Source organism: Nipponia nippon, unplaced genomic scaffold (genome assembly GCF_047370975.1).
Source record: "Nipponia nippon isolate SJK-2023a ecotype South Korea unplaced genomic scaffold, ASM4737097v1 scaffold_33, whole genome shotgun sequence".
Taxonomy (NCBI): Eukaryota; Metazoa; Chordata; class Aves; order Pelecaniformes; family Threskiornithidae; genus Nipponia; species Nipponia nippon.
In genome coordinates this window covers 697,419-841,597 of record NW_028262351.1, presented here as the reverse complement: position 1 = coordinate 841,597, position 144,179 = coordinate 697,419, and the positions used below count along the sequence as shown (strand labels likewise).

At 42.7% G+C, this 144,179-nt stretch overlaps 2 long non-coding RNA genes and 2 pseudogenes across 2 annotated transcripts; 1 reads left to right on the top strand and 3 right to left on the bottom strand.

The window, feature by feature from the left end:
* The first annotated feature begins 60,513 nt into the window (after positions 1–60,513).
* Positions 60,514–66,033, top strand: LOC148054143 (uncharacterized). Its single transcript, XR_015707617.1, has 4 exons — positions 60,514–60,636; positions 61,523–61,655; positions 63,148–63,340; positions 63,447–66,033. It is a non-coding gene; the product is annotated as an uncharacterized LOC148054143 (long non-coding RNA).
* Positions 66,034–79,229: 13,196 nt separating this feature from the next.
* On the bottom strand, positions 79,230–79,892 carry LOC148054142 (tyrosine-protein kinase transmembrane receptor ROR2 pseudogene; annotated as a pseudogene).
* A 1-nt stretch (position 79,893) lies between these two features.
* LOC104014600 (tyrosine-protein kinase transmembrane receptor ROR2-like) lies at positions 79,894–100,874 on the bottom strand (annotated as a pseudogene).
* Positions 100,875–101,490: 616 nt separating this feature from the next.
* On the bottom strand, positions 101,491–102,582 carry LOC148054141 (uncharacterized). The gene is made up of 2 exons (XR_015707628.1): positions 102,536–102,582; positions 101,491–102,303 (listed from the first exon to the last, which is right to left on the bottom strand). It is a non-coding gene; the product is annotated as an uncharacterized LOC148054141 (long non-coding RNA).
* Positions 102,583–144,179: the final 41,597 nt, after the last annotated feature.

Genomic DNA, 144,179 nt, shown 5'->3' with positions numbered 1-144,179 from the left:
ACCCAGACTGGCCAAAGGCCTATTCCATACCATATGACATCATGCTCAGTATATAAGCTGGGGGAAGAAGAAGGAAGGGGGGGACGTTCGGTGTGATGGCGTTTGTCTTCCCAAGTAACCGTTACGCGTGATGGAGCCCTGCTTTCCTGAGGATGGCTGAACACCTGCCTGCCCATGGGAAGTAGTGAATGAATTCCTTGCTTTGCTTTGCTTGTGCGCGCGGCTTTTGCTTTACCCATTAAACTGTCTTTATCTCAACCGATGAGTTTTCTCACTTTTACTCATCTGATTCTCTCCCCCATTCCACCGGGGCGGAGTGAGCGAGCGGCTGTGTGGTGCTTAGTTGCTGGCTGGGGTTAAACCATGACACAATAAGAAACTTTATATTAGCTGAACAGCTTACTAACGTAATCTGTAATTTGTAGCATCTTTAAGAAAGATAAACTGTATGTGGATCAAGGGGTGGAATGTAGTGATCCTGACTGGAAGACCATTGTACATCAGGGAGTTAGTGATCCACATAACAGTAGGCCCAGGCCTGTGCTGTGCTTCGCTGTGCTGCATGTACAGCTTAGTCTTCGGGCCGGTGTTGTGTTGCACAAATGCCTTGGCCACAGGATAAACTCAGCCAGCTCATTGTAACAGAGGAGCCTGCAGGCAGCTCCCACTTGGTACCGCGATTACGCCACCTGCATGCCCTTGCCTTTATCCAAAAATGCAGCAAGAAGTTCTGGTGTGAACATCCTTTATGAACAGAGGGTTTTTTCTTGTAAGAAAAATTATATAATAGCTCAAATGACTGAAATGGGAGAACCTCTTCTATGGACAGGGTCTGCCCAGCGTGCTGCACGTGGATTGGAGGCCCATTCGATGCTACACCATTCGGGGATCCTAGCAACTAAAGGGACATAAGATTATGTATACTATTCTCTCCTTATAGTATTAGCTCTAATAAACAGCATTTTAAATGATACCTTACAGAGTCTGAATGCCTTTCTTACTGGGATCATAACAGACCAGCACCTCCTGGTGAAAAACAGTAGGGAAGCAGAAAAGCATGCTTCTGGTTGTTCAACAGCAATTTTCACATGGACTTCATAATTTAAAGTCATGTAGATGGCGTAATTCAAACTTGTGCTCCTGAAATTCTCTGCTCAGCTACTTGGCAACCTCAGAGGTTCAGAAACAGTATTGCTACCGTTCTTTTTTTCCCATAACATGCTCAGACAATCAAAGTTTTTCTGCTGTACATGCAGCAGGGATGTGCCCTTCTTGCAGATAAGTCCAAGCAGGCCCTAGAAATGCAACATTCCTCTACCTGAGTCCTAAGCTGGACTTATCTGATAGACATTTTGAAATATTTCTACCAACTACCTATTAGTACAAACTCTCATTGCACTGGAGGCTTCCTAACTCTTGGGCTACAAAGTTCTAAAACTGACATGCGTCAAGAGGATGCGTAGAAAGTAACTTAATATGCAGAAAAAGCATTAAAAAGTCACCAGATCAGAAACAAAGAGCAAAAGTGAGCCTGCCTTATATATCTAAGCGATCAGGACATCTGTGTTTCACTACTTCAAAGACAGTTTATGCATTGAGAAGACTGGACCCAACCCTAAAGAACATTCTGTCTTATCTGAGTTGAATAGATGATAGCTGTTATGAATTTGTGCAAACACATTGTATTCATTCTGTCCTGATCAACCCTGATTCCCTCATACAGCATCACATGTAAAAAGGTGCTTATTAGCTAGCTCAAAAATAGTTCCTTAAAAATAAGTATTATGGAGACTTACACAGTAACTGTTTTCTTCATTGCCTTTCATGTCAGAAACATATCAAATGCAAAAAAGATCCGAATGTAGTAAGAGAGTGGAATTGGAGAATATGTAGTCCAATGAAGCCAGTCAGTATCAGTAGTCTGCAAACAAAGCTATTTTAGAGGTATCCTAATTGTTAATGCCTATGCCTTTCTTTCAGATGTAAGATGGAAGTCTAGTAAGTTAATCTATTTTGACTACCAGACTCATATTCTTCATGCATAAACACCAGTTCCTAAACAATATTCAGTACAAATCTCTTACGTTAAAACAGGTAAGCATGGATAAAATCTATTAGGAAATTCAAGTGGAACTAGAGAAAAGGAAATCCTGATTGTTCCATATATCTATGTGTTTGTAACACTTAAAGAGTTACAAGTATTTTCTCTCCAGAGCTGCTGCTAACACAAGTCATAGCAACACAGAAAAACATTGTTTGACTTGTAATCTCATTCTTAAATTGAGCTGGCCAAAACACAGAACAAAAGTTTGAAATAGTACATTATGTCAAATGATGGTTTAAAAAGCCTGTAGCATTAGTGGCAAGCTAGCTTTACCTAGTGTTGCTAGTCATCCAATATTCCAGTGAAATAATTTTATGTTAAAAAAACTTGAGAGATTATTTGGATTAACTCTGAAAGCTGACAAGGAGGAATGGGGTAACAAACTAAAGGGACTGAGGCTTTTTCCCTGTTACCCCATTATTACTGCCCACACATGGCACATACCCTTGCAAGCCACCCAGCCTCCCTTCAGAGCATGACTGAATCTGTCCCTTATCTCTACTAGTGATGACACATCCTATATATTCTTGAGATTTGTTAAATTAACTTCTGAGGTGCCTCTCCTCATGTTCAAACAGAGAAGGAGAAATCAGATGAGGACAGAGTTGAGGGGAGTTGGCTGCATGGGATTGTGTCTGAGGTATGAAACTCTGACTGCAAACTTCTTAGAGCAACGAGAGAACTGTGGTCCAGAATCAGGTCAAGGGGACCAGGTTTTCACTGCTGGTGATCAGTAGTACAAAAGAGATCCAGAAATTGAATATTCTATCAAATACCCATAGGAAAAATCTGAGGAAAATAAGGGATGGGTGAAGATTCCCTGAGAACATTTAACAGTGAATAAACATGGAAAGAATAAGAGATTGTTTCTCTTTACTAGGCCAAATCTCAAATGCTCTCCTTGCAATTAGTATAAACAAGTCTAGAATTTGGTTCCATAGTCCCTGTGAGTTCTAAGGGCAAGGCCCCATGTTTTTACTTGTGTTTGGCTCAAAGCATGTGTGAGAAGAAAAATGTTATTTCATTGGTACAGATAATCTTCTCAAGCATGAACCTTTTCCCATTAAAACTGAGGATATGTCTAGAAATCACAACACACACCATCTTGAGCTATATGAGCTATCTTATGAAGACAGTTTTGATACTAAGTAGTAGTGGGTGCAGCTGTAGTCCTACTAGCGTACTTGAGCTAAACTCTGCTTGGGCTAATTAGCTGTATGAGAAAGTTATCGAGTGTTAGGAGAATTGGCATAGATAATTCCTTCCAGAGTTAGATATTATTCCCTACTAAAAAACATTTTGGATTTCTGTCAACCATTCTCATGGAGGTGAACTGGTGTTAGTTAGTGGCCAATAGCAGGAATACAATAAAATAATTAAGAGCACTTTTCATCCAAATCCCCAAATTATAATTTTTGTGTACTTGTTCCTCAGATATTATTGTTAGAATAAAATCTGTTCCCTTACAGAATAGAAAAAAAACCAACAAAACCTGCTAAAAAGAAAGGTCAGAAAGTGTTTAGCAGGACTATTTTCGAAGTCTCAGGTATTCAGCCTTCATTCCTTCCCCAGGCCACACACGACCTGCTAGCACAATTTGTGGTGGTGTATTCCCAGAGAGTCTCTTTCCTGGGGACAACTTGGGAACAAGCTGGCAGCAGGTGATGGGGAGGTGAATAGTTAAAGCACTGACAGAAGCCCACTTCTACCCACCAGCTTTTGTGGAGTTTCTTCAGATTCTCTTCTGTTACATGACAAAAACACATCCATTACACAATGAAGGAGGCCCCAAAGTTGCAAATAAGGTTAGACTACCACTTCCAGAATGTCTCACCCAATATACATCCTATTCCCTTGTATATTCTTGAGTTATCCTTTGGAGAAAAAAGACTGCTAGGAACAGGTTGTTTGAATTGTCACCAACACTCATGCTGTTTCCTGGGGCAATCGCAGACCTTTGTAGTGTAGCAGGTGCTCAGTGAGCCCACTGCTTCTAGGAAGAACTTGGTCTACTATTCACATGCAATACAGCCACTCTCCAATACACACAGAGTAAACTGGGCATGGTACAAGTCCACCATGTGACAGAAAAGGGGCTCCCCAGCACAGAAAGAAGTTAAACTGAGTCTAGAAAAAAAAGTTGAAACACTTCTATGCATACTCAGACATTTTGATGGATAGGAGTCTTCAGATAATTGAGCCAATTTAGTGTTCCCCTCCCCACTACATATTAGATCCAGAACTGAAACTCCCCTAAAATAGGGTTAATACTAGGACTAACCAGGGCAAAAGGAAATGGACATTATTCTGTCCTTCTTAAAGTCTTCTCCTCACCCCCTATTTAATGCTTCCCTTACAGAGGTCCCAGGCAACCATCTTTCTTACCCTTCCTTTGTAGCAACTCTGGTCTTGCCTGCCCTTGAGGCTGATAACAAGTTCAGTTTTGTGATGAAGTGCCTGGAAGTCCAGGGTCCCCCAGTGCTGAAGCAGTAGACTGCCCCAGCAATGGAAAGTCTGAAGGCCTGGCATTTTGCCTCCCCAGCAGACTGCTAAAGAGCTAGGTTGTCAAGCTGGCATGAAACCAGGCAGGCTTTTGACTGAAACCTTCCTGGCAGGCAAGTTTGGAAACATGCCTATGTTTTGTCAGAAGATTTGTTAAAACAGACACATTCCCACAGAATGTTCTGATTTTGATTAATCAGCATTTCAGCCTGGAGATAATGTTCCACTAGAAAATTTCTGACCAGCTCCACTGACAATAAGCTGCACATTTACAGCACACCCCGTTGCAATACCGTCAATGATCGTTTAGTACTTCCCACTCAGAATGCTTGCATTGACGAGAGACTGACTCTTTCCCTGCAGGAATGCTAAGCTCCATTGTGCTCGTCATGAATAAGGACAGTGTATAATATGGGCAAAGACTTCAGGCCTGGGCCATTTGACATTAGAGGAATACTTTGCAGGCAGAGAGAATAGGGCCTTCCCATGCATTAAAGTACCTCATAAACATTCATAATTATGAGTTATGTTGCTCAAGTTAGTTCATCTCACACAAACCTGCCCTCAGTTTGTTATTTAATGTTATGAATTATGGGCACCATAACTCTTGAATTAGGAAAATAAGGTCATGGAAAACATTATGCAGGTTAAAGAAATGAAACTCTCAGCATTCTGTGCTTTGCTTTCTTTGCTCTTGTTTCTTATTGAAAAATAACCCACTCCCCCAAAAGGTATTTGCTATACATTTTTTAAAAGTGTTATGTGTTTGCATCCTTGTCTTTTTGAGAATAACAACAAGGTTCTGCTTGCTCTGACAAACTGAACTTATTCTCATGCCCTTTATTTCAAAGCAAGATTTGACACAGAGGAAACCTAGAAGAGAATAAGTCTGTCACACCTGTTTTTCTTTTTAGTTTAACTGATTAATTTATTTTCTTTTAAGATATTGTAGGCAATGTTATGATTCTACTTTCTTGCATCTGTGACTCATGAGGTAGGCTGAGTGTTAGAGAAGGGCTAAGCCACAAAGTTCACATACAGATTCTTATTTTTCCAAGGTCTGAGGGAGTTCAGATTTGAGGTTTTGGATTTGGACCATCTCAGGAATGTAAAAGGATTCAGTTTCTAGCTAAGTAATTTGACACATTTCTCTCTCCCTTTCCTTCCACTCTTACCACTTTCGATTTTATCTTACTGATTGTTTTAGCTGTGATTGGAAAAATGAATGAAAAAGTGATAATTGTTACGTTGTCTCTCTTCTGGGGCATGGGGGGGGGGGAACAGAAATCTTCCACTTGACGGTAATAAAATCTCCCACACTTGCAGTCATCCATGGCTAACTAGTTATTTGTATTGCTGCTTATCACTAGTATCTGAGTACCTCCCAAGTAACATCAGTGGCAATAACAAAATCCCTAATAGAGTGCAGGACTCAGGATTTTCAGGCTCTTCTTTTTTCAGGTCAGAAATCTTTTGTTGGGGAGAGAAGAAGTTTTTAGAGTTTGTCAATGAAAAGATGTATTTGAAATGAAACATTTATGACAAAAATGGCTGTCTCAATGAAGAGAGTTGTTTGTGTTTCTGAAGACTGTCAGAATTGAGGCTTTCCTCATCTTTTCCTCATCAAGCAAGATAACAGAGGACATTTTGTTCCTAATTCTCAAATTAATCTTGGTCTTTTAGTTCAGTATTGTCCAGATGTGCACAGCTGTATCATTGCATGGGCTGAATTTGATACAGCTGCAAGATGCAGTGGAAGTAGATACCCCTACACCAGGGTCACTCTGATGTTTTCTCTCCAGCAATACTGGGAGAGCAGCAAGGGTAACTTTCTCTCTTGAAAAGTCCTTCCTTTTGAAGTTCTACCTCTGTATACCATCTCGCAATATTCATATGAGTGGCATGGATTTAGTGCCCACCTATATATTTTTCTACTAATTTAACCATGACCACATCTAAAACATTATTCTGCCTACAGCAAATCAGGTCTTGGCTGAAGAACAACTGATGTGAGCTGAATCAGACAGGAAAAATACTTTGAAGGAGGTTGAGCTGAAAGGCATGCAGCCCTCTTAATCAAAATAGTGGGAGACCCTGGCATTCTGCATACCACACAAGGACCCCAAAAATGCCTTCTTCCAAATTCAGTGTGCTAAAAAAAGTCATCCCTTTCTGTTTGCGAGGAACCTGTCCATCAGGAGATTCTTACTGTAGTAATTTCTATGCTGGATCACTGTAATATGAAGATAGTGTTTGGGCTCTAACACCTATCATGGCTGCCCACCCTCTCTCTGACTCAGGCCAAGATAATCAAATTAAGCTATCATTCAAGTTCCTTCTATGGCTTCCACTCAGCTTTTAATGCCAATTTCAGCATTTGGTTAATTTGTGAATCAGGCTCCAACTTCATCAAAGGCTGATTTTCCTCTGTTTTCCTCTAGTTTTGTTGTTTTGTGCAGCAAGAGGGTAGAATCCTAAGTAATCATATAATGTGCAAGTTCTGCTAGCTCTTCACCCTTTTTATTTCATATCTGGGTATTGCTCTGTAATATCTTCTCCAATCATTACTCTCAAAAAACACACATCTGCGAGTCCATTTTTGAAAGATGTTATGTTTGTCATTTAGTATTAATAGAGAAGTACCAACTAGTTAATTTCACGATTTTTATTAGCGAGAGGTGACATTATTAATGTCACTAAGACGATGGGGAACTATGAAGGATCTAAAGACAGGTGTCTCTAGTAAATGCATTATGTAGATCCGCAAATAGTGATGCAAATAGAAACATAGCCTCTTTGATCTAAAAGATCACACTGTAGGCTATTATAGTCGGTATACTGACAGCCCACAACAGAAGAATCTAATGGGAAAAGGAGGGCAGGAACTCCTGCATGAAGAGGACATGGCTAAGAGGTAATTAAAAAAAAAAGTAGAGGAAGTAGCAAATTGATGGTAGTAAAACAAGGAAACAGGCATAGGAGAAGCATGAGTAAACAGACATTATGAAGGTCAGCAAAGGTGCCAGAAGGAAACTGGACACACAGATTAACGGGGCTGGACTAAATGAGACTGAATAATGCCACTACTTTGGGCAAGTTATGGAAGACAGAGAAGTTAACTGTGAGAACCATTTTAGTCTTTGGAATGCAGGAAGAGCCTGGACTGTTCATATGGAGTCTTTTTTATGTGCCTTATGCTGTACAGGGTGCAGCAGAAAGAAACAAGGGCTTATGTTTCTCTTTTCAGAATTCAGTAACTCTGAAATACGTATTACAGGTAACTTCATTATTACAACAGGTAAAATCTTTTGATGAGGGGTATCCACGGGTTCCCCTACGACTGACTCATCACCTGTTAGCCGGGAATGCGCTTTGCTACTGTTCAGCACACATACTTGTGAATAACTTTTACTTCATTCCTGGACTCTAAAGAGCAAAGGCCACACTTTCTCAGTGGAAGAACTGAAATCAGGCTCCTCTGTATCATAGCATATATCAGGGTTTAACTTCAAGGACACTTGATGGTTGATAAGCAAAGAATAATTTTTTCAAGATTGTATACATCTCTTTAGATCTCAGTCTAATAAACCCTGTGAAAACTAATTTCATGTTGATGAGATGTGGTTTTAATTGCACTCCGTACATATCCCTGTGGTGATCATGTCTGTAGAATATTGCTAGTTTTCATACTTTAACTGTTCATAGGGATTTACATAGTGAATACTGTGTCAGAACAAACTGTTTTCTACTCATCTGGACTATATTAGATGCAAGTATAAACTGTTGCAACAGAGGTGCTCTATATTAGTATTTGAAATGGTCATGATCTATGCAGAGGACCAGGCCTCATCCACTTGAAAATCATGCGTGTTTAATACTTGCTGTGGGCTGAACCAGTGAGTGTTTCACATTTGAACAGAATGAGTTCCAATTTTCTATTGTGAAGCCCAGCACCAAGGCTTTTATTATGGGCTGATTAGAGCAGACACTCCATGGGTTGGGCAGCCATGAACTAGTTCTTGATTACTCTTACCTCACTGCTGGTGAAGTTGTTGGTATTCTTATTTATTGTAGACTGAACTTTGGAGCCAAGCCAATTTGGTGTTTGTACTTTCTTCTTAAGAAGTACATTTCTGTATTTCTGTTCCTGATATCCCTCACTGCAGATTCAACACATACTCGTCTTTTAGGCATGTCTGAAGGTGATCTATATGTAGTTATTGTCATGGCCCACTAGCAGGGCTTTCAGGGAAAGGGACTGTCAGAGACATGAAACTTAGCCAGTTATCATGTAAATATCTATATGTTGCTCCAGATCTGAGGCAGTCACTTGTATACAGCTTCCTAGCAGATTCACAGCAAACCTCACAAAGGCTGCAATCTGCAAGTCACCCCTTGACTTCAAGAGCCAGCAGATTAGCCTCCAATACACAGCTAGAAAAACCTCCATAGCACTTGAGGCCAGCAGCACAAGTTCCCTGGGAGCTTGTTTGCCTGACATATTTCTACATCCTGTCCCTTTGTACAATACATGAATAGCTCTGAATAACATAGTTTTAAACTTTTGAATTAAAAAATTTTATACACTCTTTAGGGTAATATCAGGTGGGTGTTTACATTCAGGTGGGTGGTTCTATTTAAATATCTGATTATCACCTATGCACAGATGCCAGAGGTTTCTATTTCCTTTTGTAAAATGCTCAGACCAATGTACTGGGCATTACTATCCATCTGTGTTTGCTGTTGAAGCTGCAGTAACTTGTGCTATACACAATTGCACATTGCTGGGCAAAAAAAAAGTCTCCAAGAAACACGCTCCTCTTGTCAAGGACTGTGTCATGGTTTAACCCCAGCTAGCAACTAAGCACCACGCAGCCGCTTGCTCACTCCCCCCTTGGTGGGATGGGGGAGAGAATCGGAAGGGTAAAAGGGAGAAAACTCATGGGTTGAGATAAGAACAGTTTAATAACTGAAGTAAAATAAATTAGAACAGTTTAATAGGCAAAGCAAAAACCGTGCACGCAAACAAAGCAAAGCAAGGCAAGGCATTCATTCACTACTTCCCACTGGCAGGCAGGTGTTCAGCCATCCCCAGGAAAGCAGGGGTCCATCATGCATAACGGTTACTTGGGAAGACAAGCGACATCACGCCCAATGTCCCCCCCTTCCTTCTTCTCCCCCCAGCTTATATACTGAGCATGACGTCATATGGTATGGAATAACCCTTTGGCCAGTCTGGGTCAGCCCCCCTGGCTGTGCTCCCTCCCAGCTTCTTGTGCACCGGGCAGAGCAGGGGAAGCTGAAAAGTCCTTGACCAGTGTGAGCGCCACTTAGCAACTACTTAGCAACAGCTTAGCACTACTTAGCAAGAACCAAAGCATCAGTGTGTTATTGACATTGTTCTCATCCTAAACCCAAAACACAGCCCCATACCGGCTACCAAGAAGAGAATTAACTCTATCCCAGCTGAAACCAGGACAGACTGACATATGTTTCCTAAAATCATAATCACTTTCAGAGCAACATGCTGCTGTTATGGAGCAGAGAGCTGCTACTGTGCAGACAAAACTGAACATTTTCCTGGACACAGTTTTATGAGGAGGCCTAAGCTGTTTGGCATGTGCAAGGAGCACTAGCCAGAAGATTTTTATTTTTTAAAGCCTGAACAATTACAGATTTTGAATGGTGTGCAGTACTGCGGGTCATGGGACTTCCTGCTGAGTGCCACACTGTGGCTTGGAAGTGGCACATCAGACATGCAAGTGAGATGTGATGCTGCCAAGCAGCATCCTCAACACGGCTTTATTTTTTAATAAGGCACAGCCAACTAGGAATGAAGCACTGCAAGGAAATGCTTAGCTGGAAAAAGCCAGCATGTAGTCCATACCAGAGGGAAGAAGTTGGAGAAAAGAAACAGCTGCGATGGTAGAAAGATTTCTACATCTGGCTGCACAGCCAACACACCCTGTCCAAACCAAGCCTTGCTTGACCATATATATGTATATTACATATATACAAACTCCACTGGTTCTGTTCACAGTTTGGCCTATAGCAAACTTGTGAAGTAGTTCATATCAATACAAAGGAGCTTTGAACATGCACAAGCCACAGCCTGTTTAAGTTGATTTTATTTTCTGCAAATCTAACCACCATGCTAATAACCAATATTTTAGAGACAGTTTCAGTGGGCGGCTACTGGTATAATAGCACGAGTGATTTAGGAACTCCCTGCAATGTTAAAGTGCCATTTTTATACACCTCTTTAATAACTGCAGTGAGGGAAAGCACCATAAGGTGACAGAGATGAGGCCTGAAATTTAGGATTGTAGAAAGTATCTTTTCATGATAGCACAATATTACAGTGTACTAGACACAGTGTGTTCTCCCATCTTCACAACAAGGAACATAGCAATTTTGACCTTCAGCACCACAAGCTGCTTAATATTTCTAGGTATCTGTGTTTCTTAAACAGTGCTCTACTTTCTCCATTTAAAAAAAAATACAGTCAAGGAGAGATGATGATTCAGTGCTGGAGAAAAAAAAGCAATGTGTGTGATTGATGGGAACACTTGCCCCATCTATGAAATCATCTACATGTGTGGCTAGATGAACATCTACTGCATAGTCAGCTCTATCCAGGTAGCTAATAATGTAGCATTTAATAATGACACCACTGAGCAAGTAATGCTAATAAAATTCAGTATCTGTCTCAAATGTATTGTTAATCCAACATGATTCAGAAATGGATGGACAGGGGTGGGGAAGTAATCAAGCATACTTGATTACATTATTTCCTCTGTTCTTTATCAAGAAAACCAAATGCCAGCATGTGATCAGCTCTGACTCCAGCACACAGTACATTTGCAACAACTGTTTTAATGGACTGCTTGAACTGATGGCAGAATGATAAAGATCATCCAATAAATTCAGCATATACATACAATATAAATCTGGCCTATATTTATCAGTGATTAACTATGACAGAGAGTAGTAGCTTATCTAGGAAAATCCATATGCTACATAGGTCAGATCCACAGCTGGTATAAACCAGTTTAGCACCAGTGAAGCACTATCAGTACAGCAGGGATGATCATAGCTGCCAAGTTTGATGCTGCAGCATGTGTGATATTCTATGTCAATTATTTAATGAGTTTATTAGGTATTTGCATCTAATTTGCATATAACCAACTTCCTTTTTGAATGTCTGCACTACTGTTATAGGGGTGGAAAGCAGCCCTCCTGAACAAAACTCTCAGATTAACTAATAAGTAGTAGCCAGTGGAGGTTTTAATAGCCGTTCATGTTTCTGTAGTCCTGTCCCTGTGAACTATACTGCACCTTCTAGTTGCTAAATATGATGGCAGTAAATTTGTGACTTAGGGGCTGTAACTGAGAGTCCTTGCCAGTGCCATCCTGCTTCTTACCCCCAGCGACAAAGTCTTGTCCCCTATAGCAGCCACAAAACATCTATTATACGTGAACAGCTTTTAACTCTACAGATCCAGGTGGGATTTACATTGGTAACCTACAGCCAAAAGATTATTATCAACAATGTTCTTGGGAATTTAGCACCCTAATAGAACACTAGTAGCATATCTTCAAGATATGCTGATCTCCTCTCTCTGGTGACCAGTGATAGGACACGAGGAAATGGAATGAAGCTGCGTCAGGGGAAGTTCAGATTGAACCTTAGGAAAAGGTTCTTTACTGAGAGGGTGGTCGGCCACTGGAACAGGCTTCCCAGGGAAATGGTCACGGCACCAAGCCTGTCAGAGTTCAAGGAGCATCTGGACGATGCTCTTAGTCATATGGTTTAGGTTTAGGTAGTCCTGCGAGGAGCAGGGAGTTGGACTCGATGATCCTTATGGGTCCCTTCCAACTTGAGATATTCCATGATGCTACGATTCTGTGATTTGGTGGGATATTTTTAGGACTTTTTTTTCTGTGGAAGTGATGGCTGAGCCACCCCTTTGCAGGCACACCTTATTTCAGTCACTCTACCCCACTCAGTTCCTAAAAAGGCAGCTCTCATCAACCAAATACCAACAGCAACAAATTATATTTGCAAATTCACCTCTCTAATGCAATATTTATATCACAGCATTATTTCAAGGAGTCTTTTAGGATCCTGACTTTTACACAGTTTTTTCTTCAACATGGCTTTGGATTGACAGCCTAGAAATGTATTGCATAGGCCTCCTGTATTCTGCCAGCAAAGGAAGTGGTGAAGAAAGTAATTCTGTTATCTGCTGGAGAGCAGCCCTCCAAGTGCAATGCCCTTTGTGAGTTTGAATGTCAGGTTTCAGGATTTCCTGGGTTCTTTCCCTGGCTCCAAGAGTAAATTATAATTTAGGGGCTAGAGAAATTATTTTTCAGTTTGACTGTAAGAAGTTAAATTCAGAAGAACTCTTTTCGATCTATAGATCCTATCATTTGAGATAAAAGATTGTACACATTAAAATGGAGATTTATAAACCACTATGAATCATCTAAACAATGCAGGGATAAAGACCCATCCTGCATCATGTGCTTGGCTCCTTACTCTGAGATGCAGCATGGCAAAGTGGGGGAGAATGAAGCCTACAGTACTTAAGAAATAACATTCCAACTCCCCCCATCTTTGCCTGTAAAATAGATGAACAGTTGCTGGTTCCCTGGATTTGGAGTTGGGTTCGTTGTGCACAAGAACACAAGAGGTTGTCTTTAAAAGCTATAGTTTCTTAGCTTGTATCTCATTAACCTTTCCTGTAGGTTACAGAAAGAGTGTGCGAAGAGCCCTCTCTCAGCAAAAAGTGAGTGACTGATTACCACTTGCAGAAGAATTAAAACTCACTAATAAAATGTGGGTGTCATATGAGGCTCACAACAACTAGCAGGTTTGATGAGGGACCAGGCTGTGATATACTCCTCGGTGAGAAAGGGCATCACAATCCAACCTAGATGGAAAGCTTGCCTGGGAGGATACCGGAGTGGTGATAACATCCCAGTACAAATGGTTACAGCCAATGTGAACTGAATGTCCTACAGCATATTCTATGTAATAAAAAATAAACCAAGATGAATGTAGCAGAGATTTTCTTCAGCTGGCGCTGAGACTATCTGCTGCCTCAGCTTCTCCCTTTGGAGCTCTCTAAAAATATCCCACAAACCCTAGGTCTCAGATAGTGTTCCTTCTTGTCATCCTGTTTAATCCTTCTTCCTTTCCTATGTTAATTTTCATTGTGTCCCTTATTCTGGCTCTTCATTCATTCTGAAGGCCAATATCAACACATTTTGGCACTTGCTGTGCAAATACATACCCAAGGTGTGCTCAGCATGATATTAGCAATTCCAGCTCCAGAGCTGCCATTAGCTCTCACAATGAAGACATCAAATTGCAATACATAATCTTAATGCAAAGCTATCAACTGGTTACTTCATTATACCTACTGTATAGTATTCTCAGGCCAAAACTATATTAACAATTAAGATAGACTAAAAACATAGACAAAATAAGCATTACAAGAATATTACAAGAATATTGCAATTATCCCTCAAATATTAGAAATCCTTAAGATTTAAAGTTCAATCTACACTAATAGAAATTCACAGTAAGGTCATCCAAATGATCTCTAATGCAACAAGTAGTGACAGCTTGCAATAAACAAGTTAGCCTTAAAATACCAACAGCTGTAGTAGCATGAATATTTCTACAGGTTTAAAGGAATTCTTTTTCATATGCTTTCTTTATAGTGAACTTACATGTGAACTGTAAATACATATAGTATTGTTAAGCAGTACAATGTTGTATAGCTTAACTCAAAAATATTGCGGGAAATACATAGAAAAGGTTTGTTGTGTTGGACATACAAGAAACTTCGAACAAAAACCATGCATCTTAATGCTAAGAGATTCTGAAAAACTTGAGTCGTAGCTGTAAAATAATCAGATCACCTGCTTTTACAATGCATATTTTGTCCTGCATTCACAGAGTTCACGACTACAAAATAGCACACATCTTTAGCATGTAATCACATGTTAAGCTGCCTACAGTATAAATAATGTACCCTTTAAAAACAGTTACTGGCATATAACTAATGAATGCAATTGTTCAGGGCTATTGCCCACATACCAGCAATATTCATTACAGAACACCTTACATTCAGGTTTAACCAGTTTGCAGCCCTCCTGACTTGCCACATTATTTTCCATTATAATGTTTTTATCTGGTCTAAGAAAACCACATTTTAAGGAAAAACCTGCTATAGTACAAAACAAGGCTGGAAATAAACAACAAGAAGGGTGAAATCCAGTCTTGGCTTCATTAAGCCAGATACAGCTACAAGGAAAGAGTCTATAGCCCATCAGGCTGCAGGGAGGATGGGTGAGAGCAGCTGCTAGGGGGGAGGAGGGTGAGAGGGCGTGTATGTTTGGTAACATACTTTGAACTCCTTTAAAAAGAAGTTACATATGCTCTCCCTTCTGGGTGCTGTTGGGAAAGGTAACATCAGCTGAAGGGGAACTGGGATTTTCTCCCATAGTCTGGCAACTCAGGGGAGTCTTCGGCTGGAAAAGGGTCCAGTTCCTGTGCATGTTGCTCTGCCCTTTATCTTGCTGAGTTCAGACCGGCACTTTTTTCCTCTATTAACACCCAAGCCTCAGCAATGCAAGCTAAGATTATGCTGTTGGCCCTAATACTAAATTTCCTTTGTTTAGATCAGTTTAAATAATCCCTTCTTAATCACTTAATGTAATTTAAACATATTTTTGTGGGCTAAATGGGTGTAAGCTTACAGCAAAGACTGAATTTGTCCCAGTATTTTTGCACAGAAAGGCAATGTGTAATGTTAATGCAACACATTACGGAGCGCTTTGAAGATACGTGGAGCAATAGAAAATACTAAGTGTTGTTATTAACTGTAACTTGCACTGTCTCAGAAGTAACACAAAGAGATTAAGGGTTGTCCTCCAATTAGATCCTGAAGGAGGTCAGTGCAGATCCAGGGCTGAAAGACAGTGGCAGAGCATGTTGAGGAGCCATGGGCTAGCTGCAGTTCACCCTGAACCTCATCTAAAGCCAAAGAGCTGGCTTGCATCTGTGGGGCTGACTTCCAACCCTGATAAGTTAAGTTAAAAAAAGACAGCTAAATTTGTATTTTAAAAGTGATGGTGTTGATGTTACAACCAGCAAGGCTTTTCTTTGAATGTTTCCTATCAGCCTGCCATACTTTCTAAAGCTTGTGGGGATGCTATAATGAAAGGGATGCAAATATTTCATAATACTAAAATGTCTTCATAAAGGCATTATTTTTAAAAATTGCCAATAGTCACTCAAGGTCTGTTATTGTGAGCAGAACTCAGGGCTTGTGAGGTGCAGGCCTCTGAGGAATGCTTCTGCTTTTGTTCCTTCACACTACTTGTTTGTCCTGTATTCTCCAAGTTCATAATGTTCTTTGCAGGTCAGACTGTAATCTTGGGTGAATTACAAGCAATACCATGTACCTGGAAATATCTGTGGAGATGCATGATTGTGCATGCTGTGTGGCTGAGATTAGAACTTGCCCCAATACCAGGAGTTAAGAAACCAGACCCTACCCATGAGTTAAGAAACTTGCTTACATTTGTTGTGTACTATTTTAAACATAAGAATTAAGAGGAAAACACTCTGCACTGATCTTTACTGATGTGGAAAATCAGACATGTTTAACAACATTTAAGAATATCTATTACTTTAGGATGAGAGTCACACTGAGCCTGCTGTGCAATAAGGATTTAGAAGACCACCTGCAAACATATACTCTTAGGCACTAAATTAACTTAAGCCTTTCCTTGTTTACTACATGGGGGGTAGGGTTCACAGCTGTGACACCTTGTCCTGGTTTCATCTGGGATAGAGTTATTTTTCTTCCTAGTAGCTGGTATAGTGCTGTGTTTGGGATTTAGGATGAGAATAATGTTGATAACACACTGATGTTTTAGTTGTTGCTAAGTAGTGCTTACACTAAGTCAAGGACTTTTCAGCTTCCCATGCTGTGCCAGGTGCACAAGAAGCTGAGAGGGAGCATAGCCAAGACAGGTGATCCAAACTGGCCAAAGGGCTATTCCATACTGTATGACATCATGCTCAGTATATAAACTGAGGGAAGTTGGCTGGGGGGCAGTGATTGTTGCTTGGGGACTGGCTGGGCATTGGTCAGCAGGTGGTGAGTGATTGCATCACTTGTTTTTCCTGGGTTTTGTTTCTCTCTCCTTGTTTTCCTTTTCATTACATTATTATTATTATTAATAATAATAATATTTCAATTATTAAACTGTTCTTATCTCAACCCATGAGTTTTCTTACTTTTGCTCTTCTGATTCTCTCCCCCATCCCACTGGGGGGGAGGGTGATTGAGCGGCTGTGTGGTGCTTGGTTGCTGACTGGGTTTTAACCACGACACATCATGATGCACCTATATATTCATAAGCAACAGAGTGGATGAGCACACCTACAAGAGTAGTGAGGAATGCTCCCCATCCCTTTCCAAAGGCAAGAACCCTAAGTCCAGCCACCGCAAGTGCATGTATACCAATGCACGTAGTCTGGGCAGCAAACAGGAGGAACTGGAGCTCTGTCCCCAGTCTGAGAGTTATGATGTCATAGGAATCACAGAAACTTGGTGGGAAAACTCACATGACTGGAAGACCACAATGGATGGCTACAAACTCTTTCAGAAAGATAGAAAGGGAAGAAGAGGAGGTGGAGTTGCACTTTATGTAAAAGAGAAATTTGAGTGTAGCTCAGTGGTAGCCTTGGATACAGCTATCACATTGTGGAGTTTAAGATCCTGCTCAGCACACTGAAGGACCAGTAGTAGGACAAAGACCCTGGATTTTAGAAGAGCCAACTTCAATATGCTCTGAGCCCAGCTGCAAGGGATTCCATGGGAAGCATCCATGGAGGGCAAAGGCGATCGCAAGTGCTGGGAGTTATTCAAGAAGAGCTTCCTGGAAGCACAAGAACAGTCCATCTCCTACAAAGGGGAAGGAAGAAGATGGAACAAGAGACCACCCTGGCTTAACGATGAGCTTTTGGGTGTGCTTAAAAGCAAAAAAATAAGCATACCAGCTATGGAAAGGCAGCCAAATAGCCATCAAGGACTACAAGAACCTCGCTAGGGCATGCAGAGATGCAGTCAGGAAGGCTAAGGCTCAGCTAGAACTGAAGTTGGCCAAAGGTGTAAAGAACAACAAGAAAGGGTTCATCAGGTACATGAGCAGTAAGCAGAAGCAGAGGGAAGACATAGGCCCATCAATATAACAGGCTCATCAATATAACAATATTAATATATTGATATATCCATATAATTATCAATATAAACAGAGCAGGGAAACTAGTTGCTAATAATGCTGATGAGGCAGAGGTTCTCAATACCTTCTTTGCCTCTGACTTTACCAGCATAGCTGGACTCCAGATCACAGGATCAAGTAGCTATGACAATGCATGTGTCAACCCACCAGTAGTGGAGGAAGGGCTGGTCTGCAGCTTCTTGCAAGGGCTCAATCCACATAAATCCACCCCAGGGTGTTAAGAGAAGTGGCTGACATTGTTGCAAGGCCACTGTCTATAATCTTTGGAAAGTCGTGGAGATCAGGAGATATCCCTGATGACTGGAAGAGGGCAAATGTCATACCCATCTACAAGAAGGGCCCAAAAGAGGACCCAGGAAACTACAGGCCCATTAATCTTACTTCAGTCCCTGGGAAAGTAATGGAATGAGTCCTCCTAGAAACTATTACAAACCAAATGAAGTAGGTAATTGGGAAAAGCCAGAACAGATTTACCAAGGGCAAATCATGCCAGACTAACCTGATCACCTTCTACAACAAAATAACTTCTTCTGTTGACATGGGGAGAGCAGTGGATATTGTTTACCTGGACTTCAGAAAAGTGTTTGACACTGTTTTCCCACTGCCTTCTCCTAGACAAACTGGCAAGATACAGATTGTATAGGTGGTCTGTGAGATGGATAGGAAATTGGCTAACAGGCTGCACTCAGAGGGTGGTGATCAATGGGTTTTACTCAGGCTGGCAGCCTGTCACAAGTGGGGTCTTCCGGGGATCGATACTGGGCCCCACGCTGTTCAACATCTGGATGATGGAATTGAAAGCACCCTCACCAAACTGGGTGGTGAGGTGGACATGTCAGAAGGGAGAGCCATCTTACAGAGAGACCTGGGCAGGCTGGAAGAGTGGGCTAGCAAGAACAGTGTGAAGTTTAACAAAGACAAATGCAAAGTCCTGCATCTGTGTACTGGTTTTGGCTGGGATAGAGTTAATTTTCTTCATAGTAGCTTGTATGGGGCTATGTTTTGGATTTGTGCTGAAAACAGTGTTGATAACACACAGATGTTTTAGTTATCGCTGAGCAGTGCTTACACAGTGTCAAGGCCTTTTCTGCTCTGCACACCACCCCACCAGCGAGTAGGCTGGGGGTGCACAAGAAGTTGGGAGGGGACACAGCTGGGACAGCTGACCCCAACTGACCAAAGGCATATTCCATACTATATGACGTCATGCTCAGTATATAAGCTGGGGGAAGAAGAAGGAAGGGAGAGACATTCCGCGAGTAACCGTTACGTGTGATGAGCCCTGCTTTCCTGGGGATGGCTGAACACCTGCCTGCCGATGGGAAGTAGTGAATGAATTCCTTGTTTTGCTTTGTTTGCGTGCATGGTTTTTTTGCTTTGCCTATTTAACTGTTCTAATTTATTTTATTTCAATTATTAAACTGTTCTTATCTCAACCCATGAGCTTTCTCCTTTTCACCCTTCTGATTTTCTCCACCATCCCACCAAGGGGGAGTGAGCAAGCGGCTGTGTGGTGCTTAGTTGCTGGCTGGGGTTAAACCACGACACAGGGAGATCTCGATAGATTAGAGCGCTGGGAAATCACCAACAGTATGAAGTTCAACAAGTACAAATGCCAGATTCTGCACCTGGGACAGTGTAATCCTGGATGTACGTATAGACTGGGGGGACAAGAGGCTGGAGTGCAGCCCTGCAGAAAGGGATCTGGGGTTTTGGTTGATGGTAAGCTCAGTATAAGTCAGCAGTGTGCCCTGGCAGCCAAAAGGGCCGACTGTGCCCCGGGGTGCATTAGGCACAGTATAGCTAATCGACTGAAAGAAGTGATTGTCCCACTATACTTAGCATTGATGTGGACTCACCTCGAGTGCTGTGTGCAGTTTGGGGATCCACAATATAAGAAGGATATAAAAATATTAGAATATGGCCAAAGGAGGGCAACAAAGATGGTGAAAGGCCTTGAGGGCATGACTTATGAGGAGTGGCTGAGGATACTAAGTTTGTTCAGCTTAGAGGAGACATTGCTGTCAACAACTTCCTCATGAGGGGGAGAGGAGAGGTGCTGATCTCTTCTCTCTGTTGTCCAGTGATAGGACATGAGGGAATGCTTAAAGCTGCATCCGGGGAAGTTCAGACTGGATATTAGGAAAAAGTTCTCCACTGAGGATGGTCAAGCACTGGAACAAGCTCCCCAAGGAAGTGGTCATGGCCCCAAGCCTGTCGGTGTTCAGGAAGTGTTTGGACAATGCTCTTAGACATATGGTTTAACTTTTAGGTCACCCTGTGTGGAGTCAGGAGTTGGACTGCTCATGGGTCCCTTCCAACTCAAGATATTCTGATTCTAAGATAAAAAACGAGTGCACATGTACTTCATCCTTTGTATTTGCATTTTTGCTTGCATTTGGAGAGAAGGGGCAGAACACCAGAAACTGATTTTAAAAACCTGTCCATTTATAGAATCATAGAATTGTTTAGGTTGGAAAAGACATCCAAGATCATCAAGTCCAACCGCTAACCCAGCACTGCCAAGTCCACTACTAAACCATGCCCTAAGCATTACATCTACCCTCCTTTTAAATACCTCTAGGGATGGGGGCTCAACCAGGCCAACCTGTTCCAGTGCCTGACTACCCTTTCAGTGGAGAAGTTTTTCCTAATATCCAACCTAAACCTCCCCTGGCACAACTTGAGGCCATTTCCTCTAGTCCTATCACTTGTTACTTGGGAGAAGAGACCAACCCCCACCTGGGTACAACCTCCTTTCAGGTAGTTGTAGAGAGCGATAAGGTCTCCCCTCAGCCTCCTCTTCTCCAGGCTAAACAACCCCAGTTCCCTCAGCCACTCCTCATAAGACTTGTTCTCTAGACTCTTCACCAGCTTCATTGTCCTTCTTTGGACACGCTCCAGCACCTCAATGACATTCTTGTAGTGAGGGGCCCAAAACTGAACACAGTATTCGAGGTGCGGCCTCACCAGGGCCGAGTACAAGGGGACAATCACTTCCCTAGTCCTGCTGGCCGCACTATTTCTGATGGAAGCCAGGCTGCCATTGGCCCTCTTGGCCACCTGAGCACACTGCTGGCTCATGTTCAGGCGGCTGTCAACCAACACCCCCAGGTCCTTTTCTACCAGGCAGCTCTCCAGCCACTCTTCCCCAAGCCTGTAGCATTGCATGGGGTTGTTGTGACCCAAGTGCAGGACCCGGCACTTAGCCTTGTTGAACCTCATACAGTTGGCCTCGGCCCATTGATCCAGCCTGTCCAGATCCCTCTGTAGGGCCTTCCTACCCTCCAGGAGATCAACACTCCCAGCCAACTTGGTGTCATCTGCAAACTTACTGAGGGTGCACTCGATCCCTTTGTCTGGATCATTGATAAAGATATGAAACAGAACTGGCCCCAATACTGAGCCCTGTGGAACACCACTTGTGACTGGCTGCCAACTGGATTTAACTCCATTCACCACCACTCTCTGGGCCCTGCCATCCAGCCAGTTTTTTACCCAGCGAAGAGTACACTCGTCCAAGCCATGAGCAGCCAGTTTCTTCAGGAGAAACCATGTCAAAGGCCTTACTAAAGTCAGGTAGACAACATCCACAGCCTTTCCCTCATCCACTAGGCGGGTCATTTATATATATACCTGAGGATAACTAGTCTGACTATTAAAGACTGAGGCAAAGAAGGCATTAAGTACCTCAGCCTTTTCCTCATCCTTTGTGGCGATGTTTCCCTCCGCATCCAATAAAGAATGGAGATTCTCCCTGGCCCTCCTTTTGTTGCTGATATATTTGTAAAAACATTTTTTATCCTTAACCGCAGTGGCCAGTTTAAGTTCTAGCTGGGTTTTGGCCCTTCTAATTTTCTCCCTGCATAACCTAACAATAGCCTTGTAGTCCTCCTGAGTTGCCTGCCCCTTCTTCCAAAGATGGTAAACTCTTATTTTTCCTGAGTTCCAGCCAAAGCTCTCTGTTCAGCCAGGCCAGTCTTCTTCCCCGCCTGCTCGTCTTTCGGCACATGGGGACAGCCTGCTCCTGTGCCTTTAAGATTTCCTCCTTGAAGAATGTCCATCCTTCCTGGACTCCTTTGCCCTTCAGGACTGCCTCCCAAGGGACTCTCTCAACCAGGCTCCTGAACAGGCCAAAGTCTGCCCTCCAGAAGTCCAAGGCAGCAGTTCTGCTGACCCCCCTCCTTACTTCTCCAAGAATTGAAAACTCTATCATTTCATGATCACTATGCCCAAGACAGCCTCCGACCACCACATCACCCACCAGTCCCTCTCTGTTTGTAAACAGCAGGTCCAGCGGGGCACCTCCCCTGGTTGGCTCGCTTACCAGCTGTGTCAGGAAGTTATCTATCTTCCACACACTCCAGGAACCTCCTAGACTGCTTCCTCTCTGCTGTGTTGTATTTCCAGCAGAGATCTGGTAAGTTGAAGTCTCCCACGAGAACAAGGGCTAGGGATTGTGAGATTTCCCCCAGCTGCTTACAGAATACTTCGTCCGCCTCTTCATCCTGGTTGGGTGGTCTGTAACAGACTCCCACCATGATATCTGCCTTGTTGGCCTTCCCCTGATCTTTACCCATAAGCACTCAACCTTATCATTACCATCATTGAGCTCTAAACAATCAAAATACTCTCTAACATATAGAGCTACCCCACCACCTCTCCTTCCTTGCCTATCCATTCTGAAGAGCTTATAGCCATCCATTGTGGCACTCCAGTCATGGGAGTTTTGATCCTCCAGATGGAGGCGCCTGGGCATACTGGAGAAGAATTAGGCATATGGGCTGCTCAGAAGCTCTGGCTGTATACTTTGGAAAGTGGAAAGATTTTTGTTCCAGTGCAGAGTGGATCTTATTTTTCAGAACAGGAGAAATTCTATTTATTTCTTTTGGCCCCTGTCCCATCAATACACTGAAGAGATAAATTTAGAATTTGATTTATTGTTCCTCATCAGTGACAGGAAGGGGATTTTTTTTTAATCAGAAAAAAGAAGAGTCACTGCTTTCATGTGATACCTAGAAATTGTATTGCAAATCTAGAAGATCCAGAGATGCCACATGTATGCCTAAAACTCGTGGGTAGTGTGATGTTCCCAGTTAGGTGGTAATCTTTAGAGACTGAATCAATGACATCTGAATTTAAAAGGTGCCTCCACTCCCTGAACTTTCCTCACCTCTTGCTTGTCCACCCCTACCTCCACCCTGAATCCCATTGCATTACTGTTGGTTCAAAGAAGGCCACAGCTGATTAAAATTTCCACAATCCAGAAACTGGATAATAGAGAGGCAGTAGATGTAACTAGGGCCTTTTTCTGTGTGCAAGAAAGATTTTATCTGAACTTTTATTGGAGGCATTCAAAAACCTGTTAATTACAAAATTATTGCCTCTCCAACTCCTTGTGGTGGCTTGACCTTGGCTGGCTGCCAGGTGCCCACCAACCCACTCTATCACTCCCCCTTCTCAACTGGACAGGGGGAGAAAATATGATGAAAAGCTCATGGATTGAGATAGGGACAGGGACGTTGCTTGCCAAATACTGTCACAGGCAAAACAGACTTGACTTGGGGAAATTAATTTAATTTAGTACCAATTAATTGTAATAGAGTAGTATAGTGAGAAAAAAACCAAAACTGAAAACACCTCCCCCCACCCCTCCCTTCTTCCCAGACTTAACTTCACTCCTGACTCTCCTACCTCCTTCCCCCAAGCGGCACAGAGAAGATGGGGAATGGGGGTTGCAGTCAGTTCATAACGCTTTGTCTCTGATGCGCCTTCCTCCTCATGCTCTTCTCCTGCTCCAGTGTGGGGTCCCTTCCAGAGGAGACAGTCCTTCATGAAGTTCTCCAACATGGGTCTTTCCCATGGGCTGCAGTTCTTCATGAACTGCTCCAGCATGGGTCCTTTCATAGAATCATAGAATATCCTGAGTTGGAAGGGACCCACAAGGATCATTGAGTCCAACTCCTGTCCCTGCATAGGACAACCCCAAAATTCCCACCATATGTCTGAGGGCGTTGTCCAAATGCTTCTTAAATATTGTCAAGCTTGGTGCCATGACTACCTCCTGGGGGAGCTTGTTCCAGTGCTCCATCACCCTCTGGGTGAAGAACCTTTTCCTAATGTCCAACCTAAACCTCCCCTGGCATATCTTCCTGCTGTTCCCTCGGGTCCTATCATTGGTCGTCAGGGAGAAGAGATCAGCACCTGCCCCTCCTCCTTCCCTTGCGAGGAAGCTGTAGACCGCGATGAGGTCTCCCCTCAGTCTCCTCTTCTCCAGGCTGAACAGACCAAGTGACTTCAGCCGCTCCTCGTACGGCTTACCCTCTAAACCCTTCACCATCTTCATGGCTCTCCTCTGGACACTCTCTAGTAGCTTTGTATCCTTTTTGTGCTGTGGCACTCAAAACTGCACACAGTACTCAAGATGAGGCGGCACCAGTGCAGAGTAGAGCGGGACAATCACCTCCCTCGACCGGCTAGCAATACAGTGCTTGATGCACCCCAGGACATGGTTGGCCCCCTTGGCTGCCAGGTGTCAAGTCCCACCTGGGGAGGAGGGGGGAGGAGTGACTAAGATTCGCAAATCCTCTCAGTGTGGATTAAGGTGGACCAACACTCAAGGTCTGTACACAAACACCAGCTTTAATAGAAAGCTTCTATAGAGACAAATATTGAGTACAAATATTCGATACCCGCCAACCCTCTCACGGTTATATCTACCCCAGCTATGCGGCTTTATGGAAAGTCAAGGTAAGCCGTGCAGTACTTGACTACAATTTAACAATTTAATCACCTTAGGAAAAGTGAAAGAGAGAGAGAGAGAAGGAAAAGAGAATCACCAGTCCTGGATCCAGCGTTGGTCCTGCCAACAGGGGTATTTGGTGAGGAAAAAAGGAGAAGAGTGAGGAGGAGAAGTGAAGGTTCTTATAGAGATGTTGATTCTGCGCAGGGTGCTCGGTGATGATAATTCCACAAATCAAGCATGCACCGTTACACAAGCTACAGCACATTTATCAGGCTATATGATTAGTATAAACCTGCCTGAATTTACACTTATTGGTCAGTGATTAACATTTCATACACTATTGATTTACTGTATTTAAATTAGCCTCGCTTGCTATGTAAATTAGCACGCATGCTCCTTTCAGGTGGGGGGGCAAGTCTTTTTGGTCCTGAATTGAGTCGGTGGTTGCGATCTCCCCTCGCCGCATTTACCTTTCACCCAGTTTCTGCAGTTTTATCAAACTTCATGCTTCTCTGGCTACCGTCCAGTGCTTGGTGTTCACTTTTATCGGCTTGTTAGCTCTTTTTCAAGGTTAGAGCCGTTAGTTTTCCACAGTTTGTTATCTTTTAGCTCCCTCACGAATTCCTTTCCCAAGGCACAAGTGGTTAGTAGTTTTGCTAATTGGAAAATTACATCAGAGGTACCAGTCGAATTAAGAGGAGCGACCAGTCAAACCAAGAGAAATAATACCAGGACTGTCCCCCAGGCAGTAGGTGTGGGGAGGGGGGAATAAGATGCTTCACAGACCACGGGGAGAGGCAAGGCTGCCCTGTCTCCACAGGGCTCCCTCCCTCACCCTCACTCCAGGGTACTGTCCGGTCCTGGGTCCTAGCGACCGTCGCTCTGCATTGTGGTTTTAGCACCCAGGCTGTTTGAGACATCTTGTTGTTTTGAACTAGCAGTTCTCTACACCAGGGCACACTGTTGACTCATGTTCAACTTGCCATCGACCAGAACCCCCAGATCCCTCTCCGCGGGGCTGCTCTCCAGCCTCTCGTTCCCCAGTCTGTATGTACATCCAGGGTTGCCATGTCCCAGGTGCAAAACCCACCACTTGCCCTTGATAAAATTCATACGGAAGTGGGCTTCTGTCAGTGCTTTAACTATTCACCTCCCCATCACCTGCTGCCAGCTTGTTCCCAAGTTGTCCCCAGGAAAGAGACTCTCTGGGAATACACCACCACAAATTGTGCTAGCAGGTCGTGTGTGGCCTGGGGAAGGAATGAAGGCTGAATACCTGAGACTTCGAAAATAGTCCTGCTAAACACTTTCTGACCTTTCTTTTTAGCAGGTTTTGTTGGTTTTTTTTCTATTCTGTAAGGGAACAGATTTTATTCTAACAATAATATCTGAGGAACAAGTACACAAAAATTATAATTTGGGGATTTGGATGAAAAGTGCTCTTAATTATTTTATTGTATTCCTGCTATTGGCCACTAACTAACACCAGTTCACCTCCATGAGAATGGTTGACAGAAATCCAAAATGTTTTTTAGTAGGGAATAATATCTAACTCTGGAAGGAATTATCTATGCCAATTCTCCTAACACTCGATAACTTTCTCATACAGCTAATTAGCCCAAGCAGAGTTTAGCTCAAGTACGCTAGTAGGACTACAGCTGCACCCACTACTACTTAGTATCAAAACTGTCTTCATAAGATAGCTCATATAGCTCAAGATGGTGTGTGTTGTGATTTCTAGACATATCCTCAGTTTTAATGGGAAAAGGTTCATGCTTGAGAAGATTATCTGTACCAATGAAATAACATTTTTCTTCTCACACATGCTTTGAGCCAAACACAAGTAAAAACATGGGGCCTTGCCCTTAGAACTCACAGGGACTATGGAACCAAATTCTAGACTTGTTTATACTAATTGCAAGGAGAGCATTTGAGATTTGGCCTAGTAAAGAGAAACAATCTCTTATTCTTTCCATGTTTATTCACTGTTAAATGTTCTCAGGGAATCTTCACCCATCCCTTATTTTCCTCAGATTTTTCCTATGGGTATTTGATAGAATATTCAATTTCTGGATCTCTTTTGTACTACTGATCACCAGCAGTGAAAACCTGGTCCCCTTGACCTGATTCTGGACCACAGTTCTCTCGTTGCTCTAAGAAGTTTGCAGTCAGAGTTTCATACCTCAGACACAATCCCATGCAGCCAACTCCCCTCAACTCTGTCCTCATCTGATTTCTCCTTCTCTGTTTGAACATGAGGAGAGGCACCTCAGAAGTTAATTTAACAAATCTCAAGAATATATAGGATGTGTCATCACTAGTAGAGATAAGGGACAGATTCAGTCATGCTCTGAAGGGAGGCTGGGTGGCTTGCAAGGGTATGTGCCATGTGTGGGCAGTAATAATGGGGTAACAGGGAAAAAGCCTCAGTCCCTTTAGTTTGTTACCCCATTCCTCCTTGTCAGCTTTCAGAGTTAATCCAAATAATCTCTCAAGTTTTTTTAACATAAAATTATTTCACTGGAATATTGGATGACTAGCAACACTAGGTAAAGCTAGCTTGCCACTAATGCTACAGGCTTTTTAAACCATCATTTGACATAATGTACTATTTCAAACTTTTGTTCTGTGTTTTGGCCAGCTCAATTTAAGAATGAGATTACAAGTCAAACAATGTTTTTCTGTGTTGCTATGACTTGTGTTAGCAGCAGCTCTGGAGAGAAAATACTTGTAACTCTTTAAGTGTTACAAACACATAGATATATGGAACAATCAGGATTTCCTTTTCTCTAGTTCCACTTGAATTTCCTAATAGATTTTATCCATGCTTACCTGTTTTAACGTAAGAGATTTGTACTGAATATTGTTTAGGAACTGGTGTTTATGCATGAAGAATATGAGTCTGGTAGTCAAAATAGATTAACTTACTAGACTTCCATCTTACATCTGAAAGAAAGGCATAGGCATTAACAATTAGGATACCTCTAAAATAGCTTTGTTTGCAGACTACTGATACTGACTGGCTTCATTGGACTACATATTCTCCAATTCCACTCTCTTACTACATTCGGATCTTTTTTGCATTTGATATGTTTCTGACATGAAAGGCAATGAAGAAAACAGTTACTGTGTAAGTCTCCATAATACTTATTTTTAAGGAACTATTTTTGAGCTAGCTAATAAGCACCTTTTTACATGTGATGCTGTATGAGGGAATCAGGGTTGATCAGGACAGAATGAATACAATGTGTTTGCACAAATTCATAACAGCTATCATCTATTCAACTCAGATAAGACAGAATGTTCTTTAGGGTTGGGTCCAGTCTTCTCAATGCATAAACTGTCTTTGAAGTAGTGAAACACAGATGTCCTGATCGCTTAGATATATAAGGCAGGCTCACTTTTGCTCTTTGTTTCTGATCTGGTGACTTTTTAATGCTTTTTCTGCATATTAAGTTACTTTCTACGCATCCTCTTGACGCATGTCAGTTTTAGAACTTTGTAGCCCAAGAGTTAGGAAGCCTCCAGTGCAATGAGAGTTTGTACTAATAGGTAGTTGGTAGAAATATTTCAAAATGTCTATCAGATAAGTCCAGCTTAGGACTCAGGTAGAGGAATGTTGCATTTCTAGGGCCTGCTTGGACTTATCTGCAAGAAGGGCACATCCCTGCTGCATGTACAGCAGAAAAACTTTGATTGTCTGAGCATGTTATGGGAAAAAAAGAACGGTAGCAATACTGTTTCTGAACCTCTGAGGTTGCCAAGTAGCTGAGCAGAGAATTTCAGGAGCACAAGTTTGAATTACGCCATCTACATGACTTTAAATTATGAAGTCCATGTGAAAATTGCTGTTGAACAACCAGAAGCATGCTTTTCTGCTTCCCTACTGTTTTTCACCAGGAGGTGCTGGTCTGTTATGATCCCAGTAAGAAAGGCATTCAGACTCTGTAAGGTATCATTTAAAATGCTGTTTATTAGAGCTAATACTATAAGGAGAGAATAGTATACATAATCTTATGTCCCTTTAGTTGCTAGGATCCCCGAATGGTGTAGCATCGAATGGGCCTCCAATCCACGTGCAGCACGCTGGGCAGACCCTGTCCATAGAAGAGGTTCTCCCATTTCAGTCATTTGAGCTATTATATAATTTTTCTTACAAGAAAAAACCCTCTGTTCATAAAGGATGTTCACACCAGAACTTCTTGCTGCATTTTTGGATAAAGGCAAGGGCATGCAGGTGGCGTAATCGCGGTACCAAGTGGGAGCTGCCTGCAGGCTCCTCTGTTACAATGAGCTGGCTGAGTTTATCCTGTGGCCAAGGCATTTGTGCAACACAACACCGGCCCGAAGACTAAGCTGTACATGCAGCACAGCGAAGCACAGCACAGGCCTGGGCCTACTGTTATGTGGATCACTAACTCCCTGATGTACAATGGTCTTCCAGTCAGGATCACTACATTCCACCCCTTGATCCACATACAGTTTATCTTTCTTAAAGATGCTACAAATTACAGATTACGTTAGTAAGCTGTTCAGCTAATATAAAGTTTCTTATTGTGTCATGGTTTAACCCCAGCCAGCAACTAAGCACCACACAGCCGCTCGCTCACTCCGCCCCGGTGGAATGGGGGAGAGAATCAGATGAGTAAAAGTGAGAAAACTCATCGGTTGAGATAAAGACAGTTTAATGGGTAAAGCAAAAGCCGCGCGCACAAGCAAAGCAAAGCAAGGAATTCATTCACTACTTCCCATGGGCAGGCAGGTGTTCAGCCATCCTCAGGAAAGCAGGGCTCCATCACGCGTAACGGTTACTTGGGAAGACAAACGCCATCACACCGAACGTCCCCCCCTTCCTTCTTCTTCCCCCAGCTTATATACTGAGCATGATGTCATATGGTATGGAATAGGCCTTTGGCCAGTCTGGGTCAGCTGTCCTGGCTATGCTCCCTCCCAGCTTCTTATGCACCTGGCAGAGCACGAGAAGCTGAAAAGTCCTTGACTGGTGTAAGCACTACTTAGCAACAACTAAAACATCAGTGTGTTATCAACATTATTCTCATACTAAATCCAAAACACAGCACTATACCAGCTACTAAGAAGAAAATTAACTCTAGCCCAGCTGAAACCAGGACACATATACAAAGTGGTCACTGTGAAGAATAGTAGTACAAGAATAATGACAAGTAAAACAAATATTGGTTGTGAAAATAAATGTAGAACAGTAATGATATTAGGGCTAAGACCACTGAAGATGTCCTGCCATTGGACTCCACACCTCATCCCATGTCCCGTAAGACAATGGTGGTGCAAATTTCATCAAACGGTCCAGTTGCTTGTGTGATGTAGTAGATAGGAAGGAACTTCAGTTCAGCCAGCAAGCAGGGGTATCTGACACTTGGGAAAACACAGCTTTGTGACTGTTATGGATTTACGCTCGCCAGCCACCATAACAGGGTCCGACCGTAGGATCCTGCTGAAAAATTTAAAGTCCGAGTGAAGGTTTCCAATCCCTCTTTTATTAGTTCTCAGGTTACAGCTTGAGCTGGGTGCCTCCTGAGAGGGACCCCTACCCCAGATCATGCCCCTCAATTATACCCATACCACCCAACACCCAATCCCCAAGTCCAATCACTTAATTCTGGTCAGTGGTCTCTTGATTTCTTATTGGTTTTCTTTGTCGCTTGGCTGGCCTTCTTCTGAAGTTACCTCATTCTCTTGGAATTGTTTCCTTGGTGCTTATCTTCTTCATTCCACTCACATCTGCCGGATTCAGCTAGTTCTGTGTTAGCAGCATTAGTTTTATCAAAAAGTTTACTCTCGGTCAGCTCTTGCGGCCTAAGGCTTCAACTACTTTAGGTACTAGTGCTAAGCTACTAATGCTAAATGAGACTATTCAGAGAGAAGAATACAGTTAATATCAAACTTATTCTATAAAAGTGACTGAGAACTAGAACAAATTTGGCTACCAGGTAAGATAAGCAAGTATAAACATTCCTATTTGACAAACTGTCTGGAAGCCCATTTACTAAAAACTGTCACCATCTTTATGTTGACTTCCCAAACACGAGGTTACAAAAAGTCTGTTGGGTAGGTTTGAGTTCATGCATCAAATCTAGACAGCATACAGAGTGCAAACACAAAGTGCTCATCATGTACATATGTTTGCTAGGCATTATAAAAAAGCAAGCCACCATTAAATCTATTGGGGAATTCACACCATAAAGGGACTACTTCAAGCCTTGTTATAATAAGTAAGACCCAAAAAGATAGTAACTTAGTTTCTTAATAATAAATCTAAATTTTTCCATTTATATTCTGCATTTTCTGGGTGGCAGTACACAACCCAATTTCAATAAACATCAACAATATGATTTTTAATTGCTACGCTTAGAGGTTTACTTCTTCGGCTTGTTACCTTCTTGGATTTCATAGAAGGGAGGATGCTCAGGAAACACTTGACTTATGTAAAAAAAACCACCATGGAGGTCCTGGACAGACATCAGAGGTCAGACCAGAAACAGTGTAAAGGTAGGATCTAGGCTTGTGTTTTTGGAATTATGCTGCTGAAACTAAATGTAAACATATATAATTACATTTTAATCATAAAAATTATCTTAATCAAAATTGCGACCATCTCAGGAAACCAGCTGATCTTACAATTTCTGCCATCTTTTATAAAAAATCAAACTGTCTTAAAGATATTCCACTGCTGTGAATATTGTTATACGTGTATACAGTATGCACAATCATAGAATCATGGAATATCTCAAGTTGGAAGGGACGATAAGGATCATCAAGTCCAACTCCCTGCTCCTCACAGGAGTACCTAAAACTAAACCATATGACTAAGAGCATCGTGCAGATGCTCCTTGAACTCTGACAGGTTTGGTGCTGCGACCACTTCCCTGGGGAGCCCGTTCCAGTGACCGACCACCCTCTCAGTAAAGAACCTTTTCCTAAGGTCCAATCTGAACTTCCCCTGATGCAGCTTCATTCCATTTCCTCGTGTCCTATCACTGGTCACCAGAGAGAGATCAGCACCTCCCCTCCGCTGCCCTCTTTGAGGAAGTTGTAGACTACAATGAGATCACCCCTCAGCCTTCTCTAAGCTGAACAAACCAAGTGACCTCAGCCACTCCTCTTAAGTCTTGCCCTCAAGACCTTTGACCATCCTGGTTGCCCTCCTCTGGACACACTCTGATAGTTTGATGTCCTTATATTGAGGCGCCCAGAACTGCACACAGTACTCGAGGTGAGGCCGCACCAGTGCAGTGTGGAGTGGGACAATTACCTCCCTCGAGCTGGCTAGCTATGCTGTGCTCGATGCACCCCAGGACACGGTTGGCCCTTTTGGCTGCCAGGGCACACTGTTGACATATTCAACTTGCCATCAACCCAAACTCCCAGATCTCTTTCCGCGGGGCTGCTCTCCAGCCTCTCATCCCCCAGTTTGTATGCATAACCAGGACTACCCCGTCCCAGGTGCAGAATTCGGCACTTGCTCTTGTTAAATTTCATACGGTTGGTGATTGCCCAGATCTCTAGCCTATCCAGATCTCTCTCTAAGGCCTCTCTACCCTCGAGGGAGTCCACAGCTCCTTGTAGTTTAGTATCATCGGCAAACTTAATGTACATTTGACTCCTGCGTCCAGATCATTTATAAAAACATTAAAGAGCACTGGCCCTAAAATTGAGCCCTGGGGAATCCCACTGGTGACTGGCCACCAGCCCGATGTAACCCCATTTACTATAACCCTTTGAGCCCGACTCAGTCAATTGCTCACCCAATGTATTATGGACTTGTCTAGCTGTGTGCTGGACATTTTGTCCAGAATGATAGTGTGAGAGACAGTATCAAAAGCTTTGCTAAAATCCCCAAAACAACACATCTACTGGCTTCCCTTGGTCAACATGTTGGCTCATGTTCAACTTGCCGTCGACCAGAACCCCCAGATCCCTCTCCGCGGGGCTGCTCTCCAGCCTCTCGTTCCCCAGTCTGTATGTACATCCAGGGTTGCCATGTCCCAGGTGCAAAACCCACCACTTGCCCTTGATAAACTTCATACGATTGGTGATTGCCCAGCTCTCTGATTTCTCCAGATCTCTCTGCAGGGCCTCTCTGCCCTCGAGAGTGTCAACAGCTCCTCCCAATTTTGTGTCATCGGCAAACTTAGATAGTAATCCTTTGAGTCCTTCATCTAAGTAATTTATGAAGATATGGAAGAGCACTGGCCCCAAGATGGATCCCTGCGGAACCCCGCTAGTGACTGGTCGCCAGCCTGATGTAACCCCATTTACTATAACCCTTTGAGCCCGACCCATCAGCCAATTGCACACCCATTGCATTCTGTGTTTATCCAGCTGTATGCTGGACATTTTGTGCAGGAGGATACTGTGAGAGACAGTATCGAAGGCTTTACTGAAGTCCAAAAAGATTACATCGACTGGCTTCCCTTGGTCAACTAGGTGGGTAATCTTGCCATAGAAGGAAATCAAGTTTGTCAAGCAGGACTTTCCCCTCGTGAATCCGTGCTGGCTGGGGCCAACGACTGCGTTGTCTTTCAGGTGTTTTTCAATAACTCCCAGAATAATCTTCTCCATGATTTTGCCAGGCACAGAGGTGTGACTGACAGGCCTGTAGTTACCAGGGTCATCCCTGTTGCCCTTCTTGAAAATCGGAACAACATTTGCCAGCTTCTAGGCAACTGGGACCTCCCCAGACTCCCAAGACCATTGAAAAATAATGGAGAGAGCTCCTGCGATAACATCATCCAGCTCTTTCAGTACCCTCGGATGAATCCCATCGGGCCCCATTGATTTATAGGGATCCAGCTGGAGCAGCATCTCAAACAACTTCAGAGTCAGATAGGAGTTTATCGTCCCCCCCAGTCACGGTCTTCCAGCCCAGGGCTCCAGTGGTCCCAGGGCCCATCATCAGTGTTGAAGACAGAGGCGAAGAAGGCATTAAATGTCTCCGCTTTGTCTACATCTACTATTTGTGAGGTGACTGACCCCGTCAAGCTATGGACCAATGCTATCTCTGAGTCTCCTTTTGCTGTTAACATATTTTAAAAAGCCCTTTTAGTTGTCCTTCACAGTACTGGACAGCTTGAACTCTAATTGAGCTTTAGCCGCATGAATTTTCTCTCTACAGTGGCAAACAGTATCTCTGTAGTCCTCCCGCGTCGCCTGTCCTTGCTTCCAATGTCCATACACTTTCCTTTTCCGCCTAAGTTCTAGAAGAAGATCCCTGCTCAGCCAAGCCGGCCTTCTGCCCTGCTTGCTTGACTTCCGACACTTTGGAATTGCCTGCTCCTGCGCTCTTAAGCGATGGCTCTTAAAAAGTGACCAGCATTCATGGACCCCAATACCTTCAAAAGCAGATTCCCAGGGGACCTTACTAACTAACTCCGTCAGCAGCCTAAAGCCTGCTCTCCCCATCTCCAGGGTTGAAGTTTTGCTGGCAGTTTTTCTCCTATTACCAACAATTTGAAACTCAACTACTTTGTGGTCACTGTGACCAAGATAGCCACCAATCACCACTTTGCCCATGAGTCCCTCTCTGTTTACAAACAACAAATCTAGGAGGGCACCTTTCCTAGTCAGCTCCCTTAGTACCTGCACGAAGAAATTATCTTCAATGTGCTTCAGGCATTTCCTGGACCTGTTTGTGTCTGCTGTATGATATTCCCAGTTGACGTCTGGGAAGTTGAAATCTCCCATAAGGACAAGGGCGGTTGATCCAGCGATATCCCTTAATTCTTTGTAGAATAATTCATCGGTGTTGTCATCCTGGCTGGGTGGTCGATAGTAGACTCCCACAACAACATCCACTTAATTTGCTTTCCCCTTCATCCTTACCCAGAGGCTCTCAACCGTGTCATTGCCAACTGCAAGCGCCATACAGTCCAACCCCTCCCTGCTGGGAGGGAGCACAGCCATGGGGGCTGACCCAGACTGCCCAAAGGGTTATTCCATACCATATGACGTCACGCTCAGTATATAAGCTGGGAGAAAAAGAAGGAAGGGAGGGACATTCGGCATGATGGCGTTTGTCTTCCCAAGTAACCATTACACATGATGCAGCACTGCTTTCCTGGAGATAGCCGAATATCTGCCTGCCAATGAGAAGTAGTGAATGAATTCCTTGGTTTGCTTGCTTTGTGTGCGCAGCTTTTGCTTTACCTATTAAACTGTTCTATTTTATTTTACTTCAATTATTAAACTGTTCTTATTTCAACCCACGAGTTTTCTCCCTTTTACCCTTCTGATTCTCTCCCCCATCCCACTAGGGGGGAGTGAGCGAGCGGCTGTGTAGTGCTTAGTTGCTAGCTGGGGTTAAACCGCGACAGTCCTTTTCGGCGCACAACGTGGGGCTCGAAGAGTTCGAGATAATGACAGATTTAATTGGAATGTGCTAGATCGAATTTATAGCTGTTATTGCTCGAGCTTGCCAAGCCACTCTCCATCATTTATCAGCAGTCCTGGTCAACCGGGGAGGTCCCAGATGACTGGAAGTTAGCTAATGTGACACCCATCTACAAGAAGGGTCGGAAGGAGGATCCCGGGAACTACAGGCCTGTCAGCCTGATCCTCGGTGCCAGGGAAGGTCATGGAACAAATAATCTTGAGTGCATTACGTGGCAAGTGCGGGACAACTGGGGGATCAGGCTCAGCCAGCATGGGTTTATGAAAGGGAGGTCCTGCTTCACTAACCTGGTCTCCTTCTATGACAAGGTGACCCGCTTGGTGGATGAGGGAAAGGCTGTGGATGTTGTCTACTTGGACTTTAGTAAGGCCTTTGACACTGTCTCCCACAGCATTCCCCTGGAGAAGCTGGCTGCTTGTGGCTTGGATGGGCGTAATCTTTGCTGGGTTTAAAAACTGTCTGGATGGCCGAGCCCAGAGAGTGGTGGTGAATGGAGTCAAATCCAGTTGGCGGCCGGTCACGAGTGGTGTTCCCCAGGGCTCAGTACTGGGGCCGGTCCTGTTCAATATCTTCATTGATGATCTGGATGAGGGGACTGAGTGCACCCTCAGTAAGTTTGCAGATGACACCAAGCTGGGTGGAAGTGTTGATCTGCTGGAGGGTAGGAAGGCCCTGCAGAGGGACCTGGACATGCTGGATCGATGGGCCGAGGCCAACTGTATGAGATTCAACAAGGCTAAGTGCCGAATCCTGCACTTGGGTCACAACAACCCCATGCAACGCTACAGGCTGGGGGAGGAGTGGCTGGAGAGCTGCCTGATGGAAAAGGACCTGGGGGTGCTGGTTGACAGCCGCCTGAACATGAGCCAGCAGTGTGCTCAGGTGGCCAAGAGGGCCAATGGCATCCTGGCTTGTATCAGGAATAGTGTGGCCAGCAGGACCAGGGAGGTGATAGTGCCCCTGTACTCGGCACTGGTGAGGCTGCACCTCGAGTACTGTGTTCAGTTTTGGGCCCCTCACTACAAGAAGGACATTGAGGTGCTGGAGAGTGTCCAAAGAAGGGCAACAAAGTTGGTGAAGGGTCTAGAGCACAAGTCTTATGAGGAGTGGCTGAGGGAACTGGGGTTGTTTAGCCTGGAGAAGAGGAGGCTGAGGGGAGACCTTATTGCTCTCTACAACTACCTGAAAGGAGGTTGTAGCGAGGTGGGGGTCGGTCTCTTCTCCCTAGTAACAAGCGATAGGACGAGAGGAAACGGCCTCAAGCTGCGCCAGGGGAAGTTTAGGATGGATATTAGGAAAAACTTCTTCACCGAAAGGGTAGTCAGGCATTGGAACAGGCTGCCCAGGGAAGTGGTTGAGTCTCCATCCCTGAAGGTATTTAAAAGAAGGGTAGACATGGTGCTCAAGGACATGGTTAAGTGGTGGACTTGGCAGCGCTAGGTTACGGTGGGACTCGATGATCTTAAGGGTCTTTTCCAACCTTAATGATTCTATGATTCTATGATTCTATGATTTAGCTGTTAATCAGCAGGCTTCTGTGCTTGCCACGGGGCTTGCTTGCCTTACTGTATATTAGAGTCTAGTGCTCGTTAGTGGCTGTTTTTGCTTTTGCTGCTTGCTGCTTGCTGTTTGCTGTACTGCTTATCGTCTTACTCTGCTGTGCCTGGGAACATTTTGATAACAGCAATGGCAATGCACCTGGGCTGGCAGATGGCCAGGGCATTGCTGCTGTTTTTCTGTGCTGCTGTACTGGACAGGCTGGAACTCCAGTGTTAACTTGAGTCGAAGGGACTGTGACCTGTGGATGAGTCCATGTGGGAGCAGGACACCCCAAAGCGTCTGTGGACGTGGATAATCCCATGCCAGCGCAGCCCATGGAAGTTAAGGGTGGAGCAGAGATCCACCTGCAGCCCGTGGAGGACCCCATGCTGGAGCAGGGGGATGCCCGAAGGAGGCTGTGACCCCGTGGGAAGCCCGCGCTGGAGCAGGCTCCTGGCAGGACCTGTGGACCCATGGAGAGAGGAGCCCATGCTGGAGCAGGTTTGCTGGCAGGACTTGTGACCCCGTGGAAGGGACTCATGATGGAGCAGTTTATGAAGAACTGCAGCCCGTGAGAAGGACTCACGTTAGATAAGTTCATGGAGGACTGTCTGCCGTGGGAGGGACCACATGCTGGAGCAGGGACAAGGGGAGGAGTCCATTGCAGTGTTAAACCCAATGGTCTGGTCCAAAGGGACCAGGGGTGGAGATTGTAATGGAAATACCTTTAAATTGTTGTGACCCGGGATTTGAGTTGCATGTTATGGGAATTACTATAGCAGGAACCCCTTGTTGTGGTTTAACCCCAACTAGCAACTAAGCACCACACAGCCCCTCTGGCTCTTCTCCTTCCCACCAGGTGTCCAACAAGCCGCTCTATCACTCCCCCTCCTCAACAGCACATGCTCTTGAGCTTGGAGGAGGTGATCCTCAAATATTAACCAGCTTTCTTGGGCCACTTCCTTCCAGGGCCTTATCCCACAGGATGCTTCAAGCAGATCCCTGAAGAGGTCAGAGTCAACTCTCCTCAAGTCCAGGGTTCTGAGCTTACTTTTTGCCCTTCTCTCTCCTCTTGGAATCCTGAACTCCACCATCTCATGGTCACTGCAGCCAAGGCTGCCTTTGACCTTCACATCCCCAATGAGCCCCTCCTTGTTGGTCAGTAGGAAGTCCAGCAGAGCACCTCTCCTCATTGGCTCCTCTATCACTTGGGTGAGGAAGTTGTTGTCGATGCATTCCAGGAACCTCTTGGATTGTTTATGCCCTGCTGTGTTGTCCCTCTAGCAGATATTGGGGTAGTTGAAGTCCCCCATGAGGACCAGGGCCTGCATACATGAGGCTGCTCCTATGTGTCTTTAGAGGTCCTGATCCACTTGTTCTTCCTGGTCGGGTGGCCTATAACAGACATCCACTATAAGGTCAGTTACTAATGTTTTATATAGTGTATTTGCAATGCTAACTTTGCATAATGGAGCCTGATCCTGCAATTTTTTTAATGAAGAGTATATCTTTCTTACAGACATTTAGACACATTCCTAAATAAACATGCTAGCCAGTTGATTTTTGTCTGCTTAAGTTTAAGTGCTTTCTGTATTGAAGCCTTGGAATGACCCACTGCTCAGCTACTGGTGTGGCCATCAGTTAATATGAGTAAATACTTTTATTTCTGAGATTACACTTGTCAAAATTTTGCAATTTTCATTTTTGACTAAAGCACGTGGATTTTATTTTTCTAATTGAAATCAAGCATGAATTTGGAGAATTATCATTATTTTGGTGCATATTTGGCAGAATGACAAATATAAACAATGCAGTGCCCAAATATACTTCACAACTTGGACTTCAGCCTTGGTAATGAGCTGAGTTGTGAAGGGAATGAGACACGGACTCCGCATATGAGTTCAGGTGAAGACAAGCGAAGACACTTTATTTTTACAATCTATCCCTTTTATAATATGATTTAGTGTTCACGAGCAAGCAAAACCCATTTCATTGGCTACTGTCTTTCGTCCACGCGTCCCTTCAGCGTTACTTATTGGTTCTTCAAGCTGGTGCACGCGAATTCCTCTTTCAGGGATGTATCCAATCTCATCCTTATTTTTCTGCCTCTAAGTTTCACAAACTTGTTTGTAACAAGCCTCAAGGCCACAGCTGCATTCCTGCGAACCTGTAACAAGCCTCAAGGGCACAGCTGCATCTCGTCAAAGTAAAACACAATCGCACTTATTCCTACAAATCCCCCTTTTTGTTTTTCTATCACAAAAGCTGGTTTAATCATATTCTATAGCATTTTCTATACCCAAGACACTAGACAAGAAACTATCATTATTATAGTGCAAAATATTAGTAACAAGAAAAGACCCATTTTGATTAGAGACATTATCCACCTGCCAATTCCACAACTTGTTACTAAGTGATTCAGCCAACCAAATCCATCACTGACTTGTAATTTGCTAACCGCCTCCTTCAAATCTTTGATTGCTTTATGGATTGATTTGGAGTTATCTGATAAGTCATTCCCCATCAGTCTTCTCAGAGTTCAGTGTCTTCTGCTGTTCATTCTTGTTATCCGATGCAAGAGCCGGTCTTATGCACCTTGCAGGTACCCACTTAGGTCCTACATCTGTTGAGACACAAGCATACCCTCGACCCCAAGTTAGTAGCCGATATGGCCCTTAACCGGTTGCCACTGGTATAGTGGCGCCTCTTCAATTTTTACATTATTGTAGAAGGTGAACATTTTATGGTGGGGGGTGATGAGTATCAATTTTTCCACTAAACCCTGCTAAGGCCATTTGAAGTTCTAGACTATTTTGTAAGCACCAATCTAAGTAGTCCTTTACGACAGGAAGGACAATGAGATGAGGCTCTTCTCCAGCCATTTCTACAATTCGTTCTCTGCCCTTTTTTATCAAGGCGGCGAACATTTCGATACGAGTAGCCAGGGTTTTCGCAGGTTGATGTGGCAAAAACACCCATTCCAACATTATGAGAGGGTCTATTCCTTTGTTCTCCCATTGTCCGATGATTGCTAGAGGCTGTTGTTTTTGGTTGCAGATATATAATTGTATGGGTAAATTTTCAAGTCGTCGGTGACATTGTTGCAGTGAGAGTTTTTCATTTATGATTCTCAGTGCGTTTTTTGCTTCGGTCGTCCATTGGCGTGGTGCGTTAATATCGGTATCTCCTTTAAGTAGCTCAAATAAGGGTGTTAATGTGTAGTTATCGATACCACATTGCACTCTAATCCAATTTATGTTTCCCAGTAGTTTTTGTACATCATTCAAGGTTTTTACGTCTGCTGAAATGATCACATTCTGAGGTTGGATACTTTGTTGTAAGATTTTCCACCCAAGATATTTCCATGGTGCTTCCATTTGAATTTTTTCTGGTGCAATTTGCAGTCCTTTGCTTTGCAATGCATATTTTAAAACAGGTAGTGCTTCACGCACCATGGTGTTCGTGGGGCCTGCTAGTAAAATGTCGTCCATATAGTGATAGATATACATTTCCGGGAATTTTAGTCGTACAGGACGCATGGCTTTAGCCACATATGTTTGACAGATCGCTGGAGAATTCTTCATTCCTTGAGGCAGGACAGTCCAGTGGTATCTATCCATTGGCTCGCCTCGGTTAATTTTTGGTACCGAAAACGCAAAACGCAGTGCATCCGTAGGATGTAGTGGGATAGTAAAGAAGCAGTCTTTTAAGTCTACTATGATTATGTCCCAATTTCGGGGTATCATTGTTGGCGAGGGAAAGCCGGGTTGGAGCGCTCCCATTTCTTCCATAGCTTCGTTTATTTGTCTCAAGTCATGTAGCAGTCGCCATTTTCCACTCTTCTTTTTTATAACAAATACAGGAGAATTCCAGGGGCTGGTTGTAGGAGTGATATGTCCTTGTTGAAGTTGTTCTTTGACCAGTTCTTGAAGGGCAGCGACCTTTTCTTTGGGGAGCGGCCACTGATCTATCCAAATGGGTGTTTCTTTTTTCCAAATAAGTTTCATTGTCGGTCGCTCATCAACGGCCGCTACTGAAAATTTTCAGGGCAATTTAAGGTGAATCCGCATTGGGACATTACGTCTCGCCCCAACAGGCTCATGGGCAAATTTGTCACATATGGCTGTACAGTAAATCTAGACCTTTCTTGGGTATTGATATTGAGCAGGTGGGTACTTTGAAAGGTTTGAGAAAGGCCACCGACTCCAATCAAGCCCTCTGTGGGGGTGGCTGTTAAATCTTTTGATTGAAGAGACAGAAAATGAGAGATAATAACTGGAATATTATTTTCAGACATATTCAGGTAGTTTAACACATACACAGCTTTACTTAGTCTGTCTGCTGGAGTGGCTCCTGGCGTTCCCCCTTTTTGTTTTTGCAGGTTCAGTTGTTTGTTGCAAGATTTTCCAGCCCAGATATTTCCAAGGCTCAGTTTTTTGCACTTTTTCAGGGGCTATTTCAAGTCCATATCTGTTTAGAGCTCGTCGTATCTCTTTTTCTTAGTTGTGGGCAATCTCTTTTAAAATGTCCAGTTTTTCCACAGAAGAAACATGATTTCTGTACTTTCATTGCGGCGGCAAAAGCTGTAGCTAATGTTTCCATATTATGGGACATTGACCCCACCTTCTGGGTAGCTTCTATCATATCCATTAAGGAGGGATTTTTTAGAGGCAGAAGCACTTTTTTACAGTCCGTATTCGCATTTTCAGAGGCTAATTTTAAGAGTAGGACCTCTCTTGCTTCTGCATTTTCGATTTGTTTTTGGACTCAATAGCAGAGACAAGAAATTATCTCCCTCCTTCCCCCACTACCCCCAAACATTTTCATGACATGAGAGAATGTTCATGCAATCAGTAGTGGCAGAATACAATAGAGACCCAGGTATACATATGCTACCCGAGAAAATCAGACTGCTGCTGCTTGTCAGCATAGATTTGCATTTAATGCCAATGTGAAGGTTTTTTTCATACTGAAAAAATGCAATTAAACACTGATACGGTCCTGATTTGAGATACCATTAGCTAGTTTGTGTCACAGAACTTAATGAAAATCATTTTCTTTCATAGTGAGCCCTAAATGTTATTAATCAAAACCCAGTTGACTATGGATGTGGGCACCCTTTGAAATAATATGCTATCAGCATAAATAAGGACACTTCCATTTCTCAGTGTCAATGGAAAAGTGCTCAAAGCTTTTGGCTGTCTGTTTATGTATTTTAATGAGACCTAGATTTGTCTCAGAAGGAGGCAGCCTTAATTTTCAAAGTGATTCAGTCAAGTCAGTACAATATTAGAAAGCAGTACAAAAGCATGAGCTATACAGCACTATACCAGGTACTAGGAAGAAAATTAACTGTATCGCAGCTGAAACCCAGACAGTATCCACCCCTTATTCTGTACCATATACGTCATGCCCAGGTGTTACACATTCCAATACATTCCAATTAATCGCCACTTTTCCAGTCTTTTGATATATATATAGATATACACACACATACGTATCATTTCCTTAGTCTATGGGCTATCCCTCTGTTTGTTGAGTTCATTTAGTTCATGACTTTGGGCTTCATCTGTCATAATAGTCTTTCAGGGCAGGAGAGATGGTGTGTGGTGTTGGATTGTTGCATGCTGAAGCCAGTTCTGGTTCTATCACCTCTGCACTTTGCTCGGTTTCCTCAGAGTTCATTCTTCATTAATTTGGGTGATTCTTACTGTATACTGCTGATATAGAATCATAGAATCAGAGAAGCGTTAAGGTTGGAAAGGACCTCTGAGATCATTGACTCCAACCTGTGATCATTGAGTCCAACCTGTAGATCATCGAGTCCAACCTGTATATGGCATATATGGCATATAGTAATCATAGAAGTGATGACATAGAGTGTTATATAGCAACTAACATCATATAATTCAGTTCATTGGCTATTTTCACCCAAAATCAAATCCCCTTGAGGTACACATCAGACTTCCCCATCCTCCTGCATCACCCACCAAGTGCACGCAGGTCCTTGAGCAAAAGCAATCCCACGAATGGGTTTACCTCTGCCTGAAGCAGGAGTAACCCAGACTGTCTTCCCCAGCATATTTTCTGTGTGCACTACAGGGACTTTATCCCCCTCTACAGTACATAAAAGTTTTGATTGGGCAGGGCCAGCTCGATTGGCAGATCCCCTAGTGTTGACTAACCAGGTGGCCTTTGCTAAATGTGTATCCCAATGTTTGAATGTCCCACCACCCATTGCTCTCAGTGTAGTCTTTAACAGTCCATTGTATCGTTCGATTTTCCCAGAGGCTGGTGCATGATAGGGGATGTGATATACCCACTCAATGCCATGCTCTTTGGCCCAGGTGTCTATGAGGCTGTTTCAGAAATGAGTCCCGTTGTCTGACTCAATTCTTTCTGGGGTGCCATGTCGCCATAGGACTTGCTTTTCAAGGCCCAGGATAGCGTTCCGGGCCGTGGCATGGGGCATGGGATAAGTTTCCAGCCATCCGGTGGTTGCTTCCACCATTGTAAGCACATGGCGCTTGCCTTGGTGGGTTTGTGGGAGTGTGATATAATCAATCTGCCAGGCCTCCCCATATTGATATTTCAGCCATCGTCCTCCATACCAGAGAGGCTTTAACTGCTTGTCTTGCTTGATTGCAGCACATGTTTCGCATTCATGGATAACCTGTGCAATAGTGTCCATGGTCAGGTCCACCCCTCGCTCACGAGCCCATCTATATGTTGCATCTCTTCCTCGATGGCCTGAGGTGTCATGGGCCCACTGAGCTAGAAATAATTCATCCTTATGTTGCCAGTCCAGATCCACCTGAGCCACTTCAATCTTAGCAGCCTGATCCACCTGCTGATTGTTTTGATGTTCTTCAGTGTCCTGAGCATCTACATGAACATACTTTTACAACCGGGTTCTCTATCCAGGCAGCAATATCTTGCCATAATGCAGCAGCCCAGATGGGTTTGCCTCTACGCTGACAGTTATTCTGCTTCCATTGCTGCAACTACCCCCACAGGGCATTGCCATCATCCATGAATCAGTACAGAGATAGAGCATTGGCCACTTTTCTCATTCAGCAATATCTAAAGCCAGCTGGATGGCTTTCACTTCTGCAAACTGACTTGAATCACCTTCTCCTTCAGCAGTTTCTGCAACTTGTTGTACAGGAGTCGACACAGCAGCCTTCTACCTCTGATGCTTTCAAACAAGACGACAGGACCCATCAGTGAACAGGGCATATTGCTTCTCATTTTCTGGCAGTTTATTATACAGTGGGGCGTCCTCAGCATGTGACACCTCCTCCTCTGGCGATATTCCAAAATCTTTGCCTTCTGGCCAGTCCATGATCACTTCCAAGATTCCTGGGCGACTGGGGTTTCCTATTCAAGCCCGTAGTGTGATCAGTGCGACCCGCTTACTCCACGTAGCATCAGTTGCATGATGTGTAGAGGGGACCCTCCCTTTGAACATCCAGCCCAGCACCGGCAGTCGGGGTGCCAGGAAGAGCTGTGCTTCAGTACCAACCACTTCTGAAGCAGCTTGAACCCCTTCATATGCTGCCAATATCTCTTTTTCAGTTGGAGTATAGCCAGCCTCGGATCCTCTGTATCCCCGACTCCAAAACCCTAAGGGTCAACTTGGAGTCTCCCCTGGTGCTTTCTGCCAGAGCCTCCAGGTAGGGCCGTTCTCCCCGGCTGCAGTGTAGAGCTCATTTTTGACATCTTGCCCTGCCCGGACTGGAACAAGGGCTACTGCATGAACTGTCTCCCGTTTATTTTGTTCAAAGGCTTGTCGTAGCTCAGGGCCCCATTTGAAATCGTTCTTCTTCCGGGTCACTTGACTGATAGAGAGGGCTTACGATGAGACTGTAATTTGGAATATGCCTTCTCCAAAAACCCACAACGCCCAAGAAAGCTTCTGTTTCCTTTTTGCTGGTTGGTGGAGACATGGCTGTTATTTTGTTGATCACATCCATTGGGATCTGACGACGTCCATCTTGCCATTTCATTCCTAAAAACTGGATCTCCTGTGCAGGTCCCTTGACCTTCTTTGTTTTATGGCAAAACCGGCCTCCAGAAGGAGTTGGACTATTTTCTTCCCTTTCTCAAAAACTTCTTCTGCTGTGTTGCCCCACACGATGATGTCATCAATGTATTGCAGGTGTTCGGGAGCCCCACCCTGTTCCAGTGCAGTCTGGATCAGTCCATGGCAAACGGTGGGGCTGTGTTTCCACCCCTGGGGCAGTCGATTCCAGGTGTACTGGACCCCCCTCCAAGTGAAAGCAAACTGTGGCCTGCACTCTGCCGCCAAAGGGAGAGAGAAAAACGCATTAGCAATACCAATTGTGGCATACCACTTGGCTGCCTTTGACTCCAATTCATATTGAAGTTCTAACATGTCTGGCACAGTAGCTCTCTGCAGCAGTGTGACTTCATTCAGGCCCCGATAGTCTACTGTTAGTCTCCACTCTCCATTAGTTTTTTGCACTGGCCATATGGGACTGTTAAAGGGTGAGCGAGTCTTGCTGATCACTCCTTGGCTCTCCAGTTGACAAGTCAGCTTATGGATGGGAATCAGGGAGTCTCTGTTGGTGCGATATTGCCGCCGGTGCACCGTTGTGGTAGCGATTGGCACCTGTTGTTCTTTGGCCCTTAGCAACCCCACAACAGAAGGGTCCTTCGAGAGACCAGGCAGGGTAGACAGCTGTTTAATTTCCTCCGTCTCCAAGGCAGCTATACCAAAAGCCCACCAGTACCCTTTTCCGTCCTTGAAATACCCTCTCCTGAGGTAGTCTATGCCAAGGATGCATGGAGCCTCTGGGCCAGTCACAATGGGGTGCTTCTGCCACTCCTTCCCGGTTAAGCTCACTTCAACCTCCAATACAGTCAGCTGTTGGGATCCCCCTGTCACTCCAGAAATACTGATGGGTTCTGCCCCTGTATAGCTTGATGGCATGAGGGTACACTGTGCACCGGTGTCCACTAGAGCCTTATACTCCTGTGGGGTTGATGTGCCAGGCCATCGAATCCACACAGTCCAGTACACCCGGTTGTCCCTTTCCTCCACCTGGCTGGAGGCAGGGCCCCTCTAGTCCTGGTCATAGCATTCGTTACTCACTTATAAATGCAAGTCAGGAGTTCATTAAGATCAGGAGTAAGATCAGCCCTTCTAGTCTGTCTGGGGAACTTCTCACTGGAAACTGGAGCAGCAGTCTTCCTGGGAGAACCCCCTTGTGTGATTGTTTTTCCTTGCACCTCACGTACCCATGCTTCTAGGGTTGAGGTAGATTTTTCATCCCACTTCCTCATGTCCTCTCTGTGGTCACGCAGATAAAACCACAGGTTGGCCCAGGTCATTATTTCCAATGAATTTGCATGCAATGATGGCGCGCTCCGTACCAACTTCCGCCACATGGGTTGTGTGCATTGGACGTCATCTGGATCTTTGGATAACTGCTCGTTGTTCAAGTCATCATAAATCACCTCCAGCACAGCTAATTCCCTCAGGTACTGGATACCTCTCTCCATGGTGGTCCACTTGCCTGGGTGACATATAACATCTTCCTTGAAGGGATACCTTTCCTTCACGCCTTCACTCCTTCACAGGAGTCTCCTCCAGAGGCTGAGGGCTTGTGTCCCTTTTTCAATCGCCTTGTCAATGCCCCCCTCTCTAGAAAGGGATCCCAGCTGCCTGGCTTTCCTACCCTCTAATTCCAGGCTACTGGCCCCATTATCCCAGCATCGGAGCAGCCAGGTGACGATGTGCTTGCCTAGACGACGACTGAAATCTATTCACATATCTCGCAGCTCACTCAGGGACAGGGATCGGGTGGTTACCATCTCATTTGCGGGTTCTGCCTCTTCCTCCTCCTGTTGTCATGATGACCCTGGCTCATCATCAGCCCTTACTAAATGAGTTGATTTTCTTGTGTATTTTTTCTTCTGTATAGGGGCAACTGATACTGGCACAGATTGGTTCTCTGGTTCAGCCGCAGCGCCTATCACGGGGGCTGGCGCAGCCGCAGCACCTGTCACCGGGGCTGGTGTAGCTGCAGTGCCTGTCATTTTGTCATCAGATCCAGAGACCTTCTCTTCCTCTTGAGGGTTCTGAATAGTGTTGAACAGGGCTCGGTAGGCATGGGCCAGGCCCCAGCACATTGCAGTGATTTGTGTCTCCCTAGAATTGTCAGGATGACAACATACTTTTTCCAAATACTTTACTAGTTTTTCAGGATTCTGCACTTGTTCAGGGGTGAAGTTCCATAGCAGTGGAGGTTCCCACTGTCCTAGGTACTTGCCTGTACTATCCCACACACCCTGCCGCTCATAACTATCCAGCCTTGGGGCAGATCTCTGGATGATATTCTGAAACTGCTTATTTACCTTAGACAAAACCCAAAAAAATATTCCCCAGAAATACCAGTAGAAGTATCTTAACTACCCAAGGATGTTCAAGATACAAAAAAGTTGTTGTAGTGAAGGAGGAAACATCATAGAAGAAGGCAGTGAAGGTGCCATTCTGTATTTCCTCCATAAAAAGCCTCTCAGAGGAAGAGGTATAATTGCTAATTGTCTCCATGAGGTGGTACCCGAAGTACAGTAATGGCTTCAGTACAGAACCCAAATACCAGATAGCGCTCAAGGTCAGTGTTTTAATAACAAATCTCCCAGGGAAAACGTCACTAATCACGGCAGAGCACAGCAAACTGCAACACCCAACACCAATCTTTAACATGTACTGCAAAAACAAGAGCATGGTGCAGATCAGGTAGACTAATACTGAGAACACATGAATCAATATTATGACCAGCAACTGTTAACAGATACAAATTCCTTAATACACTCTGGTTAATCTGTTATTATCTCAAAGCCTTCGTGCCCCATGTTGGGCGCCAGAAAGGACTGTCGTGGATTAACCCCAGCCAGCAACTAAGTACCACACAGCCGCTCACTCACTCCCCCACCCAGTGGGATGAGGGAGAGAATTGGAAAAGTAAAAGTGAGAAAACTTGTGATGTCTAAACGTGATGTCATATGGTATGGAATATCCCTTTGGTCAGTTGGGGTCAGCTGTCCTAGCTGCGTCCCCTCCTAACTTCTTGTGCACCCCCAGCCTACTTGCTGGCAGGGCAGTGTGAGAAGTAGAAAAGGCCTTGATGCTGTGTAAGCATTGGTCTGTTATCAACACTATTTTAGTCACAAATCTGAAACACAGCACCATACAGGATCCGATGAAGAAAAGTGACTCTATCCGAGCCAAAACCAGTACACAGTGTAAACTTATCACCTGGTCATCTTTATGTCCAAAGAATCACCGTCAAGTGAGTAAACTATTGTGGTGAGTTATGTCCATACTTTGGTTTATAGGCTGCCCATCTTTCATGTAGCATCAGTCCACTGTCCAAGGAAATGAGTTCTTGGTGCTTGTGCTCATGCTCTGGATGGTTTATCTACATTAAAACAGTTTTTTTGCTGGTCTTAGTTTATTCTCTGTTCAGAGTTCACTTTGAGAGATCAGGTTAAGCTACACCATGTAACTTTTTTCCATAATGCAAATACTATTAAATATCCAGGATTTGAAAACATGCTACATTTTCAAAAGTTTTTTTTCCAGTCACTTCATGAGTGGGATCCCATGGCTAAGGCAACAAGGTAAAAGGGAATGGCAGCTAGAAGATGATAATTCCTTGCAAAAGACATCAACAGAGCAGGCTTAGAGCAGAGCAAGCCACACGCAAGGAAGCTCACCATACAGTTCTGCCTCCAAAATTAGCAGCATATCTACCTTTCTGTTTAAGAGGGCATGAGTGAAGAAGCCAAGCTCTACTGGCTCAAAAGAAATATGTAGGAAAGCCCGTAGGAGAGTTCTCATGGAGTATCTCAACAGAAACATTCGTTTTAGGGAAAATAACTAAAATGATGAGGTTATTTTGGGTTCCACTTGTTCTTATGTGTCCATGCTACAGGCTTTGTAAGTATTTTTACAAAACCAAAGATGTGAGTTTTGCAAATGTCAAATCAAAGCAAACAAACGTCAACTGCTCATCAAGGAAATTTTATAAAACTTATCTGCAACAATATGCTGAATGTATTTGAAATCTCTAATATGTACTTCACAGAGTAATAGCTCAAGCTATAAGACAGGCTGGTCTTATAAATTGAGCTTCCAGTTCCTCTTCAGATAGACTGATAGATACGGAAAAAAGCTCCAAAACCTTAAAAATATGTATATGAAGTAGAAAGTACCTGTTCCAAACCATTCTATAAATAGAAAGAGGCCCATTTAGAAAGGAGATGTCTTCTCATCCATGCAGAAATTAATTCACTGTGACTATCCTTGGATTAAAAGGATGACATGTTCATCATTTTAGGAGAACATCATGTCCCCAGTCTTACTTCTTAGTAGACTCAGGCTATTTTTTGTGTTGTTTTTTTAACACTTTTCCTCATTTCTCCTTCTTTCCAGATCCTCACCATAATCTTTAGACTTTCAAGCAAGGTCATTAGAATTTAAAGAATTTGCTCTTTAAGCAGCAGAAATAATAAAGCTCAGTTTGCCATGACCAGCTGAACTTTGTACACATTACAGTCTCTTTTTCCATACTTCTGTCCTGAGGCTCTTGCAACAGGCCAGGGACAGGACATATCATAACTGCTAATCTGGAGCTAAGGATACTCTTATGGTACTAGCCAGTCTACATATGCCCATTGATTGACTGGATGACTTCTGCCAAACACACTGTAGCTTTACAGAGGAAACTCAGCCATTATAGTAATTTTTCTCTCTCCTGTTTAGACACTGATTTCACAGACATTATAAGTAAATATCTTTGAGACATAGTCCTCCAAACTTGGTTAAAATTGGCCAACAGATTCAAAGTTCTTAAGTAAAAAGGAAGAGGGACTGGCAAATAGCGATTGCATAATCATAATTTCCTCAGGAAACCATGTTAAAAACAGATTCCTTAATCCTTAGATGTAATAATTACAGTCATTACCACATAATATACATTTCCATTAGCACTAATTCATTGAATACAGATAACCTTTGGCACTTAAAGTGTATAACACCCTTTTTTGGTCATTTAAAAAAATAATTAAATCTGAGGCAATTAAGAGTCATTAAAGTAAATGATTCATGGAAACCCAATTTTCAAATATGAATGCCTAAACTAGCAAGATAGTTTCTACATTTAGGTGCTTAACCAATATATTTGATGATATTTGTCACATATCCAAGTGTTCTACTGGAAATTTCAAAAGCCAGATGTGGTCCAGGGCTCCTTATTTTACACATACACATTTGAATAGCAGGCTTGTAATTCATCTTTATTATTGGGTTATTCTTACTACACAGATTCTCAACGTGAGGATCCTATATTCATCCAAGTAGGAATAACTATGCTGCCTGTTTATGACAAAGCATATAAAAGGACAGAGACAGGGCATATCATAATTTTTATACCACTGCAAGCAATGGAGATGTACTGAACAATCATTCCCTTTTCAAGAACTGGTGAGCATCATGTGAAGCTAGTAGATGGCAATTTCAAAGCAAACAGGAGACGATACTTCTTTCTGCAACACATATAGTTCAGCAGTTGAATTTCTTGCCCCAGGAGGTTGAGGATACTAACATTTTTCATGGATTAAAAAGCTGCCAGTCAAACTGACATGGGGACACAAAAACACCAGTGGTCTGCAAAACACAGATCACTGGAAGCCAAAGGATTATTCTGGGAAGATATCACTTTATGTCTTAGGCATCTGCTATTGGCAACCATTTCTTTTGGGTTTTTTGTTTGTTTTGCAGAGAAACAGGATTTTATTCATAGAGGTATTTGTACAATAGTGTATATTTGTCAAGCATCCTGCACCCCTACACACAGCAGCAAATCTCCTCTCTACCCTTATACTCTACAGTCTAGGTCTGTGAGATTGCATTCAAGTAGTTATGTTCTATAATGGCACTGAAAACATCCAGGCCACCACTGTCATCCAAAATGTCAATTTTAGCAAGCAAGCAAGTAGAGTTGGGGGAAAAGGGACTCAAAACAATTTTTACGTTCTTTCGAGTTGAGTTCTCCAGTTATGAGAGAGCGGACGCTATCATCTTCCTATCATATTGGGGACAGGTACATAAAAGGCTGAGAATGAATTACAGTATGTTTCAAAATTACTTTTAATTATCTGGTTTACTAGATAGAAATCTTTTATCTTTGTTATTTATTTTCATACACATTTTCTTTTTATAATATCTGTTGGTTTTTAGTAGTCTTGCCTCATACTGTGTTATGTATGTTTCCTTTTAAAAATTAACACTTCTATAATTGCCAAACACATAGTGGTCAGAAGGCACCAAAAGTATTTTTTCATCAGAACATATTTCATTCAAATACAGCTTCACACAGCCCTTTCATACTAATGTTTTACAAATTAATCATCGGGAAGGGATGCCAAGTAGGTTATACATTTTCTTGATCAAGGGGAAATGTAAAAGGCTAACCTCCTATTTGCTCTAAAACAGAGGCCTCCTGTTTAGATCTAGTTGACTATTTAATAGAATATGTTTATATATATTTTAAAGAAAGTTCTCATGCTGTTTCTATGTTCCTAAAATGAGACACTTGCCCAAATTGAATACACTTATGTTGTCCTTGTTTTGAAACATTTTAATTAAGGGTACATTTATAAATACGAAGAACTTTCTCTAAATATAGTTTGTTTGCACAAAGTAAATTATGTTCAGACAAATCAAGGTACTATAATACAATACACTTCACAGAAAGAACCAAGGAACATTTTTCAGATGAACTGCACTAAAAAATGCCATTTCAGATTAATAATGAATGTGCAAATGATCTCAAGCATAAGAAATACTAAATACCAATGATTTTGAAAATTTTAAAATTAATGCTACATTTCAGTGTTTTATCGTGAAACAAAGCTTTTAAAATTGCAATTTATTTATTTTTAAATGGCATCCTTCCTCATCCCCAAAACGAAACAAAACTTTCACTTCAGGTCAAAGAAAAGATTTCACTTGACTCAAAATTATTTTTTTAAATTTTGTTTTATTGTCCAGACTCAAAATCGACATATTCATTATTTGCAGAGCTCTGCTTGTAGGTAAACTCAAAAGGCCACACTTGCATAAAATTACACAGAATTTACTTACTTAAAAGCTAAATCTTACCAAGGTAAACTCCTAAGGCCACACTTATATAAAATTACTTAGAATTTACTTGCTTACAAAGCCTAAATCTTACCAAAGGTTTGCTGATTTACTTAAAAGCTGGCCTACATTATAAATCGGCCAGGAGGGGGGATTTATACTTGTCAAAAAATGCATGCAACTTTATTAATTTTTCAAGTCTTTCTAATGTTGGTGCTTTATACATATGTGAAATTCAGGACATGCAAAATAATTTTAAACTTCATCTAATATAAATTACTCTTAATTCCACATCAGACCAAACACAATTACTTTCTTACATCTCGACATTCCAAAAGATAGCTTTGACACACTGTAATCAAAACAATATCAAGAGAATATCAGAGTTGTGAGGATACCACACAGACAATTGCAAATTAAAAAACAGAGTATTTAAAGCTTCTAAATTTCTTTTCTTCAGGAAAGAAGCAGTACATGTTTGCTGCCAGAGTTTTAAAGATCAAGCTATGGAACTAGAAAGTCTTCCCTAATCACATTTGGATGGTAAGAGACTCTTCTACGAATACAGAGAAAATACTTTTTTTCAGTTTATTCAACTAATTCAGTTCAATGCATGAACTTACTGATAACCTGAATGATATATATATATTTTAAAAAAACCCTTTTGACATAAGACCTGAGATCTACTTTTCCTAGAAAGACTTGGTGAACAGAAACAATCCACTAATTTCCATTTCTGTAGATAATAATTTCTTCCTTGACTAGATACATATATTTAAAATCTAAAACATATTTTGACTTTTAAAAATGCATTAAATATCCAGTACATTTATTGCTATTGTACTGGTTAATAGAAATGCTTTCAAAATGCTATTTGTGTTCATTTTAATTGAATTCCAAGTCCATTCAAAAGCAATTTGACATCAACCGTAAATAAAAGAATAGTCACTGAGTACATCAGAATTGTGTTATTGACAATTTTAATGTAATAAGCCACAAACTTGCTTAAATAAACATACATAGATATATTATAGGCTTTTCATTAGCCTTATATATAAATCATAACACTAAGTTCATTAATTTGCAAATCAAAATGTTTTGGTTCTTAACAAACAATGAAAATGAAATCTTTAAGAAACTAAAATTACTAATTAAAAATAATAAAATCATTTATATCAAGTTTTCTGGCCTGTTGATATAAATCAATCTATCTGGAAAAAAAATTATTTGGACTTGTGAGATTATCCTTTCCTTTCTGCAAAGGAAGATACTAATTTTCAGAGAACCCAGGACCACTCATATTTCTTGTTCTGTACATGTAACAAAATGATGTTGAATGTCCCATGTCTTGGACTGGTCTAAAACAGGGCTGTAATTTGCTAGGTTTTCCAATAATTAACTATAGACGAAACATAACATGATGCTGTAAACTTGGCAATTACATCAATAACTGCATACTAAGGGAGAAGAGCACAAGTAGGAAGAAATGCTTTTTTCAGTCACTGAAACACATCTCATCTCATTATATCTATTGTGTGCACAGTCTGACTTGCTTAGAAGACAGCTGTAAAACCAGTGGCGGCCTACAATCCATGTATTACTTGCTGTTATTGCTTGAGTTCCCATGGAGTGCTAAACTAGTGGCTAAATATTCTGACATTTGCAGTTGAAAGAAGTCTAGAAAAAATACTGAGACAGATTCAGATTTGTAGCATCCTCACAAGAGATTTAAAAGATTCAAGTCAAATTTTCAATTGTGTGAGAACCTGCAAGCAAAATCTCATAAAAGAGACTTGGCAGATAAATGTGAGTAGCACAAAAGACATTGTCTTTCTTTCCTGGAAGTGAGTGCCATAAGCTCAACAGATTTTCAAAACACACTGTTATAAGCACTTTGTTCTAAGAGGATAAAACTATCTACAACCTTTTTAATGTTTGGGGTTTTTTTCCTTAAAAGTGTATTTCTATTTGGTGGTTTTCATCCAAGTTGTCCCAAATTGACTTATGAAGAAACAAAGGATACCTGATGGAAATGGGAATAGCGAATACTACAGAGAAAAGACAAAAATGTCTGGGAAGAGAAAAAAGGAGTCTAAGCCATTCCAAAGTGGAATTTTGTTTTCTTTCTAGCTGTAGAAAGAAATATGTTTTGTCTAAAAAGGAGACAATATTTCTAGGTGTGTGATTTACTGCCTGAAACACACACAATATAGAAGTACATATACATATACACATGCACACACACTCTATATATATACTGTATATTAATACAGATATCCCTTTTCCACTGAATTTGATTTATGGTTTATTGCTTTGAAAAATATTATTTTCACTCTTACTTACACATTGTCTTTTTAGAAATAGAAGTTACAGTCCCTGCAGTGCAGAGTCCATGGCATACCTTCCAAAAACTCAAGAGATTGTTTCCTCTTGCCATCATTAAAAGACCTGTCATTAATTAAAGAGCTTAACAGATCCTAGGTCTAGTGGCTTCACAAATCCTAGATACAAGTGAACTCCCCCACCTTCAAATTCTCTCTGCTTGGACCTTTTCCTGTAAAGGGGAACTGCAAGTTGGAAATGGAAGTGTGTAATGTCTTGCAAAGGGAAGACCATGGACCTGGGAAGGAGAGCCATTACTTTTTTGTCCCCTCCCTCTCCTGGCATTGCATTCCTGTGCAGTGACACTAACTCCGCAGGGCTCAGGGAGTAGCAGAGGAGCTATGACATGGCTCAGAGAGTGCTCATGGTGCCAACACTGTGGCATGAGTGCCAGAGATTATGGGCTAATGTGGCTGTAAAATCTCTTCCCACATGCCTTGGGCTACAGGTTTACCTTTGTATTGTGATGTGACATGGAGATTAAAGTCAGAGGGTGTTAGAGAGTCATCTGGGTAGAAATCAGGTCAGCCCACAACTTGCTTCCACCTTTCTTATAGGATGGACCAACACTCAAACCAGAGCTGTTCCCAAAGATCTCATCTTCATTTTACCAGCTGATAAAACTAGAAGAAAAATGGTGACTTGCCTAATAGATCTTATATATGCTTTAACACAAAGAGTCAATGAATATTTAACTATTGATTGGTACCTTTCCTACAGCAGATGGAGAAAACCACAGTTCAGAATAGACTTGAAGGTTAGAGGCCTCCACTGGGCTGCAGGAGATGGATGTCAAGCTCTGGATCTCAACAGGCAGAGGAAGAACTTGATCCCCAGTGGAACAGGTCTCACTGTTGCTCTCCTTTTTAGTGGAAAGTAAAAGAGAACAAGGAAATTCAGCTTTGTCATGACACAGAGAGGGAAAGGCCTATGGAATGCAAAAACCCTGCTTCCCACCTACCTATCAAAGAAATTCTCATCAATGCAAGCATTGCAACCCAATGCTTCCTCTCTGCCAGTTCAGAGCTTGGAATATAGTATATGTAACCGATTTTATATTAATCCATATTGGAACACAGTAGAATGTTATATTCTTATTTACTTTTTATAAACCCTTAATAAGGGCAGATAGAAAGACTGGATGACAGGTTAATGCTTAGAACCATCTTGAGCTCAGGAGATACCATACTTGCCAAAACAGCACTCAGCTTGCATGATCTACAGCTGTGAAATACAGATGGAATTAATACAGCTAACATGTACTTATTCATATAGCCACTTCAGAAGAAAATATTTCTAATGCAATGAATCCTGAGTATTATATAAGAAAAATAAGATTTCCCCAATCACCGCTTTCAATTTTGTTTACATAAAAAAAAATCTGAGATTAAATTATTTATCCATCCATTCATTCACCTACTAGTATCTCAGTAAAATAGTATGTGGTTTGGCTTCTCAATTTCCTCTAAGCATTCTGGCCAAACACTCCTGCACAAAGAAAAGTCAAGGAGTATTTTCATTTGAAAACAGAAATGAAAATCCATATCTTTTCAAATCTTTTTCATTACAGCTCTAACTGGTGATAGACATATTCCATATCTGTGGTAGATGATCGAGAGGGGTCCTGCTGTAACATCTGCTAGCTTCTTCAGTACTCTGGGATGAATCCCATCAGGCCCCATGGACTTATGAACATTCAGCTGATACAGCTGGTCCCTTACAATTTCAGTGTCCACAAATGGAAAGTCACTGCTCCCGCAGTCATGGTCCTCTGACTCAGAGGACCAGGCAGCCCAAGGTCTATCAATATTATTAAAGACTGAGGCAAAAAAAAAGCATTGAATGCCTTTGCTTTTTCTTCATCCCTATTTGTCAGATGACCATCTTCAACAAGTATTGGTCCAATATTTTCCTGTACTTCTAAAAGGTGGTTCTTAAAAACTGACCAGCTCTTATGGACCCCTAAGCCCTCAAAAGCAGATTCCCAGGGGACGCTGCTAAGTAGCTCCCTGAGTAGCTTAAAGTTTTCTCTCTTGAAATCCAGGGTAGCAATTCTGCTGACCTTTTTTCTCATTGAACCAAAAATTTTAACCTCAACCGTTTTGTGATCACTGTGGCCAAGACAGCCACCTACCATACAGTCTGGTTCAAGCTTGATTAAAGTCTTCAAATGTTTGGAGACTTCTTAAGTACCCTCACGCTTTATAGTGTCCCTGAAAGCAGCTCCCAGAAAACCTCCTTATCTCTGAAATACACTGAGAAAGTGCATTTGATTACACATTAGAGAAAAGAAGAAATAAATATGGGTTCACACAAAAAAACTACCACTATAAACTGAACTAGTTTATTTAAGGATATTGTTATTCTCAGAAAGTATAACTTGCAACTCCAGCAGACTTATTCTTGCTCTGAATTCCCCTTTCTCGGTTTTTGCCTGAGAATCACAACTCCTATGCAAAACTTGCTGCTTTCAGTTCACATATTTTCCCCTAAATTCATTCTTCTGTATCATTTATTTCCCTCTTTAATGAGCAAAACTCAGTCATAACAAGCAAACAAACAAAGTGTTTTGGATCTCAACATTGCCGAAAAAAGGCAAAATCCATAGGGGAAGGATTTGGACAAAATTTGGCCAAGTTCATGTAAAATTTTCATAATGTGGTAAAATCCATCCATAAACCTGTGGCAGTGTTCACCATTGGCAGGATCTTATATCCCCAGTCTTTACCACACCATTTTGTAAACCATTTATTGCTAGAGTTCATCATGAATACACTGAAACTCAGCCACCACAGTGGTGACCTATTAAAACAAACAGGAAAAAAGCAAACAATACCCAAGTCTTTAAACAAAGAGATCCTGGAGCTGGTGGGTGGAGAAAACCAGCTCTTGGTAGGATAAATGTAGTAGGGAAGGGCTGAAGGGTAGAGATGTATCTTCCTTAGTAAGAATAGAGAGGCTAAGGGGCAGGAAAATCTAACTGAGGTAGCATAATGAAAAATAATATGAAGAAAGACTGAGATTTGGGGTGGAACTGAGTTGTACTAAACCATTCACTTAGGTAATCCCTGTTTTAACCACACTCAATATATTCTGAGGAGAACTATCGTTCACTAAGACTATTTTATCTGGATATCTAGAAGGTCTGAAGTGCTAGAAAATTGCAGCAGTTACTATAGTCTCTTCTAATTTTTATTTGCTAAATGGGATAAAAAAAATCCTTATTAAAAAAGATACAAAATTGATTTAGAAATGGAAGCCTTATTCATACTCAAATATACAGCAAGACACCATACTGTAAGTGGTTTTACAGTGACTTTGTGTTAAAGACTGCTCCTCTGTAGAGTAAGGCTATTCAGACTAAAAATAAAAAATATTTTTCAAGTCACCACCTTCATAAGAGGAGATAATTAATATTATGGAAAGGCACATGGAGGCGCACTCACTTCACTTTTTGATCACTTTTGTTTATTTGTAAAGCTCTTTGGGATTCCAGGAGGTAGGAATAAGATGCCCATGTCCAAAGTACTGCATTATTGTAATGCTATATCCAGAATGAAGTCCTCACTCCCATCCCCAAATCTATCATTTAAATAAAAATGAAACACTAAGTGAGATTCTTGTGTTAAGAAAATTTTGTCCTGACATTCTGTTCAGGGATGAAATGCACTTTATTGAATACTGATCATAAAAAAAGGACTATGCTTAAAGAGTTCAAAGAACTGAGGTTTTGTAATAAAGCAAAACCTCTCTAATGACTCTGTAATTAATATACTACAATTCAGGCATCCAAAAGATCTACAGATTACAAGAATCTGAAACACTTCATTGCATTTACTTTGTAAAACCTTTTACAATTTGGAAAATGCAGAGGTTAACACCAATATGCCAGATACTGATGGCTGCAAATAACCCAGTGATGATACATCTCCAAAAACAAGCCTCAGACTAGCTACTTCACTTTAGAAAGATTAGAGAAAAAACACTGTTCCTTCTTATGGGTGCCCTTTAGACCATCCCTACATGTTTACTTGTTGCAAACTGCTACCTTAGGCTTCACTGCAATCTACCCCTCTTATCATATCTCTATTACTTCTTCAAAAATTTCCCAATTGACAAGACAGACTATTACATTTCATGGTATTCAGTTATGAAGATATCTTTCAATGGAACTTGCAAAAAATTTAGATTAAAACTGCCACTACCTATCAATTTTTTTTCCATAAGATCATTATGCTTAATATTTCACTGAACTCCAGAAGAGATTTATTATAAATTTTAGTATCTCAGCCATATGAAGAGGTATTGGGTTGAGAGAAGTTTTTTTAGATATTGTTTTCCAATTGAGCATTAAGTGCCCATTGTAGCACTAAGTCCCTCATGGCATAACAGATGCCTTTGTAATTTAATTCATGTGTGTCCATGAATGTTCATGTATATCAGTTAAAAATAATTTAGCTATGGTAATACTGTTTTGTGTCCCCTAGTCAACAAGTAGGAAGAAGTTCTCCTCTTGCCACGTGCTTATCTCTCAATACAATAACAAATGCTTAAACGCTCATCTGGGAACAAACATTATATTGTAATTGCTTAGTAGGCTATTAGGGCATACCTGTCTGTCAGAATCGAAGTACAGAAAATAACCCTGTTGGTATAGGAAGAGAATGATTGATTTCTTGTGCCCTCTCGTGGAAAAATTATTAATTACAAGACAATCTCAAACTATTTTACACAGTTCTGTGTAAACAGAAATGCAGGAACCTGGTTCATGTCAGCCTTGCTTCCTACATGGAGAAATTTGTTGCCTATTAAATAGTAACCTGGTTTGTTAGCATCTTATAGTCAAATATTTTTGATCCTTTCACCTAAGCTTGGTGAGTCATCTTTCTGTATGCTTTGTGAATGGTGCCGTTTCCATCACCAAGCTTTAACTGTTTTATTGTCCTTGCTACAAACTATTTTTAGATCTTCCTCCATGTTCAGATTTATTCAGAAAGATAATATGCTTCTTTTAAAATTAACTGTACAACAGAAATATTTATTTGCACCTGGCCTGCTGGTTAGAATAAATTTTTACTTTTCTGAAAATCATAAATTAATTGTTCTAACAATAAATATTCACTGATTGATTAATTGAATTTATTAAAATGCAAATTAAACCCCCAAACCAATGGCAACAATTAAAAAATAACACCTTAGCAAAATGAGGAAAGATCAAATTTAACTTTTTCCATTATCCATTATAATATCAATTAACTATAATTGGGAAATGAACAAGCACAAAAAGTTTGAAAGCAGTTTTTGCCACAGCAATTTAAATAGGATTGCATTACCTCACACAGAGCTCAGAAGAAGATTATAGAGTACTATTTTGCAAGTCTTTTAGTTCATCTTTGTACTGTAAGCCAATTTGCAGTCCATCAGAATTTGAAACAAAAGCTAAAACTTCTTTCTGTCCTCTCCCCTTCAGCCATATAATATTCCATCTGTAAGAAAGCTAAACACTTATCTAAATCCTATATCTTTAATCTATGGACACTTGCTAAACTACATTCACAGAAAAACATAGATGACAAACTCTAGGAAACCCCAGAGACAGTGTGGTACAATAATAGTAATGCTTGAGGATTTAACCATGCAGCTCTTTTTAGCATTAATGTAAGTTAATAAAGTTAATCTCTATCCTCCACTTTGAAAATACATATGTGAGGGTTTGATTTATTTCCTTTTATTTACTGTTGTCCTTCAGTGATGCTTCAGTATATGAATACTATCAAACAAGGTGATAGTGGCTCTCACCACCATTTACTCATCATAAAATGAATTAGAGTTGCCTGGGTGCAGTCTAAACCAGCAAAGATTTCATGGATTGCTCCATCCTGCTCTCTCCTCCCCATCACTTACTTCAGGAGTAACACATCCTTTTGTCCTATTTCTGCCTCTCTCTATGTTGTAGAAGTCACTTTTTAGCTCAAATAAGGATCCAAAGACCTGTTGAAGCCTTAGACGGCAAGCTGCGAACTTTCACCTAGATACGCTGACCGTATGCTGAACTCTTACTTAGCTACATGAGGGAAGGCCCTGAAACCGGTGCAAACCAGGAAGATAAGGTAGCCGAAACCATCAGCAGAAGCTGCAACTATTCAAGACAAGAAAAGAAATGTCCTGCCTGGAGACAGGGAAAGGATCCAATAAGGAACAAGAAGACGCCAGACCCAAATATTACTATTGGACCAAACCGTCGCATGAGGGGAGGGGAACATAGACTGTAAGGGTATAATTGCCCAGGGTTTTCTTTGGAGTCCCTCCTCGGAGGCACCCAGCTCTTCACCGCTATACCTCTCAATAAATTCGCCTGGCGTGCATCATGTTAGAGACTCTGCTTGGGGGAAACCTAGGGTCGAGCCTGAGGGGAGAGAAAGTGCCCGAAGGTGAGTGTGTGTGTGAGTGAGGAGTCGAAAAGGGGCACCCGTCAGCTCAGTGGAGCTGCCCGCTGCGAAGGGCCTCCAGTTCTAGCAGTTAAAGTCTCGTGTGGTGTGTGTGCAACTCCCTGAATGGTGCGTGAATGCTTGGGGGCTGCTGTGCCCTTAACATCTAGAGTAGATGTTGCTCTCTTATGATGCTTGCATTACATATTTCAGTTGGTCAAGAATTCTCCAAGGACAAGGTCAAGACCAAAAAACTGAGAGATTATTTAAATAAAAGTCGCTTGACATGGAAAGCTACTGTGTTAACATATTGCAGCACCAATCTCTTCCAAACTGCAATATTTAAATTCCTCTGATCTGTTAAATGCCTTCCTGCTTCTCTATTGCTGCAATAGCTTTGTTCTATTACGCCTGCTGAACCTGTCAGAGGGATGTCAATGCTTGTTGAGAAGAAAGGTTATTCTTTTGACTGACACAATAGGTAAAAAACCATAGGTAAAAAACCAGAAGCATCTATTGTTTGTGGTAAAACTATAGCTCCATATCAGTCTTTGTTACAACTCTGATACCTGAATCAGCGATATACAGTCTTTGCCTTTCCTTTTTCTTGGCCACTGTCACGTCCCACCTGGGGAGGAGAGGGGAGGAGTGACTAAGATTCGCAAATCCTCTCGGTGTGGATTAAGGTGGGCCAACACTCAAGGTCCGTACACAAACACCAGCTTTAATAGAAAGCTTCTATAGAGACAAATATTGAGTACAAATATTCGATACCCGCCAACCCTCTCACGGTTATATTCACCCCAGCTATGCGGTTTTACAGAAAATCAAGGTAGGCTATGCAGTACTTGACTTCAATTTAATAACTTTAACAACTTAATCACCTTAGGAAAAGTGAAACAAAAAGAGAGAGAGAGAGAGAATCACCAGTCCTGGATCCAGCGTTGGTCCTGCCAACAAGGGTATTCGGTGAGGGAAGAAGAAGATTCTTATAGAGATGTTAATTCTGCGCAGAGTGCTCGGTGAGAATAATTCCACAAATCACGCATGCACGAGCATGAGCACGAACGTAAACGCGAGTACCGGTACACACACGAGCACACCCAACACACACAAACTACAGCACATTTATCAGGCTACATGATTAGTATAAACCCGCCTAAATTTACACTTATTGGTTAGTGATTAACATTTCGTACACTATTGGTTTACTGTATTTAAATTAGCCTCGCTTGCTATGTAAATTAGCACGCATGCTCCTTTCGGGGGGGGGGGGGGGGGCAAGTCTTTTCGGTCCTGAATTGAGTCGGTGGTCATGATCTCCCCTTGCCACATTTACCTTTCACCTAGATTCTGCAGTTTTATCTTCTCTGGCCACTGTCCAGTCTTTGGTGCCAAGATGTTCACTTTCCTTGGCTTGTTAGCTCTTCTTCAAGGTTAGAGCCGTTAGTTTTCCACAGTTTGCTATCTTTTAGCTCCCTCCCAAATCCCTTTCCACAAGTGGTTAGTAGTTTTGCTAATTGGAAAATTACATCAGCGACCAGTCAAAACCAAGAGGAGTGATACCAGGACTGTCCCCCAGGTAGTAGGTGTGTGGGGGGGAATAAGATGCTTCACAGACCACGGGGAATGGGGCCGAGGCAAGGCCGTCCTGTCTCCACAGGGCTCCCTCCCTCACCCTCACTCCAGGGTACTGTCCGGTCCTGGGTCCTAGCGACCGTCGCTCTGCATTGTGGTTTTAGCACCAGGCTGTTTGAGACATCTTGTTGTTTTACATTAGCAGTTCTCTACAGCCACTTTTCATTACTTAATCCACTGCTGTGAGATAAATCAGACAAGAAATGAGAGCTGCAGCCCCAGCCCCTTTATTACCCTGGTCTCAAGCATGCAGTACAGTAGGACATTATACATGCACTTATGTTCTTGGCTGGCTGTTCTCACCACCTTTGTTATGTGCCCTTATTTCCAGCTGCTTTGCATTCTCAGCACTAGACTTACCCTGCAATAGCAAGGTGTTGAACTAAGATTTATGTGTACAGGCCTAGTCCATGTCATGCTGATGTGAGAAATGCCATGATCCAGTTTTACTCTGCCACAAATACTTTGCTTCTTAATGCTGGGATACAGTTTATATATTGTGCTTCATAATGTATGCCTATGAAAAGATTTACTCCATCTTTACCATCTTTCACATTACCAAAACCAGACCTACTGTAGGTGGCTATTGTTGATGGTTTTTGAATAGGAACAGAACTGAAGTCACATTTCAATCACGTACAAATTAAAAAGACTGTAAAATTAGAGTGCTGACAAAGTTCAAACAATTATATCATCTTCCTTTCAGAATATGTTTTGTAACAAGAATTCAAGTAAATGCACCTCCCCATTGATTTTTTGCTGCCACTGTATATCTGCTGCAAATAACATCAACCCCAGACAAAACCTTCCACTCAGTTCTGAATGACAGCAATGTAAAGTTATGGCAAAATGTTATCATCTCTGATATCTCCTTAGGTATCTTTCCAGCCTTGCCTCAGACCCAGTCCCCAGATCTGGGGGATGCTGAGATCCCTATGATACCTCTTCTGCTTCAGCATCACTTCCAGACGCAAGATCCATTCTCTAGGCTGTGTGGACTCTGACAGCTCATAGACTGGATAAGAACAACTGAATACCTAGAATTCCTTGTGTTGCCAGCTGTAAGCATGTAAGAAACATTAACCACTAAAAATTACAAGATTTAAACAAAATTGAATCAAAGGAAATTTTATTGGTTTTGAGACCTTAAAGTTCACTTGAATCTTATTTTCCAGGTTCTCTTTGAAGGCTAAAGTCCTGATACAGTTTCATAACTACAGGTACGGGGTTTTTGAATTGTGCCAGATATTATGGCATTTATGATCATTGTGAGACCTGGCAATGGTATAGCTCCTTCAACCCATTAAAAATTAAAGTCTAAGTAGCCTTGACACAGAGAAGTCAATGAAGATTTCTGAGGTCAGCCACAGTACTAGGGCAATTTGGTAACTATGTTAATGGAGCCATATCCAAGGAGCCGAAGTACATCATCACCAGTAATAAAGGTTCTGCAAGACAAATTAGATGGTTGATAATACCTATACAAACTTACAGTCTTAAGATTGTCATCAGTAATAGCAATGCAACTCCAATGCCATCAGCAGGGATGCACTGGAACTGCCAAACCATCCTGTTGATAGGACAGAAAGGGAGGAGAACTGGTTCTCTCCCTCCCAGCTGTTCTGGCTCTGCAGGATTAACAGGAGTGGAAGGTAGTGCAAACTTAATTTTGTCATTACAGTAACCAAACAGCTAGACCTGCTGGTTTTCCATATTCATATTTCACAGTATAACTGTAATGTTTAAACTTTTTTTTCTTCTGTCCTTTTACTTGCTGTCAGATGTTTTCTGTTCAACACATTCCTGCACTGCTTCTTGACATGATTTCCTTTCCTTATTTAATCTCCTTGTGCAGTGTCATCCCTCTCCTCAGAGAGGAGATGGGGGGTAACTAGTTTCTCTAGTCCTACAGGGAACTGCAACCCACTTTGGTCCTCTGCATCTAAGTTGTCTGTATAAAGTGGATGGTGTGAGTATTTGCCCCCCTGCCCCAGATATGACTTTGGCCTTGATGCCATTATCTATTGCAGAAGAAAATGTGCTAAATTCAATGTTAAAGATGCTTGTTAATATAAGTCTATATGCACTGACAGGACAGTAAAGCATATTTACATAGTGTTTTGGTGATTCCTTCTCAGACAGTTATAAATAGTTTCTGATATGAGAGCTTTTTACACTTGATGAATAGCAAATGACTGTCACTACTGTTTAATTTTCAAATTTATTTGAAGTATAATTCTCCAACTATGAAGTGCTCTGAGACTATTAAGAAATGAATTGCATCAAATGAACTTCATTATAAATCAGCATCTTTACATAGCACTCAAAAGTATGCACTGGAAGAAATTAATGCATCAAAGTAAGATTCTCAATGTTTCATTTAAACAGAACATGCATTTCAGAATTAATTAAAATGAAAAACACTAGGTGAGTATTGAAATTGTATGAAACTGCTATACCAGAGTTGAAAATTTAAGTTTATACTTAGTAAGAGCAGACAAATTTTTAAGCCTTGAGAAATTTTACGCTTGTACATTAGTTTCAGCTTCATCCTATTAAAAAAAATTAGAAGAGGGTTACAAATCTGAACAAACAGTGACCCACAGTCTTATACTACCTATGTGGTGGGTTAACCCCAGCTGGCAACTAAGCTGCCACCCAGTTGCTCGCTCGCTCCTGCCCAGCAGGATGGGGAGAGAATTGGAAGTGCAAAAGTGAGAAAAAAACCCTCAGGCATTGAGATAAACACAGTTTAATAAGTGAAGGGGGAAAAAAAAGTGCTGCAAAAGTAATGACTCACCACCAAAAGACCAATGCCCAGACAGTCACCAAGCAATGGCTATTTTAGAACTCTCCCCCACACAGTTTTATTGCTGAACATGAAATTATATGGCATGTGTATTGGGTTTATGTGACTAGGTTTTAGAAGCGGGAGGGCTGTAGGGGTGTCTTCAGTGAGAAGAGATCAGCAGCCGCCCCCATGTCAGACAGAGCCACTTCCAGCCAGCTCAAAGACAGACCTGCCGCCAATCAGCAAAGCTGGTAGCACCTCTGCGATAACATATTTAAGAAAGCGCAAAAGCTGCCACACAGCAGGTGTGAGAGAGAGGACTGACAAAAAAATGTGAGAGAAACAACTATGCAAACACCAAGGCCCCCTCCCAAGAAGAAGGGGGAGGAGGTGCTCCAGGCACCTGAGCAGATTCCCCGACATCCTGTGGAGAAGACCATGATGAAGCAGGTAGTCTCCCTGCAGCCCATGGAGAGGATGACGCCAGAGCAGCTATCCACACTGTAGCCCATGGAGGACCAGAGCAGGTGGATGTGCCCCAAAGGAAGCTGCAGCCTGTGGAGAGGAGCCCACGCAGGAGCAGGTTTTCTGGCACGACCTGTGACTCTGGGGGGGACCCACACTGGAGCAGTCCGTTCCTGAAGGACTGCACCCCGTGGAAAGGACCTATGCCGGAGCAGTTCTTGAAGGACTGTATCCTGTGGGAGGGATCCCATGCTGATGCAGAGGAAAAGTGTGAGGAGGAAGGAATGACAGAGGTGAAGAGTTATGAACTGACCGCAACCTCTATTCCCCATCCCCTCTGCACCACTCTGGGGGGGCGGGGGGGAAGGAGGTAGAACAGTAAAGATCGAAGGAGTGAAGATGAGCCTGGGAAGAAGCAGGGGGGGAAGGAGGTTTTAGTGTTGTCTTTGTTTCTCATTATCCTTCTATATTTTTAATTGGCAATAAAATAAATTAATCTTCCCCGAGTCAAGTCTGTTTTGCCCGTGATGGTAATTGGTAAGTGATGTCCCTGTCTTTATCTCGACCCATGAGCTTCATCTTATTTTCTCGCTCTGTCCTGTTGTGGAGGGGGAGTGAGGGAGTGCTTGGGTGGGAGTCTGGCAGCCAGCCAAGGTCAACCCAACACACTTATAGTAGGGGTTGATTGTGCAGTAAGGTTAACTCATTAAACAGAAAAATCACACTCTCTTTCAGAGTCTTCTAGTTGTCTTCATCTTTAATTTAGTTCTCATGTCAACCTTTTTTTCCTGTTTAGAATAAACTGAAAATTTCAGTCCCATTCCCTAACAGGACTTTTATACAACCAGGGCATCTGTAGGCTTCAAATGTAAGATGTCTTACAATTGTGAGCCCTTAGGAAAGATATATTTTGAAGTGCTGCTGTTCAAATCTCTTTTTTTATACTATGATAATTAAAAGTCAAGACAAAGAAGAGACCAAGGTCAGAGACTGAGAGCGAATGTTGTGGTTTAACCCCAGTCTGCAACTAAGCACCACACAGCTGCTTGCTCACCCTCCCCACCTCCCCCCAGTGGGATGGGAGAGAGAATCGGAAAAAAAAAAGTAAAACCCGTGGGTTGAGATAAAGACAGTTTAATAGGACAGCAGAGGAAGAGAAAATAATAATCATAATGATAAAAGAATACACAAGACAAGTGATGCACAATGCAACTGCTTACCACCCGTCGACCGATGCCCAGCCTGTCCCTGAGCAATGATCGCTGCCCCCAAGCCAACTCCCCCCAGTTTAGGGGGGGGGGGGGGGGAGTTGCTGCCAAAGGGACTGAGAAAAACGCATTAGCAATACCAATTGTGGCATACCACTTGGCTGCCTTTGACTCCAATTCATATTGAAGTTCTAACATGTCTGGCACAGCAGCTCTCTGCAGCAGTGTGACTTCGTTCAGGCCCCGATAGTCTACTGTTAGTCTCCACTCTCCATTAGACTTTTGCCCTGGCCATATGGGACTGTTAAAAGGTGAGCGAGTCTTGCTGATCACTCCTTGGCTCTCCAGTTGACAAATCAGCTTATGGATGGGAATCAGGGAGTCTCTGTTGGTGCGATATTGCCGCCGGTGCACCGTTGTGGTAGCGATTGGCACCTGTTGTTCTTTGGCCCTTAGCAACCCCACAACAGAAGGGTCCTTCGAGAGACCAGGCAGGGTAGACAGCTGTTTAATTTCCTCCATCTCCAAGGCAGCTATGCCAAAAGCCCACCAGTACCCTTTTCCGTCCTTGAAATACCCTCTCCTGAGGTAGTCTATGCCAAGGATGCATGGAGCCTCTGGGCCAGTCACAATGGGGTGCTTCTGCCACTCCTTCCCGGTTAAGCTCACTTCAGCCTCCAATACAGTCAGCTGTTGGGATCCCCCTGTCACTCCAGAAATACTGATGGGTTCTGCCCCTGTATAGCTTGATGGCATGAGGGTACACTGTGCACCGGTGTCCACTAGAGCCTTATACTCCTGTGGGGTTGATGTGCCAGGCCATCGAATCCACACAGTCCAGTACACCCGGTTGTCCCTTTCCTCCACCTGGCTGGAGGCAGGGCCCCTCTAGTCCTGGTCATAGCATTCGTTACTCACTTCTTGTAAATGCGAGTCAGGAGTTCATTAAGATCAGGAGTAAGATCAGCCCTTCTAGTCTGTCTGGGAACTGCCCACTGGAAACTGGAGCAGCAGTCTTCCTGGGAGAACCCCCTTGTGTGATTGTTTTTCCTTGCACCTCACGTACCCATGCCTCTAGGGTCGAGGTAGATTTTCCATCCCACTTCCTCATGTCCTCTCCGTGCTCATGCAGGTAAAACCACAAGGTGGCCCGTGGTGCGTATCCACTATATCTTCTCTCTTGAGCAGAGGGATGCTTACTCCTAATGGCTGAGATACTGGATACCTCAGGTGAGGAGTAGGACATATCCTCTTTTAGTTGCTGGAAATCCCGGGACAGTTTTTCGGACAGTTTTTCCACAGCCGAGACGCAGGCCTGTAGGGAAGAAGAGTGACTTTCTTCATATTGCTCGAGTTGGCCAGCCAATTCATCCACCATTGGTCCCTCTCCATCTTTCCAGGTCATTATTGCGAATGAGTTTGCGTGTGATGATGGTGCACACTGTACCAACTTCCGCCACATGGGTTGTGTGCACCTGATGTCATCTGGATCTTTGGATAGCTGCTCGTTGTCCAGGTCATTCTAAATCACTTCCAGCATGGCTAATTCCCTCAGGTACTGGATACCTCTCTCCATGGTGGTCCACTTGCCTGGGTGACATATAACATCTTCCTTGAAGGGATACCTTTCCTTCACGCCTGACAGGGGTCACCTCCAGAGGCTGAGGGCTTCTGCCTCTTTTCCAATTGCTTTGTCAATGCCCCCTTCCCTAGAAAGGGATCCCAGCTGCTGGGCTTCCCTACCCTCTAATTCCAGGCTATTGGCTCCGTTATCCCAGCACTGGAGCAGCCATGTGATAGTGTGTTCACCTGGACGATGGCTGAAATGCTTTCACATATCTCGCAGCTTTCTCAGGGATAGGGATTGGGTGTTTACCGTCTCATTTATGAGTTCTTCCTCTTCCTTCTCCTGTTCTCATGATGGCCCTTTTTTAGAATAGTCTGCCTCGTCACAATCGAGACAGTTTGCTTCTTCCTCCTGCTCCCTCTCAGGAGGAGCTTCCTCATCCCTTTCTAAACAAGCTGACTTCCGCTTCCAAGATTTCTTCTTGTGGATAGTGGTGACTGATGCCAGCACGGGTTGGTTCCCTGGTTTATCTGCAGTGCCTGTCGCCAGGGTTTGAGTAGCTGCAGTGCATGTCTCAGGGGTTGGAGTAGCTGCAGTGCATGTTGCTGAGGTTTGAGTAGCCGCAGTGCCCGTCGCAGGGGTGTCTGGATGGTATTCTTCAACAGTTGTTTAACCCTAAACAAGACCTGAACCACATTCAGGAGACATAGCAAATAGGACCATGCTGGTTTGAACATGCCAAGGATATTCAAAATTCTCAAGAGCTGTTGTAGCTAGCCTGAAGGAGAAAGGGAAGGTGAAAGAGCAGGGGAAGGTGTCCCCCCCATCTCCCCCATAGATTAGTTCTCCGAGGAGAAGAGGTAAAGAGTGTAATTATTAATAGTTTCTGAGAGATGGCTCCCAAAGTACGGGGATGATGGCAGCGCTGAGTACAATTTTGTGACCGATAATTTTATCATACCATAAGCCAGTGTTACACTGTATAGCAAAGCGATAACTTTAATCCAACTCCCAGACATGAGAAACGGCACCACAGGGAGTGCATACAGCAAGTAAGGTGTTACATAACACAACTCTGAGAGCAAGCACAACAACTCTGAGAGCAAATAACTCAACATTGCAACCAGTGATTATTAAACTAATATAATGAATGCTTATCACAAATTTGTTTTAACACGCTCTGGTCAGATCTGTCATGATCTCGAACCCTTCGAGCCCCACGTTGGGCGCCACAAAGGACTGTTGTGGTTTAACCCCAGTCAGCAACTAAGCTCCACACAGACGCTCGCTCACCCTCCCACCCTCCTATCCTTTGAGATAAACACAGTTTAATAGAACAGTATGGAAAGAGAAAATAATAATAATAATAATAATAATAATAATAATAATAATAATAATAATAATGATAAAAGTATATACAAAACAAGTGATGCACAATGCAATTGCTCACCACCCGCTGGCTGATGCCCAGCCCATCCCCAAGCACGATCGCTGGCCCCCAGTCAACTCCTCCCAGTTTATATACTGGGCATGATGTCACATGCTATAGAATAGCCCTTTGGCCTGTGTGGGTCAGCTGTCCTGGCTATGCTCCCTCCCAGCTTCTTGTGCACCCGGCAGAGCATGGGAAGCTAAAAAGTCCTTGATTTAGTATAAGCACTACTTTTAGCAACAACTAAAACATCACTGTGTTATCAACATTGTTCTCATACTAAATTCAAAACACAGCACTATACCAGCTACTAGGAAGAAAAATAACTATCCCAGCTGAAACCAGGACAGCGAACCAGTTTTAAACTGACTTTTTAATTTGATTTTCACCACTAGTTGGAACTTGAATTTTAATGAAGTGAATCAGCCAAACTTCCCTCTGCTATGTTTTGCTCTAAAGGAAAGACAACTTTCAGAAGTAGAAGACTTTCAACTTAGAGCTAGATAGACCATAAATGCCCAACCTTACAACAGTCAAGATTCACTCCAATGAACTAGAAATATGGCATCTTTCCCTGAGTTCAGCAAAATCAGCAGTAGTACAGTAGAGCGTATCAGTTCAGCTTACTGCTTCTTCTCACTTGCATTTCCCAATGGGGCTTTGATTTCCTTGCAGGGATGGTAGCATGGCAAAAGCAATATAAGACAAATATTCTAGACAATCATTCTGAATTGAGCTGGGTGAATTTCTACCTTCTAAACAACAGCAGTGCATCAAAAAAAAAATACACTGAAAAGAACGGGAACAGTGACTTTCCATTTGTGGACACTGAAATTGTAAGGGACCAGCTGTATCAGCTGAATGTTCATAAGTCCAAGGGGCCAGATGGGATTCATCCCAGAGTACCTGGAGGAGCTAGCGGATGTTATGGCAGGACCCTTCTCGATCATCTACCAAAGGTCTTGGGAGTCTGGGGAGGTCCCTGCTGACAGGAAGCTAGCCAACATTATTCCAATTTACAAGAAGGACGTGAAGGAAGACCCAGGAAACTACAGACCTGTTAGTCTAACCTCAGTTCCTGGAAAAATCGTGGAGAAGATCATACTGGGTGCTATTGAAAGGCATTTAAAGGACAATGCAATCCTCAGGCACAGTCAACATGGGTTCACAAAGGGAAAGTCCTGTTTAACTAATTTAATATCCTGGTCACCTGCCTAGTGGATGAAGGGAAGGCGATGGATGTAGTTTTTCTGGATTTTAGGAAGGATTTTGATACTGTCCCTCACAGCATCCTTCTGGACAAGTTGTCCAGCTGTGAGATGAGCAGGTACACGGTGCGCTGGGTGAAGAACTGGCTGAAGGGCAGGGCTCAAAGGGTTGTAGTGAATGGGGCTACATCTGGCTGGCGACTGGTCACCAGCGGTGTTCCTCAGGGCTCAATCCTAGGGACAGTTCTGTTCAATATTTTTATCAATGATCTGGATGCAGGAGTTGAATGTACCCTTAGCAAGTTTGCTGATGATACCAAACTGGGAGGTGCTGTTGACTCTCTTGAGGGACAAGAGGCCTTGCAGAGGGATCGAGATAGATTGGAGCATTGGGCAATCATCAGTGGCATGAAATTTAACAAGTCCAAGTGCCGGATTCTGCACCTGGGATGGAGTAGTGCTGGACACAAGTATAGATTGGGTGAGGAGTGGCTGGAGAGCAGCCCTGCAGAAAGGGATCTGGGGGTGCTGGTTGACAGCAGGCTCAATATGAGTCAGCAGCATGCCCTGGAAGCCAAGAGGGCACACTGCATTCTGGGGTGCATTAAACAGTACAACCAGCCAGTCAAGAGAGGTGATTATCCTGCTGTATTTAGCATTGGTGCGGCCTCACCTTAAGTAGTGTGCAGTTCTGGGCCCCACAATTTAAGAAGGATGTTAAGGGACTTGAATGAGTCCGGAGGAGGGCAACAAAGCTGGTGAAAGGGCTGGAAGGCATGTCCTATGAGGAGCGGCTGAGGACTCTGGGTTTGTCTAGTTTGGAGAAAAGGAGGCTGAGGGGCGACCTCATTGCTCTCTACAGCTCCCTGAGGAGGGGAAGTGGAGAGGGAGGTGCTGATCTCTTCTCCCTGGTATCCAGTGACAGTACGTGTGGGAATGGTTCAAAGCTGCATCAGGGGAGGTTCAGACTTGACATTAGGAAGCATTTCTTTACCGAGAGGGTGGTCAAACCCTGGAACAGGCTTCCTAGAGAGGTGGTCGATGCCCCATGCCTGTCAGTGTTTAAGAGGCATTTGGAGAATGCCCTTAGTAACATGCTTTAACTTTTGGTCATCCCTGAAGTGGTCAGGCAGTTGGACTAGATGATCGTTGTAGGTCCCTTCCAACTGAACTATTCGATTCGATTCGATTCTGTTCTGTTCTGTTCTATTCAACTAAGTTCTTCCTTTACAATTTTCTTCATTTGTAAGAAGCTATAATGCAGTATGAAGTATCACCCTACTTCCCAAAATACAAGAAATTCTTTGCCAGTAGCTTGCTGTATTCCATCCCTGAAACTGTGACACTTAATGCTCAGTGACTTTCCTTGATCCTTTTTCACAGTCTAGCGCTTCACAAGTGGCTTTATTTTTAAATAAATAAAAAAGCATTATTTAAAAACCATTAAAAATATTGATAAGAATTTAACTGCCCTCTTTCATTTTTTAATTGGTTTTGCGGAAAGTGCACTCAGCATTATGTTTGACTCTGTTATATGAAAACGTGGTTCTGTGTATTTAATAAAACTTCTAAGACACTGAAATATTGCCCAGTTTGCAAATATGTATTCATTCAATTGTCCACACAGCCTCAGTGAGAGTATAAAGGTATGTACATGCATGTTTGTACAACAGGAATCTAAAATTATTTAAAGTATGCACAGTTCACTTCAAGCCCAAGCTCAAAAATATTCTGGCTTTGTTGGATTTTCTGTGAAAAAATCTTGAAGAATCAGGCCTAGCAGTTCCTCGGAGCCTGGAAAACTGGGGATTTTCTTAGGAAAACGTCACACCTTAGTAATTTTGACACTGCATTGTAAAATTTAATAGAAAGATGAAATCCTGTCATTAGAGAGAATTGTCATAATTTTAAACTTGCAATGCAAAACTCATCAAAGGAGAAATACTAGATGAAAGTATATACACAAGAATTTATATTGATAACATCTTGAAAAACACCAAATGAAAGCAAGACAACTAGATAAATGGGAAATTTACATTATTACCACAATGCTACATTAAGTGCTAGTATAATAAACCCACATGAAGAACATGCACTAGATTTGCACAAAATGCCTTCTGGGGCTCCAAAAAGCTTCTTCTCACCTCATAATCATGCATCTATCTGCTTTTGGGGTCCAGCCAGAAGCAGAAGTGCTGAAGCAACATGAGATGGTCTGCTGCACTGCACTTCTGCCCTAAAGAGAAGCACTAACAACCCAGTCTGAAAGCCTGTTTTCATTAACTTCCTCAAATACTCTTGCTGACGGAGCAGATTCCTGATAAGACAGGGATGAGCGCCTTCTTATTGTATGTGCTTTTTCTGAAGGGGGCCTGGTGACATCTCACCAGTGTTTAAAATGACAGCCATACCCCATCTTTCACTGGGATTGTTAGAATCCACCACTGCCTTCCCTATAGCCAGGCAGAGATGCCATGGTGGCCTTGCTGCACTCAGTGCCCCAGGGCAACCCTGAGGTATCAAACTCATGGAAGAAGGGAGGAAAGACGCCAAAGACAGGGGGCCAGCAGGGAGAGGCTTGTCTGGGTCACAGTCCTGGCCTTGCCTGCAGCCCTCATGACCCTCAGGGTCCTGCTTCAAGGTTGGCTGTTTTCAATAAATGCTACCAAATAAAGCAAAATCTTTCTCTTAGCCCTCTCTCTCTCTTGCTCAGGCACACACTTGTAGATTTGAACCTCAGGTTGGAGGTGGACTCTTTCCAAAGCTGTCTGACATACCTGCAAGATCCCATTGGTAACAAAAGACACACCCCTGGCAAAAAAACTTGCCCTCAATCAAAGAAAGTGTCTTCTTGTTCAAGAAAACATTTTATGTTAACAAGCTTAAAAAATGCATGTTCATTGTAAGTATATTAACTTCCACTTACTAAAAGCAGATTATTGCAAATATGTGCTCTGGTTTCCATGCTATTAAAGAAAAAAAAAACAACACAGTGATTGCAACTTGGGGAGTGTTTTTCTAAAAGAACAAGATGAATATTTCTTATAGTCTTAATCCAAAATCCTTTGAAGTTGAAGAGTTTTTCTAATGACTTGAATGGGCTTTGGTTCAGGCCTCAAGACCATTTGTCACTATAAGATGCACCTACTCATTTCAGACTAATATCCCACAAAAAAAATGCTACCTTTGCATACAGTATGTCTGCAATCAGCCTAAATATAGCACAAGAAGCTCACAGCCAATTTATATAATAATCTTTTGGGGAGCAGGAGAAGATGCCTTTTTGTAATGCCTTTATGCCATTCCTAGCATAGTGTAATCTACCATGAAGCTGCTATGCTTGCCTGCAATACATGTATAGTTGTATATCTCATGAGTTTCCCCACACAATACCTGTATGAAGCCCAGCAATATTGTTATTTACAGAAGAAGAAACAAGAACAGAAAGCTAAATAACTTAGAGTCCCATAAAGTACCAATGGCAGTGGTGGGTACTCAATCCAGAATTAAGTCCCAGTCCTCACATGAATGTTGTTAGGATGAATACTAAGCATAACTAGACACACTGTTTTGAGTCTAGTTAGAGCAGTTTAAAACTGCTGCTGCTGTACCTGCAGCACTAGCTTTCAGTGTGAAGTTCCTGCCCAATAATGGATCCTGAGCTTCTAATTTGCTCCAACGCTAAGTCAGTTGGCTTATCTAAAATCACCTTCAACATGGAGTTAGTCAAAATGACTGACTTGATGCTGAAGTGGGTAAGGAGGACTCACAACATTCCCTGCTGTGACTTTTGCCAGGTGTCCAAGAGCTAGGAGGCAGCTTGAGTTTAAAGTGCTCTGGTTGTTTCAGAAGTGAATACTGCAGTGGTTTGTGCTTGTTTGATTTAATGCAGAGTAGCTCTTTCCACAAAAGCAGCTGTAACAGGCAGAGATCATCCACCCACAAGAAACAGTAATACAGAATAGTTAGTGTATATTTCTTTCCCTAAGGCTGTAAGCATTGATCTGCTGTAGGCATCCTCTTTTTTTTTGTACCCAGGTATGATGCTTTAGATAACTAGGGATACATTTCACTCCTTATATCACCTACTGGATGCCAATTGTGTACCCCACAATCTTACATTAATGCCTTGTTTTTTTCACAATGAAAGAGGAGCATTTCTTTACATGTTGTCCAACAGGGAGTCACACATTGCTTAGTTAGCTGACCCTCTTTCTAGCTACACAACTAACAAACACTGGATTTAAGGTGTACTGTCAAGTTAAGCCACAATACTTGTTATTGAAGTCAGAAGTCTGTCAAAGTAGTCCTTTGTATCAGAACAGGGATTTCCACACTTCCCACACTGTTTACTCTGTGCTATAGAAATGCAGTTTTAATTTACCTACCTAATTTTACAAATAATACCGTGTTAACCCCGGCTGGAAGCTAAGCACCATACAGCTGCTCACTCACTCCCCCCCACAGTGGGATGGGGGAGAGAATCGGAAGGGTAAAAGTGAGAAAACTCATGGGTTGAGACAAAGACAGTTTAATAGGCAAAGCAAAAGCTGCACACACAAGCAAAGCAAAACAAGGAATTCATTCACTACTTCCCATCGGCAGGCAGATGGTTAGCTGCTTCCAGGAAAGCAGGGCTTCATCATATGTAACAGTTACTTGGGAAGACAAATGCCATAACTCTGAACATCCCCCCTTCCTCCTCCTTTCCCCCAGTTTATATACTAGGTATGGAATATCCCTTTGGTCAGTTGGGGTCAGTTGTCCTGGCTGTGTCCCCTCCCAACTTCTTGTGCACCCCCAGCCTGCTCACTGTGGGGGCAACATGAGAAACAGAAAAGGCCTTGATGCTGTGTAAGTACTGTTCAGCAATAACTAAAACATCCCTGTGTTATCAACATTGTTTTCATCACAAATCCAAAACACAAGGTCTCGAGCAAAGAGTTTCCTGAGAAGCGACTGCAGCAAAGAGTGGCCTTAGCCAGGGCTGGAGCAAGGAGAGAAGCCCAAAAGGAGGCTAAAGCAAGGAGAGATGCCCAAAAAGGGGACAGAGCAAAGAGTTGCCTGAGCACAAGCCAGCACAAGGAGAGATGCCCAAGAAATGGTTGGAAAAAAAGAGACACCTGAGCAGGGGCTGGAGCAAAGAGGCACTGAAGTAGGGACAGGAGCAAAGACCAGCTCAAGTAGGTTCTTGAGCCAAGACCTTCCTGAGCACAAGCTGGAGGACAGTCACCTGAAGAGGAGCTGGAATAAAGAGCCGCCTGAGGAGGGCCTGCATCAAGGAGAGATGCCCAAGCAGGGCTAGAGGAAGGAGAGATGCTTAAGCGGGAGATGTAGCAAAGGTTTATCGAAGAATTGGCTTGAGAAAGGAGTGATGCAAGAGCAGGATCTGGAACAAGGAGAGATGCCTGACAAGGGGCTGGAGCAAGGAGGGATACCAGAGCAGAGGCTGGAGAATAGAGTCTCCCAAGAAGGGACTGGAGGCAAACAGTCACCTTAGCAGGAGCTGGAGCAAGAAGAGATGCCAAGGGAGGGGCTGGAGCTAAGAGCTTCCCAAGCAGTAGCCTGAGTAGGGATTGCAGCAGTCACCTGAGCTGGAGCTGGAGAAAGGAGAGATGCCCGAACATAGGCTACAGCAATGTGAGACACCCGAGTGATGGTTAGAACAAGGAAAGATGTCCGAGCAGGGGCTGGAACAAGGAGTTGCCTGAATGGTGGCCCATGAAAAGAGGGAGCTGAGAAGCAGCTGGAGCAAAGCATTACCCAATCAGGAGTTGGAGCTAAAAGCTGCCTGAGTGGGGTCTGGGGTGAAGAGTCATCCAAGCAGTGGCTGGAGCAAAAAGTCATCCAAGAGGGGGCTGGAGCAAAGAGCCACCCATGCAGTAGTTAGAGCAGAATAACCCAAGCAGGGTATGGAGCAAGGAGAGATGTCCAAAAAGAGTCTGGAGCAAGAAGAGACACCTGAGCCAGGACTGGAGCAAAGAGTAGCCTGAGTAGGGACTCGAGAAATGAGTTTCTCAAGAAGGTGCTGGAACTAAAAGCATCCCAAGCAGGGGCTGGAGGAAAGGCTCACCTGGAAGGGGCAGGACCAAAGAGTCAACCAAGAAAGGTCTGGAGGAAGGAGAGACGTCCAAACATGGCTACAGCAAGGAGAGATGCCTGATCGTGGGCTGGAGCAAACAGTTACCTGAGAATGGGCTTGAGAAAGGAGTGATGCAAGAGCAGGGTCTGGAGCAAGGAAAGACACCCAAGCAACGCTGGAGGAAAGAAATGTCCAAGAAGGGACGTTCGGAGTTATGGCATTTGTCTTCCCAAGTAACCGTTATGCGTGATGGAGCCCTGCTTTCCTGGAGATGGCTGAACACTTGCCTGCCGATGGGAAGTAGTGAATGAATTCCTTGTTTTGCTTTGCTCGCACACGTGGCTTTTGCTTTTCCTGTTAAACTGTCTTTATCTCAACCCACGAGTTTTCTCACTTTTACCCTTCCAATTCTCTCCCCCATCCCACTGGGGGGAGTGAGCGAGTGGCTGTGTGATGCTTAGTTGCCGGCTGGGGTTAAACCACAACAACAGCCAACATGTAATTAAAGTTGCATTGTTAAGTTAGTGCACACCTACCATATCTCTTCTTTTGGTTAAGTGTATTAAGGCTGCATAGTGCTGAAAATATGCATCAGAAAAGGAATACTTTCATCCACAGATGTAGTTGGCCAATCTCATTTGGAAGCTTCTGTCGCAGTCATTCATTGGGAATGATGAAAGAAAGGCATCCTCTCTCATGTTATCCCACAGGATGTCGTGAATGTGATAAGTTTATGTCAAAAATCATTTGGATAAATTTGTGGAAGAAAATTCCATCAAGGGTTATTTTAAAAACAAAAAAGGTTCACCCTCTGGCTTGGGAAGTCCCTAAGCCACAAGTTGCTGGAGGGTTGGGAAATACTCTGAAGAAATATCACTATATATTTGCCCTGCCCTTGTACACTTCCCTGGGCAGCCACTATTGGCTGCCTTTGGACACAGGCTACTGGGCTAGACAGATCCATGGCCTGACTCAGCACAGCCAATTTTGTGTTCGGTTTGCCTACTTTTCTGACTATTGTAATAAAAACATGGATCAATATTATTAACTTGTTATTTTTTCAGTCTCACAAAGCAAACAACAATCTTGTGTCCATTATATCAGAGAGATAAATACCATATCAAGCTCCATATGAGTGAACAGTGTGCTGCTGAGGCCAAGAGGGCCAATAGGACGCTGGGTTGCATCAAAAAGGGCATCACCAGCAGAGATAAAGAAGTCGTTATCTCACTCTACTCGGCGCTTGTCAGGCCACACCTGGAATACTGTGTACAGTTCTGGTCCCCGCTATACAAAAAAGATGTGGACAGGCTGGAGGGGGTCTAGAGAAGGGCCACCAAGATGATCAAGGGTCTGGGAAGCCTGCCACATGAGGATAGGCTGAGAGAACTGGGTTTGTTCAGCCTTGAGAAAAGGAGGCTTAGAGGTGACCTCATCACCATGTACCAGTACTTAAAGGGGAGCTACAAAGAAGATGGAGACTCCCTTTTTACAAGGAGTCACATGGTATGGACAAGGGGTAACAGGTACAAGTTACTCCCAGGGAGATTCCAGTTGGACACGAGAGGTAAATTTTTCACAATGAGAACAGTCAATCATTGGAATAATCTCCCCAGGGAAGTGGTTGACTCTGCTACGCTGAACATGTTTAAGACTCAGCTGGACAGGGTGCTGGGCCATCTCATCTAGACTACGCTCTTGCCTAGAAAGGTTGGACCAGATGATCCTTGAGGTCCCTTCCAACCTGGTATTCTATGATTCTATGATATGCTAAGTTGTCCATCACATCCATGGCACTTCTTTATGCTTACAGCAATTCTGTAACTGCAGTAACTTCCTTTTTGTCTTATTGATTTAAGCATAATTCACTAACATTACACTCACATATCATGATATACATGATGTGTGATGCTACTCTGCAATATGTTGTGCAGCATCAGTATATTATTGAAAAGCATCTTCCCTCAAAATTGTAGGGCAGCAAAAAGGATTAAACCCAGCAATTCCATACCATCGTATTTGCAAAATCTAATGGTGACAACAGTCAATAAACTTGGTATATAATTATTGCAGCACTTCATATGGGTGTAAGTTTTTTGGTTTAGTTTCTTTTAGTCAGATCAAAATCACTGATCTTAAGTCTAAAAAACTATAGTCTCCATGCACAAAAGTGATATGAAATTCTTAGTAATGAGGCCAAATTCTTTAGGTTTCACATTGAATTTCTGCCTCATCCATCTTAAGTGTGTCATTATCACCCAGTAATCTTGTTTCTGGCACAGACCTCTCCTCTTTTTACTCCTCCTGGACAGGATTCTGAGCAATATCTTCTGTTCCATTGTGCATGTCTTTCATGGCCTATGAGAGCAAAGCAGCCCTGTTGGACACTGATGTGTTGGAAGGTGCTGTTGTTATGTAGCCTGTGCTGGTGGATCTGCTCCCACTGTGGTGGGAGCCTGGTTTGGGAATGATCTGGGGAGGAACCTGCTGAGGAGTCATTTGCATTGGAATTTGGACAGGGTAAAAATTTGGCAAGTAAGTGCCATAGGCAGACATTGGCTGGTAACCATTGGCTGGAATATAGAGCTGAGGAGGTGGGACCATCAGTCTTATCTGTCCTTTCATTTGTATGAACTGAGATTGAAGGAAAGCTTGAGTTTTCTGCTTTGGTCCAACATAACTAGTATTGTTGATATTACTAACAGGGCTTGTGCTGAGAGAATGTGTTTGTGCTGATCTGTTGCAATTAGACAGGTTTCCCCATGTTCTTAGTCTGTTATGTATATCTTTAAATCTTGGTCTTATGTTGGGAAATTCATTCCAACACTCCAACATCAAAGTGTATATCCATGCGGGGCAGTTGTCAGGACATGGCTGGTTCCAGAGTAGATTTTACTGTCTTGTCATCATCAGTGCTGCCAACATCTGAATGAGGGGATCTCATCACCAAGAACTCATGGAGGTCACTATGAGAACAATAACTAAAAATCATGCTTATGGGTTGTTCCTTTGTCACTATTCCCAGCAAGCAAACAATGTTTGGGTGCTGTAACCAGCATTGCCGCATGTTTGAATTCTTCCCAAAAGAACCAATTCTGGTTTGTCTTTAAGTGTCTTGATAGCAACAGCTTGTGTCTGTTCACCTGGTGTCATACCAAAAAGATACCCCTTGTAGACTTTGTCAAAACTCTCTTCTCCTAGTTCCTTCATAAACTGCACAGTCAACAGATTGATTTCTTTAAGTTTAGCCTGAAACAAAACAAACAAAAAGCTCCAGTAAAAAAGCAGTGTTTTCTAAACAACAGAAGCTTTCATTAAAGAAAAGCTCCCAGTGGTTAGATGCTCCCACAGGAAGATAAATTGGGTCAAAATGACTTTTCAGCTTTTTGTATATTCACAACAGTATATTGATTTTACAGCTAACCTTGGAATGAGTTATACCATTATCAGAAGTGTAAATTAAATTATGCTGCAAGGTGATGAATATAATTATTTTTACAAAGAAGCCACCATATTTTCAGCAAGCTAAAAGAATAATTAATTCAGAGTAAATATGTCAAATAATGACACCTATTAACTGCAACTGCACAACAGACATGCCCAGAGGTGCACTGCTGTCCTGGTTTCAGCTGGGATAGAGTTAATTTTCTTCTTAGTAGCTGTTATAGTGCTATGTTTTGGGTTTAGGATGAGAACAATGTCAATAACACACTGATGCTTTGGTTCTTGCTAAGTAGTGCTAAGCTGTTGCTAAGTAGTTGCTAAGTAGTGCTTATACTAATTCAAGGACTTTTCAGCTTCTCATGCTCTGCCAGGTGCACAAGAAGCTGGGAGGGAGCACAGCCAGGGGGGCTGACCCAGACTGGCCGAAGGGCTATTCCATACCATATGACATCATGCTCAGTATATAAGCTGGGGGAAGAAGAAGGAAGGGGGGGACATTCGGCATGATGTCGCTTGTCTTCCCAAGTAACCGTTACGCGTGATGGAGCCCTGCTTTCCTGAGGGTGGCTGAACACCTGCCTGCCGATAGGAAGTAGTGAATGAATTCCTTGCTTTGCTTTGTTTGCGTGCACAGCTTTTGCTTTGCCTATTAAACTGTTCTATTTTATTTTACTTCAATTATTAAACTGTTCTTATTTCAACCCACGAGTTTTCTCCCTTTTGCCCTTCTGATTCTCTCCCCCATCCAACCAGTGGAAGGGAGTGAGCGAGCGGCTGTGTGGTGCTTAGTTGCTGGCTGGGGTTAAACCACAACAACTGCCCATTGGAGATTATCAGAAAAGCCATGGGTACCAGCTCAGGAGACAGCAGCCTTTTGGAGGGGACTGAAATATCCCTCTCAGCAGAAGGAGGAATGAACCCTCTCTCTTTGGGTTCTATAAGAGGGAAAAGGGGGCAAAGCCAAGAGTAAAGAAATCCCCAGAGACTGCCTTCCTTCTCTGGCCCAGCAGAAGAAGCAAGGGAGTTTGTGATGGTGGATTTCATAAGTCTAGCCTGAACAACATGGGCTGGAGGAGTTCCAGGCTCAGCCACACGCAGCCAGCACAGCTTCACGGAGAGGGCACAGCAGCAGGAGGGAACCAGGCAGGCTGGAAAGAGGCCTTAACAGGTGATTTGGGAACAAGCTGTGATTTTAGTCCCCAACAGACTGAACCGGACCAATCTCCAGCACAGCCCAGACTCCAGCCATTAAACCTCCCCCTTAATGCACAAAATCAATGCAATTTGTTACAATTAGTAATTGCTCATCTTGCAGTTTCCTGAACAGATGTTGGCAATTGTTCCAAACTGAGTATTGTTTTTGAGAACTTCTGTCTTGTAAATACTATGATTAAATATTCAACATTAGATCTGAACAGGATTTTAATATGGAGATCATTTAGTTAACCCAGAAAATTATATGCAAGAGCAAAGATTGTAGACAGAAGTTAAAAGTAATTTTGTTTCACTGTCCTTTGTGACTTAGAAACCTGTTGCATTTAGGCTCAGCTCCCAGCTCAGTGGCGGTTCAGAATACCAGAACACTGAGCAGACAGATTAGAAAAGAAACCCTATCATGCATTCTGCTTGAAACAAGCAAACCAGACATGCTATTACCATGAGGAAAAATGAGCTACAAACTGAAGACTGGATTAGAAATTACATTTCTGGTCACTGAGACGAGGCAAAATGGGAATTAACAGTTAAGTGCAGATGTCAAAATATTTTGTACTGAAAGCTATTGCCTGAGGCCAGGATTTCTAGATACAGCTAGTGACAGCAAGACCTGTTTTTTACTGAAGTAGATGGCCATCACATTATGAAGATTAGGTCCCTTAAAACATGACTCAGTTTGAACACTGAAATTCTAAGACACTGAAAATCATGACACTTTGGAAAACTGTGGCCTAAGCAAATTCTGCAAGAAATACCTGTTTATGCTGACTAACGAGTGGCATTTCCATGTCCTGTCTAGGCGGTGCTATCAGCTGGCGACACTGCAGTGTAGCAGCAGATGCCTTCTGTTTATTCCTGCACATACAGACCAAGAAGGAAAGGCAGGTGATAACCAAAGGGATAGCTATGCTGGGAACCAGGATGTAGAGGATTCCCATTTTGCTGTTGTCATGTGGGCCTGTCAGGCACAGAAATATTCATTGTTTATAATAAGTATTTTTAATGCATTCAACAGTAAAAAAATAAAAAGCACTAGAATGTGATTATTAACACTAAATTTTAAATGAAAAGTAAACTCCTATAACTTGAAAACAGAAGCCATGCTTTTTTCCCCTCACACATTAATTTTCCACTAAATGTTTCAAAAAAATTTGAATGGACATAGCAGCAAGCAGTATGAAGATAAACTAAGAGTCCCACATTTAACACTGTGTTAACTGTACCAGTACATGATTTATTTCACATTATTTTTTAGGTTTCCTGCTGTAGAAACTGCAGAATATAGACCTGACTATCATTGCATTATCTTGTTCAGTGTATATAAAATAAGTGAGTAGTCTCGATCATAGTATATAATGTGCTGATCTCAATGTAATCAACTGAAGCACAACATTGTCATCTGGCCTTCTCACTCAACTTCAGACATTTCATCAGCACTTTGCCCTGTAGTTTACCTCCACTGATACTACTTCTGCCCAGAATAAAAGAAATCTCACTTCTTGCTGTCAGAGATATTACTTGTACTTAATAGAATTAAAATGCTTATGTTACTGTAAGACAAAGATGAAAAGGCTGTCAATAGATTTAATAAGACTGCTCTGGAACCTTTCTAAAATACTTTTTTCTTGATATTTAGAGACTCTAGGGAAGCATAATGACATCCAAAAGGTTTCTTGGAACTGCCTGGGATATCTTTTGCAATCAGGGGTTTTGCTATTTGTGACTACTACTTTTACTGAAACCACATCCCAGTGTTACCTTTACATCATGTTTGATTCAATGCAGAAATTTATTATATATGTCAAATCATGTTACTGTAAAAAAGTGAAGTAACTCAGAAATTTCATATCAGTTTTGAGTACTCTTAGATATCCAGGCAATCTATAGTGAAACCACTTTTATGGCTTTCATGGTACATTTGCTGCAGGAAACATGCTTTTCTTCCTAATGAGGACAGTATTAAGTTGCTTTGTGGTGTCTAAAGACTATTACCACTGTAACAACTCTAGAATGAAATCTGTATCAGTACAGGGAAGTAAATGGGACTGTATTAAGCTGTGAGAGGCTCCTTTTTATTTTTGCTAACAGTAGTGCAGTACTGATCCACAAGCAGATAATGTAGGACATTTCTGAGACAATAATCTATTTTATATCTCTGTTTCTGTGTATTTTGTAGTTTCCTTACAACCAAGCATAGTGCATAGATCCCTCTACAGGATCTGAAAATCCTTGTTGCCTGCAAGATGCCATACAGAGTGAAAGCAATATACTGTTGAATAATGCTAGCAAACCAAACACATACAGGTGATGATAAATACATCAAGGCATGACATTTAACAAGTTAGAAACCAAACCACAACAGTACCACTAATTATTATCTCTGCTTGAGCCTTCAATAAGTAATTAAAAAAGTAGCACAATATTTCAGTTACAAGCTCTGGTCTCAAGAAAATATTAAATGAGTGCCACACTACAGCAAGTGAAACATTTGAAAGTATAACCTAAGTGAATCATACTTGTAATGATATGACATATTTAAAACTACACAGGATTTAGGACAGTAGTAGGGGAAAAAAGAAAGAGAGTACATACTACAAGAAGGTATGGCACACAGTTCCATGTGTATGTTTTTATTCTTTGTAAAACACCAGGGCCCATCCATCTGGCCTCCGGGATTTCAGCAATATGCGTGTCCTCCGCCTAGCTCTGGAAACTGTGTGCTTGTCAGATCATGGTTGTGGGGCTTCTGAGAGTCCCAGAGTTGACAAGTGTGGCCAGATTTGGTAACACTGACTGTCCCTCTATAATCTGCTCCAGAACCATTGTAGCATTGATGATCTATAACAAAAGATTTGACAAGAAATTACAAATAACAAAGCAATCAAGAGCAAACAAAACCAAAACAGTTAAAGTGCATATACCACAGATGCATAAAATAAACTGTTAAGATTTATGTACTTAAATTTAGGTACTTCAGGATTTAAATAAATGTTGTGTTTTTTGAAACTTCAGCTCTGTGGCATTCTGTACTCTTTGACACTTGGATATTTCTGAATTTTGCCCTTGAGTGTCTCAGCCCTATGACTATACATAAAATTATTTGGTACTTCTGAATGTGAATTGGTGCTAAGTAGCATGTATGTGGTGGGCTAACCTTGGCTAAGGGCCAAACTCCCACCCAGCTGCTCGCTCACTCGCCCTCCTCAGCAGGACAGGGGAAGAAAACAGAATAAGAAAGATCAAGGGTCAAGATACAGACAGGGACATTCCTTGCCAATTACTGTCGTGGGCAAAACAGACTTGACTTAGGGAAAATTAATTTAATTTATTGCCAATTAAAATAGATTTTGCTTATGAGAAACAAAAACAAAAATTAAAACAACGCCTTTCCTTCCCTCTTTCCCATGCTCAACTTTACTCCATCACTCCTGACTCCTCCACCCCTCCCCAAGTGGTGCAGGGGGGGAGAGGAGGATGATGGTCAGTACATAGCAGTTTCTCTCTGCCGCTCCTTCCCTCTCACACTTTTCCCCTGCTCCAGCACGGGCTCTCCCCACGGGCTGCAGTCTTTCATGAAAAACTCTGCTCCAGCATGGGTTCTTCATGGGCTGCAGCTCCTGTCAGGAAAATCTGCTCCATCATGGGCACTGCACAGGCCACAATTCTTTCATGAAGTATCCATCTGCTCCAGTGTGAGGTCCTCCATGGGCTGCAGTGGATATCTGCTCCAGCGTGATCTCTTCCACAGGGTGCAGGGAATACCTGCTCCAGCACCATGGAGTACCTCCTCTTCTTCCTTCTTTGATCTTGGTGTTCCCTCTGCTGTTTCTCATTCTTTTTCCCTCCTCTGCCTGCCCAGCATTTTCTGCCCTTTCTTAAATATTTCTTCATAGAGGCAACACCATCTTTTCTGATTGGCTCAGCTTTGTAGACGACACCAAACTGGGAGGAGCGGCTGATACGCCAGAGGGTCATGATGCCATCCAGAGGGACCTGGACAAGCTGGAGAAATAGGCTGACAGGAACCTCATGCAGTTCAACAAGAGGAAGTGCAAAGTCTTGCACCTGGGGAGGAACAACCCCAGGCATCAATATATGCTGGGGGCCAACCGGCTGGAAAGCAGCTTAGCAGAAAAGGCCCTGGGGGTCCTAGTGGACACCAGGTTGAACATGAGCCAGCAATGTACCCTTGCTGCAAAGAAGGCTAACGGTATCCTGGGCTGCATTAGGAGGAATGTTGCCAGCAGGTCGAGGGAGGTGATCCTTCCCCTCTACTCAGCACTGGTAAGGCCACACCTGGAGTCCTGTGTCCAGTTCTGGGCTCTCCAGTACAAGAGAGACATGGACATGCTGGAGAGAGTCCAGCAAAGGGCCACAAGGATGATGAAAGGGCTGGAGCATCTCTCCTATGAGGAAAGGCTTAGAGAACTGGGACTGTTTAGCCTAGAGAAGACAAGGCTCAGGAGGAATCTCATCAATGTATATAAATACCTGAAGGGAGGGCGCAAAGAAGATGGAGCCAGGCTCTTTTCAGTGATGCCCAGTGACAGGACAAGAGGCAATGGGCACACAGCGAAACACAGGAGGTTCCATCTGAACATAGGAAACAGGTTTTTTTACTGTGAGGGTGACTGAGCACTGGAATAGGTTGCCCAGGGAGGTTGTAGAGTCTCCCTCCTTAGAGATATTGAAAAACCATCTAGATGATACAGTCCCGAGCAACTGTCTCTAGGTGTCTGTGCTTGAGCAGGGGGGGTTGGATAAGATGACCTCCAGAGGTGCCTTCCAACCTCAACCATTCTGTGATTCTGTGATTTGGCCAGTGGTGGGGCTGTTGCAGAGCCGTCTGGAACTGTCTCTGTCTGGCACTGGGCAGCCCTTGACCTCTTCTTACAGAGGCCACCCCTGCAGCCCCCTGCCGCTACCAAAACCTTGCCACATACACCCAATACAGACTTTTAGATAGAAGATAACATAAGTTTAACTAAATTAGAGACAAGTATTTCACTTCAGGAGAAATTTTCTGATGTCAGCAGTGCAAACTTTCTGTCACTTTTTATTTCTCACAGTCGTCTTATTTTCTTACGCTGCTCACTTCTTACAGAAATTAGTGTTGCATTTTCTAATGCCTTTTGCCATTTTTTTCATATTTTTTCTTTTAGAAAAAAAGGGATTCAGGCTTTTCTTCTCTTTATATACACTACTCTCTTGTATCTGCTGAACTCTGTCTTTATTCTGCCTTAGTTTTGCTGCTATCCTCTCTTCATATCCTTTTGAATGCTTGCCTCCCATATGCCTCACCTGAACTGAATCATGCAGGAAAATGCCTGTTTGCAACATTACCTTTTTCAGTTTTCTGAGTCTTTCTTGTCAACCCTCAGGAATCCAACTTTCTCAAAACCATTTTCCATTTCCTAAAAAATCAAGTGTACTTAAATTGCAGCTGTTCCACTAGAGGGAGTACCACTGGCTCTGAGAATCACAGACAACTATGCTTTCAAATCTTTTTGCCAGGTTTTTCATTATTGTTTTTATTCTCCTTCCTTTTGGTTGCTAATTCTTCCCTGGTTGATTTGGCTCTGTCATCACTTTCTCACTTAATTCTGCTTCTCAGCTACAGTGGATTATTTCCTTACTAGCACAGAACTAGTCTTCCATGCCCTCTGTTATGCCATGACCCCTACTCCTAACTGTGGGTTCAGATAATGGATATTCAGAATAATCTTAACACACTTTGAATCTTAAACATCTTTAGTCTCTTGCAGCTTCCACATCAAACAGTGTATGGGGGTGATGATGAATTGCTAGGAAATGGAGTAGGCAGAAAAGTGTCAGCACATAACAACTGACAGCTGAATAACCCTTCTACTCCTAGATGCAAATGTAAATCCACAGAAGGAAGATTAATGTTTAACCCATTCCGTGTGTCAAAGGACAATTACATGCCAAGTCTGATTTACAGCATTAGTATTCTTGTGGGATTCCATACAGAAAGAATGAATATTAAATATCCTAAAATGTGTAATTTCTTAAAAGCCAATACTTGTGAAGTTTCGGCAGCCTATTTGAGGTTTATTGACATAAATGCATAAATACGACTCACAAATAGTTGCATGGGGGGACTCATCCAGACAGGTAAGGAATACAGAAGATAGGTCAGTGAACCGTGTTCTCACTGGTCAAGGAACTTGAGTCAGAGCTCAGGGACAGGTGTGTGGAAAGGGAAGCCTATAGAACACTGCCACCGCTAGCAAATCAGAGTCAAACCTGTTGTGTGAACACAGAATTTCATAGTCCAGGGTGTTTGATATAACACTTTTCAGTGCTAAACAGAATTTTTTAAGTTTCTTCACTACCCTATCTATATCTTACAACAGTGAAAGATTATGGTCAGTATTAACATTTTAAAAAGTAGTAATGTTCAGAGCAGCAGTACTTTCTACACAAAAAGAATCACTGATAAAATATTATCTCTCAGTCCCAACCTGACTAGGCGCATAGCCACTGCTGTTATCAAAATGTTCCCAGGCACAGCAGAGTGTGATGATAAGAAGTACAGCAAGCAGCAAAAGCCAAAAGAAGCCACTAACAAACCCTAGACTCTAATATACAGCAAAGCAAGCAAGCCCCATGGCAAGCACAGAAGCCTGCCAATTAACAGCTAAACAGCTATAACAGCTATAAATTCAGTCTAGCACAGTCCAATCAAATCTATCTTTATCTCGAACCCCTCAAGCCCTTTGAGCCCCACTTTGGGCACCAAAAAGGACTGTCGTGGGTTGACCCTGGCCAACAACTGAGCATCCACACGGCCGCTCACTCACTTCCCCCACAGTGGGATGGAGAAGAGAATCGGAAGGGCAAAAGCAAGAAAACTCGTTTCTGGTACATTTTAAAGAAAGGACAAATGTGCATGTGCATCATGTATTTGAAGATGAATCATGCTTTAAATGTAAGAACATTCCCACACTGGAAAATATTAATTGTGAGTGAAGCTTGCTAGACTGTACATCCTGCCAATGCACACTGTAAGAAGAAAAGAAATGGGCAGTTCAAGAGATTCAGCAGTCCATTTACAATCAACAAATCAGTTCTTTTCCTCATGTCCAGCTATCTCCTTTTTACCATCTATTTCTTGCTGCCACCTGCTCTATGAGAAACTCCTGTCTCTTCCTAAACACCACATGTGCAGCAGCCCCAGCTCCAGCCTTGTATGTGGTTTATACCTTTTCTTATATTAATACAGGAATGTAACTGTTCATCAATTTTGTAGTGAATACTGCATCAGTGTTCACAAGTAAGCATGATATCAAACCTCAAATGACAGCTGTGATGTGTCCTTGTCCCTAAGAATAACAGGTGAAAAATAAACCTGACGAGTAAAGCAGTGACTGTTGCTTATCTGAAATGCCGTATTAACTTTTGTGAAGGTGTTTGTTACAGAATTTAGATGTGTGAAGGGTGCATTATTTACACTCATGTCTTCATTTTGATGGGAGACACAAAAGCAAGCAGGGCTGTGTGGTAATAGTGTAGCACTGAAATAAGGCATGCAGATGGGCAGAAATGTAGGGAGCCTGTGATTACTAGGGTTCCAGAGGGCAGGCAGGAATGAGGACAGCAAAGTATCAGCAGAGATACCTTGTGAAACTGGGGCAGTCACCAAAATCTAAACATCTGGGTGCAGAAATACAAAGCTTTTCTTCATATAAAGTCTCTTCCCACAAAAACCTTGCATATTCTTTCTAAGATCCTTGGTCTCCAAAGAATGCCAGAAATGGCACAGAAAACCAATTAACCACTTGTGCTTTATAAGTTCCTTTCTCAAAGCTTGCCTGCTCCTGCAAATTTATGTTAAACCCTGGAATTTACTCCTCTATTTCCAAGCCTCTTTCCAGATTTTCTCAGTTATGAGGGCCATGAGCCATATATCAGTGGGAAAGCATAGAGCTGCTGAAAACTTTTTTAACTAGGGGGGAAATGTTGAAGGTTTTAAGATCTTATATAATTTTATCAAAGTGAGAAAGCAAATGCACAAGCACAAATATGTGGACAAATGGCACTTAGGAGTCTTGAAGACTGGCATCTTTTAAGTAAAGCATCTGAATGAAATATGTGGGAAATGGCACTTTCAAGAAGGGAAAAATTAAAGAGGGGTTTATTTTTTCAGTCAAACAGATATTAAACAGCCCAGCAAAGACACTGATAATCACACATATCCACAGGAATTACATATATACACAGGTCAGGGGTCAGGTCCATGAAGTCTTTATTGTTGGCCTTCCTGTTTTTTAAGTCACATTTCAAGTTGTTCTCCACAAGTGTCCTTTTTCAATAGAAGACTGAGATTCCCACATAATGACATGACTAGGACCAAATAGCACCACAAATGGCAGAGATGAAGGGAATGTATATCACACATCAGCACAGCAGGGAAATGAAAATCCATAATGAAAATTCCCCGTAGATATTGTCTGTAACCTTTTAATATATGTTCTTAGTGTTGGAAGGCAGCTGTCACTTTTACCCATTCACAGCCTCCCCTGAATATGGTATGCCTTTGAGTACAAAGATATCCCACCAAAAATTATACTTAAAAACTACAGAGTAAATATAAGCAAAATGTAAGAAAAAGTTATATATCAGATTTTTTTTTTTCTATCTAGCTATCTCAGTCTCAAAAATATCCTGGCATTTGGGCAGAGAACACCCAGTTTTGCAATACTCATGTTTTACATTTAAGAAGATTTGTAAACCAAGTATGCTGTGAAATCCTCAATGATTATTTAGCATAAAGCATTTTGTATGTCTTTCAGATGTATATATCTTAAAAATGCTATATAATTCTATATCATCATTGCTGTCTAGACAGTCACTCTGCAACTCTATGTGGTGGTACACTGAATTTTCCTAATAAAGAATGGTTTCATCAGAAATTCTCCGCAACTCCAGGATAGAGAGTTCCAGCCCCCAACCTCAATAATCTAACCAATCAAAATCAGTGATATTAGGGAACCAGCAGTCAGATTATAATGTTCATGTTGTATATTCCAGAAATAAATATAACTTGAACAGTAAACATTTTCTAGAACACATCACTGTTTAATTCTTTTAAACTTTTTTCTAAAAGGGCATTGTGAATCTAATTCATGGAGTTATAAATTTAGTCATTTCAGGTAGGTGACCATTTACAAATTGCTGAAAAACATCCAAACAGGACACAGATGATGTCATAGGGGAAAAAATATTAATAGTATGATTTCATTAATGATTAAATGGTAAAAGAGTTTGGCATTACAACAGAGGGCAGGAGAAAGGAGTGAGGGGAATGAGTCTTAACAGCACAGGGAAAACCCAGAATCTGGGTTTTGATAACCTGATCTGGATTTCCAGCTTGACATTGAGTCTTTAAAGTAACATCTTCAAGAGGACAGAGTTAACAAATGAAGTCAAACTTTTTTGGCAACTAGTTGTGTTTAAATTACAGATTCAATTAGTTAGCTATATCTGGCCAGATGTGAATAAGCTCCTGCTGGACTGCATTAATTGGCCATGTAAACAATTTGCTTTATTTCACAAATTCATATGCTTGTCCTAATTGTGTCCATCAGAATCACAGATGATCAGTGATCATTCTGATGAGGTCCAGTAAAAAAAAAAAATCTATGTTGATGTACAGCCCATTAAAAGTCATTAAGGTTCTGGATGTATATTTGCAAGTATGCACAGAAATGATGAACAGAGAAAGAATCGGCAGAGGTAAAGTGCAGGAAGGTCAACTCTTGTTTTATATAAATCAATGTGAAATCCAAATTCTGCTGGGGATTATGCAGTAGGGGAGGAAACTCAAGGGAAAAAAAACACCGTATATATTTCAAGAGAACTAAAACACAATTGTTTTTCATTACGTCAGAATGCACTTCTATTTGAATCAATCTTCTATTTGAATCAATCATGCAAAAAGCTCCAGTATAAATTACAAGTTGTAATTGTAATTGTAAATTGCAGTCACTTAAGGAGGTGGAAAGTGCTTTTATACGTGATAGCAGATATTTACCCTCTTTGCTGCAATTTTTTCTAACTGTAGAAGAAAGAACCTGGATCACCTATTCTAAATCTTAATATAAGGATATCTTAGACATTAACTGATGAAAGTGGAAAGGATAATGATAGCACTGTTTATACTTGAATTGGATATTTCTACAAATGCTAATTTTCCTACTACAAAGGTATACAATCTTACCAGTAATTTGGTTTTCAATTTCCCCTTGCATCTGGAGGGAGTCCACATAAATAGACCTGTTTCCAATGATTCAAGCACATGCAAATCCCCTGTATGGCTGACAGAACCCATCTTCATGGTAAACTTCTCTGCAAAAGCAGATGTCTAGCTGTCCCCAATGAATTTTTAGTAATTATATCCTTATAAAAGGAGAAAAGCTCAAAGGGCTGTAAAACTGAAATTGTTCAGTTCCCCAGGTGCAGCTTTCTCCTCCAATTCTCTTTACACTACTTTAGAAGTATTAATAAGGTACCCTGTAAACAGATAATTTGAGAAAGAAATAAACCAAAAACTGAGATTAATTTAAAAATCATATGCTAATAGCAGTGGGATTTGACAGATGAATCTATTAAAAAGCTGTTAGATTGAGACAGCAACATTCATCATGTTACATGCCCCCATGCATTTTTGGCATCTAGATGCACCCAGCATAATTAGGCAAACAGTTGGTTCTCTCCTCCCACCTCTTTCTCCCATTCTTCATTTCCTGTACTGAACAGCAGAAGAGAACTTGCCAAAATTCAACTAAAATATGGAATAATTTTGAACTATGAGATAGATAAACAGAATGAAAAGTAATCAAGGGTTTACCATCTTTTCTTCCTCTACTTGGTCAAAGTCAATGCCAAATGCCTTTTCCAACATATATTTTAATTAATTTTTCAATTCAATGAGCTATTGGAACAAATTCTGCTCTCCTTATATCAGCATAAATATTTTGGCATAAAAGGACTAGCCTAAAGGCTCGGTGGTTCAACACATCATCCCCAAAGCACTGGTAAATAATACAGAGATGGTATGTAGGTCACAACTTTCTGAGCACTGAAAACTGCCTTCTTAGTGAGAGCACTCTCAAATTTAATATTCAGCATGCCATGTTTTTCCTCTGGCAAAGCACAGCCTCTGCACTACGATTCGCTACTGTGCGATGGATTGAAAAAAATAAAAATATAATCTGGAAAACTGCCACAGAATTGGGAATGAGGGAGTGAATTTGAGCCTCAGAAGAAGGGGAGTGTTGAGGGGGAAGGTGTTTTCAGGTTTTGTCTCTGTTTCTTGCCTTCCTACTCTATTTTTAATTGACAATGAATTAAATTAATCTTCCCTAATTCGAGCCTGTTTTGCCTGTGACGGTAATTGGTAAGTGATCTCCTTGTCTTTATCTAGACCCATGAGCTTTACCATCTTATTTTCTCCCCCTGTCCTGTTGAGGAGTGGCTGGGTCTGCCCACCACACAAGTAAAGGTGGGAGGAGGCCTACATGGATGAGCAAGGAGCTCCTGACTGAACTCTGACATAAAAAGGAAGTGTAAAAGAAGTGGAAGCAGCAGCAGGTGACCCAGGAGGGGTATAGAATTCCTGTCTAAACTTGCTGGGATGGGGTTACGAAAGCCGAGGCCCACCTGGTGTTGAATCTGGCAAGAGATGTGAAGGGCAACAAGGAAGGATTCCACAAGTACATAAACAGAAAAGGAAGACTGGAGAGAGCAGTGGATGCCATTTACCTCAACTTTAGTAAGGCTTTTGACACTGTCTCCCATAACATCCTCATAGACAAGCTGATGAAGTATGGGTTAGATAAGTGGACAGTGAGGTGGAATGAAAACTGGCTGAATGGCCAGGCCCAGAGGGTGGCAATCAGTGGTGCAAAGTCCAGTTGGAGGCAAGTCGCTAGTGGTGTATCCCAGGGGTCAATACTGGGGCCAATACTGTTCAACATCTTAATTAATGAACGCTGGGATAGAGTGTACCCTTGGCAAGTTCGCAGACGATACAAAACTGGGAGGAGTGGTTGATACACCAGATGGTTGTGCTGCCACTCAGAGGGACCTGGACAAGCTGGAGAAATGGGTTGAGAGGAATCTCATGAATTCAACAAGGGGAAATTGTCACGAATGAGGAGTTAAAAGATGAGGGCTTAAAGAATGAGGGCTTAAAGAATGAGGGCTTAAAGAATTACCATGAAAGATATTTGGAAAAAGTGATTTTAATAGAAATTTATAAAAGTATGATTTAACAAAGTTCAATGGCAAGGTTCACTCTATTACTTATTGAATGAATGGAATATATATAAAGAGAAAAAAAAATCGAGGTAGAAGTGAATTAGAATGATTTATACAGAGACAGAAAATACAAGGGGGTAAAAGAGGCCCTCCTGTTGAGTCAAAAGGTTCAGAATGGACCCCCTTGCATTCTAAACTCCTTCTCAGAGAGGAGCCTAGGTACAGCTGGATCCAGACTTCACCTTAGACTTTATCAATGGTTTAGGTCTAAGGATTATATATGTCTAGCAGCAGTTTAAGGTTTATTCACAGTTAAAGAGAGAATCACAGGACTTTTAAAGAATCATAGAATCGTTTAGGTTGGAAAAGACCCTTAAGATCATCAAGTCCAACTGTTAACCTAGTGCTGCCAAGTCCACCACTAAACCATGTCCCTAAGCACTACATCTACGCGTCTTTTAAATACCTCCAGGGATGGAGACTCAACCACTTCCCTGGGCAGCCTGTTCCAGTGCCTGACCACCCTTTCAGTGAAAAAGTTTTTCCTAATATCTAATCTAAACCTCCCCTGGTGCAACTTGAGGCCATTTCCTCTCATCCTGACACTTGTTACTAGGGAGAAGAGACCGACCCCCACCTCGCTACAACCTCCTTTCAGGTAGTTGTAGAGAGCAATAAGGTCTCCCCTCAGCCTCCTCTTCTCCAAACTAAACCACCCCAGTTCCCTCAGCTGCTCCTCATAAGACTTGTGCTCTAGACCCTTCACCAACTTCGTTGCCCTTCTTTGGACACGCTCCAGCACCTCAATGTCCTTCTTGTAGTGAGGGGCCCAAAACTGAACACAGTACTCGAGGTGTGCTCTCACCAGTGCCAAGTACAAGGGGACAATCACTTCCCTAGTCCTGCTGGCCACACTATTCCTGATACAAGCCAGGATGCCATTGGCCTTCTCGACCACCTGGGCACACTGCTGGCTCATGTTCAGGCGGCTGTCAACCAAGACCCCCAGGTCCTTTTCTGCCAGGCAGCTTTCCAGCCACTCTTCCCCAAGCCTGTAGAGTTGCATGGGGTTGTTGTGACCTGAGTGCAGGACCTGGCACTTAGCCTTGTTGAACCTCATACAATTGGCTTCAGCCCATCAATCCAGCCTGTCCAGATCCCTCTGTAGGGCCTTCCTACACTCCAGCAGATCAACACTCCTGCCCAGCTTGGTGTCATCTGCAAACTTACTTACTGAGGGTGCACTCGATCCCCTTGTCCGGATCATTGATAAAGATATGAAACAGAACTGGCCCCAGTACTGAGCACTGGGGAACACCACTTGTGACTGGCCGCCAACTGGATTTAACTCCATTCACCACCACTCTTTGGGCCTGGCCATCCAGCCAGTTTTTACCCAGCAGAGTACAGTTGTCCAAGCCTTGAGCAGCCAGTTTCTCCAGGAGAATGCTGTGGGAAACCGTGTCAAAGGCCTTACTAAAGTCCAGGTAGACAACATCCACAGCCTTTCCCTCATCCACTAAGTGGGTCACCTTGTCATAGAAGGAGACCAGGTTAGTGAAACAGGACCTCCCTTTCATAAACCCATGCTGGCTGGGCCTGAAAGTTGTCCCGCACTTGCTGCATAATGGCACTCAAGATGACCTGCTCCATAAACTTCCAAGGTGGCAGTTCTACTGCCCCCCCTCCTTACTTCTCCAAGAATCAGAAAATCTATCATTTCATGATCACTCACCAGCTGTGTCAGGGAGTTATCTATCTTCCACACACTCCAGGAACCTCCTAGACTGTTTCCTCTCCGCTGTATTGTATTTCCAGCAGGCATCTGGTAAATTCAAGTCCCCCACGAGAACAAGGGCTAGCGATTGTGAGACTTCTCCCAGCTGCTTATAGAATACTTCGTCCGCCTCTTCATCCTGGTTGGGTGGTCTATAACAGACTCCCACCATGAATTCTGCTTGTTGGCCTTCCCCCTGATTCTTACCCATGAACACTCAACCCTATCGTCACCATCGTTAAGTTCTAGACAATCAAAACATTCCCTAACGGCCAAGGCTACCCCACCACCTCTCCTTCCTTGCCTATCCCTTCTGAAGGGTTTATAGCCATCCATTGCAGCACTCCAGTTCTGCGAGTCATCCCACCATGTTTCCGTGGTGGCAACTATGTCATAGTTTTCCTGCTGCACAACGGCTTCCAGCTCCTCCTGTTTGTTGCCCATGCTGCGTGCGTTAGTGTAGATGCACTTCAGTTGGGCTATTTCTCCTGCCACCTTTTCTGGGGGAGAAGCCCTAATTCCTACGTGACCATTCTCAGGCGCGTCCGTGGTTTCTAACACAGCCATAGCCCTTGTGTCTTTGCTGCCGCATGGATCTCCATCCCCTGCCTCCACTGAGATGGCAGACCGAAGGACCTCGCTAGCACACTGTCCATCAAATGTTGCTGTGCCGCCCCCAGGCTTATCTCTAGCAAGCCTGGTTTTACCCCTTTCCCCCTTCCAATCTAGTTTAAAGCTCTTTCAATGAGCCCTGCTAACTCCTGTGCTAGGATCCTTTTCCCCCTTTGAGACAGGTGTACCCTGTCTGTCGCCCGCAGGCCTGGTGTTGCATAGACCGACCTGTGATCAAAAAACTCAAAATCTTGCCAGAGACACTAGGCTTGAAGCCAGGTATTGATCTGCTGGCTCTTCCTGCGTCTTCCCTCATCATTCCCTGCAACTGGAAGGATAGAGGAGAACACTACTTAATCAGTTGTGCCAAGGCCCTGAAGTCTCTCTTGATTGCCCTTGGACTTCTAGTTGCAACTTCCTCACTGCCTACCTGAAAAACCAATAATGCATAGTAGTCTGAGGGCCGTACCAGGGTAGGAAGCTTTCTCTTCACATCTTCAACCCAGGCCCCAGGGAGGCAGCAGACTTCCCTAAGAAGTGGGTGTGGTCTGCATATCGGGCCTTCTGTTCCCCTCAGGAGAGAGTCTCCTATGACAATGACCCATCTTTTTTTCTTTGTGGAAGCTGTTTTGATGCAGGGCGTAGGCTGACTTAACCTCAGCGACACCTCCGAGCTGGATGTACCATCGTCCCCATCATCGTTTGGTTCCACTTGCAGAGCTTCATACCTGTTTTGTAAGGGCACCTGGGAAGGTGGGGCAGTCACAGAGGACACACGCCTACTGCACTGGGCAGGAACTTGTCGCCATTGCCCCCTGCCCCTTAAGTCACTATGTTCAGCCAGGCGGAGAGAGGATAGGGAATCTTCTGTGTCATGGGTCCTGTCTGCCTGCTGGGCCTGTCCCAGGGAAGGTAGGGTGCAATTCCAGTAATCTCTCTCTCTCTCTCTCGCTCTCCCTGATACTCCTCAGCCTACTCACCTCCTCCTGGAGCTCTGTCACTAAGCAGAGGAGCTCCTCTACCTGGGCGCACTTCCCACAGGTGTGCTCACTGCTGTCCTCCAATACTGGCATAAGAGTAGGGCACACCTTGCAGCCTGACACCTGGGTGGCAGCGTGTTCCTGCCAGGGCTCTGTCTGGGAAGCTGCGTCAGTCGTGGTGGGTGCAGAGCTTAGCGAGGCCATGGCTTTCTGCTGGGTGGAGACCATTGCTCCCTGGTCAATCTTCAGCACCCTTCCTGCATGCCCTTCTGCACGAATTTAGCCAATTAATCATCGGTTAATTTTGAATTTACAAAGTGATTAAATAGGATTTACTATAATGTTTGATTCAATTCAGACACACACACACAATATGCATATAAATGTACCTGTTAAAAATTCCCCTTGAGCTAAGTGAAATACTCACTTCAAATGATTGTCTTATTGGTTGAGCCTCAAGGAGTGAGGAGGCCCCCAGAGTTCAGCCCAGGTTCTGTCGCCAGGCCTCTGAACTTTGCAAACTTAAGAGTTCTCAAACTCTGAGAAGCGTCCCACTCAGTGGGAGATACTGGGTTCAGCCCACTATGGTCCAGGAGAGCTCAAAGGATCTCACTTAGTACCACTGTTTATAGAGTTGCGAGATGATTGACTTTAGGCATCAGTAAATTTCCATTCTGGCCGCAATCCGGGTTGGTAATTACTGGAGTTCTCAAAAATTCCAGTAATTCTGGTACCGATCCTCCCATACCAATCTGCCCGAGTTACGATCCACAGTGATATATGTTCCAAGGCTGTCAGGGGATGACTGATTATTCCTGCTCTCATTCCTCACCTTGGCCAGGCAACCGGAGTTCCTGGTACAGTCAGTGATACTCCCACCTTAGCCATGCAAGAGTTCCTGGTACGGTCAAGGGAGTTTAACTGCCAAACTTGTTGCACAAAGGCCAAGTCTTGATGGGAATTCCTGAGATCGTAAAGCAGTCCAGGAGAGGGGGGGAAATGCAACACCACAGAAATGCAAGTCCTGCATGTAGGGAGGACCAATCCCAGACACCAGTATATGCTGAGAGCTCACCGGCTGGAAAGCAGCTCTGCAGAGAAGGACCCTGACGGACACCAAGCTGAACATGAGCCAGTAATGTGCCCTTGCTGCAAAGAAAGCCAACAGTATCCTGGGCTACATTAGGATGAGTGTTGCCAGCAGGTCGAGGGAGGTGATCCTTCCTCTCTACTCAGCACTGGTGAGCCACATCTGGAGTACTGTGTCCAGTTCTGGGCTTTTCAGAGACATGTGGGTCTGTGTATGAAGCATTGGAAGAACCAGGTACCTCCAAATGGGAATAAAGCACAGTATGTCTGACTAGGAAACAGCAATGATTTGAATCCAGGTCTCCCATATTCCTAGTCATAGGGAGATGAGATACTCTATGGTGGGCTTCTCCCCACCCTCTGGTTAAAGTTGTTCCATGTTTTCAATAAATAATGGCATAGTACTTAGGCAAGTGGAAGAGTGTCACCAGAAGGTCCAGAGTGGCTCACCTGAGAATGCCTCACCCTATATATTTGCCTGGGAGGTGGCAGAACCTGCTCAAATTAGGTGGAAAAGTGATTTCTAACAGCCATGAGTTCTCCAGTCAGCCATTAAAAGAAAAAAGAGTGAACCTCCCCCTCCTCTCTGCCAGTTTAGAGATGCTGGGTGCTCACACTGGATTGGGGCCTACAGGTAAAAACCCAGTGGGTGGCGCTGGGATTTAAGCATGAGACAGATGCTCAGTGCTATGAAGTTGGGTCTATGCATACCCCAGGACAGAAATACAGCACACTCCTAGCAGGTACCTACAGAAGTCAGGCATCACCAGTATTTGACATAATCACATTTGGTTTTAGGAACCTCAAGTGACATTTAGATGCCTAAATTCCCCTTATGACCCAAGAGCTTCCTCCCTACAGTGCAGGACACACAATGCCCTCTGCTCAGATGCCTCCCAGGCCCTGTGGATGGTCTGCAAAAGCTAGAAGCTTTGGGTTAGAGAGTTTGAAATAAATGTTATTCAGAATTAATGATTTCGTTTGCATATAAGCATTGCCACATAACATCAACTGTATCTGAGGTATTTTAATAGTACTATAAGGTAAATATCTCATTTAAAAGTATATAGAAAGAATTCTAGGAGTACTGCATGCAATGCAAAAATATACTAAACACAGCTACCCCCCCCCCCATTAAGCATTAATTCATTTTCACATGTGACAAAGAACACTAAACAAAAGACTACAAAAGAAAATACCTAGAAAGCAAAGAGGTTTTCTTAATGGAAAATCTGAAATGCTGAAAGAATACATCTGGGCATAATATAAGATATATCTATGTAACACATTCTGTTGTATGCAACTGTCGCAACTGTACGGTCTGGAGGGCATATGAAATAAAAAAAAAAAAAAAGTCCCAGTAAATACAAGGTAACTGTGGAAACTCTATTCTATACTAAAATCATCTTGTGAAGCACATAAGAATAAGTCTAATGAGAGCTTTCAGGATACATTTAGTGTCCCTGAAAATGTAGTGAGAGCAGACCTAGTGGCTTTACTTGAAAATGGAGAATATTTATGCTTTATGTGAAGAAAGGGAATACAATAACATATGATAGAACAAAGTTCAATACAGAAAGTGCACAGAAGCATGTGAAGGCTTAAAAATCTTTAGCTCTTAGACATGAGGACTCATGAAATGAATTTTGAAAGTAGAGTTGAGAGGTAGCAAATGTGTATTTGCTAGTAAGATACCTCATTTCTGACTGCATCCCACAAACTTAAGTTGAAAATTCAAGAGAAAACTGTTGTAAGTTAAAACTATTTTCCTGATGATAGAAGAGATGCAAGACTGTGCATCAGCTATAAAAAAGGAACTCTGTCACTCTGAGAATTCAGAAATTGAGTAACAATTCATTAAATAAAACAAAATTTGAATTTTTTTGACACGTGGCACACATTAAGAGCCTATGTTACAATGTAATAAGTAACTCATGCTCTTCATTTTCTAATTAATTCATTGTGTTGGTATTTAAAACAAGGGAGGCCAACACAAATATGATATAGATTCAGATAAAAATATAAGAAGTTCCAGAGCTTCCTTGTAATAATGATGATTAACTTCTGAATGACCAGCAATGAAGATTATGTAAGTAGAAATCCGCCTTGACACAGGAACAATCTGGATTTGGGAGAATCAAACAACTTGCAGTAAATAAAGCAGTAGTTAGGAAAAGCAATTAAGAGTGTGGGTTTTGCACCTATTCAAGAAAGCATTGAAAGCTATACTCAAGTATTTTCATGAGAGGGAGATTAGAGATTCAGTAGAAAAGAATATGACAAAACATCTGGTGTCTCAATTGCACATATGCAAAATGAAAATTTAACTGTTCAAAAGAGATTTTTTTACATTTAAGAAAAACCGGAAATCTTACCTATTTTCTGAATACCAGCTACTGTAGTCCACTTTCTGGTTTTGAACTCAAATATCAAGATGAAATTCCCTAAGGATCGAGTTAGATGGTTGGATTGAATACATAAGGCAAATCACACTAATATGTGGGGAGAGTGTTATAAAGGGCTGCAGCAAAAATTCAGGAATTTCTGTCTATAATGCACATATATATTCCTGGTGTGTTGATACTCCATTTCAAACTGGGAACTGTTATAATCTGGCAGTAATATAGGTATAACTTTTATCCAAGTGACAGGTGTCATACCGCCAGCATCCGGCAGAACTACTGCCCCATTGCAGGCAGCCACATATATCATTTGCCCCAGAAGTCACTCTCCTCTTCCAGTGGTCTGCTGTGATTGGCTGGCAGGATCAGCCACCCTTTCCAGTTTACCCAGAAGTACATCAGACCAGGAAGTCCCTTCCCCTACATATACGGGGGCCACCATTTCACTACAGCTACCATTTTCTGGCAGGGAGATGCCATTTTGTGGCACAGAGCTGCCATTTTGCTAAACGTTGCAGTGGGTTGATATAGGCTTGCTGCCAGGTGCCCAGCAAGCCACTCTATCACTCCCCCTCCTCAACAGGACAGGGGGAGAAAAATACAACAAAAAGTGCATAGGTCAAGATAAGGACAGGGAGATCAGTTACCAAAACAGACTTGACTTAGGGAAATTAATTTAATTTATTGCCAATCAAATCAGAGTAGGATAATGAGAAATAAAAACAAATCTTAAAACACCTTTCCCCCACCTCTCCCTTCTTCCCGGGCTCAACTTCACTCCTGAATTCTCTACCTCCTCCCCCCGAGCGGCACAGGGGGATGGGGAATGGGGACTGCAGTCAGTTCATCACACGTTGTCTCTGCCGCTCCTTCCTCCTCACGCTCTTCCCCTGCTCCAGCATGGGGTCCCTCCCACGGGAGACAGTCCTCCACGAACTTCAACGTGAGTCCTTTCCACGGAGTGCAATTCTTCAGGAAAAGACTGCTCCAGTGTGGGTCACCCACAGGGTTGCAAGTCCTGCCAGCAAACCTGCTCCAGCATGGGCTCCTCTCCATGGGGCCACAGGTCCTGCCAGGAGCCTGCTCCAGTGCGGGCTCTCCACAGGGTCACAGACTCCTTTGGGCACATCCACCTGCTCCAGCGTGGGATCCTCCATGGGTTGCAGTGCGGATATCTGTTCCGACATGGTCCTCCATGGGCTGCAGGGGGACAACCTGCTTCACCATGGTCTTCACCACAGGCTGCAGGGGAATCTCTGCTCCAGCGCCTGGAGCACCTCCTCCCCCTCTTTCTTCACTGACCTTGGTGTCTGCAGAGTTGTTTCTCTCACATATTCTCACTCCTCTCTTCTGGCTGCTGTTGCACAGCAGTTTTTCCTCCCGAAAATATGTTAACACAGAGGCACTACCACTGTTGCTGATTGGCTCAGCTTTGGCCAGCGACAGGTCCATCTTGGAGCTGGCTGGCACCGGCTCTATGGGACATGGGGGAAGCTTCTGGCATCTTCTCACAGAAGCCACCTCTGTAGCCCTCCCACTACCAAAGCCTTGCCACGCAAACCCAATACACACACACACACACACACACACACACAGAGCTGGTCAGGATTTTCCAGGTCCTGATAGCTGATCACCTTGTGCTCTTGCCCTTAGAGATGATACACAGACGCTCCAACATTCAGAGCTGGCCCTTAGAGATCCACTCACCCCTCCTGGCTCCCAGGACACTTCACCTATTTGCAGCTAGTCCAGCTTGATCTTTGCTAGCAATCACACACTGACTCGAACACCCACATTTGCTCTAGTTGCTGGCACCACAGACAGGCACTCTGACTCACAGTCTGATTCCAGTTGCTGCACTCACACCCCCATACATGCACATGCACACAGAATAGAGAGCCCTCACTCAGGAAAGAGAAAGGAATTTAATAAGATAGGACAGACTTTGCTGATCAGGCACAGGACATAGCCAGACCAGTGTACTGAACACCTGTCACGGATGAGTGGTTAGGCCACTCAAAGAATCACCGTCAAAGATATTTGCAAATAGTGATTTTAATAGAATTCTATAAAAGTGTGATTTAACAAAGTTCGATGGCAAGGTTCACTCTATTACTTATTAAATGAATGGAATATATATAAAGGAGAAAAGGAAAAAAAGAAAATAGCTAGCAGCAGTTTAAGGTTTGTTTGCAGCAAGGAGAAAATCACAAGAATTTAGCAATAACTAATCATTGATTAATTTGGCATCTACAAAGTGATTAAATGAGGTTTACTACAATATTTGAATTGATTCACATACACACCCCTAAATACTCATTATATGCACAGATGAAGGTACCTATTGAAATATGCGCAGTTAAAGGCACCTATAAAAATTCCCCCCAGGTTTAGTGAAATACTCGCTGTAAATGACTGTCTCAACGGGCAAGGGTCGAACCTTGAGGAGCAAAGAGCACTGGAGATCAGCCCAGGTCCTGTTGCCAGGCCTCCGTATGCAAGCTTAAGAGTTCACAGCTCTGAGAGGCGTCCCACTCAGAGGGAGATTCTGGTGCAGCCCACTGTGGTCCAGGAGAGCTCAAAGGGTCTCACTTGGTACTGCTGTTTATAGGGTCATGAGATGATTGACTTTAGGCATCAGTAAATTTCCATTTTACTTTCACAGCCCATGTTGGAAATTACTAAAGTTCTCAAAAATTCCAGTGATGCTAGTACAGATCCTCCCGAGTTACAGCCCAGATAAGATAGGCCCCAAGGCTGTTAAATTTCTGGGACCAGCCATGCCACTTCATGTGGAGCTGTTCCTTTCTTTCCTTTTCACAGTGATGATCTTCCCAATTTTGTAGATTCTGCCCTCATCAGGATTCACTTTTGGAAGTTCTTCAGGGTAAAATGTCCCCTCGATTTTTTTTCGTAACCATAGTTTATGTGGTGGGTTAGCCTTGGCCAGCTGTCAGACCCTCACCCAGACACTCTCTCACTCACCTCCTCAACAGGACAAGGGGAGAAAATATGATGAAAAGCTTGTAGGTAGAGATAAGGACAGGGAGATCACTCACCAGTTACTGTCACAGGCAAAACAGACTTGACTTGGGTAAAATTAATTTAATTTATTGCCAATTAAATTTTGATTATGAGAAACAAAAACAAAAATTAAAACACCACCTTCTGCCCACCCCTTTTTCCTAGGCTCAACTTCACTCCTACAGTCCTGACTCCAATGCTGCGCAGGGGGGATGGGGGATGAAGGTGTTACTGTCAGTACATAACAGTTCCATCCATGGGCTGCAGTCATTTCAGGAAAAATCTGTTCCAGCATGAGTTCTTCATGGGCCGCACTTCCTTCAGGAAATGTCCACCTGCTCTGGCATGGTCTCTTCCATGGGATATAAGGGAATATCTGCTCTGGCACCTGGAGCATCTCCTCCCCCTCTGTCTTCTCTGACTTTCGTGTTCACACTGCTGTTTTTCACTCTTCCTCTGCTTGTCTGGCATTTTTGCCCTTTCTTAAATATGTTTTCACAGAGGCACCACCAACTTTGATGATTGGCTCAGCTTTGGCCTTTGGTGGGGTTGTCACAGAGCCAGCTGGAACCAGCTGTGTCCAGAATAAGGCAGCCCCTGACCTATTCTCAGAGAGGCCACCCCTGCAGCCCCTCACGGCTACTAAAACCTTGCCACGTACACCCAATACAGTCTAATAAGCTGTACACAGGTATCTGTCCCTTTCTCACAATTTCTGCTATTATGAAAATTTCATCTATGAATGTCTGCTCATAAGCGTTCTCAAATCTCTCTTTTGTTCTAGACACCCTGACACGGTCTCCCTTTTTGAGCAGAGGTGAAGATTCAATTTTAAACACATCTCCATTTACAGTTTTCCAAACCCTCGCAGAGTTTAAAGGGTTCACATCCACAGACCTGGCTCTGATAGTTCTGTGGAAGCTATGGTTATAGCTCTTTATAAACTCTGACAACACATCACTGCAGCAAAAAGTGTTGTTTGCTGTAAAATATCTCATCTTGGTTTTGAGTGTCCTGTTTAAACACTCTATGACAGAGGCTTTTACTTCATCATTAGAAACAAAATGGTGAACATTACGGTGCTTTAACTGGTTTAAAAATTCTTTTCCCTGGTCAGTCTGTAATTTCTGAGGCTTGCACACCCTGCTAAAAATTGTTTTAAAAGCCCCAGCTATTTCAGAACCTGTTTTGCCTTTTAGCGCAATGGTCCAGGCATGCTTGGATAATATGTCTATCACTTTTAAAATGTACTTAATGCCATAGTTTTGTTTTGAAATCTGTTGCATATACACCAAGTCTGCCAGAACATTGTGCATCCACCTCTGCCACAATCGCCTTGTTTCTTTTAAAGTGCTTTCTTGAAGCCTTGTGTAAGCTGTAAGCATCTTGGTTTGCAAGCCAGGTTGCTACTTTGCTTCTGTTCAGATGAGCAATTTGCCTTTTAGCAGCTTCAAAAAGGAGATTTCTACCCCCAAACCTTCCCATCTCCCCAGGAGCATAGTAAATGTCTTTTAACAGAAGCAGCGGCATAGATACATTGACTGACGCATCACTACTACACACATGTACAAAATGCAACACTGGACATTCAATTCAACTCAAATAGGGAGAAACTTTATGAACAAGTTATGAGGGGAGTTCATTGCCAGTCAGGCTTCTCCAGCCTTTCTCCTTTTTTTTCTTGAACACTGCTGTTACTTCTATGCCTGTTCTCTTTTCTTTAACTGCTCCAGGCCTGGACAGGAATGCAAACAGGTCACAACATGCTTCTGACTTACTTCTCCCTCCTCAGTCAGTCAGCTGGAGCTTTTTGAAACGTTCTATAAAGTCATCGACGTAAGGATAAGGAAATATATATAGCACCAACCTGTACCCCATAATGGTCTTACAGATAGCTGTAAAACCTCCCACAACCATGGGCAAAGGGGGCTCCCCAACACCACCTGACCTCTCTTTGTGACACACCTTGAAATCTAATTTGCCATTCACAGGCTTACTGGCCAGTTCTTCTGGTTCACGTGGTTGGGTCTTTTTAGGGAGCCCCTTCAGGTTTTTTTCTTATTGTCCCCACACACATGTTCTACTGAAGTTGGCATTTTGTTTTGGTTTTCCATTTTCACAGGCAGAGTTGCCTGTGTCTTGCAGCACCTTGCAAAGTCCAGAGTTTGCCCCAGTAATACTGCATAGTCATACTGTTGTCCCACAATATGGGTCCATTACCCTGTGTTCAATAAGCCAATCTACACACAGAGTCAAGATATCGATTTATTTCATGTCTGCGCAGAGATGGGTGCTAGGTGGTAACTCCTCAAAGCTAGCACACCTTGGTTAACATACAGGAACATTTTATACATTCTGAGTAGCTGTTATCAGTGTTTTTACAATTCCGTTTATTCATCCTTGCTTCTATTGGTTCTCGCAAGCCTCGTCTCCACTTAAAGGTACAGTGTGTTTTAAATTTACAGCGCATGCTCAGTGGGTAGGAGTCTTTGCTTGGGCTGGGGGCTTAATTGCTGGAGGTGTGGTTTTTACTATGATAATTAGGATAGTTCACTCATGGTTCAAGTGATCCTCACTTTTGCTTTATCAGCATCCTTGTTTTCTCATGCTTATCTTGGTATTTCCTTGCTAGACTGTTTTGTGGTGTCCTCCTGTTTCTTCTCTCAGGCCAGATATCTCCAACAATCCGCTGACTTAATCCTTGTGTGACAACTTCTCAGCTCCCTGACTGGGAGACTCCTCTTTATCAGTCTTTTGTTTCTTCTTCCTAATTAGAAGTTCCTCATTAAACCACTTCTGTCAGTTCCAGGGTACTGACTACAATCCTGTTGGGCTGGGCCCAGATGCGGGGGCTTCTCAGTCCAGCTCACAGGATTGGACTCGTCTTTGCACATGACAGGGATTGCACCTTTGTCCACCCTTGGTGGACATCCTAGGATAGGTCTGTAGCTCTCAGGCACGTTTCAACTTGTCCCTGCCACCCCACCACCCTTTTGGCACCCCTCCACCCTCTTGAAGTTCCCCCCCCACCCCAAACATGTCAGGGCTTGTTCTGAAGCCTGGTAAAGTAGGGGTCTCCAAACCTGCCTTTTACTTTTGTTTAATTCCTTTCTATTCACATTTAAACCTTAATTATACATTCTATTAGCTCTTATTAAAGAATGCTTTATCCATTTTATACCTATGTTTTTATGGCTATATATGTTTAATTTCAATAGCTTTATAAATATATATATAAAAATAGTGTATCTCTGTAGAAGTAAATAAATTTTTATATATTTGTACGCTTTTACATATATATTTCTATATATGTATGTATTGTATATATTGTACGTATTGGTTATAAATGTATATATTTTTATATCTGATCACTTCCTGGTCCAAAGGAAGCAGGCAGCCAATCAGAGGAAGACCTGAGAACATGTGGGTATGATGGTGTCAAAAATGGCCATCAGCCAATCAGAAAGCAGCATGAAAACACATGGGGAATTATATTGTCAGAAGTGGCAGTCTCCCTTTATGTAGTGAGAAAGGACTTCCTTTTCTGACATGCTTCTCGTACATTGGTAGGGGTGGCTAGTCCTGCTAGCCAATCACAGACCAGTATGAAAACACATGGGTTATACCATTTAACAAAATGGCAGCTCCATGCCACAAAATGGTAGCTGAAAGAAAATGGTGGCCCCCTGTGTATGTAGGGGAAGGGACTTCCTGGTCTGATGTACTTCCGGGTATACTGGAAGGGGGTGGCTGGTCCTGCCAGCCAATCGCAACAGACCACGTCACCAGAAGAGGGAAGTGACTTCCTGGGGAAATGGTACACGTTGCTGCCTGCAGGGACAGAGTCCTTGAAAATCTGGAGCAAAACCTAATATTTCTGTGTCTCACCGTTCCTTTCTGTCAACAAAGAACTAAGTATGTGTCTCCTGAGCTGCTCTATTTTGAAGACAGCAGTCTATTATTACTGTTATCTGCTCATTGGCTGGCTCCTGTGACTGAGGTGTGGATGGTATGGGTAAGGAATCCAGAACTCATGAAATAATTCTGTTGTGTCATCATAATTCCACATAATAGGATTGTTGATTTTTTCCAAATTAGTAAAATTAGGTTTTTCTACATAGGAAATTCTATGCCAGTTTCAATCAAAGCTTTTGGAGTTCTCAAGAGGAAAAAATAAAAACATGCTCCTCTACTATAGGCACTGGAAGACAGTAGAAAAATGAACAACCTGTGGTTCTGCAGCTGCCCTTTGCTGGGGATGGTGACAGCACCCTGAAGCACCCAAAACTGCTGGGGGTCCTGTATACCCATCCAGCACTCATGTCATTCCAAATGATGATTTCCCCTTACTTTTCCTCCTTTTTACTTAAAATAATTTCTTGAATGTTTATCACACCTTATTTCTAAAGACTCTTCTCTAATTTATTTTCAGATGCCACACTATATGATGCTATGTAAACATTATTAGCTTGATAGTAGGTAAGTAGCAATTGTACCAGCATGGCAGCTCCATAAATTAATCTAATCACGTTTTAAGTTAATAACCTCTTCATTAATAAAAATAAAAACAAAAACTCAATTAGGAAATCAAATGGGTCTCCTAAGTTTAAAATGTCAGCATTTAGTTCTTAATGCTTGAAATCTACTGTGTATACTAATATATCTGTCAGTCTGAGTAATGGAGAATTAAAAAGTACAGTGATTACTGATTGCATGTTCTCGCTGGAGTGCCTGAGCCTTGAAACTATTGAGTTTATAATACGTTTTTGCTTTTCTCTCTCTCCTCAAACTAATGGTGAAAGAAAACATGCCATAAAACTTCATTTCCCGCTGAGATTGTCTTTTTGACATTAATTACTAAACGCAATATGAACATGCTACCTTGCAGCTACCAGTAATAAATGGGGAATATCACAACCATTCTAAACCACTGCAGCTTGGAGTCAGAAAGCAACTACATTACTATAACTTTGTTAACAGGGGACACTCTCAAGCACGCTTCTGTTCTCAGTTTCAGATTCCTGTGTAAATTAGCAGATATGATAGTTAAGAATATGTATTTATGTAACATGTAATAAACTAATCTATTACAGAAGAAAATAGAAAGACAGTCTGTGCTCCTCTTGTTGAAAGAATAGAAAATTCATTTCTATGTTAAACAATATTTTCTTATACTGGTTGCTGCTGAGGCAGGCTTATTTTTTTGGGATACCTGTTGAAGTAACACTGCATGTATTTCTTCTACCTCTCTGCTCATTGTTTTGTAATATGAAACTACTTTATTGGCATTAGGTGGGTCAAAAGTTGGAGTTTTCCAAGCTAATTTTGCAAAATTGAGTCAGATGAAAATATCAGGATTTCTGTATTGAAAGGGTTAAAGCCAAGATAGACAAAGCCACTGCATCAAAATGCCTCCTGAAAGAATTAAAGCCTAGGCAAGGAGGATATTTTAAATATCTTAGTCACTTAACTAAACAAAAGAAAGGCCTTTGTGATTTAGAGAGTAGTTAGAATGGTTGTAAGATAAGGGGGCTCCGGGATAATCCCATCTCAGACAACTGGGCCTTAGGAGAACAAATGCAGGGAGGATAGAGGAGGTCACAAAAGAATGACAACAGCCTTGAAGGACACCGTCTACGTGATCCTAGGACTGAGTTTGCACAGAAGCAAAGGTCAGTCAGCGAACACAGTGAAGAAGACTACGAGCCTTCATCTGAAGACCCCCAAAGACCACTTGAAGACCACCACGGGAGACGACTGCACATGCGGATTGGACATTTGCATATGTTAATAAGTTCCAGGGAATCTCATGTTTATGTAAATGATTTCTCGGAAATCCTGTGAATATGTAGGACTTCATAGTATATAATTTCTGAAAGTCTACCAAATCGGTGGCGCACTTATGGTGGAGAATCCCCAGTGCTGCTCAGCGCTGCAATAAAGGATACCTGCTTAATAGTAACTTCGTTGCTGTTGAGTTTCATTTCAGGGACTCTCTGAATACTCTGTTTCTCCCTTGGGGAGATTCGGACTATGAGGAGAAGCATCCGTGAATTTTTGTATCAATATGCAGGCCAGCCTGTTGAGACTGAACTAAAAAGCGACTGATTTTCCAACTTGAACGAAAGGAAGGGGGAGAGGAAGTGTGCTTTCAGGCTTACAAATTGAACTTCTGGAAAAACTTTTGAAAAAAGTGTGTATATGTGCATGCACATATGTATAAAAGTTTCTGTGATATATCAAGTATTGTTTATAATAAAACTATGGCTCCCATGTTAAGTAATTATTTGTCTCTCATTATTATCAGATTTAACAAAATGACAAATGGGACACTTGTGAATGATCGTTTTGAGGAGCATGCTTCTTGTTATTTTTAGAGTAATATTACTTCAAAGACTTCAGATTTTAGACTTAAAGGAGCAGTATCAATTTAAAAGAGAAGATTTCCTTACTTCTTTTTTCTTTCTTTTTTTTAATCAATGTCTTCTTTTGCTCTTAATGTTATTTGGTGTTGAAGGGAAATATTTAAATTTCATCAGTTTGTACAGTCTGTTTCACCTTTTCCCAAGTGCAATTAATTAGTTGCATCTATAGTTTGTGTGATTCTTTCAAACTGAAACAGAGAAGAAAATAATACAAAAGAAAGAAAAAATTAACTATAAAGCCATCAAAATTGAAGGAATGATTTATGGCATGGTGTTACAACATTAGTTCATTTTAACTAAATTTAACTAATTTAAACTACCTGGTTTTCACTAAAATAGTGTTCCTTTACCTCTGTGTCTAACTGAAACACTCACCCTTTTCTTGTATGTACTTAAAGGCTATTCAGTACTCTTAAGTAAACTCCATGTGGCATCAAATGCTGATAGGAAGTCTCAGGAACATAATTGTCCTTTTGTAGGACATACAATAAACACTTTGAAAGCATTTAAGCTACTGAACAAAGGAGAGAAGGAGAGGCAGCGAAGAAGGAAGTAAAATCAAAACAAACTAAAGATCACTGGTTACATCAGGGATGTCCTATGGCTGCAGTAGCTACTTACCAAAAGCCCAAGGTCCATTACAACTTTGAATATCAATTTACATATATCCTTAAAAGGAATAATAAATGTTTTATTTTGCTTGCAATTTCTTTGGTAAATTAATGCAAATTGTTTCTCTGAGCTGCTGAAACCCAAACACCTGCTGCTGATCAGCTATCTTGTACCCACTGGAAGAGAGCATGTTGGGGGTCAAATTTTTACAGTCAGAGCTGTATTTGGCTCTTGGATGTGCATTGCACATCTCAGGGTTACACCTTACGACTTGACAGGTATGATAGCCTGCTGGCTATGAAAAACCAAACTACTGCTCTGCAAAGTAGGAAAGAGGAGTTTGCTCAGCAAAAAGACTGTGTGTAAATTTTTGCCTACAGAAACCATCAGCTTCCTTTAGTACGTGCCAACAAGTTAAATTTCTAAATTTTAGAAATTCTCTTACAAAAGAAAATACCCTTTTCCTTTGGTGTACTGCATGCTGTAGCCCCATATATAAAGGCAAATTTGCAAGCATTACATTCATTACATTACTCTGCCCAACCCATTTAATAGTATCTCAACGGTACTTCCTCAAATTTAACCTTAAGTTAGCTTAACTGTAAAATTACACAGAAGTGTAACTGCTATTTGGAAGCTTTACTGCAACAGTAGTGAAGTCATATAAGGCTGATTTCTTGGCTTTGTAATGAGGCTCTGTCAGTAATGCAGTTCAAAGCAGCTGTAGTACACCTTGAGGATCAGGGGCATCTGATTTATATAGTAGCACAGAGAAAGTAAAGCTTTCCTGGAGGTCTGTTTTTAATCACCTTTGTGTATGCTTGGCATCCCTTTGTTTTTTTAGGTTTCTGAATGCTCTGGGTCTGACTGGGATGGAGTTAATTTCATAGGAGCCTGTATGGTGCTGTGTTTTTGGATTTGTAACTAAAACAGTGTTGATAACTGTACTGGTTTTGGCTGGGATAATTATATTTCTTCATAGTAGCTAGTATGGGGCTATGTTTTGGATTTCTGCTGAAAATAGTGTTGATAACACACTGATGTTTTAGTTATTGCTGAACAGTGCTTACACAGCATCAAGGCCTTTTCTGCTTCTCACACCACCCCACCAGCGAGTAGGCTGGGGGTGCACAAGAAGTTGGGAGGGGACACAGCTGGGCCAGCTGACCCCAACTGACCAAAGGGCTATTCCATACCATATGACATCATGCTCAGCGATAAAAAGCTGGGGGAAGGAGGAGGACGTTCAGAGTGATGCCATTTGTACTCCCAAGTAACCGTTACGTGTGATGGAGCCCTGCTTTCCTGGAGATGGCTCTAAATGCCTGCCCGCCAATGGGAAGTAGTGAATTAATTCCTTATTTTGCTTTGCTTGCACCCGCAGCTTTTGCTTTACCTATTAAACCGTCTTTATCTCTACCCAAAAGTTTTCGCACCCTTCCGATTCTCTCCGCTATCCCACTGTGGGGGGAGCGAGCAAGCGGTTGTGTGGTGCTTAGCTGCTTACTGGGGTTAAAACCACAACAATAACACACCAATATTTTAGCTATTGCTGAACAGTGCTTGCACAGTGTCAAAGCTTTCTCTCTTTCCCACTCTTCCCTCCCCAACAAGCAGACTGGGGGTGGGCAAGAAGTTGGAAGAGGACACAGCCGGGACAGCTGACCTGAGATAACCAAAGGTATATTCCATACCATATGACATCATGCTCAGCAATACAAGCTTGGGGAAAGAAGGAGGAAGGGGGGCCATTCAGAGTTATGGTGTTTGTCTTCCCAAGTAACCGTTATGTGTAGATGCCCTCCTTTCCAGGAAGTGACTAAATGCTAATAGGAAGTAGTTAATAAATTCCTTATTTTGCTTTGCTTGTACACACAGCTTTGCTTTACCTATTAAACTGTCTTTATCTCAACCCACAATTTTTTTTCACCTTTGCCCTTCCAATTCTCTCCCTCATCCTGCTGGGGGAGGAGCGAGCAAGCAGCTGGTGGGTGCTTAGTTGCCAGCTGGGGTCAACCCACCACACTGAACAACATGGATTAGTGAGCATGACAGATTGCAACAAACTATTAACCTTTTTCCAGTCTCCCCCATCCGCTTCCTTCCTTTGTTCTTTCCTTCCTTTAAAAGAAAGGAAAAGGCTAACACTATTGCCAGATAACAAGTTGCAGAAATACAGACACTTGTACCTACTCCAAGATGCTAAGCATATTAGTTTAAATACACACCTGGTATTTAAATTAGGCAATTTTGTAATCCCACATCGAATTTCTACTTCTAACATTACATAACATAAAATGCAATAGATCATTCATCATTTAATTACTAAAGACTAGAAAAGATTCAAGTGGAAGGTTAAAGCTGAAGAAACAGTAAAGTGTGGGAAGAAGCTGGAATCTGGTGCAGTACAAAGCAGCCCAAAACAGTACTTCCACTGCTCTTTAGTTCTGCCTTGAACTACACATATTCTAGGTTTTTCATGAGAAAAATCAAATTATTCCAAACCACAAAAATAAGATTAGGAGAAAAATGTCTGTCTGTCTTTCCATAATAAGACACAGGTCAGCTTCTTCTGAGTGTACTCTACAGTTGTTGACAGATTACACTCTAAAATAGGTAAAACAGAAAAAAAAAGCATGAAAAATTAAGTACTATGGCTGGTTTAGTGCAGCCTTGGTTTCAATTACCTCCTTCCTTTACAAGTTTCCTGTTTTGGCCTGAGTGACTTGTCAAAGGACATTTAACTGATGGATCCAGAAGCAGATCTGAGATTCTGGATCTCAGTGCTCTGACAGGAGCCCCAACCCCACACCAGGGTGAAATCTAGTCTCCCCTCCAACCTCATGCCTTGTTACAAACAAAACAAAGAAACCAAGACAAATAGGCTAGAAAGGAAATGCAGCACGTTCCAGACAGATCCCCAAATTGGATTGCCAGGGAGACAGGAAATCTGCCAAGGCAAACATATAGCGTTTAATGTAAACCAGCCTCAGATAGTCTGTGCCTTATTTCCTCAATCGTAAAATAAATACATGTATACAAATATATGTAGTAATAATATATAAATAAATCGTAAAATAACATTCCCTGTTTTATGGGGAGAGAATATATATTAAACATTTTGAAGTGATCTGATCCTATAATAGTGGAAGGCAAAGAAATTCCCAAGATTGACAGTCTCCATTTGATGTAAATAAAAACAGAGAGGCAAAGGTTAAACAGCTTGCTACAATCACACATGAAGGCAGGAGCACAGTCAGAAATCGATTCTGATCTCTAAAATCACAGTCCAATATTTTAATCACAAAATCCTTCTTCTTCCTTGATTATAGCAGGAAACCAGAACACAAAGTATACACTTATTCTGTAACTTCAAAATGCTACCACAAATATCTTAGAAAAATATATATACACTTCAAATACAGTCATCTCAGCCAAGTGTATATTTTGATGAAACAAAAGGCATGCATGTCATTCTGGAGAATCACCATCTTTGAACACCCGGTCCTTATGGGCCTGAATAAACACAGTAGCTTCTTAGTTGAGATAACCTTGTATTTGGCATAAAAACCTTTATGCAAATGTTAAGAAAATCTTGTATGATTTACTAGATTAAAAATGTTATTGGCGGCTGAACTGGACTGAAACTAGAAAAGAGTATTTACTATACTACCCAAGGAAAGGGAGGAGATGAGAGTGGTGCTGCTGTTTGAAGGTAAGGAAAGCACTCTTCTAATGCGGTGTTGGGTGCCTTCAGCTTGCCAGCCAGATCCAGCTACAAAACCATTTTTACATTCCCCTACAGCTACTGCCTTTTCCCTGGAAGTCCCCCAGACATGGGCAGGGAGGTGGCCTTGGCATGAAGTGCTCTGATGACCTACTCCCACCCTCTTTCCCAAGGCCCCATAGCCCTTTCTCCACAGATATTTGTCACATGATGAAAACATACTTGTCCCCATCATAAGGCTGTACGAGCATCTGTCACATCATGTGGAAGGTCCCCTTTGGGGTCACAGGAGAGGCGTGCTTTGGCTACGTGATAGGAGTCACAGGCTAAGCAGACTCAGAGAATAAATTGCCCATCTCACCAGAGTTTTAACTTAGAGGTGTTACTAGTTTTTAAAGATATTCTATTTTACATTGATTGAAAGAACTTTTTTTTTCTTAACTACAATTCCTTCATCACTTTTATCAAACGTACTGACTTTTAAAATTTTTAGTGTTGCCCCAAACTACCTGAATAAACCAAAGTATGAGAGCACGTGAATTCATTCTGAATGGTTGGTACAGCAAGAATTCCTACCCAAAATAGTGATGACTATTATGACTAGGGTGTTTCTTCCCATCTATTTCTCCTTCTAAGGGTTCAGCATATAGGCATTAGTGACAATATGCTCATAACTGATTTTAGTCAGGGTTTGATAAAACAAGGATTTCTCATAACTTCTTGGAAAGCCTAGTTCCCCTGCACAGGGCTCTGGTAAGAGACATTCACCTCCTGGCATCCTGAGCAGACTGCAGAAAGGTCCATCGGGGAAAACCTCAGCACTGGTAACAGAGCCAGTTGTCTTCAGCTACAGTTTGCAAGGGCTTAATTTAGAACTACTTTCTGATTTTACTCTGTTGTGCCCTCCTCATTTCTGCTAAAGCCTCATCAGGTTTCCCAGAAGCCCTTAGAGCCAGCAAACATTTAGATATCTTCCACCCCAAGTCCCATTCAAGGTTACTCCACTACAGTGACAGAGTCTTAATGAGAAATCCAGTCATGGCTTCAAATCAGGAACTTGCACAATGGGTAAAATTCTGTTCAACTGAATTGTTCAATTCAAGAGAAAAATAAGTTAGACTAAAGAACACATAGTCTTTTTAATGATCTTGTAAGAACAGTACCTCTAGAAGGGAAGGCAGCTGTTTACTCCCTCCTGCTCTTAGACTCCAAGAGATTTACATACATCACTTAATTTTAAGTTACGCTAAAATATTGTTCTTTGATATTTGCTTCCCATTCATTTTATTTCCACACACTTGTACCTTTCTGAATGGACAGGATGTCACTTTCTTTAAACACAACACCACAAAAAGTACAGCTTGTGTTAATGGCACAAGCTATTATAGCGTTATGCAGCGAGAGAAAGAACTTAACCTGCTGGCTAGTCCACCAGTATAACAGTCCTCTAATAGCACATTCCTTTGGACAGCAAAGGATGGTCAGAGACTAGTTCTATGACTGTGTTTTCATTTTATTTCCTTTGTAAATCAATTTGTACTAGCTTTTAATACTTTCAATAATTTTAATACTCTTGATAAACAAAGTAGAGATTCATAGAATCATTTAGACTGGAAAAGACCTTTAAGATCATCAAGTCCAACCGTTAACCTAGCACTGCCAAGTCCACCAATAAACCACGTCCCTAAACACCACATCTACATGTCTTTTAAATACCTCCAGGGATGGGGGCTCAACCACTTCCCTGGGCAGCCTGTTCCAGTGCCTGACTGCCCTTTCAGTGAAGCAGCTTTTCCTAATATCCAACCTAAACCTGCACTGGCGCAACTTGAGACCATTTCCTTTCATTCTATCACTTGTTACTAGGGAAAAGAGACCGACCCCCACCTCGCTACAACCTCCTTTCAGGTAGTTGTAGAGAGCAATAAGGTCTCCCCTCAGCCTCCTCTTCTCCAGGCTAAACCACCCCAGCTCCCTCAGCCGCACCTCATATGACTTTTTCTCTAGACCCTTCACCAGCTTCGTTGACCTTCTTTGGACACTCTCCAGCACCTCAATGTCCTTCTTGTAGTGAGGGGCCCAAAACTGAACACAGTATTCGAGGTGCGGCCTCACCAGTGCTGAGTACAAAGGATGATTACTTCCGTAGTCCTGCTGGCCACACTCTTTCTGATGCAAGCCAGGATGCTATTGGCTGCCTCAACCACCAGGGCACACTGCCAGCTCATATTCAGCCGGCTGTCAGCCAACACCCCAGGTCCTTTTCCGCCGGGCAGCTCTCCAGCCACTCTTCCCCAAGCCTGTAGCATTGCATGGGGTTGTTATGACCCGAGTGCAGGACCTGGCACTTAGCCTTGTTGAACCTCATAAAATTGGTCTCGGCCCATTAATCCAGCCTGTCCAGATCCCTCTGTAGAGCCTTCCTCTACAGAAAGAGGGATGGGCCTGGCCATCCAGCCAGTTTTTTACTCAGCAAAGAGTATGCCTGTCCAAGCCATGAGCAGCCGGTTTCTCCAGGAGAATGCTGTGGGAGACAGTGTCAAAGGCCTTACTAAAGTCCAGGTAGACAACATCCACAGCCTTCCCCTCATCCACTAAGCGGGTCACCTTGTCATAGAAGGAGATCAGGTTAGTCAAGCAGGGCCTGCCTTTCACAAACCCATGCTGACTGGGCCTGATCACTTGGCTGTCTTGTACATGCCGCGTGATGGCACTCAGGATGATCTGCTCCATAACCTTCCCTAGCACCGAGGTCAGACTGACAAGCCTGTAGTTCCCCGGTTCCTCCTTCCGGCCCTTCTTGTAGATGGGTGTCACATTTGCTAACCTCCAGTCCACTGGGACCTCCCTGGTTAGCCAGGATTGCTGACAGATGATGGAGAGTGGCTTGGTGAGCACCTCCACCAGCTCCCTCAGTACCATTGGGTGGATCCCATCCGGCCCCACAGACTTGTGCATGTTTAAAAGTGGTGTAGCAGGTCACTAAGCATTTCCCCTTGGATTATGGGGGCTTCATTCTGCTCTCCATCCCTGTCTTCCAGCTCAGGGGGCTGGGTACCCTGAGAACAACTGGTCTGACTATTAAAGACTGAGGCAAAGAAGGCATTAAGGACCTCAGCCTTTTCCTCGTCCTCTGTCACTATGTTTCCCCCCACATTCAATAAAGGATGGAGATTCTCCTTAGATCTTCTTTTGTTGCTAATGTATTTATAGAAACATATTTTGTTGTCTTTTACTGCAGTAGCCAGTTTAATTTCCAGCTGGGCTTTGGCCTTTCTAATCCTCTCCCTGCATAACCTCACGACATCCTTGTAGTCCTCCTGAGTTGCCTGCCCCTTCTTCCAAAGGTCATAAACTCTCCTTTCATTCCTGAGTTCCAGCCAAAGCGCTCTGTTCAGCCAGGCCGGTCTTCTCCCCTTCCAGCTCGTCTTTTGGCACATGGGGACGGCCTGCTCCTGCGCCTTTAAGACTTCCTTCTTGAAGAATGTCCAGCCTTCCTGGACTCCCTTGCCCTTCAGGACTGCCTCCCAAGGGACTCTCTCAACCAGGCTCCTGAACAGGCCAAAGTCTGCCCTCCAGAAGTCCAAGGTAGCAGTTCTGCTGACCTCCCTCCTTACTTCTCCAAGAATCGAAAACTCTATCATTTCATGATCACTATGCCCAAGATGGCCTCCAACTGTCACATCACCCACCAGGCCTTCTCTGTTCACAAACAACAGGTCCAGCGGGGCGCCTTCCCTAGTTGGCTCCCTCACCAGCTGTGTCAGGGAGTTATCTATCTTCCACACACTCCAGGAACCTCCTAGACTGTTTCCTCTCCGCTGTATTGTATTTCCAGCAGGCATCTGGTAAATTCAAGTCCCCCACGAGAACAAGGGCTAGCGATTGTGAGACTTCTCCCAGCTGCTTATAGAATACTTCGTCCGCCTCTTCATCCTGGTTGGGTGGTCTATAACAGACTCCCACCATGAATTCTGCTTGTTGGCCTTCCCCCTGATTCTTACCCATGAACACTCAACCCTATCGTCACCATCGTTAAGTTCTAGACAATCAAAACATTCCCTAACGGCCAAGGCTACCCCACCACCTCTCCTTCCTTGCCTATCCCTTCTGAAGGGTTTATAGCCATCCATTGCAGCACTCCAGTTCTGCGAGTCATCCCACCATGTTTCCGTGGTGGCAACTATGTCATAGTTTTCCTGCTGCACAACGGCTTCCAGCTCCTCCTGTTTGTTGCCCATGCTGCGTGCGTTAGTGTAGATGCACTTCAGTTGGGCTATTTCTCCTGCCACCTTTTCTGGGGGAGAAGCCCTAATTCCTACGTGACCATTCTCAGGCGCGTCCGTGGTTTCTAACACAGCCATAGCCCTTGTGTCTTTGCTGCCGCATGGATCTCCATCCCCTGCCTCCACTGAGATGGCAGACCGAAGGACCTCGCTAGCACACTGTCCATCAAATGTTGCTGTGCCGCCCCCAGGCTTATCTCTAGCAAGCCTGGTTTTACCCCTTTCCCCCTTCCAATCTAGTTTAAAGCTCTTTCAATGAGCCCTGCTAACTCCTGTGCTAGGATCCTTTTCCCCCTTTGAGACAGGTGTACCCTGTCTGTCGCCCGCAGGCCTGGTGTTGCATAGACCGACCTGTGATCAAAAAACTCAAAATCTTGCCAGAGACACTAGGCTTGAAGCCAGGTATTGATCTGCTGGCTCTTCCTGCGTCTTCCCTCATCATTCCCTGCAACTGGAAGGATAGAGGAGAACACTACTTAATCAGTTGTGCCAAGGCCCTGAAGTCTCTCTTGATTGCCCTTGGACTTCTAGTTGCAACTTCCTCACTGCCTACCTGAAAAACCAATAATGCATAGTAGTCTGAGGGCCGTACCAGGGTAGGAAGCTTTCTCTTCACATCTTCAACCCAGGCCCCAGGGAGGCAGCAGACTTCCCTAAGAAGTGGGTGTGGTCTGCATATCGGGCCTTCTGTTCCCCTCAGGAGAGAGTCTCCTATGAAAACGACCGATACTTTTTTCTTTGTGGAAGCTGTTTTGATGCAGGGCGTAGGCTGACTTAACCTCAGCGACACCTCCGAGCTGGATGTACCATCGTCCCCATCATCGTTTGGTTCCACTTGCAGAGCTTCATACCTGTTTTGTAAGGGCACCTGGGAAGGTGGGGCAGTCACAGAGGACACACGCCTACTGCACTGGGCAGGAACTTGTCGCCATTGCCCCCTGCCCCTTAAGTCACTATGTTCAGCCAGGCGGAGAGAGGATAGGGAATCTTCTGTGTCATGGGTCCTGTCTGCCTGCTGGGCCTGTCCCAGGGAAGGTAGGGTGCAATTCCAGTAATCTCTCTCTCTCTCTCTCGCTCTCCCTGATACTCCTCAGCCTACTCACCTCCTCCTGGAGCTCTGTCACTAAGCAGAGGAGCTCCTCTACCTGGGCGCACTTCCCACAGGTGTGCTCACTGCTGTCCTCCAATACTGGCATAAGAGTAGGGCACACCTTGCAGCCTGACACCTGGGTGGCAGCGTGTTCCTGCCGGGGCTCTGTCTGGGAAGCTGCGTCAGTCGTGGTGGGTGCAGAGCTTAGCGAGGCCATGGCTTTCTGCTGGGTGGAGACCATTGCTTCCCTGGTTGATCTTCAGCACCCTTCATGCACACCCTTCCACACAAACTACCACACCACATCCTGGTCACTCAAACTCCCTAAGGGCTTCCTTTATACGTGGTGGGGGTGGGGGCTTGGCCGCCGTTGCTCCTGGCCCCGCCCAGGTCTCATCAGCTGCTGTCACGCGAGCTGCAGGCTCCTGGCTGCTCTCTCGGCTCCCCGGGATCGGGAAACCCTCCTGTGCACCGTGCTAGAGCGCTCCGCTGCTGATCCTGCCGGCTCCGGAGCTGCTTGCCTCGGTGACTGAGTGTCATGTCAACATCAACAATAATTTTGATTTCCTGACTTTGGTATAATTGTCTTGCATTGTAAATTTATACTCTTATTTTCAAATAAGCTATGTATTTTTATAAAGTTCAAGAGCTACTCAGAACAGAAGAGATATCAAATCCATAAACACAGGAACTGGAGCCTACAGGAGAGAATGGGCACTACAAACACACTGAATCAATTATATTTTTGAAAAAAAAAATATATACTCTAACACGAAAATCATCTTGTGTTATTTCTATAATGCAATGGCAATTCAATGTCCAGTCCAGAAAGACAAGTCAAACTGGTATCATCTTCTTCAGCCACTGAACTGCAAACGTTCTCGTGTCATTCACTTATACTGGCAAATACACAAACCAGACGCAATTTCTTTAATACAGAAACACATACAGTGCAAGTGTCTCACTGCTGCATATATATCTAGGAATTAGGAGAAGGCAACATTTGATAACCAGGAAAAGCAGTCCAAGATCAATCTACAAGGTAGAAAACCAAATTGAATATACAATATAATAGCATAATACATCAGTTATTAGTTATGTTCCTTAGGAGTGACCTGACTTTTAAGTAGAATTCTAGATATATGGAGGTGACAGTAAAAGTCAGACAAGCTACTAACTACAACTAGGTCTTGTTCAAGAGGAACACACTATTAGCTTCTAATTATACACCAGGCATCACTCTTCAATTAAAACAGGTAATCATAAACCATCCCTGTTTTCTGCCCCCCCCCCCAAAAAAAAAAAAAAAAAAAGAGGAAATGAGAAAAGATGGGTAGGAAGCAAGCTTTGTAACACTTCCATTCAAACTTACGAATCTTTGTGCAAACAACATGCTTTGTTTTAACTATACACTTACTCATAGAAGCTGCTTACAAATTTCAAATTTAAGTTTAATCTGAAAACTTCTTCTGTCACAGCTATAGCAAACTGAACTATATAATTCATCCCATCCAAGTACTGAGTTTCTCCAAATAATTTAACATTAGGTCTTTCTGATGACAGTACTTTAACATTCATGTAAAGCATAAACTATATTTTTCTGAATCTTTGCCAAATTAAATTATTGTGGTGGGGTGACCTTGGCTGGCTGCCAGATGCTTTCTCGCTCTTCCCCCTCAACAGGACAGGGGGAGAAAATAAGATGAAAAAGCTCATGGATCAAGATCAAGATAGGGAAATCACCAATTACCATCATAGGCAAAATAGACTCAATTTGGGGAAAAAAAAAATGATTTATTGACAATTAAAAATAGAGTAGGATAGTGAGAAACAAAGACAAAAACTAAAAAACACCTTCCCCCTAACCCCACCTCCCCTTTTTCCCAGGCTCAACTTCACTTCTTCATTCCTGATTCCTCTTCATTCCTGATCTTCCCCCTTCCCTCCTCCCGCAAGTGGCACAGGGGAGATGGAGAATGGTGGCTATGGTCAGAACATAAGAGTTACTCTGTGATGCTCCTTCCTCCTCACACTTTTCCCCTGCTCCAGTGTGAGTCCTTTCCACAGGCTGCAGTCCTTCAGGAAAAAATCTGCTCCAGCATGGGCTCTCCACGGGCCGCAATTCCTTCAGGAAATATCGGGGCTACAGTTCTTCACAAACTGCTCCAACATGGGTCCTTTCCACGTGTCCTTTCCACAGGGTGCAGTCCTTCAGCAACAGACTGCTACAGCGTGGGTCCCCCATGGGGTCACAAGTCCTGCCAGTAAACCTGCTCCAGCGTGGGCTCCTCTCCACGGGGCCACAGGTCCTGCCAGGAGCCTGCTCCAGTGCAGGCTCTCCACGGGGTCACAGATTCCTTCAGGGCATATCCACCTGCTCTGGTGTGGGGTCCTCCACAGGCTGCAGGGTGGATATCTGCTCCACTGTGGTCCTCCATGGGCTGCAGAGGGACCTCACCATGGTCTTCACCACAGGCTGCAGGGGAATCTCTGCTCCGGCGCCTAGAGCACCTCCTCCCCCTCCTTCTTCACCGACCTTGGTGTCTGCAGAGGTGTTTTTGTTTATCTCACATATTCCTCACTCTTCTCCCTCAGCTGCTGTTGCGCAGCGTTTGTTATCCTTTCTTAAATATGTTATTACAGAGGCGCTAGCACCGTCACTGATTGGCTCAGCTTTGGCCAGCAGCGGGTCTGTCTTGGAGCCAGCTGGCACTGGTTCTGTCAGACATGGGGGAAGCTTCTGGCATCTTCTCACAGAAGCCACCCCTGCAGCCCCCCCGCCGCCCCGCTACCAAAACCTTGCCACGCAAAGCTAATACAGATCTTAAACTTATTCATTCTTTTTAGCTTTCATCTTCATTCTGTTTAGCATTCATCAGAGATGGTGGAATAAATGCAACAGTAAATTTAATTTTTCTGGAAACCTATGATATCTGTAATGTAGGAAGATGTAAGTCCTTTAAACTGATATTGGAACTTGACTCATTTTCTCCTTTCCTGATGATCATGTACAGTGTGCCAATAAAATCAAAGGTAGGAAACAACTTATCCTTGGAAAGGGGACTTGGAGCTAAGGACATTTATCTAATGGCATTAATAAGCCCTTGATCCAGTTTTATACTCTACCATTTACTTTCTGTCAGTTTTATGTAAGCTCCTTTTGACCACTTTCCCAGCCATATTTATGTATATAATTTCCTTGAAAATACAGGCCTTCTGTCTTTTTTTCCCTTCATTACCCCATCTGAGGAGTGTCACTATAGTGTTGGCCTATATTAGGTGGTAGCTGTGAGGATGAAAACATGGAGGAATGAAAAACCTAGGCTGATTCTGTAATTGGTATCACATAATTATTCTTCAGATGAGGAACAAGATGAAAGGCAGCTAATACGCTACTTTCTAATACACTTGGAATACACTGTCTATGAAAATGTTTTTGTCTGCCTCTCAAAAAAAGTGCACCTAACCTCTTTGTCTAGGAAGAATTGCTAATGTTGAATCTGTCTTCACATATATCTAGCAAGTGAGCTTCATTGCTTGAACCTAATCCTTTTTTTCTGCACATCACACAAAGGACTGCTTCTTCAGCAGCTGCTCAGTCCAGTTCCCTTCCATTCCATTATTGCCCACTTAATGCTCACTCCAGATGAAAGAATATAAAAAAAAGTAACTGGAAAGTTTGGAAATGTTTTGGCAATATCTGGGATGACTCGCTATTAGCACCTCACAAAAATACACAAGGGATTATTACCCTTCAGAAGTTCCAACAAATACCAGTTTGTATATTTGGCAAACATATTAAGATGTTTATATGAACCTGGAAAGGTTTAAACTGATTTTCTGCGAAAAAGGAAGCACTGTCTTAAAAAAAAAAAAGTCTAGTCAGAAAAAAAGGTGTTGGTGACAGTGGACCAGTATTGTGCTGCTCGGAGCTGGAATTTATACCCAAAAACTAGGGAGAAACACAGGAAGAATTATTTTTCATAGTAGCAAGAAAGCTGTGTGAAAATGTCCAGTGGACTTTAAATAATAGAGGAGATTTCTGAACTAGTCTTAGGGGAAAGAAGGAAATGGGCTTGTTTGATAGTCAAGACAAGAAAGCAGTGACTATGCTCTGTGACCAGGTGTAGTCATCCTGACAGGGAGACCATTGTACATCGAGGAGTTAGTGATCCACATAACAGTTAACCTGAGTAGCCTGTGCTGTGCTGTGCAATGCTGCATGTACAGCTTGGCCTTCAAGCCTCTGCTGCGCCATACAAATTTCTTGGCTGCAGGCTAAACTTAGCCAGCTAATTGTAATAGAGGAGCTTTTGGACAGCTCCCACTTGGTACCGGTAATTACATCACCTGCATGGCCTTGCCTTTATCAATAAGTGCAATAAGAAGTTCTCATGCAAACATCCTTTCTGTTTGACAGTAGACATGATGAATAGAGTTGTTGTAAGAAAATCAAATAATAGCTTGAAGGACCAGAAAGGTGGAGCTTTTCTCTACAGATGGGTTTTACGCAGCATGCCGTGGGAAAAAATCCATCCGGGGTCAGTCCGATGCTGCACGAAAGTGGGGTTGCCAGCATTTGAAGGGGCACAAGATTTACTTGCTATCTATAGTCCTCTTTTTATTCTATCTTATTAAAACAGCCATTTTATTAAGCCATTTTTAGTCAGGCCTTTCTTATTGAGATCCAGAAAGAACTCTCTCCTTACTCCTCTGCCTGTCCGGCATATTTTCCCTTTCTTAAATATGTTTTCACAGAGGTGCCACCAGCTAGCTTCACTGATTGGCTCAGCTTTGGCCTGTAGTGGGTCCTTTGCTGAGCCAGCTGGAACTGGCTGCATCTGGCACAGGGCAGCAGCCCGTGGCCTCATCTCACAGAGGCCACCCCTGTGCCCCCCCCGTGCCCCCCCCAAACCTTGCCATGGACACCTAATAAAATATTAAAGGAATACTCTGTTATACTACTAAAATTGTAAATTGTGTAAATTTTTAAAATCCCTTTAGAAGTATTGAAATGTGATTATGCCTTATTTCTAGTGGGGATGTTTACAAGCCCGTAGATATTTAAGTCTTTAAGAGAATGTGATAGCTTTTAATCGTGCAAAGCATTGATAAGCATGTTGAAAGAAATGCCTAAGTAAAAGCTTTTTTATTTTTATCATGGCAGTTTGAGATGTAGCTTAACAAATATTCTTTCAAAGGTAATTGCTGGAATTTATCTGTAAAATAAGGATTCTTGCTTAGAAACATCTTAACAGTATTCTTTTTTAAAAGGTGACCATACTGGGTAATTGCAGTTTTTCTGACATGTTTTTGATACTAAAAATTATGGAAATCACTGAAATTACTATTTTTTAATTTGTAAAACAGATATATTAGCCTATATTTTAGAATTAATTTTCTTCAACAGCTTTCTGTTGCATATTACAGAAATGCATAAAATGTAAACACACATGCTCTAAATCTAAAATGTATTATTAATTATACTGGCTGGTTGGTTTTTTTTTCTTTGGTTGGGTTTTTTAAGCACTGGTCAGTTAGTTATTCAGTATGAGTTACTTGTTATTTCATATAAACATATTTGTTCTGATAGTTTACTGCTTAGCCTAATTTTTATGTTGACTTTGGAGTAATTTCACCATCAAATAATACTAGTCTCCTTTGATTGTGTTCTGTTTCAGTAGTGGTTTGAAACGCATAGGCTTTCATGTCAAAGATGTACAGATGCTCCTAAACTTGCCATATTTTACAGTCACTTGAAAATTGTTAGTGTCTCTTCTTTACAAGTAATAGAATTTTATGACTGAGGTAAAAGGAGAGTAGTTGTAATATTCTTCTGTACCTGTCATTTTTAGGTGGTAATTATAAATACACTTAAAATACCGGGGGGGGGGAACGGGACGGGGGAACGGGAACATGGCTGACACTTTATTGTCCTGTGGCTGATTTTTCCCTTAAATTCTTTCAGTGATGAGTATAGTCACAAATGAACAAGTAGGCAAAATGTCTGTGTGTCCTGTAATAGGACACGTTGAATAACAGTTCAAACAGAAAGCAAAGTTTTCAGGAAAAAGGTGGGGGGGGTTTGTTTGTTTGTTTGTTTGTTTTTTTGTTTGTTTTTTAATGTTAAATGCATTCTTCTCCCCCACCTAACCCTGGCTACTGCTTGACTCTAATTTTTTTTATTGTGCTCTCCCTGTGACAGGGTGGAACTAACTGTTGGTTTTAAAAGAGAGAGTAAAAAAATAGAACTGTGCATAAAGGAAGCAAAAAAAGAATGCACAGCTTTTATCCTTTCTAATAACAGAAAAAGTACAATGAGAGATGCAAATTAAAAATAAAGGAAATCTTTCTTTTAGACAAAGTGTAACTAACCTGTAAAATGTAGGTCTCAGTGTATAAGGACCGATGCATCATTAATCAAAAAAAACCAAACAAACCACAAAACAAAAATGTATTCCTTTATATGGATGATGGGCAAAAAAACCCCAAAACCCAGTAGTGTTATAAGCTGACAGAATGACTGGTGTTGCTTCCCATTTCGGGTACAAACTAAGTGCTGGTTTATGGCGGAAAAAAAGGAAGAATTCTTCTCAATGCCTCATAGAACTACTATCTTACTGCTTGCTGTAGTTTATATAGCACAAGAAAACGCAGTAAGAGATGGGAAGCTGTCCTGGTTTTGGCTGGGATAGAGTTAATTTTCTTCCTAGTAGCTGGTATAGTGATGTGTTTTGGATTTAGTATGAGAATAATGTCACTCCATTCCTGGAGTGACTGAGCTGCCTATAACGCTCAGCAAACAAGAAGGGTACGGACAAAGGTGACAGTGACCAAGCAATTGTTAATTTTTCAATTTATTTGTCCTTTTTTTTCACATTATGTGAGAAGTAGGGTTTTTTTTAATAGAAAATCTAATATAGAAGGTTACCTGGGTGAATAGCTTAGGGATAGAGCTTTTACTTTGAGACACACAAGGGAGGAAAGCAGTAGGCGTACATGAGAGAAGATGAAATTACTTAACTGGCATCAACTGATGAGCAATGGTAAGAAAACAATAGGTGAAGATGAAAATATATAACTGGCATCAGCAGTTGAGCAGACAAGACGGGGGGGGAGTGGAAATACAGAAGGACATAGACTGCATGAGGTAGGACCTTTACAGGGTTCCATGATGTATTATCTTAATGATGGCATAAGAAGCTGAACTGATCTACCATTTTGATGCCAGCACAATGGCAGTATGACTGGTGGATAGATGTTTTCAAAATGTCATAACTGAAAGATGGCAAGATTTGACATTGTTATAGATGTAGAGGAAAAAGAAATGAAGGAATCTAAGATGACCACCAGGTTTTGGCCTAATAATTAGAGAGGGTGAAAAAAAATTGTCATTTGTACTCCTGTTTGAATGTGTATCACTCCCCATGGTGGCACTTGACCTAATCATTGTGAGTTAATTTTTAATTTCTGCATTCTAACAAAAATGTTAGCCTTGTCCAGTTCCTATATTTACCCTTCATGCTTATGTACTCTTATACCTAGGCAGGTCTATATCTCTATTGACACCTAAAAGAAAAGTTAACCTAATTGATTAATACCAAAATCAGTATTACTTTTTGGGGTGGGTTGGCCCAGCTGGCAGCCAAGCACCCACCCAGCTGCTCACTCACTCCTCCTTCCCTCCAGTGGGATGAGGGCAGAAAATAGCAAGAACAGGAGTGAGAAAGCTCATGGGTCAAGACAAAGACAGGGAGATCACTTGCCAATACTGATTTGGGTATTGGGAAACAAAAACAAAAAAAAAAGAGTGGAAGGGACCATGAACACAGAGACCAGTAGAAAGACACAGTGTGGAAGAAGGCGAGTTGTAAGGATGGTGAAGGTGAAAGCTGAAGGAAAGAGCCAAGGTAGACCCCATATGGGTTAGTCTGGTTATAGCTCAGTAAGCTGTCATGAACCCTAGTAGTAATACAACTACTTGGATATCTTCACATGCCTCTTTGATATATTGTACAGATGTACCCTCAATATGCAAGGGAATGCATAAAGAAGACTTTTTAATTAACAATCTCCTGATAAGGTTAATTTTTTTGCCCCTGTTTCAAAAAATGAACTTGATAGTTGCCATCTAGATCTGTCACAACTTACTTTTGGGGAAAGCATTCCTACATGAAAAAGCCATAAGAAATTAATAAGCTTTGAAACCAGTAAGATTCTGAAGAGCTTTTTTAAAACTAGTAGCTTTTACAGTTTTGTATGGTGAGATTTCACTTTTGAAAGCTCACTGAAAACAATGACTTAATTCTGTTAAGGGTTACAATGAAAAAAAATGAATCCTCTGTCAATGTGAAAAGTGAGATGTCGATAAAACTTGCTGAACCTAAACAGAAGTTTAATTTTCTATTTAGTTTGATCTGGGAATGCCTACTATACCATACTGAGATGCCATTTATGGCAGCAGTATTGTGATATGGCTACAAGAACTGGATGAAGGTAGCCCTTTCAGCTTCAGTGAATAGCTGCGTAAGATGGTGGACAGATTCATGTACTAGTTCACCTCTTGCGAAAATATGTCTCCTTTGTTTCTATGGTAGAAATTACATAACAACTTAAAGTGGGAAGCAATTAAAATCCCTTAAGAGAAGGACCTGGACCTATTCTTGTCTGCCTCCATTTTGCAAGGTCCTAAGAGTTCTTTGACTACCTTGAGCTCTACAAAGGGGCTGAGCATGGGTTTTGATTCCAATCTAGATGATGGCCAACAGCTCTCAGACCATAAAAACCAAAACTGTCAGTGGTAGAGGCAGGCAGAAGAAGATGATGCAGCATGTAGAAGCAGATACTCAGCATTCAGGAAATCTGAGCATCGTCTATAACATAGCAGCCCCCCCTTAATTTTATCCATGAAGAAAATATAGTTCAGAATGATGTCTGTCTGTGGTGATACTAGCATAGGTTTTGTGTTCTGAACTGTATGTTTTTCATGTGCTTTTCTACCTTAAACATTCAGAAAACGTTAGACTCTGTGTGTGTTATGAGAGGTGGAGGGAGGGGAAATAGGAATAAAAGGAATATCTTTGTTACTTGACTTCCATTTCAAGATAGTTATGTTGTATTAGGTGATGTAACATCTTCATAGTTCTGGTGCAAAGTAAAGGAAACTAAGAGGGCCAATATTTGCTTTCTTAAGTATATATTTTTTGAAACCATTATTGAAGGTGATTTGTAACTAAGCTAAGTGGGAGTGTAATCAAGGCAAGTTATATGTAATATAGGCTGCTTTCAACTAAATTGAAACACTTTAATTATAATAGAAGATATGTAGTTATTTGCACGAACTCTTCAAGAATCTCAGCTTTATTTTGAAATAGTGCAATTTACAGTGGGTGTCTGAAGATCTAAGAGGGTTATATGTTGTCCTTCTTCTCATGGATGAAATTGTCTCATTGGGAGTTTATATTTTGCCAAACCTAAAAGAGCAGACGTGTCTTTGTTTTGGAAACTGTACCAAGTATGATTCAGAAGATGTCGTCATTCATATAACATAAGCTCTACAGTCCTCTAGGCTGCAAAAAAAACTCACCTAAGGCTAAGGAGATTATGTGTCTTTACTCACAAAATGAAAACTGTAGTGACTTTTAATAAAAAAAAACAGTTTGAGAGGGGAACAAGAAGGGGAAAAGAATAAATTCTTACAATTCAAAGGTAAAAATCAAATCAACCCAGGTTGGGGGCACAGAAAAAGTATAGATCATAAAGAAGGATTGTCCTGGTTTCAGCTAGGATAGAGTTCATTTTCTTCCTAGTAGCTGGTATAGTGCTGTGCTTTGGATTTAGTGCGAGAATAGTGTTGATAACACACTGATGTTTTAGTTGTTGCTAAGGAGTGCTTACACTAAGTCAAGGACTTTTCAGCTTCCCATGCTTCGCCAGGTGCACAAGAAGCTGGGAGGGAGCATAGCCAGGACAGCTGACCCAGACTGGCCAAAGAGCTATTCCATACCATATGACATCATGCCCAGTATATAAACTGGGAGGAGTTGGCTGGGGGGCAGGGATCGCTGCTCAGGGCCGGGCTGGGCATCGGTCGGCAGGTGGTGAGCAATTGCATTATGCATGACTTGCTTTGTATATTCTTTTTTATTATTATTATTATTGTCATTATTATTATTATTTCATTTCAATTATTAAACTGATCTTATCGCAACCCATGAGTTTTTTCACTTTCACTTTTCTGATTCTCTCCCCCATCCCACTGGGGGCAGGGGAGGGAGTGAGTGAGCAGCTGTGTGGTGCTTAGTTGCTGGCTAGGGTTAAACCACGACAGTCCTTTTTGGCGCCCAACGTGGTGCACGAAGGGTTTGAGATACTAACAGATTAACTAGAGTGTATTAAGGAATTTGTATCTGTTAACAGTTGCCGATCACAATATTGATTCATCTGTTCTCGATCTTAGTTTATCTGATCATAGAATCATAGAATCATAGAATCATAGAATCGTTAAGGTTGGAAAAGACCCTTAAGATCATCAAGTCCAACCGTTAACCTAACACTGCCAAGTCCACCACTAAACCATGTCCCTAAGCACCACGTCTACCCGTCTTTTAAATACCTCCAGGGATGGAGACTCAACCACTTCCCTGGGCAGCCTGTTCTAGTGCCTGACCACCCTTTCGGTGAAGAAGTTTTTCCGAATATCCAACCTAAACCTCCCCTGGCGCAGCTTGAGGCCGTTTCCTCTCGTCCTATCCCTTGTTACTAGGGAGAAGAGACCGACCCCCACCTCGCTACAACCTCCTTTCAGGTAGTTGTAGAGAGCAATAAGGTCTCCCCTCAGCCTCCTCTTCTCCAGACTAAACAACCCCGGTTTCAAAAAATATATACTTAAGAAAGCAAATATTGGCCCTCTTAGTTTCCTTTACTTTGCACCAGAACTATGAAGATGTTACATCACCTAATACAACATAACTATCTTGAAATGGAAGTCAAGTAACAAAGATATTCCTTTTATTCCTATTTCCCCTCCCTCCACCTCTCATAACACACACAGAGTCTAACGTTTTCTGAATGTTTAAGGTAGAAAAGCACATGAAAAACATACAGTTCAGAACACAAAACCTATGCTAGTATCACCACAGACAGACATCATTCTGAACTATATTTTCTTCATGGATAAAATTAAGGGGGGGCTGCTATGTTATAGACGATGCTCAGATTTCCTGAATGCTGAGTATCTGCTTCTACATGCTGCATCATCTTCTTCTGCCTGCCTCTACCACTGACAGTTTTGGTTTTTATGGTCTGAGAGCTGTTGGCCATCATCTAGATTGGAATCAAAACCCATGCTCAGCCCCTTTGTAGAGCTCAAGGTAGTCAAAGAACTCTTAGGACCTTGCAAAATGGAGGCAGACAAGAATAGGTCCAGGTCCTTCTCTTAAGGGATTTTAATTGCTTCCCACTTTAAGTTGTTATGTAATTTCTACCATAGAAACAAAGGAGACATATTTTCGCAAGAGGTGAACTAGTACATGAATCTGTCCACCATCTTACGCAGCTATTCACTGAAGCTGAAAGGGCTACCTTCATCCAGTTCTTGTAGCCATATCACAATACTGCTGCCATAAATGGCATCTCAGTATGGTATAGTAGGCATTCCCAGATCAAACTAAATAGAAAATTAAACTTCTGTTTAGGTTCAGCAAGTTTTATCGACATCTCACTTTTCACATTGACAGAGGATTCATTTTTTTTCATTGTAACCCTTAACAGAATTAAGTCATTGTTTTCAGTGAGCTTTCAAAAGTGAAATCTCACCATACAAAACTGTAAAAGCTACTAGTTTTAAAAAAGCTCTTCAGAATCTTACTGGTTTCAAAGCTTATTAATTTCTTATGGCTTTTTCATGTAGGAATGCTTTCCCCAAAAGTAAGTTGTGACAGATCTAGATGGCAACTATCAAGTTCATTTTTTGAAACAGGGGCAAAAAAATTAACCTTATCAGGAGATTGTTAATTAAAAAGTCTTCTTTATGCATTCCCTTGCATATTGAGGGTACATCTGTACAATATATCAAAGAGGCATGTGAAGATATCCAAGTAGTTGTATTACTACTAGGGTTCATGACAGCTTACTGAGCTATAACCAGACTAACCCATATGGGGTCTACCTTGGCTCTTTCCTTCAGCTTTCACCTTCACCATCCTTACAACTCGCCTTCTTCCACACTGTGTCTTTCTACTGGTCTCTGTGTTCATGGTCCCTTCCACTCTTTTTTTTTTGTTTTTGTTTCCCAATACCCAAATCAGTATTGGCAAGTGATCTCCCTGTCTTTGTCTTGACCCATGAGCTTTCTCACTCCTGTTCTTGCTATTTTCTGCCCTCATCCCACTGGAGGGAAGGAGGAGTGAGTGAGCAGCTGGGTGGGTGCTTGGCTGCCAGCTGGGCCAACCCACCCCAAAAAGTAATACTGATTTTGGTATTAATCAATTAGGTTAACTTTTCTTTTAGGTGTCAATAGAGATATAGACCTGCCTAGGTATAAGAGTACATAAGCATGAAGGGTAAATATAGGAACTGGACAAGGCTAACATTTTTGTTAGAATGCAGAAATTAAAAATTAACTCACAATGATTAGGTCAAGTGCCACCATGGGGAGTGATACACATTCAAACAGGAGTACAAATGACAATTTTTTTTTCACCCTCTCTAATTATTAGGCCAAAACCTGGTGGTCATCTTAGATTCCTTCATTTCTTTTTCCTCTACATCTATAACAATGTCAAATCTTGCCATCTTTCAGTTATGACATTTTGAAAACATCTATCCACCAGTCATACTGCCATTGTGCTGGCATCAAAATGGTAGATCAGTTCAGCTTCTTATGCCATCATTAAGATAATACATCATGGAACCCTGTAAAGGTCCTACCTCATGCAGTCTATGTCCTTCTGTATTTCCACTCCCCCCCCGTCTTGTCTGCTCAACTGCTGATGCCAGTTATATATTTTCATCTTCACCTATTGTTTTCTTACCATTGCTCATCAGTTGATGCCAGTTAAGTAATTTCATCTTCTCTCATGTACGCCTACTGCTTTCCTCCCTTGTGTGTCTCAAAGTAAAAGCTCTATCCCTAAGCTATTCACCCAGGTAACCTTCTATATTAGATTTTCTATTAAAAAAACCCCTACTTCTCACATAATGTGAAAAAAAAGGACAAATAAATTGAAAAATTAACAATTGCTTGGTCACTGTCACCTTTGTCCGTACCCTTCTTGTTTGCTGAGCGTTATAGGCAGCTCAGTCACTCCAGGAATGGAGTGACATTATTCTCATACTAAATCCAAAACACATCACTATACCAGCTACTAGGAAGAAAATTAACTCTATCCCAGCCAAAACCAGGACAGCTTCCCATCTCTTACTGCGTTTTCTTGTGCTATATAAACTACAGCAAGCAGTAAGATAGTAGTTCTATGAGGCATTGAGAAGAATTCTTCCTTTTTTTCCGCCATAAACCAGCACTTAGTTTGTACCCGAAATGGGAAGCAACACCAGTCATTCTGTCAGCTTATAACACTACTGGGTTTTGGGGTTTTTTTGCCCATCATCCATATAAAGGAATACATTTTTGTTTTGTGGTTTGTTTGGTTTTTTTTGATTAATGATGCATCGGTCCTTATACACTGAGACCTACATTTTACAGGTTAGTTACACTTTGTCTAAAAGAAAGATTTCCTTTATTTTTAATTTGCATCTCTCATTGTACTTTTTCTGTTATTAGAAAGGATAAAAGCTGTGCATTCTTTTTTTGCTTCCTTTATGCACAGTTCTATTTTTTTACTCTCTCTTTTAAAACCAACAGTTAGTTCCACCCTGTCACAGGGAGAGCACAATAAAAAAAATTAGAGTCAAGCAGTAGCCAGGGTTAGGTGGGGGAGAAGAATGCATTTAACATTAAAAAACAAACAAAAAAACAAACAAACAAACAAACAAACCCCCTCCACCTTTTTCCTGAAAACTTTGCTTTCTGTTTGAACTGTTATTCAACGTGTCCTATTACAGGACACACAGACATTTTGCCTACTTGTTCATTTGTGACTATACTCATCACTGAAAGAATTTAAGGGAAAAATCAGCCACAGGACAATAAAGTGTCAGCCATGTTCCCGTTCCCCCGTCCCGTTCCCCCCCCCCGGTATTTTAAGTGTATTTATAATTACCACCTAAAAATGACAGGTACAGAAGAATATTACAACTACTCTCCTTTTACCTCAGTCATAAAATTCTATTACTTGTAAAGAAGAGACACTAACAATTTTCAAGTGACTGTAAAATATGGCAAGTTTAGGAGCATCTGTACATCTTTGACATGAAAGCCTATGCGTTTCAAACCACTACTGAAACAGAACACAATCAAAGGAGACTAGTATTATTTGATGGTGAAATTACTCCAAAGTCAACATAAAAATTAGGCTAAGCAGTAAACTATCAGAACAAATATGTTTATATGAAATAACAAGTAACTCATACTGAATAACTAACTGACCAGTGCTTAAAAAACCCAACCAAAGAAAAAAAAAACCAACCAGCCAGTATAATTAATAATACATTTTAGATTTAGAGCATGTGTGTTTACATTTTATGCATTTCTGTAATATGCAACAGAAAGCTGTTGAAGAAAATTAATTCTAAAATATAGGCTAATATATCTGTTTTACAAATTAAAAAATAGTAATTTCAGTGATTTCCATAATTTTTAGTATCAAAAACATGTCAGAAAAACTGCAATTACCCAGTATGGTCACCTTTTAAAAAAGAATACTGTTAAGATGTTTCTAAGCAAGAATCCTTATTTTACAGATAAATTCCAGCAATTACCTTTGAAAGAATATTTGTTAAGCTACATCTCAAACTGCCATGATAAAAATAAAAAAGCTTTTACTTAGGCATTTCTTTCAACATGCTTATCAATGCTTTGCACGATTAAAAGCTATCACATTCTCTTAAAGACTTAAATATCTACGGGCTTGTAAACATCCCCACTAGAAATAAGGCATAATCACATTTCAATACTTCTAAAGGGATTTTAAAAATTTACACAATTTACAATTTTAGTAGTATAACAGAGTATTCCTTTAATATTTTATTGGGTGTCCATGGCAAGGTTTGGGGGGGGCACGGGGGGGGCACAGGGGTGGCCTCTGTGAGATGAGGCCACGGGCTGCTGCCCTGTGCCAGATGCAGCCAGTTCCAGCTGGCTCAGCAAAGGACCCACTACAGGCCAAAGCTGAGCCAATCAGTGAAGCTAGCTGGTGGCACCTCTGTGAAAACATATTTAAGAAAGGGAAAATATGCCGGACAGGCAGAGGAGTAAGGAGAGAGTTCTTTCTGGATCTCAATAAGAAAGGCCTGACTAAAAATGGCTTAATAAAATGGCTGTTTTAATAAGATAGAATAAAAAGAGGACTATAGATAGCAAGTAAATCTTGTGCCCCTTCAAATGCTGGCAACCCCACTTTCGTGCAGCATCGGACTGACCCCGGATGGATTTTTTCCCACGGCATGCTGCGTAAAACCCATCTGTAGAGAAAAGCTCCACCTTTCTGGTCCTTCAAGCTATTATTTGATTTTCTTACAACAACTCTATTCATCATGTCTACTGTCAAACAGAAAGGATGTTTGCATGAGAACTTCTTATTGCACTTATTGATAAAGGCAAGGCCATGCAGGTGATGTAATTACCGGTACCAAGTGGGAGCTGTCCAAAAGCTCCTCTATTACAATTAGCTGGCTAAGTTTAGCCTGCAGCCAAGAAATTTGTATGGCGCAGCAGAGGCTTGAAGGCCAAGCTGTACATGCAGCATTGCACAGCACAGCACAGGCTACTCAGGTTAACTGTTATGTGGATCACTAACTCCTCGATGTACAATGGTCTCCCTGTCAGGATGACTACACCTGGTCACAGAGCATAGTCACTGCTTTCTTGTCTTGACTATCAAACAAGCCCATTTCCTTCTTTCCCCTAAGACTAGTTCAGAAATCTCCTCTATTATTTAAAGTCCACTGGACATTTTCACACAGCTTTCTTGCTACTATGAAAAATAATTCTTCCTGTGTTTCTCCCTAGTTTTTGGGTATAAATTCCAGCTCCGAGCAGCACAATACTGGTCCACTGTCACCAACACCTTTTTTTCTGACTAGACTTTTTTTTTTTAAGACAGTGCTTCCTTTTTCGCAGAAAATCAGTTTAAACCTTTCCAGGTTCATATAAACATCTTAATATGTTTGCCAAATATACAAACTGGTATTTGTTGGAACTTCTGAAGGGTAATAATCCCTTGTGTATTTTTGTGAGGTGCTAATAGCGAGTCATCCCAGATATTGCCAAAACATTTCCAAACTTTCCAGTTACTTTTTTTTATATTCTTTCATCTGGAGTGAGCATTAAGTGGGCAATAATGGAATGGAAGGGAACTGGACTGAGCAGCTGCTGAAGAAGCAGTCCTTTGTGTGATGTGCAGAAAAAAAGGATTAGGTTCAAGCAATGAAGCTCACTTGCTAGATATATGTGAAGACAGATTCAACATTAGCAATTCTTCCTAGACAAAGAGGTTAGGTGCACTTTTTTTGAGAGGCAGACAAAAACATTTTCATAGACAGTGTATTCCAAGTGTATTAGAAAGTAGCGTATTAGCTGCCTTTCATCTTGTTCCTCATCTGAAGAATAATTATGTGATACCAATTACAGAATCAGCCTAGGTTTTTCATTCCTCCATGTTTTCATCCTCACAGCTACCACCTAATATAGGCCAACACTATAGTGACACTCCTCAGATGGGGTAATGAAGGGAAAAAAGACAGAAGGCCTGTATTTTCAAGGAAATTATATACATAAATATGGCTGGGAAAGTGGTCAAAAGGAGCTTACATAAAACTGACAGAAAGTAAATGGTAGAGTATAAAACTGGATCAAGGGCTTATTAATGCCATTAGATAAATGTCCTTAGCTCCAAGTCCCCTTTCCAAGGATAAGTTGTTTCCTACCTTTGATTTTATTGGCACACTGTACATGATCATCAGGAAAGGAGAAAATGAGTCAAGTTCCAATATCAGTTTAAAGGACTTACATCTTCCTACATTACAGATATCATAGGTTTCCAGAAAAATTAAATTTACTGTTGCATTTATTCCACCATCTCTGATGAATGCTAAACAGAATGAAGATGAAAGCTAAAAAGAATGAATAAGTTTAAGATCTGTATTAGCTTTGCGTGGCAAGGTTTTGGTAGCGGGGCGGCGGGGGGGCTGCAGGGGTGGCTTCTGTGAGAAGATGCCAGAAGCTTCCCCCATGTCTGACAGAACCAGTGCCAGCTGGCTCCAAGACAGACCCGCTGCTGGCCAAAGCTGAGCCAATCAGTGACGGTGCTAGCGCCTCTGTAATAACATATTTAAGAAAGGATAACAAACGCTGCGCAACAGCAGCTGAGGGAGAAGAGTGAGGAATATGTGAGATAAACAAAAACACCTCTGCAGACACCAAGGTCGGTGAAGAAGGAGGGGAGGAGGTGCTCTAGGCGCCGGAGCAGAGATTCCCCTGCAGCCTGTGGTGAAGACCATGGTGAGGTCCCTCTGCAGCCCATGGAGGACCACAGTGGAGCAGATATCCACCCTGCAGCCTGTGGAGGACCCCACACCAGAGCAGGTGGATATGCCCTGAAGGAATCTGTGACCCCGTGGAGAGCCTGCACTGGAGCAGGCTCCTGGCAGGACCTGTGGCCCCGTGGAGAGGAGCCCACGCTGGAGCAGGTTTACTGGCAGGACTTGTGACCCCATGGGGGACCCACGCTGTAGCAGTCTGTTGCTGAAGGACTGCACCCTGTGGAAAGGACACGTGGAAAGGACCCATGTTGGAGCAGTTTGTGAAGAACTGTAGCCCCGATATTTCCTGAAGGAATTGCGGCCCGTGGAGAGCCCATGCTGGAGCAGATTTTTTCCTGAAGGACTGCAGCCTGTGGAAAGGACTCACACTGGAGCAGGGGAAAAGTGTGAGGAGGAAGGAGCATCACAGAGTAACTCTTATGTTCTGACCATAGCCACCATTCTCCATCTCCCCTGTGCCACTTGCGGGAGGAGGGAAGGGGGAAGATCAGGAATGAAGAGGAATCAGGAATGAAGAAGTGAAGTTGAGCCTGGGAAAAAGGGGAGGTGGGGTTAGGGGGAAGGTGTTTTTTAGTTTTTGTCTTTGTTTCTCACTATCCTACTCTATTTTTAATTGTCAATAAATCATTTTTTTTTTCCTCAAATTGAGTCTATTTTGCCTATGATGGTAATTGGTGATTTCCCTATCTTGATCTTGATCCATGAGCTTTTTCATCTTATTTTCTCCCCCTGTCCTGTTGAGGGGGAAGAGCGAGAAAGCATCTGGCAGCCAGCCAAGGTCACCCCACCACAATAATTTAATTTGGCAAAGATTCAGAAAAATATAGTTTATGCTTTACATGAATGTTAAAGTACTGTCATCAGAAAGACCTAATGTTAAATTATTTGGAGAAACTCAGTACTTGGATGGGATGAATTATATAGTTCAGTTTGCTATAGCTGTGACAGAAGAAGTTTTCAGATTAAACTTAAATTTGAAATTTGTAAGCAGCTTCTATGAGTAAGTGTATAGTTAAAACAAAGCATGTTGTTTGCACAAAGATTCGTAAGTTTGAATGGAAGTGTTACAAAGCTTGCTTCCTACCCATCTTTTCTCATTTCCTCTTTTTTTTTTTTGGGGGGGGGGGGCAGAAAACAGGGATGGTTTATGATTACCTGTTTTAATTGAAGAGTGATGCCTGGTGTATAATTAGAAGCTAATAGTGTGTTCCTCTTGAACAAGACCTAGTTGTAGTTAGTAGCTTGTCTGACTTTTACTGTCACCTCCATATATCTAGAATTCTACTTAAAAGTCAGGTCACTCCTAAGGAACATAACTAATAACTGATGTATTATGCTATTATATTGTATATTCAATTTGGTTTTCTACCTTGTAGATTGATCTTGGACTGCTTTTCCTGGTTATCAAATGTTGCCTTCTCCTAATTCCTAGATATATATGCAGCAGTGAGACACTTGCACTGTATGTGTTTCTGTATTAAAGAAATTGCGTCTGGTTTGTGTATTTGCCAGTATAAGTGAATGACACGAGAACGTTTGCAGTTCAGTGGCTGAAGAAGATGATACCAGTTTGACTTGTCTTTCTGGACTGGACATTGAATTGCCATTGCATTATAGAAATAACACAAGATGATTTTCGTGTTAGAGTATATATTTTTTTTTTCAAAAATATAATTGATTCAGTGTGTTTGTAGTGCCCATTCTCTCCTGTAGGCTCCAGTTCCTGTGTTTATGGATTTGATATCTCTTCTGTTCTGAGTAGCTCTTGAACTTTATAAAAATACATAGCTTATTTGAAAATAAGAGTATAAATTTACAATGCAAGACAATTATACCAAAGTCAGGAAATCAAAATTATTGTTGATGTTGACATGACACTCAGTCACCGAGGCAAGCAGCTCCGGAGCCGGCAGGATCAGCAGCGGAGCGCTCTAGCACGGTGCACAGGAGGGTTTCCCGATCCCGGGGAGCCGAGAGAGCAGCCAGGAGCCTGCAGCTCGCGTGACAGCAGCTGATGAGACCTGGGCGGGGCCAGGAGCAACGGCGGCCAAGCCCCCACCCCCACCACGTATAAAGGAAGCCCTTAGGGAGTTTGAGTGACCAGGATGTGGTGTGGTAGTTTGTGTGGAAGGGTGTGCATGAAGGGTGCTGAAGATCAACCAGGGAAGCAATGGTCTCCACCCAGCAGAAAGCCATGGCCTCGCTAAGCTCTGCACCCACCACGACTGACGCAGCTTCCCAGACAGAGCCCCGGCAGGAACACGCTGCCACCCAGGTGTCAGGCTGCAAGGTGTGCCCTACTCTTATGCCAGTATTGGAGGACAGCAGTGAGCACACCTGTGGGAAGTGCGCCCAGGTAGAGGAGCTCCTCTGCTTAGTGACAGAGCTCCAGGAGGAGGTGAGTAGGCTGAGGAGTATCAGGGAGAGCGAGAGAGAGAGAGAGAGATTACTGGAATTGCACCCTACCTTCCCTGGGACAGGCCCAGCAGGCAGACAGGACCCATGACACAGAAGATTCCCTATCCTCTCTCCGCCTGGCTGAACATAGTGACTTAAGGGGCAGGGGGCAATGGCGACAAGTTCCTGCCCAGTGCAGTAGGCGTGTGTCCTCTGTGACTGCCCCACCTTCCCAGGTGCCCTTACAAAACAGGTATGAAGCTCTGCAAGTGGAACCAAACGATGATGGGGACGATGGTACATCCAGCTCGGAGGTGTCGCTGAGGTTAAGTCAGCCTACGCCCTGCATCAAAACAGCTTCCACAAAGAAAAAAAGATGGGTCATTGTCATAGGAGACTCTCTCCTGAGGGGAACAGAAGGCCCGATATGCAGACCACACCCACTTCTTAGGGAAGTCTGCTGCCTCCCTGGGGCCTGGGTTGAAGATGTGAAGAGAAAGCTTCCTACCCTGGTACGGCCCTCAGACTACTATGCATTATTGGTTTTTCAGGTAGGCAGTGAGGAAGTTGCAACTAGAAGTCCAAGGGCAATCAAGAGAGACTTCAGGGCCTTGGCACAACTGATTAAGTAGTGTTCTCCTCTATCCTTCCAGTTGCAGGGAATGATGAGGGAAGACGCAGGAAGAGCCAGCAGATCAATACCTGGCTTCAAGCCTAGTGTCTCTGGCAAGATTTTGAGTTTTTTGATCACAGGTCGGTCTATGCAACACCAGGCCTGCGGGCGACAGACAGGGTACACCTGTCTCAAAGGGGGAAAAGGATCCTAGCACAGGAGTTAGCAGGGCTCATTGAAAGAGCTTTAAACTAGATTGGAAGGGGGAAAGGGGTAAAACCAGGCTTGCTAGAGATAAGCCTGGGGGCGGCACAGCAACATTTGATGGACAGTGTGCTAGCGAGGTCCTTCGGTCTGCCATCTCAGTGGAGGCAGGGGATGGAGATCCATGCGGCAGCAAAGACACAAGGGCTATGGCTGTGTTAGAAACCACGGACGCGCCTGAGAATGGTCACGTAGGAATTAGGGCTTCTCCCCCAGAAAAGGTGGCAGGAGAAATAGCCCAACTGAAGTGCATCTACACTAACGCACGCAGCATGGGCAACAAACAGGAGGAGCTGGAAGCCGTTGTGCAGCAGGAAAACTATGACATAGTTGCCACCACGGAAACATGGTGGGATGACTCGCAGAACTGGAGTGCTGCAATGGATGGCTATAAACCCTTCAGAAGGGATAGGCAAGGAAGGAGAGGTGGTGGGGTAGCCTTGGCCGTTAGGGAATGTTTTGATTGTCTAGAACTTAACGATGGTGACGATAGGGTTGAGTGTTCATGGGTAAGAATCAGGGGGAAGGCCAACAAGCAGAATTCATGGTGGGAGTCTGTTATAGACCACCCAACCAGGATGAAGAGGCGGACGAAGTATTCTATAAGCAGCTGGGAGAAGTCTCACAATCGCTAGCCCTTGTTCTCGTGGGGGACTTGAATTTACCAGATGCCTGCTGGAAATACAATACAGCGGAGAGGAAACAGTCTAGGAGGTTCCTGGAGTGTGTGGAAGATAGATAACTCCCTGACACAGCTGGTGAGGGAGCCAACTAGGGAAGGCGCCCCGCTGGACCTGTTGTTTGTGAACAGAGAAGGCCTGGTGGGTGATGTGACAGTTGGAGGCCATCTTGGGCATAGTGATCATGAAATGATAGAGTTTTCGATTCTTGGAGAAGTAAGGAGGGGGGTCAGCAGAACTGCTACCTTGGACTTCTGGAGGGCAGACTTTGGCCTGTTCAGGAGCCTGGTTGAGAGAGTCCCTTGGGAGGCAGTCCTGAAGGGCAAGGGAGTCCAGGAAGGCTGGACATTCTTCAAGAAGGAAGTCTTAAAGGCGCAGGAGCAGGCCGTCCCCATGTGCCAAAAGACGAGCTGGAAGGGGAGAAGACCGGCCTGGCTGAACAGAGCGCTTTGGCTGGAACTCAGGAATGAAAGGAGAGTTTATGACCTTTGGAAGAAGGGGCAGGCAACTCAGGAGGACTACAAGGATGTCGTGAGGTTATGCAGGGAGAGGATTAGAAAGGCCAAAGCCCAGCTGGAAATTAAACTGGCTACTGCAGTAAAAGACAACAAAATATGTTTCTATAAATACATTAGCAACAAAAGAAGATCTAAGGAGAATCTCCATCCTTTATTGAATGTGGGGGGAAACATAGTGACAGAGGACGAGGAAAAGGCTGAGGTCCTTAATGCCTTCTTTGCCTCAGTCTTTAATAGTCAGACCAGTTGTTCTCAGGGTACCCAGCCCCCTGAGCTGGAAGACAGGGATGGAGAGCAGAATGAAGCCCCCATAATCCAAGGGGAAATGCTTAGTGACCTGCTACACCACTTTTAAACATGCACAAGTCTGTGGGGCCGGATGGGATCCACCCAATGGTACTGAGGGAGCTGGTGGAGGTGCTCACCAAGCCACTCTCCATCATCTGTCAGCAATCCTGGCTAACCAGGGAGGTCCCAGTGGACTGGAGGTTAGCAAATGTGACACCCATCTACAAGAAGGGCCAGAAGGAGGAACCGGGGAACTACAGGCTTGTCAGTCTGACCTCGGTGCTAGGGAAGGTTATGGAGCAGATCATCCTGAGTGCCATCACGCGGCATGTACAAGACAGCCAAGTGATCAGGCCCAGTCAGCATGGGTTTGTGAAAGGCAGGCCCTGCTTGACTAACCTGATCTCCTTCTATGACAAGGTGACCCGCTTAGTGGATGAGGGGAAGGTTGTGGATGTTGTCTACCTGGACTTTAGTAAGGCCTTTGACACTGTCTCCCACAGCATTCTCCTGGAGAAACCGGCTGCTCATGGCTTGGACAGGCATACTCTTTGCTGAGTAAAAAACTGGCTGGATGGCCAGGCCCAAAGAGTTGTGGTGAATGGAGTTAAATCCAGTTGGCAGCCGGTCACAAGTGGTGTTCCCCAGTGCTCAGTACTGGGGCCAGTTCTGTTTCATATCTTTATCGATGATCTGGATGAGGGGATTGAGTGCACCCTCAGTAAGTTTGCAGACGACACCAAGCTGGGCAGGAGTGTTGATCTGCTGGAAGGTAGGAAGGCTCTACAAAGGGATCTGGACAGGCTGGATCATAGAATCCTAGAATCCTAGAATTCTAGAATCATAGAATGCTTTGGGATGGAAGGGACCTTTAAAGGTCATCTAGTCCATCCCCCCTGCAATTGGCAGGGACTTCTACAACTAGATCAGGTTGCTCAGAGCCCCATCCAGCCTGGCCTTGAATGTTTCCAAGGATGGGGCATCTACCACCTCTCTGGGCAACCTGTTCCATCCAGTGTTTCACCACCCTCATCGTAAAAAGTTTCTTCCTTATATCCACTCTGAATCTACCCTCTTTTAGTTTAAAACCATTACCCCTTGTCCTATTGCTATTGGTGCTGTATGTAAGGTATGCAGGTACCTGTAAGACCATTCTGGGGTGCAGGCTGGTGCTATATGTGTTTCCTTAGCCTTAAGCCAATAGAATGTTTCAAAAAGCTCCACCTGACTGACTGAGGGTGTGAGGAGGAGAGCACTGATAATGCAGGTCAATAAGTGGCTGTGGAACTTGTGTTGGCGACAGGATTTTGGGTTCTACTACCATAGGACCCTGTTTGCAGATCAGCATCTGCTTGGGAGAGATGGGATCCACCTCACTAAGTGGGGCAAAGCTATTTTTGTCTATAGCTGACCTCATAAGGAGGGCTTTAAACTGGGAATGGCGGGGGGAAGCAGTCCTGTGAGGGAGTGACGGACAGGGTTGCCGAGCAAAGGGCATGTGACAGGAAGGGGTCACAAAATCAACAAAACAGGGCTTAAGCTGGGTCACCTCCAGCATTTGCATGTAAGCAAGGAAGTGCATACAAGGCAGCATTATGGAGAAATCCCCAAAACCCTTTCTAGGAAGTCAACATGCTCAGTTGCCTCTCTAAAGTGCCCTTACACTGATGCATGCAGGTCATCTAATCCATCCCCCCTGCAATTGGCAGAGACTTCTACAACTAGATCAGGTTGCTCAGAGCCCCATCTAGCCTGGCCTTGAATGG